The sequence below is a fragment of the Podarcis vaucheri genome (genome assembly GCF_965113315.1).
Source record: "Podarcis vaucheri genome assembly, chromosome: 4".
Classification (NCBI taxonomy): Eukaryota; Metazoa; Chordata; class Lepidosauria; order Squamata; family Lacertidae; genus Podarcis; species Podarcis vaucheri.
The window spans coordinates 76,278,635-76,422,813 of NC_138762.1; the positions used below are offsets into that span (position 1 = coordinate 76,278,635).

The 144,179-nt window shown below is 42.9% G+C and overlaps 1 protein-coding gene and 2 long non-coding RNA genes across 4 annotated transcripts in view; all 3 read left to right on the forward strand.

Annotated features, from left to right (window-relative positions):
- The first annotated feature begins 2,013 nt into the window (after positions 1 to 2,013).
- Positions 2,014 to 96,788, forward strand: GABRB3 (gamma-aminobutyric acid type A receptor subunit beta3). Of its 2 annotated transcripts, XM_082220123.1 has the most exons (9): positions 2,014 to 2,277; positions 2,631 to 2,722; positions 2,897 to 2,964; positions 76,075 to 76,295; positions 83,178 to 83,260; positions 86,091 to 86,228; positions 87,397 to 87,549; positions 89,117 to 89,361; positions 96,391 to 96,788. In XM_082220123.1, the coding sequence occupies exons 1-9, from the start codon at positions 2,198 to 2,200 to the stop codon at positions 96,739 to 96,741; spliced, it is 1,431 nt and encodes a 476-aa protein (XP_082076249.1). In that variant the 5' UTR covers positions 2,014 to 2,197; the 3' UTR covers positions 96,742 to 96,788. The 2 variants fall into 2 exon arrangements, with proteins under 2 accessions (XP_082076249.1, XP_082076250.1); XM_082220124.1 differs by lacking the exons at positions 2,014 to 2,277; positions 2,631 to 2,722; positions 2,897 to 2,964 and adding an exon at positions 73,733 to 73,904.
- A 7,769-nt stretch (positions 96,789 to 104,557) lies between these two features.
- On the forward strand, positions 104,558 to 107,640 carry LOC309531255. The gene is made up of 2 exons (XR_014219177.1): positions 104,558 to 104,683; positions 104,950 to 107,640. It is a non-coding gene; the product is annotated as an uncharacterized lncRNA (long non-coding RNA).
- A 31,922-nt stretch (positions 107,641 to 139,562) lies between these two features.
- The window catches only part of LOC309530932, a 6,501-nt gene continuing 1,884 nt past the window's right edge, over positions 139,563 to 144,179 (forward strand). Inside the window, exons 1-2 of the long non-coding RNA XR_014218965.1 lie at positions 139,563 to 139,617; positions 142,293 to 142,384. This is a non-coding gene — a long non-coding RNA (uncharacterized lncRNA). The remainder of the gene's footprint in view (positions 139,618 to 142,292; positions 142,385 to 144,179) is intronic.

Genomic DNA, 144,179 nt, shown 5'->3' on the forward strand with positions numbered 1-144,179 from the left:
TTTTATGCTATCGTTTCATCGGCTTTACGTTGCAGATTCGTTTTAATGATATTGTTTGTTTTGTATTGTATACAAATAGAGATTTCAAAAAATATTAAGCACCTTTTAAATGCTTTAAAATAAATTAAACTGGCTACAGCAAAAAAACAACAACAACCACACACCCCCCCCAAAGAGGGATACCGTGACACATTGCTTTGCTCTCAAGGCTGGGAACTAGGGAGTTGTGCCAAGGGCTTCTTGAGGCAGAGAGGGTTTTGAGAGGTGGCACCATCCATAGAAGGAAGTGCCAAGCCTATGGGGCAAGAATGCCGAAAGGACAGAGCAGACAGCCTTTGGAATGCCCTGGTTGGTGGAGCTAGAGAAGCAAAAATATCATTAAAAGGGATGTAGCAGGCTACAAGATCAGAAAGCCCTGCAGGGCAAAGTCATGGGAGGGGGTTGAAGGTAAAGTGAAGGCAGGAGTGCCAACTTGGCCCGGTGACCGTGGGTGCATGGCCCTGGCACTGAAATTTGTGGGTGCCCAGCCCCTTCATGGGGAATTTTGTGAGAGCTCAGGCACCCAGGGAGTTGGCACCTATGAGTGAAGAAGCTTGCACTGCGTACAGGAAGAGGGCTGCTGCAAGGAGGGTTGCTGCTGGACTCACCTTTGGGTTGCCCTCCCATGGCTGCCATCACCTAGTGTTCTGTGGGGCATGTGAACCGACCTGTCATGTGGGGAAACCTGCGCCAAGAAAGGACACCTCTGCAGTCTTCCTGGCCTCAGGAAGGAAGGAAATGAAGGGCACCAGGACTGATGGATGGCGCATGAAGTCTTTGCTCTTTCACCTTGCAGGTTTATTTATTGTGAGCCTGTGGGGAAAGCAGGGTATAAAAGAACAGAGCAGAAAGAAATCTCAGACACAATCACAGAATGGCAAAGTTGGTCATCTGGTGGTACCCCCTGCAATGCTGGACCCTTTACTATAGCATCCATTCCCTGGTGGTCTAGTGGTTAGGATTCGTTGTGGTCCTAGTTTGATTCCCAGTCAGGGGAAAGAAAGAAAAACTATAGCATCCATGACAGACAGATGGCCATCCAACCATAGCTGTCAACCTTTCCTTTTTCTTTTTTTTGTGTGGGAAATTCCCTAATTTCAGCGCCGTTTCCCACTGCTATCCCTGATTGTTAGGTATCCCGTAGACTGTCTTCGGGACAGGTGAGGCTGCTGATCCCTTATTTTCAAATCCGAAAGTTGACAGCTATGCATCCAACCTCTGCCCGAAAACCTCCAAGCAAGGAAAGTCCCCAACCTCCCAGCAGATGCATGGGAGGAGCAGCTTATGAGGGGAAACTTCGTAGCCCAGCCCCTGAGGAAGCGGCCTCAACTTGGGCTGCTTTCCTAGGCCCTTCGAGGCCCACCAGCCACTGGCAGCCAGCAAGGCCAAGAGGGGGCGAGTCCTCGGCGCTGAGGGCGGAGGGCCTAGCCCCTCGGCTCCCGCCCATGCCCTCGCTCCGTCCGCACACGCCCCTCTAGGTGGCCCCGCGCTGCGCCTCGCGCCTCTGAGGAGAAGCTGCACCTGTGGCTGCCGCCGCCTGTCCCACGCCTGCCTTGGCGCGCGAGGCTCCACCCGGCTCGCGCCTGAATGCGCGCCCGGCATTGGCGCTGTCGCCAGCCGCCGCCTGAGTGGAGGCAGCACTAAGCGGAGGAGGGCGGGAAGGCGGCTGCTGCTGCTGGTTCCTACTGAGGTGGCCTCAGCTTGGCCCCAGGCGCCCGGCCACAAGGGCTCTCCGGGGGTGCCTGCGTGGCATGGACGGCGCCCAGAGGAGCCGAGCAGAGTCTCCTCGCGGGAGAAGGCGGCGGCGGCGCCCGTCCGAGCCGGTGCCCTGAGCGCCAAGTCCGAGCCGCGGCGCTCCCTCCCTGGGCGAGGCGTGTGGGGGGGGGGGAGGACCGGGCGTCGCGGGGTGGGGGTGTTGGGGGGGGCAGTTCTCCTCAGCTGCCTCTCTCTCGCTCTCCTCCAGAGCTTCGCCTCAGCCTCCTGCGCTGGGCGGGCGGGGCGGGCGGGGGGAGCGTCGGAGGAGAGAGAGAGAGGCAGGCGAGGGGACTGTCGCCTCCGCCTCTTCCTCGGCGGCTCTCGGGCAGCCGGAACCGCACGCGGCCGCGGCGGCAGCTGCTGCTGCTGCTGCTGCGGCGGGAAGGGAGCCCGGAGCGGAGGGATGTGGGGCTTGGGACGAGGCAGGATCTTCGGCGTCTTCTCCGCTCCGGTCCTGGTGGCCGTGGTCTGCTGCGCCCAGAGGTAGGAGCGGCGCCTGGCGGGGAGGGGAGGGAGGGGACGCCGCCAGGGGGGGGGGAGGGCTGCGGCTGGACCAGCCACCCGAACTGACCAGAGCTTCTTTTTCTGCCCCCCTTGCCGACCTCTCTCTCCTCCTCTGTCCCTGCCTCGCGCCTTCGCCTTTCTTTCCCTCGCCCCTCCTTGTCGCCCATTTGCATCTCTTCCCCTTTATCGCTTCACTTTTCCTCACCCCCCCTTTTAATTTTTTTTTAAAACCCTTCCCATCTTTTCGGACTTTTCTTATCCCTCTCACCCTTTTCAATCTCTACCCCCCCCCCTTTTCAAATTTCTCCTCAAACTCCTCCTTCCCCCCACAGTGTGAGCGATCATGGGAACATGTCCTTCGTGAAAGAAACGGTGGATAAATTGCTGAAAGGCTACGACATTCGCCTCAGACCGGATTTTGGAGGTGAGTCTCTGGTTTGGTGTCTCTTGTTCTTGTCTGTCTCGGATTCTGTGCGGGGTTTTTTTTTTTCTTGGGGAGGGGGGGAGGAGGAATATTCTTGAGAGAGAGAGGAGGGGGACACACACATGTTTCTACCAAGTGTGGGGCCAAGTGACGCCGTCTCCTGTTCTCCATTAGGCCCCCCAGTGAACGTCGGGATGAACATAGACATTGCCAGCATCGACATGGTGTCAGAAGTCAACATGGTGAGTAGGTCTCTGGTGACTTCGGCATGGACATGGCTGGCAACTTACTGTGTTGGATGTAAGGCTTTTTCAATGGTCCTGAACCTCGGTTTTGGTGATCACGCTCAGAGGCAGAGGAATCATGGAATTGTAGAGTTGGATGGGACCCCAGGGCCACCTATTCTAGTCTGCGTCCTCCTCCAGGAAGCTGGAGTGTGTTTAGGAGGGGCAGTAGGTGGAAGGGTGTTGAATAAGAGGCCCTTTCAGCCAGAGAACACCTGGGCTGAAAGTTTTGACAAGTGCCGGAAACAAGCAGTTGCTAATCTTTGGCATTTTCTGTCGGAGGTGACCCTGGCCCCTGTTATATATACATTGAGCCTCCCCATAATGGTTTGTGATGCTACTCTTTGCTGCTTGGCGAGGACCGCTTGTTGATTTGAGAAGTTGTAATGCAGCAAAAGCCGGTCTAATGGCTGGCTTGGGTGTGTCATACGCAGTTAGTACTTGCATGTGGGGGTGTTCAGTTGATGGCAGCAGAGTAGACTGCATGCTGAAGGGGATAAAGCAGGATTTCAGAGTGCTGTCTCAGGTGCTGAAAGGGAACTTCTGTTGCCCAGATGCATCTGTTGTTCCTGCTGCTTGCTGGGATTGCAGATGTCACCCTAATCAGAGTTTTAAAACTGCACTGCTTGTATTGTGTGTGAAGGAGGCATTGCACTGTCTAAATCATGACCTGGTTCCACTTAAAAAAACCATGCTGCTTGTCACTGCTGTAGAGCATGGAACATTTCAAATAATAAGTGCAAATAACTTCAAACCAAGTAACAAATGTGTGGCTTTGCCATGCGGCAAATGTTTTTGGCACATGAGAACTTACGCTGCATCCTATTCTCACTTTCCTGGGAGTAAACCCCAATGATGTTAATGAGACTTACTTCTATGTGTACGTTTGCACTGTTAAAAGTAAAATATATATCACAATAGAGCTGAGATCTCACTAATGACCTGGGTAGGGAAACTTTCCCCCCAATATTAAATGGGATATATGTGCAAGCACTTTATCATATTTTGCAGTCCTAAATGTGCCTTGTTGAAATGCTTCATTTACAAAAAGAAATCTCTAGAAGACTTCTTGTAAGAACTATGGCATTAATATCAAACATATCTAAAAGTCTCAAGTTAGTATTAATATATTATGCTAATGGTTTGTTTTTTTACTTCTATTTATATGTTCTTTAGTAATAAACATGTTGGGTGCTATGCTGTTTGAAAATAAATAAAAGAGAATGTATCAACAGTGTTTTAAAGAATAAACAGAATAGAGGAAATATTAGAGAGAAACTATTTTAAGATGCTTTCTAATCCTCTACAAAACTGGATAAAGTAGTTTTGTTTTTTAAATCCCTTTTGTTGTGCTTCATTGTATGTTTAGAATGTGTTGTATAGATTGAATTTATTTGACCCAATAGATTACTGTATTCTTAATACAATTATGAGCAGAATAAATTACTTTTTTGTGTTTGGTTGTTTGGAAAATCTTAAAAGGTGTGGCTTCTGCAGAAGAAACAGATTGATTAAAATATGTTGACATATTACTTGTTACTTTGAAGTTAAAAACGTGACGATTATTTACTATTGAACCCAATACCTTTACAATCGCTAAATGATTTTGATTGTCAGATTTATTAAGCTCAGAAGTTATTTGTGTTTCTGTAGTTATTTGGTGATTCATGATGGTCTCAAATAATACAAGAGGCAGGTTTCCTGTTCTCAGATGGGACACTGATTCTTGACACAGTATTGAACACATTACTTATCTGCCCTGGAAAATATCAATTGTGGCTTCTCATTGTTTCCTCTTATGCTGTTTTATATTTAGTACTCCAATCCTAACCAAATTTTCTAGGGAATAAGGTTCCTTTTGGATGTGGTAGAGAAGTGCAGTGAACAGGAAACACAAATTAAGTGTACTTCCTGTCTTTCTGTATATCATCAAATTAGAAACAGCTTCCCATTCCAATGGGTGCTTTCCAGTATTAATCATGCTTAGATAAGACCTAGTGAAATCTCTATCTACTGTGAGTATAACTTATTTGGTTATCACCCATTGATTTTAATGGGCCTTGTTTCTAAGTACTTCTGTGTAGGACTGTATCCTAATGCCTTAACCTATTATCTACACTTCTTTTTGAGTAGGTGTTTACTGTTTTTCAACTTCAGGAAATGCTGGTGGATATTTTCAGAGTATTTTCTTCAAAGGGTGTTGGCCCAAAATAGCTGAGGAAGCCTCAAATGAAACTAGAAGGAAACAGAACACACAAGAGTCATTGTTTTGTGATACAATGCAAACTTAAAACACGTGTTCTGTACCCTCAGTTACTGTCAACTCAGGGCAGAGATGTGGTCCCAGCTCTGTGTTTTGAGGTAATGAGGATTCTGGAGGAAGACCATAAGGTTAGCCAGGTTTGTCTTACAGCACCTTGAAGACTAACAATTTGATGATAGCATAAGCTTTTGTGGACTACAGTACATTATCCAGAGTTACAGATACAGGTATACATAGTGGCTAGGACGAGGATTGTAAACAGTGAGGTCAGAAGGAAATTAAATTCAGGGAAGTTCTGCAGTTCATTTCCTTGATTCTTAAGGTTTTTTGGTGCTGCAAGTCTCTTTGTTGTTTCTGGAACAAGAAGCCACTTGGAGCAACACCTTCCTAAGTACACCAATTCATAGCTGCAGATGCCTTGTCCATTGTCCTCCCCTCACAACTGGGGAAATAATGGAAAGCTGTTAGGGCCAGGGTAGGATTTTCAGGGAAGACACTAGCTGCTCCTGCTAAATTTGTAAGCAGGATGTGATGAAAACATATATTGTATATCCTCAGCATCTGCTCAATTAGATCTCCAATAAAAATAGTCAGGACTGGAGATTTTTTTCAGGTTGGCAAATTGGTATAGCCATAGGTTGAATTGGCTTTAAGTTGCCTGAACTTTGCTGCTGCAACTAGTTATAATAAAATGTCTATACTGCCTTCCCTGCCTCCAGTATTTGCAGAGAGTGCATGGAAGAAAAGACCTCATTGCTCAATTATGGCCCTTCCCCATAGTAATTGGTAAACAACTCTGGAATCTATTGCTGTTTTATATAGTCTGCCGCAAAGTGCCTATAATTGGAAGAATATATTTAGTTTTAAATCTGTACCTCCGTATGCCCAGTACTTAATCACATTTATTCATCAGTGGGTCCTGAAACATTGCAGGGTTCTGATTTATTAGGCCATGTCACATGATGAATGGGATGTTTAAAATAAACAGCTTAAGTAATGAATACAAGCATGACAGGGACAGAACATATATTCCATCTAGTCTGGTACCCAGTTAATTGATTATCCTAAGAATCCCTTGACAGCTACAAATGTAGGTTGAAACGTCTCGCACAAATGGCTATCTACTTCATGTTATATGTCCTGATTCTTGAGACACAGATTTGAGCTCAGGGACTCACTTCAGAGCAGGGCTTATGTCCCCCAAGAAGCAATTGGTGACATTTAATTTCTGCAGTTGTGCACTCTGTTCTACATACAAGTGAGGTTAGTAATTTGTTTAGAAAATAGGAAAATGCCAGTCATGGTGGGAGGTGCTGTTGCTGGGTGAGAAGTGAATCTGAGCAATGCGATACAGGGTGTTCGGGTCTTCAAACCCATTCTGCTGTGAAAACCACCATATTAGGTTGTGGAAAGGTGGTACAGTGAGAGTTCCCCAGCCTATCTCCTGTTAAAGGTGTTTGGGGCCATGGCTTCATAGAGAGAGAATTAAACCATGTGGAAATCTTAACTTACAGCTAGAGGGTGCAAAGAAGGGAGCCAGAAACTGACTTTTATGATAGATAGGATGAATGTGAAAAGGGGGGGCATAACACAAGGACCCCTAGCAATGAGATGTACAGTACTGTACATCCTTGGGGGATTCCTGTTACCATTTTCATTCCAACCACAATTGTGCTCCCTTCGCAAGTGTAGTACTTCTCTACACTGGAGTAAATGGTAACTAGGGGTGAAATCCAACAGTGCAATAAGTTTCAGCTGTGCAATGGAACTTCCTTGCACTCTCCTCTCCCTGTGTGCCCCCTCTGCCCCCTATAAATATGTTCCAGTGGGTTGGGGAAACTTCCAGAATAGATTCAGGGGAAGCACAGGGAGGGGAGAGGGCAGGGAAGTTCCACTGCACAACTGAAACTCCGTGTGCTAGCTGAACTACTTCCCCATTTGCTTATATGGGAGAAAATAAACAGTACAGATAGTAGCCTATTTCCTTTGTGGCATGGAACTTGATGGAAACTACTGGGAAACAGACCTGCTCCTTTCTTCATGCCCTCTGCCTCTCTGTATAATGCATAAGCCACTTTCATTTACTTAAGTAAATGAAACTCCGGGAGCTGCCCTTTTCTATGGCAGGGGTTCCCAAACTTTGGTTTCTGGACCACCAATGGTCTGCAAGCTTCATTCCACCGGTCTGCAGCATATCTGTGTATTCGTGGTTGAAGACGGGAGACAGCACAGCCATTGCATTAAATATTCATATAGAATTTTTTTTTGCAATTTTATTGCTTCTTTCATTTCTTATATTGTATTTCATTGTATTGCAATTCAAATTCCATGGAATTCAAATTGCGCTGCAATAAAATACACTGTATAAGAAATAAAATAAGCAATTAAAATCATAAAGCATCTAGCACAACACATTACAAATGCTACCACAGACAGAAAAACCATTAAGAGGTCCAACAAGATGATCAGCAATTTTCAGGTGATCTGTGGCAGGAAAAGTTTTTGAACCACTGTTATGTGGTATCTCTGGTAAATAAAATTTATTAATTACAGGCAATCTGATTTTACCAGAAACCTTGTTAAAATGTGCACCACTTATATTTACTGTGGCTTGTATTTGATGAAATCACGCTCATGTTGGACTCTTTGAAATCATTCGTCTTAAACATGACTAACTTAAATTCGTCAGTTTTAATGTGTCTAGATGAAGCTGTTTTCATAACTACAGTGTGTTTCATCATCCTGTTGGGACTCTCTGCTTGTCAGACTATATTTTCATATAATTAAGCTTCAGGATACTCCAGAATGTAAAGATTAGTGCTTGATTTAAAACAACAACATCTTTTATATATATATAACATCATTCTGAAATGAATATATAAGCGGTAGATCAACCATCATATTGGTTGTCCACATTAGAATTATTAATCAGATGCATGTAATACCAAGATGATACTGTGGTTTTTAAATTTTTAACCTCAGTAATTATTAAAGCATTTCAGGCACACTCTTTAAACCTGGTAGTGGTAATGATACTAATTTATTTGATTTAAACCTAGACATTGGAATCAGCTTTTTGCATAATTGGTCTATTAAAACCTGAACTCTACCTTAAAGATAGAGGATTAATGTATTCAAATAAATCAAATTACTAGAACTGTTTTTACCATAGTACCTTAAAGGCAGCACACAATTTGACTGTCAATTATATTATAGGCTTTGTTACACGTATTGTAGCACAGCATATATAATCAAATCCAATTCTTAGCACACACACACACACACACACACACACACACACACATATATCCCAGCCTATTATAAAGCTGCAAATGTAAACTTCAATTCAGTAAAATGCTAGCTTATGGAGTTCCAGATGCTCAACCGGAGTTTATTTACATTTTAGAATTTTGCCTCCTTATGTTGAAATGGATAAAAATAGGACATTTTCTCTAAGGAATTGTCTGCTGCTAGATATGATTTATGGAGTAAGAGAAGAGTGTTTTGAGTGGGCCTGTACCAAGTGTCTTCACTTGAGGTTTCTTTCCCCCCAAAAGATGTCCAGAGTTATGTTGAACATCTGCTAGGGATCAAAAGGTAGCTTTAAATAGCCTTCCAAGCTCCTCTACAACGTCTCTCAAGTTTTTATACATCCTAGTAATGCTCTATTTACTCAAGTCTAATGTGCCATCGAATCTAATGTGCACCTCAGCTTTCAGAACCTTGGAACCCTCAAAAGTATTTGCTGGTGAATGTAAATGCACCATCGAGTCTTAATTTTTGCAATGTAATTTGGCCCCAAAAAGGTGAGCATTAGATTTGAGTAAATATGGTATATGTCAATCAGCTGATGGTTAGGGGGTCCAGCAGACTTGGCAGAGCTTTTGTTACATATCTAGCTCCATCATCAAAAAAGAACAGAATAGCACCTTATTACTTGCAGCTCTGTGCCCTGTTTTAACCTCCCCACTGAACCAAAATGATGTTCAGAGATTAGATTGTGATTTTTAGATGTCTCCTTCCTTTTTTCAGATTTGAGGCATTAAAGGATGGCGTTGAGCATGCTAATAATGTATCTATTTCTGAGTAAATGCAGTCTGATTCGTACATTCAATAACCAATGTAAAATTGAACGTAATTAGGGTTTGCAAAAGTAAGGTTGATTTGCAGTTGAGAATCAATTCTTAGTAGCTGGCTTAATTTGTCTTAGAATGTCTGTTCAACTTGCTTAGAATCCTTTGGAGACTGCACTTAGTCTAGAAGATGAATGTGTTTCCTGATCTATACCAGAGCGAGCATATAGGACACACATTTTATACAAGCATCTCTCAGCACACTAAAATGCAATAATAAGGTGGTGCTACTAATCCAGGCAATGGTGAAAATTTAAAATAATTTATATGGAAATTTATCTCCAGGAAATGAGTCTTAATTTGGTGGGTGGGGAGGCACTATGGGTTTTCCAACATTTGCTAGCTTCTCCCAGGTCAGGTCAACTTGTTACAAAAGCCTGAGAGTGAAGACTCAGGGGAGCTGTTCACAGCTATCCGAGTACATTTTTGCTATAAAGTTATTGAAGATGGTGAGGTTAAGTGTGCTTTGCTGCAGAAACAAAATCTGGAAAATCTAGATCAACCAGACTGTTTCAAGACTGGTGTAGCTATGTGTTTCTGAGAAACATATACTGTGTGAGCAGCTTGCTTATGCCTCCCCCATACTGTGCTTGTATTAAAATCAGAAAGAGTGAAGTAGCATAAGCTGTGACCCATGTTATTTATATATTTGTTTTCAGAATTTATATACTGCCCTTCACCTAGAAGTCACAGAGCAGGCCACAACATAATAAAATCCTTTAAAATGAAACGTGCAGACCCCACTATACAAACCTAATTCGTTCCTGGAAAAATAGTTCATAAGGCAACTGTTTGTAGAGTGACCTGAACATTTCCATCATTTAAGGGGAAAATTCCATTGAGTTTCTGACCCAGAACAGCTTTGCCCCCAAATTAAAAACAAACAAACAAACAAGCAAACTAAAAAGCATAGATTGGTGAAGGATGGCAGATTAGATGACAAGCAAACTTCTATTTCTCTCCATGTTGATTCAATTTGCATCCAAATTCAGCCATGTAATATGAATGTTCTCCTTACAAAGGATCAGCCAGATTGACTTCCTCTTCCTCTTCAGTAGAAGCATAGAATTGTAGAGTTGGAAGGGACCCAGAGGGTCATCTGGTCCAACCTCCTGAAATGCAGGAATCTCAACTAGATTACACATATACGGATGGCCATCCAGCCTCCGCTTAAAAACCTCCAAGGAAGGAGAGTCTATAGCCTCTCATGGGAGTCTGTTCCACTGTCAAACATCTCTTACTGTCAGAAAGTTCTTCCCAGTGTTTAGCTGGAATCTCCTTTCTTGAATCCATTGCTTTGGGTCCTAGCCTCTGGGGCAGGAGAAAACAAGCATTTGGCAGGCCACAGACTGCCCATGTCTGAGTTAAGGAATGCCTCCATTTGGTTACATGGATCCTGGTGTGAATTCACCTCTCTGGCATTTGACTGGAACCTTAAGAAAAAAGTTATCCACCTTCATTTCCACCCAAAAAAACTTCAAGGTGCCCAGGAATTATTGCCCCAGCCTGAACACAGCTCATTCCCAGGATTAAAGTAAGAGAAGAAAATGTAGGATTAATTCTCGCTCTCACATCCTTTCCAAATGTTTCAGCTTTAAGGCATCTCCAAAACATGTGAACTAAATTGGCAGAAAGTTCCTAGGCACACACAGGCATCATTATCACTAGGTCCAAGATGGTACAGTTTGACAGAGCACCAGTGTATTCTTAACAGAGCATTTGTGTTCCAGAGCTGCACATGTAAGGTAGTTAAATTAATGTGTGTGGGGGGGGGAATAGGGTTGGTTTTTTTGGAATCTGAATACTTTAAATCCAAATTCCACCTTGCAGTTTATTTATTTACTTTATATATAAGAGTAGTTATAAACCGCAAATTCAAGAAAAAATATCAAGATGGTGTACAGTAAAAATAAAGTTCCAAGTTTACCAAGCCCTGGGTGTGTAATTCCAATTCCAAATGCTGTAACACTCATAATGGGATCACTTTGGTTCTGATACTGTATATTTCTCCATACATCTGTATGTTTCCTACCCAGTTTTATTTGGAATGTTAGAAACAGATTTAACCAAAGAAGTTAAACATGGTCTTAACAGAGAAAAGTTCATGTTTGTGAAGTGTGTGGTTGGCTTCAAAGGGGATGGTTGAAAAGACTGCCAGATCCACTACTCATAGAATCATAGAATTGTGGAGTTGGAAGGGACCCTGAGGATCATTTAGTCCAACCCCCTGAAGTGCAGGAATAGGCAGCTGTCCCATACAGGGATCAAACCTGCAACCTTTTCATTATCAGCACCATGCTCTAACCAGCTGATCTATCATTTCTCTGAAGCATGGGAAGGGGAAGGTAAGCATGGTCCCGTTATATACCGTACTTTTCTGTGTATAAGACAAATTTTTTTTACCTTAAAACAATGCTTAAAAATTGGGGTCCTCTTATACATGGGCAGTGCAGACGGGGGGTAGTGGAAAGGATTTCTATCTTGAGTAGTAGATTGTCACTGGCGTTATTGCGGGTGATAAGCTGCTATGGCAATGTCTGCTTGCGATTGGTCGCTGTTACTAGAATGTCCGCTGGCGATTGGTTGCTGCTGCAGCAATGGCTGCTGGTGATTGGGCTCTGTTGCGGCAATTGGGCGCGTGATTGGCGGCTACTGGTGTCGATTGGAAATAGGATAGGAGGCTTCTGCATTGTGTCCGATCGCAAGCATTTGGAATTTGGGGGAGCTTTTTTTCGGCATTCCTCCCCTTCTGGACAATCTACCCCCATTTTCTTAATATTGAGTCCCCAAAATTAGGGGGTGTCTTATCCACAGGGGTGCCTTATAGACAGAAGAGTATGGTAAATGTAAAGCAAATTTGAGGATTCCTCCTCAAGGAAAATATCTGAGGAACTTTGAGGGAAGGCAAAAGGAGTTTGTATAAATCTAGCAACGAGCAACGTTTCCCAGTGCTGTTCCTAACCCTGGCTCCAATGTAGGAGTGTGTGAACTGAAACTTGTTTGCCATGAGTGCAGCCCATTTGTGATTATGTTAGTTACATCATGTCCATAAAGCATCTTCAACAGCATTTATTGTTACCCTAAGCTAGTATATTCATAAATCAATAGATCACCAGCTATTATTGTTTTAATATTTTAGTGCCAACAGTCTGCTAGATTTGGTACTGTATGTACATCATCATCTAATTGATATGTTAACACTCAACCTTGACAGCAACCTTAGCAATATTTTAGGAGTCTGTCTCCCTGTTGGTACAGCTGCTGAGATCTCTGCTCAAGCTCGGTGCCAGCTTAAATGTGTGATGGTGAGAAAATGTTATGCATTTCCCTTTTTAATTTTGTTGTTCCCACAAAGGTTGGTGCTGGATACTGATTCCAGAGGATAGTCTGCTAACAGTTTATGTTTACTGATAATTATGGATTCATTTAATTAAACGCCTACATTCCTGCATTTTCAGAAATAGTAAAGTCATTAAGGTTGAGCCAAATATAGAAGATCTAATAACATAGCTTAATAATTAGTATATTAGATATAGCGTGGTGATACAACTTTAAGAAAGTTGAGAGTTAATCACATCACACTGATAGATTACCCTGAATGTTGGAGGGAATTGGGAGTTACATATGGGAATTAATAGGAGGCTGGTTAGTTTTTCACACTGGAGCAAGCCAATTCACTTCTCCTTCTGTTATGGGTTTTGTTTTGTTTTTTGTTTTGTTTTGCTTTAACTGTATTTTGTATCACTTATTACACAACACCACAGTAGCCTACATGAGAGGAGGAAAACAGAGTGCTTGATCTGAGTGTTTGAGTCTTGTGGCATTTTTCCTTCAGTAGCCTACCAGAACATCTATGTATTTCTGTACATGAACAATTTTCCCAGTGCTCTCATAAGAGTGCTCCACTTTGGGCCTTGGGGTTGTTGGAAATCCCACCAATGGTAGTTCAGCCTGCTTGAATATTTGGCGAATGGATCGGAGTGGTCTGTGCCAACCATTGCCCCTTTCCATCTCTGCCTAATCCATCTCTCCTTTCCAGTCCAGTGCAAGGGGATTTTATATTGCACTGCAAATCTTTTAAATGTTGGTGCCCCAGGGTTATTACATTTTAAAATGTTGGCCCAGGGAACATGATAACAGGCACCAGAAGCAGCAATTTAAAACATTCTCCATGGATAAGGTTCCTTGTTTGTTGACTGTCAGCACCAAATTCCTTAGTACTAATTCTCACCTGCATGACTTAGCCATGCTGATTTGAGATTTGTAACAGGAGTTTCCAACCACCTCATGAGAAGAGAAGACTCCCTGGAAAAGACCCTGATGTTGGGAAAGATTGAGGGCACAAGGAGAAGGGGACGACAGAGGACGAGATGGTTGGGCAGTGTTCTCGAAGCTACCAGCATGAGTTTGACCAAACTGCGGGAGGCAGTGGAAGACAGGAGTGCCTGGCGTGCTCTGGTCCACAGGGTCACAAAGAGTCAGACACGACTAAACGACTAAACAACAACAGGAGTTTCAGTCAGGTCGCAACAAAAGAATGGACTCTTGAAAGTGCATTCTTGCTCTTGAGATATTTGAGCATTACCTGAGCAGAGTTCTTTTTACAATTGAATGAGAGAGCAAAAGAGAACTCTGGATAACTTTGGATAACTCTGGATATTATCTCAGACACAATCCTCTGTGTAGAATGTACTCCTGTACATTAAGTGAATTTGGGAATATATTTCTTACTCTTTCAAGAATACCTAAGCTATATAGCTATTGCACATACAGATGTAGCTTGTGATAATTTGAAGGGCACTACATTTTTGAAGGGCTCTATATTGACGTTTATGTCTGATTGCTGATTTTGGTGTTTCGCGATAGGGTTTTTTTGGAGGAATATTTTATCCTTTGAAAACGTAATGCTATTAGGAACCACTTAATGCTGCAAATTCTGATTTAGTAAAGAAGATTTCTTTTGCTGCAGCTTTTGTATAGGGTATATTTTATGTAGAATCATAGAATTGTAGAGTTAGAAGGGACTCTGTGGGTCATCTAGCCCAACCCTCTGCAGTACAGGAATCTCAACTAGATCATTCATGCTCATCCAAGCTATGCTTAAAAATCTCCAAGGATCTCCAAGGAAGGAGAGTCCACCGCCTCTCATGGGAGTCTGTTCCACTGTTGAACAGCTCTTACTGCCAGAAAGTTCTTCCAGATGTATTTCACATTCACTATTCAGTGAATACAGCAGCCAGTCTTTGTTGCAAATGAGGGCTGTGTATAGAGAATGGCACATTATTAATTTGCCGCTCTGTGATCTGAACTATTACAGAAAATGATCAGATCTTGTAAGGGTGAAGGAACACTAACAAAGTATGCCATCTCTGTTTCACTGCCATGTAGACTGGCTGTCAGCCTGCCTGTCATTTGCCAGAATTACGGTATGCAGAAAGGGGGGGGAAGAGAGAGAGATGAGTTAGGTATCCATATAAGAAGAGACTGTACAGATTATTGCAAGTTGCTGGTTGCTTTTTTGCCTTTAGGTATCAGATGTGGTGGTGATTGCGGAAGACACTAGAATCAAACAGGATTTTCTGAAACTCATAGAATTTGCAACACCAGGCAGTTCCAATGTAATATTTAGAACAGAACCAAGGGGGGGGGGTATCCCTGAAATGGTTGTTATCACTCAAAAAGTTACCACCTCAAAAAGGTTTTGCTAGCACTCTTGGTATTTGAATACCTCAAATAAACCCAAACTGTCTGTTCATCCGTAAAAAGGTAGCACCACACAGTGTTTAAGCATGGGTAGGCATAAAGAGTTTTAAATCCCTAGCCACATTATGCAATAGATAAAAATAGACTTATCCATTAGGATATTAGAATCACTAGGCATCCAGACGTAAAAGATAATAATGTATTTCTAAAACTGTCTGAGCTGTCTTTCTTTATCCTAAGAAGGTATGAAAAGACAAGGTATATACAGGGTGAGACCTTTAAAAGAGGCCCCGTGGATACAGAGTACACATGTTCCACAGGGCCTCTTTTAAAAGACTCACCCTGTACTTGCATAGTTACCAATTCTTAGAAGTCCATTTCTTCCAAAGAGGCCTGGGAAGCAAGGAATCTCCATGGGGCCTGTGACTGTGGCAGTCAAAGAGAGCAAGAAATTACTTCACGGCAGGAAACTCCATCTCAGTCGGGATTCTGAATCTTCCAGGAAATAGGGATCCCACCACTTGGCCAAAGGGAGTCCATTGGAACATGAACCAATCAACGCTATAGTACAAGGCAGCAAGGTTCAGGACCTTGTGAAAGGGGAATAGGAGCAGATTACGGCATGAATGACACTGTATTTAATTAAGGGGTGGGAGGTGGGTGGGGCGGAACAAACTGAGAGATAACATATGGCCGCAACTTGGAAAGACTTGGTTAGGGTCAAAGATGCAAAAGGTCCTTTCCTGTGTGTGACAAAACACACCCATACTAGTTTTCTGACTCCCCCAAATGTTGTACTTGACTTTTTAAAACGGAAGACAGAATATTAAACAGGGCAGTAAATGTTGGTTACATAGGGGAACAGGGTCTAGCTGCTATAGCCAGCGTGTTCTTTCTTCTGTTTGAAATGCCATTATTCAGGCAGGACAATTTTGTGTGTGCATAGTTGTTTATTTATTTTAAATGAGTTCTGTTTGTAGCTACAAGTCATAGGAGCTGGAAATTTATTTATTATTTAAATACTCCCTTCAGTTTTGCTTTGTGAGCAACAGAGTTCTGTGATTACTGTATTTTTCCATGACTAGGCTTTCTTTTTTTTTACCCAAAAATTAGGTTTAAAATTGGGGCTCGTCTTATACACGGGTAGTGCTGAGAGGTGTTTTCTTAATTTGGAGTCCCCCCAAAATAGGGGGTGTCTTATACATGGGGGCGTCTTATACACTGAAAAATACGGTAATTTAAGAACTCAAGTCCTGCTTCGGTTTCCTGTGAAAACAGTTTTACAGAATTTCCAACATTGATAGATTTCTGTTGCTGGCTTCATGCACCCAGTAATGTGGAACCTTTACTTGTCTGGTGCTATGAGAGGTTATATATTAGGGTTACTTGTATCTGACTGCAAGGGGAAGAATCAAACAGCACCCTCCCTCCTTTGAATATCTGACGGTCTCAGTTCTTCTCCTTTCTTGCCCAGGAGTCACTTAAGCTCATCATGCAACATGGGCATGCCTCATATCAGCATCCTGTAAGCCAAATACCAGACCCCATTGGCCCAACAACAGGATTTTAAAATTATTCCTCCTTTCCAAACCTGGCTGTGGATACTAAGCCATCTATAAATGGACTTAATGTAAATAGAATAGATAAGGATTTCTGGTTTGCCACTAGCAATGGAGGGAGCCAGTGACTTTGAGGAGCGCGCTGGCTGCAGATTTTGGGGGATTAAGGGGCATGCATGTGAGCAATGTGCTCCCCAAAGATTCCAGGGTGAACCTGGAGATCCAGAAGGTCTATGGTGCCTGAAAAGAGCCCCACCCCCCGCCCAGCTATACGGTCTCGGAAGAGACAGTGATGTCTTGGTGGGTAGAGCCTCAGCACAGGGAACAATCGTCCCAACGACAAGTTGCTCCAGAATCCCTCATTGGCTAAGTTGCAGGTTCCCCCCACCAAAAAAAGCCAAAACCAGAAAGAACCAATTCAAGAATATTGGAGAAAGAAAAAAACCTTTGGAGTTAAAAAAGGTAGTCCGCTCCAGAATTGGTCTAAACAAGCTGCATGGGGATAAAATCTGACTGAGGAAGAGAAGGTAAAAAAATAAAGAGCCTGCTATGAAACCAAGTAATAGGGGGAGGTCTGAAAATGGAGACCAAACAGTATAAAGTGAAATCGGGATTTAAAAACCCCTGACCCGTGTAAAAGACTGAAAATTCCAGAGATAAGAAAAATAAACAGTAAGAATTTATAGGGGAAAGAAAACTGGTGGTATGTAAATATCTCTCCTGCTTCTCATTCCTTTCCCTCTGTCCATACTTCTCATTTAGCAGTGGATTAGAATCAGCACACCATGCATAACCACGCACTGGAGAAATAACTTGTCCATTGTAATCTGCATCTCGTGTGCCTCATCACATGCTGAACAAATTTTCCTTTGAAGAGATGATGGTCCAGAAGAGAACCATCATCGGGGAAGTGTCTGTGTTGCCTGCAATAGAAATAGAAATTAGGGGACCGAACATTGAGATGAAGGGACGCAGGTGGCGCTGTGGGTAAAACTTCAGTGCCTAGGACTTGCCGATCGCATGGTCAGCGGTTCGAATCCCCGTGGCGGGGTGAGCTCCCGTCTTTCGGTCCCAGCTCCTGCCCACCTAGCAGTTCGAAAGCACCCCCAAGTGCAAGTAGATAAATAGGTACCGCTTTATAGCGGGAAGGTAAACGGCGTTTCCGTGTGCTGTGCTGGTGCCAGCTCGCCAGAGCAGCTTCGTCACGCTGGCCACGTGACCTGGAAGTGTCTCTGGACAGCGCTGGCGCCCGGCCTCTTAAGTGAGATGGGTGCACAACCCTAGAGTCGGACACGACTGGCCTGTACAGGCAGGGGTATATTTACCTTTACCTTTACTTTGAGATGGAGGGTCATCAGCAACTGAGGAACAAGGAGGAGCAGGGGAACAGGATGAAGAATTAAAAGTATTTAGCATCATGTAGTTGCTGGCTTCGATAGCATTCCTCCATCCTCACTTTCTAGCTCCCTGCCTAGCTGCCCGTCTGCAACAGAAACTTTGCCTACTGATGGGGCTTGCTCACAGCATCCTTTCCCCAGAACCATGTGGAGACGTTACATGGAGAAGCCAAGAATCGAGTTAACAGCATTCCCTGCAATGGGGCCAGTTAGCAACACTGCTGTTGAAGATGTTTAAAAACATTTAAAAACAAAAAATGAAGAGGGCAACAAATAGCAGCACTAGGACTCATGCAAATCATCTTAAGGTTAAGATGGTGAGGTGACCCATTATACTTAAATCTCCAGCAGTGATGATAGTTTGTTTGGGTGAAGTGAGTCCTACATAGTGAAGGACAATGATTTAACATTCTTGTGTCCCAACTATGGAAAACAATGAATAACAATGAATACTCCAGCTGTGTATAGGATTGTCCCAGTCAGTTTCCAACAACATCATTTGCAGAGGTCATAGGCCAGAAGTCAAAAATAACTTCTTTTGTATAAAAAGCAAAATAATGCTCAGTAATTAGAAAGTGCATTGAAGTTTGATCAGTTGATCTTTACTTGGGGGGGGGGCAAGCTCTGAGTTTTGGAATGGAATTTCTAGAAAACAGGCACCAGGTCCTTTGATGTTATTGTAAAGTGGCTCCTTCAAAATCCAATTTTTCCCCCTGGCATGTCTGCCCATGTAGCATTGTAAATTGCTTTTAAAATTACATAAAGGAGCTTATGCTTCAAAATAGAAATCAAGAGCTTGCATAAATAATGTTCTTATCCATTAACAAGAGATGTGTTCTTTATCTTTGCATTTAGAAAAGCTATAGTGCTTCATCTTGAAACTAGAAGACCCATTTGCAGTCACTCGATGATCTTGCCCTCCTATCCATCACAGGAGGAGAGAGGGTTTTTCTGTAGGGTGGGTAGGTGCTGTCCCTTCCCCCCCCCACATTTTAGAATAAAAAAGGGAGATAAAATGCATTAATTCATGGGAAAGTGAGAATCACGCAGGAACAAGCTAGTTTTATTTAGAAAGGAGACAGAAAAATAATGGAAGAATGGTGGACCCTTTCCAATGCTGTCTCCCCTCTTCTCTCCTTGAGCCTACGCAAGGGCTTCCATTCCTTTGCTGTGGGATACGGAACTGTTTAGGGCATAAAGCATTAATGGACAATTACTGCTTTAGCAACTCAAAAAATGATGTGGGTTGGACTGAAATGACGATGAGCAAAATGCTGCCCGTGGAATGAGATTTACCTGCCTCTCTCTTTCCTGCTGCATCACCCACCCCCACATCCAAATATACCAAGGGTTTAGGTACCTTGGGATATGATGTGGGGTATGGTTTGGGGGCGGGGACTGAAGGCAGAGGGGAAGTTGGTGGAAATCACAGACTCCCCGTTGCCTAAGTGCAATGGAGCTCTAGGCACTGCAGGATTCACACTCCCTATGTTAGGGAGAACCAGTTGGTATTGCTCATCACCAACGCAACAGCATTTCATTAGCAAGGACTTGTCCGAGAACACATGATGCTATTATATTTTTAAAGCTAAGTAAGCCTTGGTTTGGTCAGTGCCTGAATGTGAAAGTTCCTAGGCGCATAAGGCGATGGAGATACACAGTGATGAATAAAACACAGGAAAGATTTTAATGGGGTGAAATAGGCCAGAACTTTTTTGATTACTGATGTAAAGTGGTTTGACAAAGGCATTGGGTAAGTATATGCCCTCAATCAACCCACTTGCTGTTTGAACCTGGTGATGGGCCAGCGCTGGTACCCCTTGGCAAGGATCAAGTGTGACGTTCCTGTCAGTGCTACCTCTTGGAAGGGGTGTCATGGCCCATCAGCTCCACATAGATCGTTCAACATCAGTGCCCCTCCCCGAACCCTTTTAATGGGGTACCTTAATGATAAAGGATACCATCCAATGCGCTATCTGCCAAAATCATGACATTTGCTATGAGACAGGCAAAATTATGCAGACCGGGGGGAGGGGAATCCTTCCCTGACCCCTAGAAAGCAGTGGCTGAGTTTTCTATAGCATTGTCCTCAAGCTGCTCAGCTGGGTCACAACTGGGCTGAACCACACATACAGAAATGGGCAGAAGGGTGGGTGATCCACCGACAACTGGCTCCATGTGGGCAAGAGGCCGGACACCAGACACCGCTCCCCTTTAATGGGGAAAGGCGGTCCCGTCTGCTGCCTGGCCTCTGTCTTCACCTGGACCACCAGTGCTCACCTGATTGGCTGGCCTGGGGAGCCTGCCTCCCTCCAGGAAGTGTGCTGCAAGCCTGTATTGTCTTGAACTAGAGCCAGGGCTTTCTCGGCTGCGGCTCCAATCTGCTGGAATGCTCTGTCACAAGAGACTAGGGCCCTGCGGGACCTGACATCTTTCCGCAGGGCCTGCAAGAGAGAGCTGTTCCACCAGGCCTTTGGTCAGGGCACAGCCTGACTCCCTCCTCTGGCAATCTGCACAGAATTTTGCTTAATGGTTGCCATTAATTTGATTTTAATTAATTTTTATAATGAAATGTTTTTAGAATGTTGGATTATTTGATTGTTGTTAGCCGCCCTGAGCCCGGCTTCGGCTGGGGAGGGCAGGATATAAATAAAATAATAATAATAATAATAATAATAATAATAATTATTATTATTATTATTATTATTATTATTATTATTATTATTATTGAAGGGAGGTCTTGTGCTTCCCACTCCCTGCCCTCTCTCATACTACATCACACTAAATCCCCACAGCAACTGGTCCTTATCTTGCAATTACTGGTAAATACCGTAATGGCGATACTTCCAGATGTGGTGAGCTTCCAGAAGTTGAAATGAAACAGGCTTCCTATGCATCCTTATTATGCTGACAACTTTAGCAGTATGGCTGGGACAGCAGTGGGGAGAAGGGAACAAAATGGGATGGAGTAGAGGCAAGATGGAACCTTAAGGAGAAAGAACTGGAGCCCAAGAGATGTGCAGAGGAAAGGTATGGAGCAAACTATGGACTGGAACCCACCCATCTCGCAACACCAGTGCTTTTCTTTCTGGGGTTACTCAAGGATATTCAGTACCATCAGCACTGCCCAACATCACCTTCCAAGATGTGAGGGGAACTAATTGGGACAACTGGGCAAAAGTAGATTGGAAAAGAGTGGTGGTGAGTGGATCAGGAGGAGAAATGAGTATGAGGATTATGAGTGGGGAGAGGCTGGGTATACCACATGGGAGAAACAGCAAGAGTTGGAGTTTTCCATCTCTCTCCCAAAATTATGCCAAGTGCGAAATTTCTCTGGTCGATGACTAGTAATACACAAAACATTGCTTAGTAATATATCTAATACGATTGCCCAGTAATGCATATTCATTGTCAGTTATATAGTGCTAGATAGTAATATGTAGTAAAATGGAATTGCTTGCTGGAGGGAGGAAATCACATTTTTCCACTGACAAAATAATGCATTTTGATTTCTGAGATAATGTGATATTGTCGCATTAAAACCATATTCTCAGGGAAAGATACCAGGATTCCCCGCTGCAACTAACAGTTGTTCATTTATCATCCAGCTACTACAATAGACTCCTACTTTCTGAAAAGGGACACAATTGATTTTGAAGCTAGCAATAGACTCGGATCATATTGTCCTTTTTAACAGTTAAAATATTTTGTCTTATCTCACCTCAGTTTACTTACTCTTAAAGTTTGAAGTCGCTTTAGTAATGGGCTTATATATAGATGCCTGGTTTTGTTTCTTTCTTAACTGCAAAGGAAAAAATGCAGTTCAGGATGGCTACTATTAATCTTAATTTGACCCTTGTTATCTGAGCACATCTAGTAATAATTCAGATGCATAACTGCTTACTAGTGCCTTCTTCACAATGCTGAAATGGACTTTTTAAGAGCTTAAGGAAGCACTTGGATATTTTATTTCAACTGAATTTGACAAATGCAATTAATTTTTTCTGTTGACAATCCATTCCTAAAATTTTTTTCCTTTACAGCATGATGCTGGAGAAACAATTTAGAGCCCTGTGTGCATTCCGATGCATGCAGACCTTTTGTCTGACTAGGATTTCTCATTTTATTTAGCAGACTGGGCAGTTCCAGATGGAGAAATTGCTGAAGTGAACAGAGAGGTCACTGTAGCTGGGAGAGCTTGGGTCACTCAGTGGAGCTCCTGCGCTCATAAGAGATTACTGGTGTCTGGTGTGTGAGAGGGTATATGCTGAGTGTTGTGCGGCCTCCCATTACACATATGCCATGAATTGTAAAATGGGCTTATGCATATACATCGGCTACACACCTTCTACTTAAGAAAAGGTGTGTCCATATCATGCATATTGGAGCAGTGTGTAAAGGAATGTGTGTGCATAGGCCAAATTACAGTGCGACCTCGGGTTACATACGCTTCAGGTTACATACGCTTCAGGTTACAGACTCTGCTAACCCAGAAATAGTGCTTCAGGTTAAGAACTTTGCTTCAGGATGAGAACAGAAATCAAGCTCTGGCGGCGCGGCAGCAGCAGGAGGCCTCATTAGCTAAAGTGGTGCTTCAGGTTAAGAACAGTTTCAGGTTAAGAACGGACCTCCGGAACGAATTAAGTACTTAACCCGAGGTACTACTGTAACATGTTCTGCATATATGCAGTGGGGACACATGATTTCACTGCCCATTTACACATTCAGTATACATTGTTCAGCAAAAAATGTAAATAGGCCTTTGGCTTGTCAATATATTCATTTTAATCATTGTCTGCAGAACAATGTGGTTAAAGAAACCTATTTCTCCTTGCCAGATTTAAAAGTAGAAAATGGTTGATTTTTGCCACAGGCACAGTTCTGTCTGATACATCCACTTTGAACTATTCTGATCTTTGATAGAAATTGTATTTTAATGTCAAGCACTGAAAAGAGTGTGTTTAAAACCCTTCCACCTTTGCTGCATAACCTGTATTTAGTCATTCATCATCTTGGACACTATACAGAACCCAGAGAAGTGGAACTTTCTGCCAATGAGAGCTTCTTATATATAGATATCATACTGTGTCACCTGAGAAGGTTGTAAGTGTGTGTGTGTTTAGATTGCTGCATTTCCCTTTAGAGTACACAGAAGTGCATTTCAAAGGAATGTGGCAGATCACACATGTGTGCACTTCATAGTAGTACAGTATGCATGCAGTTTGTTATTGGGTATCTGTAATGAAATACAAAGTACAGTGGTACCTCGGGTTACAGACGCTTCAGGTTACAGACTCCGTTAACCCAGAAATAGTACCTTGGGTTAAGAACTTTGCTTCAGGATGAGAACAGAAAGTGTGCGGTGGTGGCACGGCGGCAGCAGGAGGCCTCATTAGCTAAAGTGGTACCTCAGGTTAAGAACAGTTTCAGTTTAAGAACAGACCTCCAGAACGAATTAAGTTCTTAACCCAAGGTACCACTGTATAGCATAAGAAGCCACACTTGAAGATTTGTTGTAGCGTACTTTGTCCACTGTTGCCACTGAATTGTGGGCATCCTCAGCACACACATAGCAATGAGTTATCTCCTCCAGCGTAAGATAAATAGCGGAACCAAAAATAGAATATTATGATGAAGTATGTAGCTTGTGACAGACCACTTCTGAGGACTACAGTTAATGCTCAGAGACATTATGGTTCCTGTACTGAGAATTTGCAAGATGGATGTTATCAATTAATATTACTGGTACATGCCAACTGAAAAATGGTTTATCTTTCACAAAAGACAAATCGTTGGGATGATAAATAATTGGATGTGATGTTGATGAAGGCAATCAAAGTACAGAAGAGCTGGCCCAGCAAATAATGATAAAAATGTATAAAACCATTTTGTATCATGTATAATTACATTTTTGACCATGTTTTCACAAGGATTACATCTTTCATGTTCTTCTTCTTTATTTAGTAATACTTTTTGTTAAAAAAATAAAATAAAAATGTTACTGCTGCTTGCCGTGTGAACTTATTTTTTTAGTTTTGTTTTTATCTTCAACATGCCATTTCAGTCCACACCTCCTTAATTCAGTCAATGTAGCCTTTAGTATATTCGGAATTTATATGTGAGCATGTGTGCGCAAAGCAGCCAGATGTGTAGGTTGTACAAGCATCAGGAATTGCTGTGAACAAAACTGAGGCAGTGAAGTACATTATTCAGATGTAAGATGCTACTGCTAATGGAAACAAGGGCCGATTCCTACAGAAAATACTACATTTCTTGTGGCTTTAAGGACGCATGTCGATCATCATATTACAGTTCTGCGGCTACTATGGTTTTGTTTATGTGCATGTTATGTATCGCCTTGCATTTCCTAGCTCCTCTCTTTTGGCAACAGTCCTAGAACCTCCTATACCAGAACAACTGAATATATCCAACTCTATATGAAATATAAACAAATAAATCTATAGGGAGGCTTAGTGCCTAATAGGGCTGCTTACCCGCATTAACACCTTACTGCCCAAGCCGAGCCTTATTTCGAACACGTAAAGTTTAAATAGAACTTTGATTCATGGCTTCCCATCCTCTCCTTTTATATCACTACTAGATCCTTCCCTTAATTTGATACTCTCCAGATGCTGATGGAATCCCATTAGCCATGAGCCCCAGACAACATGGTCGGTGGCCAGGGATGATGGGAGTTATAGCCAGGGAGGGCACAAGGATGGGGAAGGCTGCTCAATTATGTATGCTTTCCCCTTGTTGTATATGTATGCTTGTGATTTATGCCTGTGCAGATGTTTAATCTATGTACAGATGTGCACACGGAGGGGGTGAGATTGGATTTGTGCCTGCTGTGGCCTTACCTCTAATCTCCATATGTCTGAGGTCCTGTTTGCAGAAGACCTTACATGCAGATATCCAGACCTGTGTAGGTTTTGTGCATGTGGCCTGAGCACACTTTATGCAGTCAGAGAGCTGGTGTCAGGATCATCCCATCATGCCTTGGGCAGATGGGAGTTGGAGTCAACAACATGTGGAAGGCAACATATTGGCTGCCTCTGACTTATACATACTGGGATGGATATGTGTTGGGTATATTTGAGTAACAGCTTGTACTCAAGCAGGTTGGTGCAGTAGAACTAGCAAGTGCTGTTCTCATCCCTCTCCCCATGTTCATTTGTCCACTGAGTAATAATAAACTTGTGAACAGGTTTTATTGAATTAAGTTACAAAATCCTTAAGGGGTGTTGTGTGGGCAAAATAATGTCAAAGACAATGCCGATTTCTGGGTTGTTGTTTTTCAGCATTCGCTTTTGGCAAATGACACTAAAATAACTCTCACTGATACACTACTTATTATTTTTGGAAAATGTGGTTTGAGTAAATGAGGATTTTCAGAACTTGCTATGTTTGTAGAAACAACAGCAAGAACCAGCCACTTGCTCCACAGCCTATGGACTTTGAAATGTTGAGTGGTAAAAAATAATAATCTGCATTTCTCAGACGTGAGGAGAAGACACTGTACAAATGACTTCAGATTATACTTTCCCTTGTTCACGGAGGCAACATTTTATATATAATGGGTCTCCCTTGTACCTTACCTTCATTTATATTTTATCACTACTGTGTTCTTGAAACCTACCAAAAGCAAGTCAGTGCTCAGGTCTACTACCATCCCCTTTTATTTTTACTTCCACTAATTATTCTTCCTCTCAGCCTTTGGCTTCCATTCATTTCCCCCCCTGATTACTGTATTAGCTTCAATTCCCCCTCCCCAATTAAAAAATTATTCTGCCAAAAGGAGTGTCTAGTCACTTGTTTTGACCACTGGTGCTTATATAAAGATTTCAGATGAATGGCAAGATTACATATTCTTCACCAAGTAGATGTTACTGCTCAGAGTCATTTCTTGTCACTCTCTCTTAATAGTTGCATGTGCTGAAGCTTGAGGATTAAATACTTTCTGATACATATGGATTTGTAGCTTTATGTTTGCAACTTCAAAACCAGCAGATCAGTTTGACTTTATGGAAAGCAGATCTCCCAAGGTTCTTCTGTTCCTTTCCCCAAACTTTCTTGTCATTAAAATTTAAACAATTGTTAAAATGCCTAGAGAAATATGAAAATTTTTGACTTGGCACTAGGAGGCACGAAGCAAAGTTGTCAGCCACGAAAGTGAAGCCTGTTCCAGTTTTATTACCACAATAGAATCATTTGATGTGCAAGGAAGCTCTTGGAGAAGAAAATGCTTCTTGAAGTATTATTTATTCATTAACAGATGTATAACCCTCTTTTCAAGAAAAATTATTCCAAAGTGGTTTACAAAATATATCTCAAAGCATCGTGAATCAAATATAAATTAAAACTGTATTTAAAACAACTACTTTAAAATATCCCCAAAAGCCAAGGTGATACAAATATAATAATCCAGTATAACATAAATAAAAATGACCACAGCACCATTATTATGGAAAAGTGAACCACCAAACATTGCAGTCTATAGCTGAAAAAAACACACAAACCAGCCTGTAAGGCTCATTGGATTGAATTTTACAATTGAATGCTGACCCTAAGGTATTCAGCATGTTAAAAATGCTCCCCACCGAAAAGCAGCACACGGAAAACCATTTAAATTTCTACTTATTAAATTTATATACCACCCTTCATCTAAAGAGGTCAGGGGGATTCACAAGATAAAAATACAAGAGCAAAAATAAACAATTAAAACCAAAACTTAACAAAATAACTCCCCATCCCACAAACACATTTATAAGGCTGTAGAATCTAAATCAGCCAAAGGCTTGGTGGAAGAACGTTTTTGCCTGGCACCATACGATGTATAATAAAGACACCAGACGAACCTCCCTGGGGAGAGCATTCCACAAATGGGGAGCTGCTACAGAAAAGGTCTGTTCTCGTATTGCTACCCTGCGGACCTCTCATGTAGTAGGCATATGAAGAAGGACCTCAGATGAGGATCGCAAAGTCTGGGTCAGTTTATATGGGGAGAGGTTTTACATTGTCAAATTTTCAGTTTTAATGCAATAATAGCTGTTACGAGTCATAATTATATCTACAGGTGAGCTGCCATGTGTTTCATGAGTGACAGTTTTCTAACTACTGTCAGTACAGGTGCACATATTGTATGTTACACAGAAATTCAACCTGGCTGTACCAAGGCATGCATTATTTTGTCAAGGTTGTTTTACGTCTCCTGGTAAGAGCACAGTCAGCATATAGGGCAGAACTAAACATCTGGCCGCAGCTGCTTACTGGGTCTCTAGAAATAAAACCAGGGGCAGGTCCCAGGCTGTGAGCAATTTCAAAAGATAGAATCATTTCACTGTTGTTTCAAAGGATAGAATCATTTCACACACACACACAACCACTTGGGCACTGTTTAACCCTGGGGTGGGGAGCCTGTGGACTCTCCCCCCACCCCCGCCATGTTGCTAGACTGCTACTTCCATTATCCATGATTGGAGCTGAAGTCTAACAATGTATGCAGGGCCATTCTCCATCACTGGTTTAGAAAAATGTCTGTCCCCCAAAAGCTGTTCTTTCACCCACTATCCTTGGTCCACCTCAATTGACTTTACACAATGAAGGTTAGTTACCTCACACTTCTTGTCACTTGAGTCCAGCCACAAGAAAAAGAATGGTGTCTACTGGAAAGTACGTCCTATGTTTTCCTCAACGCAGAGCTTCATCAGCTGGCTAAGGCTTGTCTCTTGAGGTGGGAGGTACCTTATTGTCGACAACAGAACTCTTAACTGCCTCTGGTCTCCTCAGTGAACTTAGTTTAGACTTGGAGACTTATGGTACGGGTATGGCATTCAGTGGGTGGATTGGATTGTGTGGTGTTAGATGTGAAGCTGAGAAATGTTGAGATGTAAGCAACATGAGCCATGTGAGAGAAATGGGAGGTGGTCACTGTGCTTTACATAGAGGCTTTCTGTTTCTGGCTTCTGTTTAGAGGTTCAAGAAGGCATAGTTTTCCATTCCACCCTGTTTTAACTGCATGTTTCCATTCCATTACAGTTTGTCTTCCATCAAAAACTATGTTATTCATCTTTGCTGTCCGCTGTGGCAAACTTATGCAATTAAGTTGTGATTATGTTATTCCACCCCGTTCATTTTTTTATTTTATTTTGTTAAAAGACCAGAAGCCTCTTTTATTAGGTATTTTAGGTCAATATCTACCAAAAGACAAGAAGAATTTATTTATGTATGTGACAACAGTGGCCACAATCTTATTAGCTCAAAGACGGAAAAGTGAAGAAATACCAATGAAAGAACAATGGCAAGAAAAGTTGATGGAATATGCTGAAATGGCGAAGTTAACTGGGAGAAAGATAAGGACAATAATGGCTTTAAGAAAGATTGGGAAGCTTTCATGATGTATATACAGAAACAATGTACTGAAATGAACTCACTTGTAGGATTTGACTAAGACACTTACAATTGACAAATATAAATAGAAAAAAACAAATATGAGGGCTCACTTTGAGTTTTCTGATCCATTCTTTCTTATTAACGTATGAAATTATAGATATATTTAATAATGAAGGAACTGAAAATAAGGAACAACCAACCCTGCCCTTAGTTGTCAAAATGAGGGTCTGTTTTAGAGCCTGCTAGCTTGCTTCTTATCCCTGGAAAATTCAACTCTCTTCATTTTAATGCACAGGAAGCACTATGCAAATAGGAGGAAATTCAATCAATTATGTATTGTTTGTGCGTGGAAAACAACAAGAACAGCAAATACCAATCCTGTCCACTAAACTGATTTCCATGGGATGAAGAGCCAAACATTGGCAGTTTTCCCTCCCGTTTCCATTTTCATCAGGATTCTCTAACATCCAACTTGTGCATCTGTGTCTGCCAGTGGACCCACTGTGTTAGCATCAAAAAGTACATTCTAACATTGGTTAGAAGATGTTAAGGTAAGGCTGCATTGCCCAATGTTCTCAGTTCTCATGGATGAAATGTGCAGAGCTCTTTTGAAAAGATAAGCAAGTGCCATGCCATGCTGTACCCAAGCTCTTTGAAAATCAAGCCACATAAAATTATGATGCATTTTCTTGATGCAACTTTATTTTCCAGCAGGAAGACTGATTTACATTTCTTTAGACTTCTTCTCTGAAACTTGTGGTAGGACTACAATGCAGCCAGGTTCAAACAGCTGCAGCATGCAATTCCTACAGTTGACTTTGTTGCTTGTCCCACTAAGTAACTTTTACTATGCCTGCGGGAGAAGAGCTGGAAAATGCTCCAATAAACACTAACTGTGACAAAATATGGGCTTGTAAAATATGCAGCAACACGGATTTATCAGAAGAGGTGATTTAATACCACATTTAATCTGCAGTGCAGTGCTGTATTTTAACAAAAGAGGAATAGTAGACATTAGGATACCTTGGGTTATAGATAGGTAAGGCTCTCCCCTCCCACCCCCAGTTCTTTCTTCCGCTGGCACTCTTTTATAAATTGATGAAACATACATGGCTTCATAACCATTATAAATCTGGAATATGTGCACCTGGGGTTGAAAGAGGAATTGAAGAGGGCATGATTCTTAAACCAGGATTGAAAGCCAATTATTGAACATTTTCAAAATTAGGTTACAAAATAGTAGGGGTTTTAAGAGGATTTGTGTGGTTGCTTTTTATTACCTCACGGACACACATAAATAGTGCTTCTGCTTAAACTTTTTTTGTGTGGAAGAGAATTTAGAAATACAACCTTCAGCTGGAGTGCCATTCAAATGTCAGGAAAAAGCCATACCACTTGAATCTCCTGAAATTATGAAGGACATCCTAATTACTACAAACTGAAATGATTGGTTTGTAGTCCTTGATAGCTTTGAATCCAGCTGTGCATATGAGCATTTTGAGGACAAGAAAGGAGATTTGGTGCTGTCAGGGAACTGCCATCAGAGGCACGGGAGATGGAGAGGGTCTCTGATTCTGCAGGGGAAGGTCCAAGCGCTAGAGGGAGACTCAGCCGGGAAGAAGGGGAAGAGAATGAGTGTAACACCAGGGATCCAGGAGAGCAACGGGACAGGGAGGTGCAGGGGCTCCAGGACTCTTCGTTGGAAGTTAGCGAGGAGAGCCCAAGCACCCCGCTGCCCACGCCCACCCTGCGCAGGAGACTCCCACGCAGTGAGAGGCGGAAACGATTGGGCGTCAAACAACTCTTATGTTGGCAACGCTTTAAGAAACGCCCACAGACAGATTCTACGAGTGACTAAGGGCAGCCACGCTGAGATGGGCTGTGCAGTCCGGAGGGTTTAACCAGGCAATCTAATGCTCAAACGGAGCAGGATTACGCACGAGTAACTCCCAACCCATTATAGGTGCCATACAATGTCTCCTGACCGCCCCCCCCAATTCATTTTTCTATCGTTGCTTGTAGTTAATATGTGTTCATTTTCCCTGCTGCTCCCCTTAAACCCTTTTTCTTTTACTGCATGATCGCCACAAACCAGGAACCATGTACAAAGGGGCATGGCAACATAATGCTATATAGCCACTCAGATCTGGCTACCTAGCACATTCCCTGATAGCAAATGAAACAGTTTCCCCTCTTATTCAGGAAGGCAGAAACACATCTCTGCATTGCAAAGGCGGTGATAATGTTCCTTGTGTTTTTTTGTGTGCTGTGCTCTGGTGCTTTCATTGCCTTCCTCAAAGAAGAATGTGGCAAGGCAGGAGCATCAATAAGTTGGCTTGGAAACGAGGACACATTTCCGAGCTTTTCTCGCACTACACTTCAAATCTGGGCAATTAAACTACTGTAGTGCATCATGGGAAGAAACAGAACATTTTCTAGGTGCTTTAGCAACGCAGGGGCATATTCCCTTCCTACACACCCCTGCAAAATGGCTAAATCCATGGGCCTCTGTTTGAACTCCTGTCTCATCACCTTCTGAAAAATGACTTGCCTTTCTGTGCCTGAAATTTAAGCTCAATACATTTCCCCCCAAATGTAATTAAAGTTCCAAACATTCCATCACATTCCCCCCCCCCAGCCTAAATCTAGCAAATCTTTGCATGTATGCTTGCAAAATACTTATGTGATTTAACTGAATGACTGTAAAAAATAAAATTAAAAAATGTCTTCACTTTCCCCTAAGCTAAGATTTTGCTACACTGCCTTCCAATATCTCTCTGATAAAGTAGAGGGCTGAGTCTGTTTTGGCAATGGCAGTCATAATCTACCACAGTGGAAATAATCTGCAAAATGGGAAAGGATTGCCATGCACTTCTGGAGAAACAGATTGAAAGCCACTTGGGCCTCATAATGTGAGTCACCTGAGCCCAATGATTCTCATGAAAAATATGTAGTGCTTTCCCCTTATTGTCAAGGAAGCCTACTTTCATGGTTATATCCTGTGTGAAATACAGAAGGGTTCTAGGCACAAGTAATACTTTTCGTTGAAGTTTACAAAAAGAATAATATCTCATTAGAATGGCATATGTGTCTATTTCCTAGTTTGCTCCCTTCTTTTCATCCAGCTGGAAGAAGTCTGTGCCAGCTTAACCTGAAAGCGTATCCTAATCCTTTTATTGTTGGCTCCCTGCCTGCTTTTTATTCATTTTGAAAATAAAATAAAATAAATGCTCGTGCTTGATCACCAGGTGATTATATTTCTGTGGTTCGTGATCTGAGTTTCAGAGAAGACATTTTTGGCTTTTGGTTTTCAAGACTTCTCAGATGTATGTTTGGGATATCCTCTTGTTGTTGCTGTAATGTTTTTCTATTGCTAAGTGTTGCTCTGGTGCAGCTACAGTGCAGTTCTGCTTCAGGATATATATGACGAACAACAATATTATGGCATCACTTAAGGACAGAAAACAACATTAGCCCCTGTAGAATAAAGAAGGCCATTGAGCAAGCAATGCAAAGGTCCCAGCAGATACTTTTTCATTATCTATGAAGCAGTGGGGCAAATCCCTACAGTTCCATGGAACTAGACTACACTAAATATAAATAAACAAATCATGAGGGAGGGAGAGGAAATAAACCACAAGATTAACCAGTAGAAAAGAATTACCTGAAAATGTGGGTTTTAATATGCTTGTGGAATACATTAGGAAAAATGTAAATACATTTCTCCTCATCTGCTGAAAATATTACTGTGTCTGAATCTTTTAATATGACAACTCATTCTTTTTTTTTTAAAGATTGCATCTACTTGATGTGTGACTTTTTTTTCACCTCCAGAGTACAATAACTGCTCTCATGGAGATCCAATTAACAGTTTGAAAGAGCAAGGCTGCCATTAAGTTTCTAACTTTACATGAGCACAGTAATGATAGCTAAGGTAGCTCTACAGCACTATTTATATACTTGGCTGAATAATTTGTATGTTTGTGCTGACACACAATTAAATTTTAATAGGCTGAAGTGAAAGTTCATATTGAAAAGTCTCTAGTGTAAGTGAAGCAGCCTGTCGTTTACTTGTCTGCTTCCTCCCACCACCGGCAGTGTTTACTTTCGAGCTTTTAATCTGGTCAAACTATATTTTTGCAAAGAATTAAACTTCTTCTTTCACCTCAGCCTTTCAGGTCTCAAGCTTGATATTATTTCACCATTATAATAGATCATACTCGAAAGGAACAGAATTAGCTGAAGCACAGGGATTTTTGTAAGTGCTTTGCATCTATTAGCAACACAAAGTTGAAAAACAAGTGTGTGGATTTTTTGTTGTTCAAATGCATCAATGTAGTGGGTTTTGCTCTGAAGACCTCCCCACAAATTTTTTTAACTGCCTTCTGCTCATGAAAGGACTCAGCTCACTCTAGAGCACTGCCTGAGAATTGCTGCCTTACACAGTTATCTGGAAAGATGCGGGACCTTATAAGTGTTGCCTGTGTGATAGCACAGCATATGTCTGGCAGCAGCTCTATTTGCATGCAAGCACGGTCTGTGATTTTGGGCCAATGCATACTGTAAGATCCTTTCAAATGCTGTGTCCACAATGTGCTGTGAATCTGCCAGCCCATGACATACTTTTCAGGGCAATTATGTTTTGGCTGCCTCAAATTGAAACTCATCGGCCTGAGAATAGTGAAAATACAGCAGTGTTCTAGCGAATCCTGCCTCGACTTCTTTACTGCTGGCAGGCTCTCTGTTAAAGAAGAATGCTAAGAGACTACATCTGCCTAATATGTAGTCACGATGCCTTCAGAGCAGAGTAAAGCATACAGGATAAGACTCCAAATTATGCCAAAGAAGCAATTATACTGTTGGCCTGCATCAGTAATGCAATATATATTTGTGCTCTAGTCTCATTAAAGTCAAAGTCAGTGATATCTAAGTGCATACCTAAAGTCGGAAATAAGATTTCGATCTGCTCCTCTCAGGCTGGATTTGTGGGTCTGGCTGCAGACTTGATGGCGTTTGTGCCAAGAGAGTCGATGCCTATGTTTAAAATTCTACCACTCCAGATAAAATGTGTTGAGACCTTGGTCAGCGACTGATTGCTGAATTGAACAAGTGCTGAACGACTAGCAATGTTTACCCTGTCCACTGATTCACTCCTATGCAAACAGAAAGTCCCTAAATTAAATCCACAACACGGCTACCTCCTCAAAATTTTAATCAAATTGTGCCCCTCTGTATTTGGAATGTAACCTCCACGTAAGTTGCAGGCTTACTGCATAGTAAGCACGTTTATTGTACATAAGGTTGCAATCAGATGTTAAATCGTACACATTCTGGAAGGTATGCCCAAGTCTCCCTGTCTTACCTACATGTACAGTAGTTTTAGACTGGCCACAATCCGAATTGGTTCCAGGGGTGTACCTAGGAGGTTAGTGAAACAGTCCACCGCCGGGGGCGCAGACACAGGATGGGTGCAAAAATCACCCCAGATTGCTCCAACCAAGGAGAACGAGTTAGTTGTGTAGGGTGAGATGCAGATTGACTGGATGACAACTGAGATTGTGGAGTGGGTGGGTTGAATGGACAGCTGGGGTAACAACCGCCATCTTCTTCGCACTCACTGCCAGCAGGGGATGTTAACGTCTTCCAACTCCTCTGTCTCTCTCTCTGTGTGTGTGTGTGTGTTAAACCCCTGCTTCCCTGGGGATCCAACTAGGCCCTGCCTGCCTGCCTGCCTCTTTCCCTGCTTGCCACTCTTGTGCAGGACTCACTTGTCTGGTGACTATTGTGGTAAAGTGATATTTTTGGGAGGGGAAGGGGGTTGCTGATACAGCTCCTTGCCAAGGGTGCAAGGTACCCTAGGTACGCCTCCAACTGGTTCTTAAGTTTGGCTTATAAATTTGAATACAGGAGGTCTGTATATTCTGTAACATTGAGCCTATGTACTCACCCATGAGAAGTCAATGTATGTTTCTTTGCCACATGATCAGGGTTCCCATAACAAACTCTTTTTGAGATATAGTTGGTTGCACATGACATCACAGATAAGGTGGGATAACATGTATGCCTGGACCCACTGCTTCTCTCGGTACATGTTCGGTATGTTTATATGACTGATGTAGTAACTGGCCCCATTTCTTGCCCACTGGAACAATCTCCCTCTCCTCCTGCTTCTGCACACAGTTCTGGGGGGTTCTCAGGATTCCCTGCAAGCCGATGCAGGGGGTATGCAGTGGAAAAAGGGGACATTCTCATTGTGCAAGTGGAAGTCCTTCCGCAGGGCTTCCGCTAATAGGTTGCATTAGGTGAATCCCACTCATTGTAACTTAATCCATATGAAATATAGCCAAAATGGAAAGAAGCAAATATTTAAAATAATACCACCTCTCTTTTTGCTGATGTTTGTAAAGTGAAAAGGGAGAAATCAGGGTGTGTAGGGTTTTTTCAATGGAGTCAGTATTTGAGTTTCAAATTCAAATATTAGGAAATTTCTTACACAAGAAGTTGATAAAATCATATTGTTGTTGGTTAGATAATTTTATTTATTTCAAAAGGATGGCACACAGTAGGAATATAGTACAGTCCAGGGGTGGTTGGAAGATAGATTAGTTGCAGGGGTTTCTGACTCCCAGTTGTCTTTTAAAAAGGAACAAAAGCAAGGCTTTCCCCCGCATCTCAAAGTAGGTCGCGGAAATGTGTGGGGAAGCCAGGAGTGGATTTTTGTGTGAAAATACTCATGAGCTCAGCGCCTACACCATATATTTAAAACACATGGTTCCCACCCCCTACCAAATCCTGGGAACTGCAGCTTGCCCTTTACGTAGCAACAATTCCCAGACCCTAACAGTTTTGCATCTGCTAGCAGCTGGCAGACCTCAGTGGTCCTAGTGGAAAAGCAAACCAGATTCCAGAAGCATAAAGCCTGCCCAGCCCTGGGATGGTCAAGATATGTTTAGAGCAAAGTATCTAAAGATTTATTAACAAATGCTGCAGTAACCTTCCAGATGATAGATCTACGTAGGATTAGAGTAGCAAAGCCCACTAAAATAGAGAAAGAAAAAAACATTATTGGATTACAACAGCTCAGTGCCAGGTATTTTATGTGGAGCACTACATGGAAAAAAACACGAGATAGTTCACTCAAATAGAGTTATTCCTGACCGTAATTTGTGAGGCAATAATACTTTTGATACCTCATAGATTCCAAAGTGACTCTGTTAGTACAATTCTGGAATTTGTGGCTTGCAGTTTGCAGCTCTCTAAATCATATTCACCTAATATAAATATTCACTGTCCTCAGAATACTCTATTAATTTTCTGCTTAAACTGTTGCTTTCCCTTAACATTAATCACTTTAGTGGAATGTTTACTCACACGTTATTCACTGCAAGAGAACAAGCAGAGCACAAAAAATAGCATGTGGCATATATGATCATCCATGACCTATCAAACTGGTGAGGTTAAATAAGTAGTTAACAACCAGAAAAGTAGATAATAGATATAATAGATATAAATACAAATTTCCATATAAATTGGGAAAGTGAAAAATTATTATTATTTGTGCATAAAAATGACAAATATAGTAGTGGGACTGTGAAATATTAATGCCCGTTGTTTCCACCTCTAATTTCAATTTCTGAAATACTGGTATTTGAGGTAATATTGCAATTCGCTCAGGACAAGTATTGAATTGTCATTGTGGTGTAGTGGATAGACTAGCGCTGACCTTGGCCCAGCGAGACCATGGTTCAAATCCTTGGGTGATTGTGAAGCTCATTGATAGCGTTGTGGAACAGTCGCAGTCTTTCAGTCTGATCTGCCCAACATAGGTTGTTGTGACGATGAAATATTGGTGAACCCAGGGGTGCCAACTTGAACAAAATGTTGGGGGGGGGGCAAGTAAGCCCCACCCCCACATAATTGAACACATGACACGGTGCATGTGCACCATTTCAATGGCAATGCCCATGAACTTTGGGGGTCCCAGCCCCCTCAAATATTTTATTGGGGGAGCCGAAGGGACTTCAGTCGCTAGGAATCTGCTCCTGTGAATGAACCACCAACACCCCCCTCAGCTCTTTGTGGAGCTGCTGCTACAACTGCTAAAAAGAATAATTGTCATAAACACTTTTCCTTGACATTACCATCCCTAGAGATGTTTTAGTGATGCACAAGTATATTTTTGTACTCACCCCACTTCCTCTCATACACATTTAGTTTTTCTGTAGGTTTCATTGTTGGGAAAATAAAGTTTCCTAGAATATTACAGTTTTAAGTACCCAAATTAAGCTGTCAAACCCCTTTCCTGCATGTCCTTGTCTTGGATATGCTGAAATCTTTCTGAATTCTGTGCTTTGCATTTTCCTGCTTAAAAGTATTGCTCATACCTTAGTTCCTTATCTGATGTACCTTCTGCTCAACTGAACAGTTCACTGCAAACAGGTCAGAAACGACGTCTTTAGTATTTTTTATTTAAACAATGTGTGCTGCCTTCAGTTCTGGTAATCCTGCCTGCATATTACTATGAATTCAATAATATTGTTTAAAAGTGTCACCGAGGAAAGTATTCTAGGAACTACAGTTTTCAAAGAGGAAGTGATTAGTGAGAATGGGTGGAAGAAAGCAGCAGAACCTAAATATGGCTGGGTAACTATCTGATCACTGAATTAGGCTACCGACAGACTTCAGTGGAATCAGGACTATACAGGTGAACTCATCAAAACTTAGTGGCAAAAGCTATTTAATTTAAAAACATGGTGCCTGCTGAATCAAGCCAGTAGTCAGTCTAGTCCAGCATACTGTTCTCACAGAGGCTAACCACATGCTTATGGGAAACCTGCAGGGCGGGCCTGGGTAAAAAGGTAAAAATAATAAAAAAGGTAAAGGACCCCTGGACAGTTAAGTCCAGTCTAAGGTGACTATGAGGTTGCGGCGCACATCTCACTTTCAGGCCAAGGGAGCCAGCATTCGTCCACAGACAGCTTTCCGGGTTATGTGGCCAGTATGACTGAACTGCTTCTGGCACAACAGAACACTGTGATGGAAACCAGAGCACATGGAAACACCGTTTACCTTGCCGCCACAGCGGTACCTATTTATCTACTTGCACTGGGGTGCTTTCAAATTGCTAGGTTGGCAGGAGCTAGAACAGCGCAACCGGAGCTCACCCTGTCACAGGGATTTGAACCTCCGACCTTCTGATCAGCAAGCCCAAGAGGCTAAGTAGTTTAGACCACATCACCACCCTGAATACAACAGCACTCTCACCTCCAGCCATTTCCAGAAACGTATTCCCAAGCATACTGCCTGTAGGCAGAGTATAACTATGATAGCTAGTAGCCAATGGATAGCCTTATTCTCCATTTACTTGTCTAACTGTCTGTTAAACCAAGTCCCATAGTTCATGCACTGTATGAACTTGGTTTCATCTGTTCCTTTCTAACATTCGCTGTATGTTCAGTTTCTCCATGCCATTCTTAATTATAATACACTTTATAATACACTATAATTATTATAATGTTTGTTTGTTTGTTTGTTTATTAGATTTATATACCGCCCTTCACCATAAGATTTCAGGGTAGTTCGCAGAATAAAATGCAGGATAAAAACAGGTATAAAATTAAGGGGGGGGGACAGCAATACAATAACCCCCTCCCTCCACAGACACATTTAAAAGGCTTTGGAATATTAATCGCCCAAAGGCCTGGTTGAAGAGGAGCGTTTTTGCCTAAAAATATATAATGAAGGTGTCAGGCGAATCTCTCTGGGGAGAGCATTACACAAATGGGGAGCCACTACAGAGAAGGCCTGTTTTTATGTTGCCACTCACTGAACCTCTTGCAGAGGAGGCACATGAAGAAGGGTCTCAGATGACGAATGCAGAGTCCGGGACGGTTTATATGGGGAGAAGCGGTCCTTCAGATATTGCAGTCCTGAGCCATTTAAGGCTTTATAGGTCAAAAACGGCACTTTGAATTGGGCCCGAAAGCTAATTGGCAGCCAGTGCAGTCGGGCCAGGATCGGTGTAATAGGCTGCTAAAACTGTATTGTCCCAATGAGCAACCTGGCTGCTGAATTCTGCACCAGCTGAATTCTTACAAACCATCTTCAGAGGCAGCCTTACATATAAAACATTGCAGCAATCCCACCTAGAGAGGTTAGGCTGCCTCTTTGCACTAGACTAAAATGCTCCAAATAACCTTTCTTCGTAGGGTCTTCGTAGGTCTTCTCCAGACCATTGATCATTTTGGTTGCCCTTGTCTGAACCTATTTCAACTCTATAATCCCTTCTATGAGGTGAGTTGGCTAGAACTGTATGTGGTACTCCAAACATGCTCACAACGTAAATATATATAATGTCATTGTTTATATTGGCAGCTTTATTTTCAGTTCCTCTCTTAGCTTGGAATTCGCCTTTTTCACATCTGCTGCAAACTGGGCTGATGCTTTCACTATGACCCTACTAAGGTCTTGCTCTTAGTCATTCACTGCCAATTCAGACTCCATGAGCAATCAGTAAATTAAGGTATTGTGCCCTTACATGCACCACTTGTTTACACTGAATTGCTTTTGTCATTTTAACACCCATTTACTGTGTTTGGGGGACGTGGGTGGCGTTGTGGGTTAAACCACAGAGCCTAGGACTTGCCGATCAGAAGGTCGGCGGTTCGAATCCCTGCGACGGGGTGAGCTCCCGTTTCTCAGTCCCTGCTCCTGCCAACCTAGCAGTTCGAAAGCACATCAAAGTGCAAGTAGATAAATAGGTACCGCTCCGGCGGGAAGGTAAACGGCGTTTCCGTGCACTGCTCTGGGTTGCCAGAAGTGGCTTGGTTATGCTGGCCACATGACCCGGAAGCTGTACGCTGGCTCCCTCAGCCAATAAAGCAAGATGAGCGCCGCAACCCCAGAGTCTGTCACGACTGGACCTAACAGTCAGTGGACCCTTTACCTTTACCTTTACTCTGATTGAGAGGTCCTTTTGCAGCTCTTTGAGGTGCGTCGTCCTTGAGAACAATCACAATTTAACTCATGCTTCTTCATACAAAACTAAGTTTTTTTTAAAAAAAAGTGCATGTAGTGGATCACATGATTAAAATGCACTCAGTAAAATAGGCATGATCACTTATCAGAAACAACAAACTAGACATAGGATTCACCCAATTTCCTACATGGAAGTGTGAAAATCATCTTGTGTGAAACAGTCCTAAATGATTGTTCAGGCTACAGGGTGAATCTTAAAGTCTTTAGCTCTTTTTTAGCTATTCAGAAGTTCAGGGATAATGAATGTGCATGGGGAGGAAGCAGTTGACGTCTGTGACTTTCCAAGGCAATTAGGGACCAATGGAATGTAAGTAAATCTCCAAAGCTTATGCTCATGAGAAAACACACACTTCATCTAAATTTCCTGAACTTCCTGATATATGGGGAACAGGGCAAAACAGTATTGTGTGGTTATATGTTGTAGTAAACTCCTACGTATTGCTGGCTATCAGAGCACAAACTCTGTATAAATCAGTAGGTTCATGTTTGGTGGGACCATCCTCTGTACACTGACATCACCACATCATACTTGGTCAAGAATGAGAAAGTGGCAAGATTGGGGCTGCATGGCTGTGGTGGAAAAGCCAATCTGGTGCTTCGGCTGGTTTGTTCTCATAGTACCACCCTCACTGCTGTTCCTCCCAACCCCAACCCCATCCAGATAAACTGCTCCAATGCTAATGTCAGGAGAATGGTTCTGTGGCTCTGTCCTATCATTCTGGCCACTATTTGTATGAATCGTGTGAAGAGCTGTCACCACATTCAACCTAGGACTCAGCTATACAGCTGCAAATCAAATGTTTTAAGTGCAATATACAATGTGACACTAGATGGTAATGGTGAGCCTTATGGGAAATTCAATGTATTTTTAAAAAAAATGCTTTAAAAAAAAAACATTTTCAGAGCTTTTTTAAATGTATGTGTAGATTCCACCCTACAGTGAATTGCTAGACCTACCTTTTTCCTAGTGGGTTTTGTTTTTTTAAGAAACATTATGCAAGAGAAGACACCTTAATTTAGTAAACCCACAGAAAGTAAACCCACATTCCAAAATCCATATTAGGGCAATACCTGCCAAGGACTGGCTGGACGAAGAGGAGTGGTGGGAGGCAGCACCTCTCTGGGTTGCCAGAAGCGGCTTAGTCATGCTGGCCACATGACCCGGAAGCTGTACGCCGGCTCCCTCGGCCGATAAAGCGAAATGAGCGCCGCAACCCCAGAGTCAGTCACAACTGGAAGGTAAACAGTGTTTCCGTGCGCTGCTCTGGTTTGCCAGAAGCAGCTTATTCATGCGGGCCACATGACCCGGAAAGCTGTACGCCGGCTCCCTCGGCCAATAAAGCGAAATGAGCGCCGCAACCCCAGAATCGGTCACGACTGGACCTAATGGTTAGGGTTCTCTTTACCTTTTTATTCTTTGCTGATTCTGCCCATCAGCCTCTGGTGGTAGCTGTGAAACCTGCATAGCACCTAACAAAGCCTCATTTGAATATCTGCTACATACCCCACCCTGCTAATTCCATACTGAGACCGAGTTCCCTTTTCCTTGTTCCCCTCCCTTTCTCTGTTTACCATCTAGCCTGATGGAGCGTTCTGGAGAACTCAAAAATCATATTACTATTTTCTGACATTTTTGTTGGCCTAATATGTTTTGGTGTAGTATTTCCTGGTGCATTTTTTATAGCGAGATTGGCATGCATGAGGTGGAAGAGGGAGTGTGTTAATTTATAGCAAAGTCCTACCTCTCCTCAGGGAAGTATGGAGAAAATTGTCTGTTAACAAGCCTTGCCTGCTAGGACTATTGCTATAGGTGATTCAGTTTAATCATTGTTTCTGGCCCCGGGCATTGCCTAAATGCTTATGCCAGCCCTAGAACAGCTCTGCTAAGAATAACTTGCTTTCAGTCAGAAGTGGGAAATTAAACACAGCGAGGGAAGAAGCATCATGGTAAACAGAGCAGCAGAATGCTAATAGGATAGGTCATGTGATAATTCTTCCTAAAAACAAAAACACAGCACAGTGCCTTCAGCTTAATCAGAGATTAAAATACCAGAAACCTTGAGGGTTCTCTGTGGTAATCTCTGCAGCGCAACTAAAGAAAATGGTTATGTAGCTTCAACAAGCGTTGCATGTAATTGCTGTTTTACTATGCAAGAAATTTTTGCTTATTTTGTGCTGCCTCAACACTTCTCAGAGTAAAGCTTCTATTTAAAATATGAATTGACGTTTTAGAGAATAAACAACATACTAGATACTGTTTAATTAAATGCATTGGCCCAAAGTCATCCTTCATATAGCTTTGCTGACTGACTTCATAGCAATTTTAGCATGAATTAATTGGGGGTCTTGTTTCTATATCATGATATTGTTATGCATGTTGCTGTTTTACTCTGACTGGCAAAAGCTATTAATGGAAAGGAAAACAGCTTGCCCAGCCCCATACTATAAATGTGTTAGTGGAATAATATTTTTAGCCATTCTGTTGGCACAGCAACTTTCCTAGAATATGCAGCCTGAAGAGGATATAATATACAGTAACACTATTGCCATTTATTTTAGCTCATTTCCATAACCTATTGACCATGCTAATTCTCCCTGTTTTCCCAGAGTCAATTGCTAAGTTTGAAAAATTCTATATTTCTGGAAAATTCAGCTGCCTTCCCTTCAATATTTTTCTTTTTATGTTTGCAAACTTTTACACTTCGCTGGTGCAGAAATGTACCAAAGAATTGCAGGATTCTTACAGTTGTTCACCAAATGTCTTAAGCCAGAGTTCATTTCCACTTTAATCTTAAAATAATCACAATCAGGAATGGAATTTGAAGGCAAACATTTACAAGTTGCAAAACCTCAGATTGTGTGGGGTACAGGGCAGAAAGAGGTAATAAATTGTTGGTGATCCTTGTTGTGACTTGATGGTGAGTGGGATTGCCTGTTCATAATAGAACTACAGTGGTGCCCCTCAAGACGAATGCCTCGCAAGACGGAAAACCCACTAGACGAAAGGGTTTTCCGTTTTGGAGGTGCTTCGCAAAATGAATTTCCTATGGGCTTGCTTCGCAAGACGACAATGTCTTGCAAGTTCCTGCTGGATTTTTTCCCTCCCCCCCCCTTTTTCTAAACCGCTAAGACGCTTATCAGCTGATCCAATCAGCAGATAAGCCGCTAAAAGCCGCTAATAGCGCTAATCCGCTAATCCGTCAATGGGCTTGCTTCGCAAGACGAAAAAACCGCTAGACAAAGAGAATCACAGAACGGATTCTTTTCGTCTTGCGAGGCACCACTGTAACACTCTTCCTAAATTAGCAGGTTTTCAGTCTAAGGTTGCTCTGTACTCTGCTTTTGTTCCTGTCCTATGCCAAGTCCATCTACCGCAGTACTGTCTGCGCCAGGGTTTGCCAATGTTTTTGGACTCATGGGCACATTTTGCTGACATCTATGACTTTCTGATTTGAATTTCGAGAGAGTACTTGTGGGTGCTAGTCACCAAATGGCAGCCAGGTACATGTGGCATAAACTGTGGCATAAGCTCTAATGGCTGCTGTGGAAGCATTACATGATACAAAATTAGACAATACAGTGGTACCTCAGGTTACATACGCTTCAGGTTACATACGCTTCAGGTTACAGACTCCACTAACCCAGAAATAGTACCTCCGGTTAAGAACTTTGCTTCTGGGTGAGAACAGAAATCGTGCTCCAGCGGTGCAGCAACAGCAGGAGGCCCCATTAGCTAAAGTGGTGCTTCAGGTTAAGAACAGTTTCAGGTTAAGAACGGACCTCCAGAACGAATTAAGTACTTAACCCGAGGTACCAGTGTACAGCTATAGTTAAGCTGTCCCCATAATATTGGGTGGTATTCAGTGAAGCTTTACACAGAGTAGACCTATTGAAATTAATAGACCTAACTTAGGTGGAATCTACACACATATTAAAAAACGCTATGAAAATGCTTTTTTAACAAAATGTTTCGAAAAATACATTGAATATTTCATTGGTCAGTTTCGTCATCTAATGTATAATGTAATTTGTAAACTGCACTTTACAACACATTTAAAACATTTTATTTGCAGCTGTATAGCTGAGTCCTTAGTCATTGATTTAAACTGGTTTACTCTGAGCAAAAATTACTTGAATGCCACCTTGTATTTCCATGCTAGAGAAGGCTTGTGCTGTTGAATTCCTGCCTGTCATATAGCTGTTGAAGGCACAAGAACCTTGTTTTTCCACAGTGCCAACTCTAAACCAAAGCCTAGGCTGCCCCATAAGACAGGGAGAGACTTACTTCTGAGTGGACATATATGCCATTGTATAAGTTCTCTATGTAATGAATTCTTAATGAGTACTTGGTCTTCAGCTCCTACACAGCATGAGACATACGTAAGCCTCTTTGCAAAAGTTTTCTCATTTGTCTTTGGGGGAGAGGGGTGATTCTTTAACATCCACTCACACTTAACTGTGTAACAGTCTTTACAGAAAATAATTTCTGAGGATTACCTGATCTCAGGCGAACCCAGCACAAGAAAGCTGCATCCTGGTTGCTAGGGAGAAGGGAAGGGAGATTCCGTGGTCTATTAGAAAGTAAGACTGAAGCAGGTAAAGTACAGCAAAAGGGAGAGCAGCTCTTTAGGACTCCAGGCATTCCTATTGCCTGGTGTCCAGACAACTCATTTATCAATCCCAGCTTTGACTGTACTCATTGGCTAAAAGCACGGACAGGTGGAATCAGCCAGGCTGGCTCATTTCATAGAAACTGTTTAGAAGGGCATATATACATTTTGTTTCACAGCTTTCTTTCTAGGAGGGCTAGAGACTCCTTTAACAAAATGAAAGCTCAGTCTGGAGCTGCTGTCTGGAGGTACCAGTGAAGGCCAGCAGGCAGCAGGTTGGTGACCCCCAGTGCTTTGTGCTCAGCAGTCTTTCCCAGGAGTCGTTTCCAGGCTCTGTGGAAATAGCAGGGATTGAACCTGGTACCTTCTTCCAAATATTAATTGCAGGCACTATCCCTAGATCCAGTGCTGTTTTTTCTAGAAAAAGAGGTGATAGAACTCACTATGAACATCTCCCATGTTTTCTTAGAATGCCAGTGACACCCACCTGAGAGGTGCCAAAACTGAGTTCTGGCGAGTTCCAGCTCAAGAATTTTTTTGCCCAAATCTAGCTCCCTACACCGATGAATTTTGTTTCTGTGTTATATTCTGCAACAGACTGACGTGACTATCAGATGAGTTACCCACTGGTCTAAAAGCAGAGTGGTAGACTAGCCTCGGGAGAACTAGACTATGCTCTGCTGACTTCATTGAAGGTACTCTGGCAACATGGTGTAGTAACAGATTCAAGAACATGGCCTGGAGGCTGTGGAAGGAAGTTTTAGTTCAAAGGAAAGCTTAAGAAGAAATAGTGATATTTTCAGCTAAAGTGAAAGGCTGATGATGGCGTTTTTTTAAAAAGAAAAAAATGTTTTGGGGTGGGGGAGTCGGAATTAGGTGCATCTGCACGACAGCTGAAATACATTTTGTATTTTTCTCAGTCAAACCTGCATACCCTTTTGTAACTTCCATGCAATTATTTTATGAGGGTTTATGAGACTTCTTTTTTAAAAAACAGAAAAACAACACTCTGCATTTACTAATCTAACATTCTGTATTCTGAAGGAAAATTATGTTCCTTTTAGTACAAGCTGCTGTTCTTAGGACAGCAGGGGCCAACGAGTTAAAGCCCTTGCTCTCCAAGCCAGGGTATCAGGCACTGTCAGGCGTGGAAAGTCCTTCCCTTCCTTGGGTAACTTCACAGACAAGAATTAACGAGCAGTTTATAGTCTTTTTTTATTCAGGCATCAGGTTGCAAGCAAAAATTCACATCTCTCCACAAGGAGAGCAGTTGGCTACTCTAAATCCTCCCCCTTCCGTCCCCAGCAACATCCTGGGTGCCAACAGGAAGTTACTCCTCCTCTCTGCATTCTTTGTTCTCTAATACAGATGGACCTCCTAGTTCTTGGGGAGGGAGGGTCCCCTAAACTCTCTAATGATGTCTCTGCTTGCTGTTCTCTGCTGGCTGTTCCTTCCCTTCTGTTTCTCTTTCCATTATCTCGTAACTAGGTAACTCCTGTCTAAGCTGTTCAGTGTCTGTGTCTCTCTCTGCTCCTGAAACCGCTGGAAACGGGGGGGGGGGGATCTTCCCCCTCCTCATCCCCTTCAAAGAGGAGCTGATCTGCCTGAGAATGCATTCCCCAATCAGATTCAGACCATTCCTTGACAGGCCCCCTGCACTGGTAATTTGTGAAACGGAAGTCTTGTACTCAAGAGCAAACCACAGAATTGAAGCGATTAACATAGTGTATCCTTTGGCTGTAAGAGAAGATAGCATGGCCATGGAAAGCACTACCCCGGGAACTCTTAATACTGGCTGCGACTGTTTCCAACTGTGAGCTGGTTCAGATGTTTAACTCTCTTGCATTGGTCTGCTTGCATGATCAGTGTTATTGCAATGAAGAGGTCAGTGGGCAGGGGTTTGCGGCTTTGAAGAAATCCTCAGAGTCTGAATTCTAGATGATATAAGTCCCTTTCTCTAGGGCTATTGTGCATGCATGCTTGTTGGTAAGATTAAATGTATTAACTATGTAACAAGCCGGGGGGGGGCGTATGTTTGGCATTAAAAAGGTTTCACAGAATGTGCTAGGCAAACTTTCTTGGGGCAAGGGTGAGGATATATTATTAGGTGTGCTTTCTTGTTGCCCTCCTCTGTGCTTGTGATGGAGGGGTACCCTGAAGAAGTTATCCACAATTTATCTTAAGGTCCAGGTCAACTCACATGGTAGAGGCATTCCTTGAGGCGTTGGGGCCCCAAAGCCATTTTATAGGTTAATACCAGAACCTGAGGGACGTGGGTGGCGCTGTGGGTTAAACCACAGAGCCTAGGACTTGCTGATCAGAAGGTCGGCGGTTCGAATCCCCGTGACGGGGTGAGCTCCCGTTGCTCGGTCCCTGCTCCTGCCAACCTAGCAGTTCGAAAGCAAAGTGCAAGTAGATAAATAGGTACTGCTCCGGCGGGAAAGTAAACGGCGTTTCCGTGCGCTGCTCTGGTTCACCAGAAACAGCTTAGTCATGCTGGCCACATGACCCGGAAGCTGTATGCCAGCTACCTCGGTCAGTAAAGCGAGATGAGCGCCACAACCGCAGAGTCGGCCACGACTGGACCTAATGGTCAGGGGTCCCTTTACCTTTACCTTTTTACCAGAACCTGGAAATGGGGGTTAGACTTGCAGGCAAGCAAGGGCCAGCATAATATGTTAAGAATGCCTGACCCCCTATCAGTAACCTTGCTGATTTTGCACCATCTTCAAGGGCAGCCCAGTGTGTAATGGAGGGCAGTAGCCTAGATGGGATGTTAACAGAGCGTAGATCACTGATGCGAGGGCAGCAGCTGAGACAGCAGTGTGAGATTCTGAAGCACGCTTTATACCACGGAGGCCACCTTTGCTTCCAGTTACAACAATGGCTCTAGGAGTAATTCCAAGCTCTGGACCTTTCCCTTCCAGTGAAGTGCAACCACTTCAGAATGGGACGAACACCAATCATCCAAACTGAGCAAACAGCACCCACAAATGGCACCTCTGCCTTGTCTGGATTTAGACTCAGTTTATTGACTCTTAACCTGACTGTTACCACATCTTGTTCACTAACATCTTGTTCACTAACGCGTTTTGTGATGCAAGAAAGCTGAGGAAAAAACAATGTACGGATAATAAATCAAGCAAGCACGAGGCTAGGAAGACCTGCTGAAGTCCACACAAACAACTGCTAAAAGGTACACTGCTTCTCAGTACACAACAGAAACTTTGAGTGGGTGAATTTGCTTGCCAAAGACAGCCACCGTTGTGTGAGTCACAAGCAAGCAGGGATAACCTTGTTCTCCCTGTTTGTTCCAATAGGGTAAAAAGTAAGAGTAAATAAACCCTGCAGTAATAAAGCAATCTCACACATGCAAAAGAAGCCTGTCAGCCTTTGACTTTCGTTGTGAAATGTTTTCTGGAGAAGAAGAGTAACCAGCTCAGAGGAGCATTGCATGGGCTTTTAATGAAAGGGCTGGTGCCATGCTGTTTTTATTGTAATTATTTGTATGGGTTTTAATAGATTTTTATATATGTATATAGTTTTACTTCTAACAATGTTTAATTTTTTATTTATTTCCCCCCCTATTAAAACCATACAAATAGTTACAATAAAAGCAGCATGGCACCAGCTCTTAAGCAGCCAGTTTCCAAAAGCCTATTGGAATAAAAAAGCCTTCACTTGTTGGCGGAAAGGTGGCAAGGAGGGAGCCAGTTTAGCTTCTTTAGGGAGGGAGTTCCAGAATCTGGGAGCAGCCACCAAGAAGGCCCTCTCCCACGTCTTTTATATTATTATTTTATGTCAACCAGTTAGAAAGAGTTTTTAAAAGAAAAAAGCTTGTCTGTAAAGCTTGTTAAATAAATAAATAAAATCATGCACCTCAGCTTCATAAAATGGAATTTTCTGGCTCTTCTGACCCAAATTCAGTGTTGTTCTAGAAAACTGCCTAGGTGTGTGTACTAAGTACTAAGCCAGCTAGGCTTTCAAGCTAAGCCAATTACGTGACCCTGCCATCACCTTAATTTACTCTTTGACTACTGCGGTTTGTTTTTAACGTGAGACGTTGCTTAGATCCAATCAAAACTTCACATTCTCTCAGTCAAATACTGAAATGTATAGTCTAGAATGATATTAAGTGCTTAATAAAATAGCCTAACATGCTTAATAAAATAGCGTAACATGCTTAATAAAATAGCCCAAAATGACTTTAATTACATGAATTCTGCTGTGATAATTGCACGGGGAACAAACTCAAACATTAAAACTACCTCTTCAGGCTATGCGAACAGCATTTCCTGAATTCTATTAGAACACTACACAGTTTCTTCCACTCTCAGAAGAAATTGCTGTAATTTCACTTTGAACATCAGTTTAATATGATGCTTCTTTTAATCGCTTATTTGCATTCATGCTCCATATCAACCTAAAGGTTTTCAGTAATAAGACAATTTCTTTTAAATTACAGTAAAGTGATACAGAAATAAAATATAACAAGCTCTGGAGCTGGGACATATATTTTACTAGGAATTGAATTTTTAATTTCTTTTTTAAAAAGTCTGGTAAATATTGAGACTTATGCACCTCCTGTCAGTAAGCCGTTCATGTTGTATTAAGTTGTTCAACCATCAGTAATGCCTGAGTATAGTGAAAACTGATGGTTTCCTTGAAACAGTTCACTTTTCCTTTTAGAACCTCCCCCTAAAAATAACTTTCCTATTCAGCTCGATTATTGAGGACCATGTCAAGGAAACAATTTGGCTCACCTATTGTACTTCTGTAACTTTCTGAACCCTACTTTCAGGCTAAAGAAGGCAAGGATGCCCCAGCTCTGGTTCACTGTTGAGACAGGTCAATTTAACATCCATGTTTGCACAATTAGATAGCCTAGTAAACTGGCATATTCACAAGCTTCAGGCGCCTGGACACAGTTCCTTTACCCCCAACTTTGCTTCTCCCTTTGCAAAAACTGCAGTTAACCATACATCCTGTCATGTCCAAACCAGGAAACTGTAGTTAATGGCTTCCAAACAAGCCAGGATCTGGAAGCCAATTTTAAAGCATGGCTTAGTATCCTGGCTTGAGCAGAAGGCATTAGCCATAGTTTCCTGGTTCAGATGTAACTTCTGTTTCCTGGATATTCCATTGCTTGGAGGAGCACAGAGGCTGTATGTGGTTGCCCGAAAAACTCATGCATATATTTGCTTATCAAGCCAAGATTTGATTGTGCAAATACAGCCGATGTCTGTGATGGTGACCTAGAAGTTCTGAATGTATGAAAGGAGTCGCATATAGGCAGAGGCCTATATTGACTTCTGTAAGGAGGAAGCATGTAAAGGAAAATGCCTGTGTCTTTGTGGAAATATTAGGAAGCACTGTATGTGATTTACTTATTAAGATATTTCTGTACTGCTCTTTGCCATAAATGGTCACAGGACAGTTTACAACAATATACCTATTTCACTATAATTCATTTTACTATAGAATCATGTTCATGCATGTACAATCGTAGAGCAGGTTCACATAAAACATTTTCATTTACAACAGAGGACTCTCAAATGCCTGCATAATGTGAAACAGGCTTGGTAAGAAGGCAAGGATTTCTTTTTGTGGTCACACTGACAGTTTTCTTTTAGGTTATATGAGTATATGTATGCATTCCAGGGTGTTAAGAAAATATTTTAATTTCTTAAAATAGGTGGTATCCGGTATAATGAGAACTGATTCTACAACCTTTTTAAAAAAATTCAAAGCATAATTTTGACACATTAGTGGATTTTTTTCTACTTTGCAAAAATATCTGTCCTTATAAAAGTCACCAGCTACTGTATGATGTCCAGAATGTTTATGTTGAAATGATTTTTATCTAACTGACAGAAAAAGGGATCTCAAATGGAAGGCAGGTTTGGCCTCTAAATATATCTGATTAATGATATCAAACTGGCAAACAGCTCTATGGTGCTATAGCTTTAAGCAACTAGATTTTCTGTGCCACAGCATTTTCTGTTCACCTATTGAGAGGCTGCATGACAATATTGCTCTATATAACTATTAGACTTAATTACAATGGCTTTACTTTGCCGTTTATAATGGCAAAATGTTTGTGGCTAAATATAGAACCATCCGCTTTCTAATGTGGATGCAACATCTGTGAAACCTTAGGTTGTGTGCAGCTAGTTATTTAGAAGTAGATCTGGCTTATTTTTGCAGTTAAGTTCAGTTCCCTATGCAGCAAGATGCCTGAAGTATCAGAGCAACACGTTTCTTCCTCGTGTTCCTCCCCTGTTTTTATATTATATTCTATCTGCTATTTTTCTTGGAATGATATTTTGGTCCCAAACACAGCCCAGCAATCCTTAGTACTAAAGGCAGCTCCCATTGTTTAGTCATGCTATCCTGCCGTACGCTGTGCTTGCCTATCCACCGACAGTTGCTGTGGAGCAATACGCTCAAATTATACTGAAGGCATTCTGATTGATCTGATACCTACATCTTACCTTGCTGCATCTTCATACCAAAAAAAAGGACAAATCAAGTTTCTTTTGTTTTATCATTCATTTTGTCTGAATTATTTATATCCCATTTTTCTTTCTCAAAAATCCAAAGCAGCTTTCAGAACAAAATTAAAAACAAAAACATCATGATCACATTAAAAAAATCCTCCTGTGCAGCCCTACACCTCTTAGCCGCTGGCTGTGAGGGCCAAAAAAGTTTTTCCCTTCTGCTTTCACTGTGCCTTTCCCCCAGACATTTTTCACTCCATCTGGAAAGCCATATGGGCCAACCTTCATAAGCCCAGTGGGAGTTGGATACAACTTCTCAGATGTGCTTCACCTGCCTCCCCTTTTTCTGGCCCCAAGATCTTTGGTGAGTAGTTAGAGGACCATCTCACCGAATCCATAGACAAAAGAAAGACTCTGCCTTCAGCCAAGAAGGAGGACTAGAAGAGGTGCAAAACCAGTCTCCCCCCCTCCCTCCCCAAAGACAGCTTTCTGGGGCCCAGGGCTTCTCTTCTTACCTGCCTTGGTGGGGTAGTCAGGACAGAACTCATGGACATCAACCTGACGGTTCAGGGGGCAGAACCTTTGACCCTTCAAAGTTCCCCAAGTAGGAGGGAAAGTCCTCTTCTGTCTGGTCTGGATCTGGTATAGCATTGGTATAGCATGGGGGCATGACTTGGATTGCCCTGGCATGGATATGGCATAAGTGTGCTGTTGCTCTGTGTCACTCATGTCTTTACCCAGTTTTAGGCATTGAACTAGCATAAAAATATCTGTGGAGGGATCTGGAGTACTCCACCAATGTATTTTTAATGGTAGTCCACTAACATGATAGTGTTCCCACCACATCTCCTTTAACTGTATTCCCCCCCTTTTTTTTAGTATAGGGTTGTGCCCTGAAAGTTGCAATGGTTGTCTCCTTCTCTTAGCTAAAACAATGGTGTACAGAAATGTATGTGTTTTAGGATTCAATGTATAAATAAGTAAACTTGTATAAAAGCCTTCTTTTGCTCATTTCCTATTACTTTCAAACTGTCTACCTTTGCAATGGATTCCACAACTGTGCACTGTTTTCATAGCATTATTCTATCCATTCTTTGGGGCATCAGGTACCCCCTTTGACCTCTACCAAAGTGCATTGAGTCCACTTTTAGTAAAGTGTGGGTTGATGTAGAGCACGTTCCCCACGCGCCCCCATACTGAAGAATGCTAAGGGCAAAGCTGAATTTATTACTGGCAAATAGGCTGTTGTCCATTACGATTAATGCACTATTTTTATATCTCTGTACTTTAAAAATTCTGCTTTATATATGGTATCAGTTTACTCTTATACGTTGATGGAGGTACTTCAGAGTCTTGTGCATTGTTTATCAGCCTTTTAACACATCAAACTTACAGCACTGATGAAACTCCCAAACTGCCCCTCCTGCAATATCATAAACAGGCACAGCATAATTTTGAGCATCAGTACTGTTGATAAAGGCAAGCAGGTTTTGATGAGCCAGATTCCCTTGGAAGCATCATGCGTGCTTCTTTAGTAAATCAAACTCAGGCAGCATAGGAACAAAGGACAGCAGAACTTGCCTCTCATCCCATCCTCATTTGCTAATGAGGTGTGTTTCCCAGCCTACAACTCCTGAACTCCTGAACAAAGGTCTTATTTTTCTAGGCATTTTGTGCTGAAACAAGCAATTTGAGTCAATATCATTTCGCCAAACCAGCAAGCTGTCTACCCACAGTGCCTCCATCTTATCAGGATTCATCTTTAGTTTACTGGCTCTTTCCCAGTCCACAACCATTAATTGTAGCCAATAAATATTGATAAGCATTCTGGCCTCCAAATCTTATTTTGCATGGTTCCCAGACTGAACTAGGTTCAACGTTCTCTCTCTCTCTCTCTTTCTCTCTCTCTCTCTCTCTCACACACACACACACACATATATATATGAATGAAAACAACCTGGGTTTTTGGCATCCTTTGGGCAAGCTGAACCTTGAAAACGTGAATCTGAGCTACATTTGAGTCTGCATTTAGCCAAGAGTTGCAATTTTATTATTTTACTGTAATAATAAGGCCCATGTGGATCAGGCTTGTCTTCAGTTCTTTATCTATCATTGATCGATCGATCTATATTGTATGCATGCATGTATGTATGTATATATGTGTGTATGTATCTGTGTGAACTTAGATTGGGGTTTTATCAACTGCTCTTGTTCATTTACCAAGAATACTAGCTGTACAGATGTGCTGTATATAAGTGGAAAGATGGGAATATTTCTTCCCTCCAGTTTCCTGGGTTAGGATATCGCCTTCATTATAAATGAGCAATCCTCTCCAAACAACAGGTGAGCACTTCCTAGTTCTTCTCACTGTCCATTTGTTTTTCACAGTATACAGCAATTTGTGGTATACAGAGGAACCTTTATTGATACACATGAAGTATTTGCACTGTCTTCAGGTGCCACTGTAATCCTAGTAGCATTATGAAATATCTAATGAAGTGCAAGACATCAAACCCGAATAGGAGCCCTGAAAACAACTCATCTTTCCTCTATTTTGTATGGTAGGGAGGGAAAAATAATTTGATTTCCATAGAAGGATGTTAGGTAAATGTCAGTCATCAGAATTGACTAAGGAAGAGAATGAGGTTGGGTTGCACCAGACTCATTATGCTGCTGCAGGTGAATGCAGAGTTCTTTCTCTTCATTTTGCTCAAATATAACTTTTGCCAAGGCTCCAATACTCTTCTCCCCAACTTTCAGAGATTCTGTTAGTTGCTCAAGCAGCCTTCTTGCACTTGTTTTGACCACGCAGGCTGTCAGCACATGATCAAAGAGACATTACTCCTGAAATGCTGATGATATTAGGCATTTCAGGCTTTGAAGCGAGACTTCAGCCAATTTTGTTTTGTGGTGTTATTATTATTTCCATTATTTTATTAAATTAAATTTGTATACCACTCTTCATCTGAAGATCACAGAGCAGTTCACAACATTATTATTATTTTAAATAATTTTTATTAAAGATTTTCTTGGTTTACAAAAGCATTGTCTCTTTTTTCAGGTTGCAGAGTGTTTTCTACAGATCGGTTACATTTGATGTGAGATGTTAGTTTTGTATACAAAATAAGGTTGGGGAAGAAGAAAAATGGGGAGAGACCTCTCTCACTACCAAGGAAATATAATAGACAAATAGAAAGAGAACCTACCCAAGTGACGCTGACATAAAACCCCCACATATACACTAAGTAAAAGAATATAACCAGAACATTATTGAAATTTTAGGCTGTGTGTTGACAAGGGACACTTAGATTTATATGAAGGGCATGGTGGTTTTAAACTACCTGTTTTGTAAAGTATATTGTTGATGATGATGTGCTGGTAAGACTGATAGGACAATTGATATTTTAAAAAATGCAGCAATATTGGTTTCAGTGTCAGGGACAAGTGTCTGCTTCATCAGGTCAAAAGATCATGTGAAATGTTTACTACAGATACATTTCATGAATAGGATTCATGGTCATGAATTGTATAAAAAAATTGGTACAGCCTATGCCTTTGCACATAATAGTTGCTTGAAAACACTAAATCTAATTTATTTATGGACTGATCTAGATTCCACATCCACCCCCAGAAAACCCCATGACTAGTGTCTGTGATGATACAAATAAAGGTTATGACCTGTTTCAAATGGGTATGTGCTGAAGAATAAGTGAGAAATGCAAGTGGAATTCTAGGCCTGTGCTCCTGGCATATATAGTTTCACTTTTCTGTTCCTTTGCTTCTTGAGCAAACATGTGGCTGAAGCCTTCAAGGACCCATTGTATTATTTGGCCACGTGCAAAAACGGGCTTCTCATTTAATCAAAATATTGCACTCTATAGTGCTAGATCCACTTTACGTAAAATGGATACAGTACTTACATAATGTTCACAAAAATAGAATACACATTTTAGGGTCATTAAGCCTTAGAATTCAACTATGTTTGACATACTGTACAGCCTTAAGGCTTTGGTAATTTAGATAGGCAGTATCTGTATAACATAGTTGTCAAAAACTGATGTCACTCTTTTTCTGTAAATATACATAGCATGGACTGCAGAAGCCCTGCCTTTCCATACGCACAAAAATATTAGCACAAAAGGTTAAATAACTCGGTTTCTTTTTGGCTCACTCTAATACTTCCTTATTAATAGCTCAGTCTGGTTCTTAGGTTCTCTGTTGTAGAATGGAAGGAAGTCTATCCTACAATGTGAGCTAAAAAGTGGCCTCCAACTCATTAGTTTTTAATGAAGCTTGTGTTTGCACCAGGGCAGCTAAAGCAGCTTTTTAGGATTACAGTGGTACCTCGGGTTAAGTACTTAATTCGTTCTGGAGGTCCGTTCTTAACCTGAAACTGTTCTTAACCTGAAGCACCACTTTAGCTAATGGGGCCTCCTGCTGCCACTGTGCTGCCGGAGCCCAATTTCTGTTCTTATCCTGAAGCAAAGTTCTTAACCTGAAGCACTATTTCTCGGTTATCGGAGTCTGTAACCTGAAGCATATGTAACCTGAAGCGTATGTAACCCTATGTACCACTGTATTGCTGTACTATCAACATGTGAATGAGGGCTCTTTGAAGTATCATGGTTTCTGTCTACAGTAATCCTCAGTCTAGTGCTTTATTTTGAATTTGTGGCATGCATGCTCACACACATACAATGATTTGCTGCCAAGGAAGAGAGAGATGACAGTAAATTATCTATTAATGCTTCCATCAATATATTAGGTAATATCTGCTTTCTCAATATGAACTGTTACATACTTGTATGTTTTTTTTAAAAAAGTGTTCCCAAACATGTTTATTAGCCTCTCATCCAAACTAAGCATTGTTCACATTCAAATTTTTCTTAGCATTTCTTGCAAAAGTAATTGATCACAAACCCATCAGTAATAATAGAGTGTTTGCTTCATACATATAAAGCGAGGGCGTCTTCCTCTTGGTGCAGGGTATTGCCATTATTTATCAGTGGGCTAGAACCAGTGACATGTGAACTGCTTTCTTGATTGCAGCTTTGAAATGTGAGCTTTCAAATTTGTAAGCTTTAAGAAAATGATTCTAATAAAAGTTGTTCGATATCGGTCATGGTGATGGATGTTCATCTGCCACCATAGTAATGGAGGGTGACATGTTGGTTTACTTGTTTCATCATGAATAGGACAGAGGACTTATCCCCACCTCTCTTTGCCCTGCCGCTTTCCCCGATCTTTAGTGCTGAATCAGAACAAAGGCAATTGGATTTCCTGTGGATTGCCGTTTGTTCCGATTCAGCACTAGAGAGAGGGTTTTCCAAGGGAAAGTGGCAGGGTGAAGGCAAAACCACTTGAACCCATGCCCAGAAAGCACAAAAGCTGAAGTGTGGATGAGCCCTGAAACAAAACATAAGGCTTAACTTTCACAGGCTGCACGGTTGAATCTCTGCTTTTGTTGATCCTGGGGGTGGGAAGGGCATGAAGATCGGTGATATTTACCCACCTTGTTTACCCAGAAGGCCATACATTAAGGAGTGAATTGTTTACATTTGTACTTGAATAAAATACACATAATGTTTTTCCCTGAATAAAATGCACACAAGGTTTGCCTCTTTGGACGAATCATATTTGGCATCTTCACGTAATAAATTCCTAATTTTACTTCGCTTGCTTGCTTGCTTGTGTTACTGGCCTTTTGGTGTCTCTGATCTTGTAGAATGTTGGAAAAACTTGAGAACAATACGGGTTAATTAAAGAAAGCCATCCAGTTGCCAAAGCCAGCCGCCTCCAACTGGTGCGCTCCAGGTGTTTTGGACTACAGCTCCCATTAATCCCAGCTAGTCTGGCTTTAGTATAAAACATCTGGAGGGCAGCTTCCCATGCAACTTGCAACACAGCAGTTTTGCACCACCCATTTGGGTGATTCGGGCCAGTAGAAATGGGGAATGGGAAATGCCAACCACTGAAGGATACTGTAAACCTAGTAACTAAGTTGCGTACATAGATTGGCCAAGGGATGCATCTAAAGATGGTGTAGTGAGAATGCTTCCCCCCCCCAACATGGCATTTAATATCCAGATACAGTGGTGCCCCGCAAGACGAATGCCTCGCAAGACGAAAAACCCGCTAGACGAAAGGGTTTTCCGTTTTTCGATGCGCTTCGCAAGACAAATTTCCCTATGGGCTTGCTTCGCAAGACGAAAACGTCTTGCGAGTCTTGCAATTTTTTTCGCTCCCCCCTTTTTCTAAGCCGCTAAGCCGCTAATAGCCTTTTAGCCGCTAAGCCGCTAATAGCCTTTTAGCCTTTTAGCCGCTAAGCCTTTAATAGCCGCTAAACCGCTAATAGTGCTAATCCGCTAAGCCGCTAATAGGGTTGCTTTGCAAGACGAAAAAACCGCTAGACGAAGAGACTCGCGGAATGGATTATTTTCGTCTTGCGAGGCACCACTGTAAGGGAAGACATGCAAAATCTTTCCTAACCTATTCCTTCTGAAAACGTCCAACATTTTGTGCCCTTAACAAGTGAAATAAAAACCATGTTTTACCTTTCTTTGGGAAATTTACCTTGTTTTTTGTTTTGTTTTTTGTCCTCACCACTATCTTTTGTGCATCTTCATACATTGAGATTAATTGGAGTCTTCAGAGACTGCCCTCTTGTGTGCCGTGGGAGGGTGATAGAATTTGCCATCCATAGTGATTGATTGATTGATTGATTGATTGATTGAAGGAATGAATGGTATGCTCTGTCCACATACCACAGAAACAGAATATGGCAGGTGTTTCTGTTTAGGAGATCCGTATTTTGCTGTGGAAGGTTGGTCTGTGCTGTATTAATGCTGCTGTCATTTTATTAGCACCAGGCAAAGCCTGTATTTAAATGTAAAACATTTAAAGGGACCTATGTAATGTTTTCTTTTAGAGCTTGTAGTCTTATGCCCATTGTATGGGTGTTTCAATCTTATAAACATACAACCTGATTTTCCTTGATACCATACACATCATCCTACATGTGTAGGACTTAGGGGCCAATGTACACTTTTCAGCTGCTCTGTGTTCTGGCCAGTAAAATTGCGGAACAATAGATTGACCCCATTGCATGGAGAGTTTCCATTCCATTTCCAGTCACCACCAGAATAGCCATAACATATAAATCTGCCAAACAGGTAAAAGAAGAGGAAGAAACCTAAAATGTGTTTCTCTTTAGATGTGAAATGAATAACTATGAGGTCTGCAAGGAAGATATGCTGTTCTCCACCACTTCTAGCTAAGGATAATTTAATCTAGGTTTGGGTGTGGAAAGAAATAAAAGACTGAAACAGCAACTTGAGCCTGCGAGTGAGATAGGCTTTGAGGTACAGATTTTGGCTCTGTAAGCTCTCAAAAAGTGTCTTTTTGGTGTGAGGGGACGAGACTTCCTTTCTCTGGCAATGCGTCAGTGGCAGGAGAACACTGCCGTGACTTGGGAAATGATCCCACTACCAAAACAACAGCAGCCAGTAGGAATTCTGCACCAAACTCCCGCTGATATCAGTAATGGCAAATACTCAACTCAAAATATTTGCCACATGATGAGCTATTTTACTGTGACAATAGTGTCATGACCTTGCAGTTGCTGGCAAGACTGTTTTGAGTACAAATGTACAGGAGCATGAAGTCTTAGGACCTCTTTCTTGTGTCAAATAGGTTTCTGGGGAAAAATATTTTTTTGGGGGGGGATGAATGAATTCCTATGCCCCACAAATAATCCAGAGGTGCATTTGAAATAAAAGCACAGATTCTACTCATGTAAAAACACGCTGATTCCTGGACCATCTGCAGGCTGGATTTAGAAGGTGATTGGGCTGGATCCGGCCCCCGGGCCTTAGTTTGTCTACCCATGACATAGCAGAACATGGAAGCATAAGATCTAGTTATCCCCTGCTTTAAGAAACAGGTATAACATTTTAGTACATAAAGGAGGTAACTAACACCCAACCTGTTATACTACCATGGATTATTCATCAGTATTAATTAGCAATGGCAATGCAGAAATGCAGAAGAGAAGACTGCAAGTTCTTGAAGATGTACAATATATATTAAAAACTAATTTTAAAACATAAACGAAATAAATACATGAACAACAGTATTACAAAACCTTTGGTTGTTTCACATACACCCTCCCTACTCTAACCAAATTGTATCATTGCAGCTAGACAGGAGTGAATTGTGTCATGTGACATTGATTGCTTTCTTCAGCTTGAGATGGTTGTTTCTGATGCCTTAAGAAATAGGTGTTGTCGTCTACAACCTACAGCAAAAACTATTAGGGCTGGGGAATGTTCTTGTTTCTGTTCAAACAACTGCTGAAGCATTTCATGTTAGCATTTAGAAAGAAGTAAACACTATCCTTGGGAGACTAATCAGTTTCATGTATATTTCACAGCATGAAGTCCTATTTGCACTATCATTATCCTGAGATAGTAACTCCTGAGCTCAGGACATTCTAAGATTTGTTCACATGCTCATATGAAGGGAGAAGAAAGCGGAATGTTTATTTCTATTAGGTGATGGTTTACTGTTTCAATGAGAGAAACAAAGACCTGAAAATGACCCAAGATTTAAAACAGGCATGGGCAAACTCGGCCCTCCAGATGTTTTGGGACTACAACTCCCATCATCCCTGACCACTGGTCCTGTTAGCTAGGGATGATGGGAGTTGTAGTCCCAAAACATCTGGAGGCCCGAGTTTGCCTATGCCTGATTTAAAAGGCCTTGAATCAAGCTTGTGTTGCTTCGGTCATCAATGGACTGCTAGTAAGCTGGTACACAGCTGCTGGGTATTGGAGGTCTAGATTGGCTGCAAAATGAATGGATGTGTACAACACCACAAATATATGTTCGATTTTAATTGGGTGGCACTGCTAACTTCATAAACCATCCCCATAACTTTAAGATGGTGATGATTTAAGCCAGTGTAAAGCAACCTGCTAACTCCTTTTGTCATGCGAGTCAATACCAAGAGGTAGGCTGATGGAGTCCACTCCTATAAAAAACACTGGGATGGGACTCCATCAGCAGTAGGCAGTGAGACTGGAAACCAAGATGGCTGTAGATTTATTCATCCTCTGGATTTAGCCCATTAAGTCAACAGAGGAACACTGAGCTGGGATGTCTTGATGTTTTTCCTTGAACAGTGGACCTCCTCCAAAAAGTTAGTCATCTCTGCAGATAAGATTGGGAACAACTTTTTAAAAATCCAGCCCACATCCATCTTCAGAAGTTTGGAACATGCTCCTATCTTCTTCATAATGACCATATCTCTCCCAAACACTTTCCTTGACTTCTTAGAGCATATTTTCTAATCTTATGTAGGGACTACAAGATTGGAAAGCATGCCAAGTTCAGTAATTAAGGCATTTAACAGTCACTAGGTACCATCCCATTTATGGCTCTCATTCTGGGACATACTGAATATTTTAGTGACCTTGAAAAATCAAGCCCAGAGTCCTTAGTCTTAAAAAAGAAATAATCACATTAGGCAACCAGTTAATTAGATCTCACTTAATTAGCAGACATACTCCTAATAATTTTTGTACTTCTAATTAGCTTCTACTGGCTAAGTCTCATTTAATATCTTATTCCCATTTAATTAGAATTTTTCCATAAATGGGATTGATTTGGTGCTTACAAGGAAAGTTAAGATAATACCTTGCCATAATACTGTCAGTTATGTAACTTTATCCTACTAGTTTAATATTTTTTTCAGTGTTAGCTACTCTGAATCTTAAAGTTGGAGTGGGTTCAGAATCAGAATATTTTGGATTGTGTTCAGCTAACTTTTAGCTTTAACTCAGAATAGATCCATTGAAATTAATGGACTTAACATAGTCATATTCATTAATTTTAATTGGCATACTCCATGTAAAACTTTGCTGAATTCAAAAGAGATTATTACTGTTGATGCTTAAAGACTCTCTTCCTGCAAAAGAGGGGAGTGGTTGTGGGTGGGAGCCAATCTCCACCTCAAGCAGGGGGCGTTAGCCCCCTGCCTCCCACTCACCTGGCTGGCACCACGCCCACGGGCAGGCACCCGCCCCCTGCCTCCCACTCACCTGGCTGGCACCACGCCCACGGGCAGGCACCCAACCAGGTGCCTTTGAGGGGGCGTGGAAGGCAGCCTGAATCGCTGCTGTGCCAGCCATGCGGCCTCATTCTTTGTTGTCCCATCGCGAGTCACCCACCCTCCACTCCCTTAGAGCTCAGGGTCTCAGTTTTCTTTTTGGCCTTGCTATGGACCTTAGGTTGGTCGCCCTGGTTGTCCGGGGGGCCTGGTAGGAATTTTTCCATTTGGCATTAGGCTTTGTGGTTTTTTCGCCTACCTCGTAGCAATCGTCACAACTTTCGTGGTATTGGTGGGTAGGTTAGGCATTGGAATAAAGTTTTGTGGTGTGTGGAAGGGCTAGGTGTTGCCATCGCTTACACCTTCAATTTTTGGGTATTCCATTAAAGGAATCTGGCGGTCGTGTATTCTGTCCGATGCCTGCGTGGCGGGGGGCCATGGCACGACCCTCGGTGACATCAGGGGAGAGCTTATAGTTGGATTAGCATCAACAAGCTCCACCTACTGGTGAATAAACCCCCCTTTCAGGCTCACCCCTCTCCGAGTGGGTGGAGTCAACTGACATAATCCAATGCCTAAACCAATACCTTTTCACTTGCTATAATCATTGTGGCCTTTTCTTGCCCATTAACTTTATATCACGTGTCCGTGTGTTTTCATTCCACTATGCGGGGATCGGGTCCTCGAACCACAAGTAACAGTAATTTAAACAAGGCTTCAGCAAAGAAGAAATGAATGTTTTGTGTATGATATACAAGATGTGAATCAGAAAGTCTAAAACATGATATTAATATAAGTGAATGCCAGCTGCTGGAGAATGTAACAAGTGCAACAAAACAGCAGCATAAACATACTGTTTGCAAGCCCTCTTGATTTTAATTGTGTTCTCCAGCAAGAATACACTTGCTTCTTAGCAGATTTTGTCTTACTATAAAAAATAATAACGTGGGAACAATCTGACTAAAATTGGTCATTTCTTAAATTCTATTTAAAAGCCTATGGAATAAACAAAAGTTTCAGAAACTTGGCTGGTTTATTTTCTGTGTTATTAAATGTCCTTTTAAAATGAATGGAATAAAAACTGTGCAGACATGCATAATGCATAGTAAACCCCGCAGTTAACTGGAGCTGACACTGAAAAGGCTTTGGCTATAAGAGTCTGTCTATGTTATTGTTTTTATTGTGCAGTATTTGTGTCATTCCTACTCAATTACTGTGGGCGTTCTAACCGTCTCTCCGACTGCTAGTACATCAGCTTCAGGGCAATGACATTTTTCCAGCACTCAGGCAGCAGCCTATTCCACACCCACCCAGGTACTCTTGCCTACTACCATAGCAAGTAATAAGTGACATCACTTCAGCTTCCACCATCACCACATGCAGGATTGTATAGCCAATTCATGAACCTTTTTAATTTAATTTTTCCTGTTCAGTTAGTTGGCGGTTGCCAGCTTCCCCATATCCCAAGCACACATCTCAACTTTAGAAAAGCACCCTAAGCAATTATCCTACTGCTGCAATGCTATACAGGTATACAAGTACAAAAAAATACAAGGACCATTGGAGGAGAGAGACTGTAGGCAAGCGTTTATATGTTAATGCTAGAAACCTCTGAGCCTGGTGGGTGAATTGGAGCACTTGGGTCTTAGAGCAGTGTTTCCCAACCAGTGTTCCGCGGCACACTAGTGTGCCGTGAGACACCGGCTGGTGTGCCGTGGGAGGGAGGCGGGCGAGTCGGGCGGCGAGAGGCGGCGGCGGCGAGGATCCGCGTCGAGCCGGGGGCGGCTCCGCGGTGGTGGTGCCGAGCGGCGGGGCAGCGCGCGCAAAAGGGAGGAGCGCGAGACAGCGGAGGAGGAGGAGGCCGGCATGTCCGGGCAGCAGCAGCAACAGCAGCAGCAGCAACTCCCGGCGACGGCTCCTCCTCCGCCTGCTATCGCCGCCACCACCACAACAGCCGCCGCCGCCTCAGCTGCCGCCGTCCCTCAGTCCCTCGCTCTGCTGCCTCCTCCCACCCCGGCAAGGGGAAGGGAAAAAACGTTCACTTTTGTGCGTCCCTCCCGGCGTGACGCTGCGCGCTGACGTCACGGGGCGGGGCTTTAATGGTGGTGTGCCGCGAGATTTTTTTCCGGTAAACAGGTGTGCCGTTGCCCAAAAACGTTTGGGAAACACTGTCTTAGAGGATGGCATTGTCCTATAGCGGGCACAAAGAAAATCTGGTGGGATGGAGATACCCAATGGGACACAATTTTCCCTGGATAAAAACTCTATAGGAAGGGCAGAAGTGGTATCTGTTAAGAGTTGTTCAGCGGAATCCCTGATCTGGACCTTGTGTAGAAATAAATAAGCTTTCCATCCCCAAGAAGGAGTTTCAAAGCTTTACTGCCGAACAGTCTTATATACTAACTACAAAGGATAAGTGTTACAAAGAAACAAAGTTAACATATTGCTCTCAAGTCGCAGGCAGTGCGGTTCAGTCCTTTATGCAGTGCAGTAAACTTTCCTCTCTCTGGTCCCAGAGAGAGATCCTAAGCTTGTTCATCATTGCAGAGCTTAGCTTCATCTGCCACTGCTGCTGCTGGCCATCACTGACTTTTCAAGTTTCCTCTCTTGCTGTGAAAGATGTGCATCTGGGTTTCTGGAGATGAGTCATCAGGTAGCCTAAGCCTGTGAAATGGAAAAACGCCAGCCTTTTGCTTTCACCTAAAGTAGAACCTCTCGCTTAATGTAAACCTCTGTTTTCCAAATGCTAACCTCCACAGATGTTTTAACCTCAGCATGTACAAACATTTTATGCACATTAAACTTTTAGCTTTAACAGTGTCACTCTGCAGGTCAAAGAGAGCACTGAGTCCAACAAGCTAGAAATCCCAAAAGGGCAGACTTCCCCACAGAATCATTGTGGGTGATGATATTGGCCCCCAAGTGTTATTTTGTCCTAGGGATGTCCTATTGTCCCCCTGATCAAAATGTTCAGGGAGATCGTGAGATGATGAATGAAATCAAGGAAACATTCAAAAGAAGAGATGTTGTCAGGATAGTCAAATTTTTTTGAAGAAGTCTCTTAAGATTAATAAGGAACCAATTCAATTCACACAACTAGTTCTCCTTTACTGATTTTTTAAAATTATTGGCCGCATGCCTCTCAGTTGTACAAAAATAGAAAACCTTTTCTGACCTCCATGTTTCTTCTTGGTTGTATAATGTTTGGAATATTGCTCTTCTAGAAAAAATAACATGACATGTGGGAGCCTCATGCAAATCCAGATTCTTATTTTTCTTTCTTTCTAAATATATTAAAAATAGATTTTAATATTATACAATACAGTTGCAACAAAGAAAAGAACATAGCCTTAAGATAATGGTGTCATTCTGCATAGTCTTAAAACATTGGCAGTCTGTATAGGTCCTCCACAAACAGGTTTGTGAGGTTGTTGGAAGAGCTTTACTTTCTTTTCCCTTTACATATGAAAAGAAGGGACACCAGGTTTCAGCAAATGTATTTTCCACTTGAAACTCTCCTAAGGCCAGTTAGTCATTCTGAACCAGCTATGTCCCAAATATTATTGAACCATGTCTCAAGAGTTAACTCCACCTGGGATTTCCGGTAATACACTATCATCACTAGATGTGTGGCTACCAGTAGGAAAATAATTAAATCTTTATGCTGGGTAGTAGGGTTGGAATCTGGGTTTAGTAAAGCAGGGCTAAGGCTGGGTTTGGCAAGAGAGGTTATTTAACCATCTTTGAGATAATATAAAAGACCCTGGTCCAAAATATATACCGTAAATAATTTTGCATTCCCACTAAGCATGAAAATACGTTCCCATAGCCCCTCCAGCAAAGGGTGTGTATGTGTAGGGATTTGTGCTAGATGCACCAGAGTCCAATACACCTTCGGATAAGCTTCTTGAAGGTGAGATGAGATAGTTCTTAAGGGTGGTGTCCTCCATGTGCCATCCCATTCAGTTTCTTTGCCTATATCTGTCTCCCATACTGAACATAGGCCCTTTACATTCCCCATATAGTGTTCTACAAGCATACTATAAATCAATGAAACCATGTCTTTCATATCACAATGGAGTTCAACACACCTTGATTCAAATATTGCGAGGGAACGAAATCCTTCCCCTCTTTCTCCTACATGGTTTTGCAAAGGAGCAGCACTGGAAAAGTTGAAGCCAATTAGGGTGCAGATCTTTTTGCCTTCCCTTTAGCCTTTCTTTTGTTATTGCTTTGTATATGAATGTAATGGTTCTAGGGGTTGCTCATGCGTAAGCTCCCAACACTGGGCTGGGTTGCCTGAGTGAACCTTTCCTGTCTGAGCAGCCACTCACCCGTGGCTGTCTCAATCACTGGCAGAATCCGTCAGTGGGCGTTTCTTAAACTTCTTCCAGCAAAGAAGCTCTTTGACGCCCAGTCTCCTCCTACTCTCCCTGCGCGGAAGCCTTCTGCGCAAGGAGGGCGTAGGCAGCGGAGGATTCTTCCTCTCCCCGCTGGTCCCCGGCAAGGAGTCATGGGACCGCCTTGCCGATTCCCCCATCTGCCCCCCTTCTCCACTGGAGCTACGCTGATTCCCTTCCCCAGAAGGTGGGCTGCCTCTCCCACTCCCGGGACGCTCTCTGGGATCCCTTCGGAGCTTGCTCTCTCCCTCGGACACTGATGGCAGTTCCCTGACAATGAAGTCTTGAATTCTATACACTCCCCATTTTCCCATTCTTTATATTGCCAATATTGTATCTGCCACAAACAATGATAAAACTTGAAAGTCTTAATACTACTTCATTCACTTGCCCATGCAAGGTAAAACCCGTCATCCCTGACTGTTAGCTATGCACCCTAAGGCCCACAAGTTCCCATCCCTTATTTAGAATAAGAATAAGTGATGAGGGGGATAGCATTTGTTTATAAGATTAATATGCTATGCTATATTATAGTTCATGTTTCAATATTTTCTGAAATTTAAATTTGGCAGTCACTTAGTCATACCGGTATACCATACACCTGCATATAAGCACGCCTATAAACTTGCTGAACCTCTTAATGAGGGTGAAAGAGGAGAGCACAAAATATGGTCTGAAGCTCAACATAAAAACAAAACTAAGATCATGGCCACTGGTCCCATCACCTCCTGGCAAATAGAAGGGGAAGAAATGGAGGCAGCAAGAGATTTTACTTTCTTGGGCTCCATGATCACTGCAGATGGTGACAGCAGTCACGAAATTAAAAGACGCCTGCTTCTTGGGAGAAAAGCAATGACAAACCCAGACAGCATCTTAAAAAGCAGAGACATCACCTTGCCGACAAAGGTCCGTATAGTTAAAGCTATGGTTTTCCCAGTAGTGATGTATGGAAGTGAGAGCTGGACCATAAAGAAGGCTGATCACCAAAGAATTGATGCTTTTGAATTATGGTGCTGGAGGAGACTCTTAAGAGTCCCATGGACTGCAAGAAGATCAAACCTATCCATTCTGAAGGAAATCAGCCCTGAGTGGTCTCTGGAAGGGCAGATTGTGAAGCTGAGGCTCCAATACTTTGGCCACCTCATGAGAAGAGAAGACTCCCTGGAAAAGACCCTGATGTTGGGAAAGATTGAGGGCACAAGGAGAAGGGGACGACAGAGGACGAGATGGTTGGACAGTGTTCTCAAAGCCACCAACATGAATTTGACCAAGCTGCGGGAGGCAGTGGAAGACAGGAGTGCCTGGCGTGCTCTGGTCCATGGGGTCACAAAGAGTCGGACACAACTAAACGACTAAACAACAACAAATAACAAACTTGCTGTCATTTAGACAAATATGCAGCTATTTGGTCAGTATTTTTCTACTCTGTGTCTTTATCCATGGATAGAGAAATCAAAAGGAAGAAATCCAAGAGGATGGGCTGGATGTTTAGAACATAGCAGATGCTTAACTCAGATTCATGCCAGTTGCTTGGATGAGTCCAAAGTAAGCAGCTTGTGCTGTGGAGCCAGATTGCATGACATTGTTTATGTTGAAGCTGTAGCAACTAAGGCCAGAGCGGTTCTGGAGCACTGCTGTCAGTTTCAGTGCTTCACTGACAGGAGACCAAAGGAAGTGGCTTGACAACTGGAGTCTTAGTCAGAAAAAGATACGGTGCTTGGGCTAGATTTTTAAATGTGAACAGCATAGCAAACGGAACTCGAAATGCGATAGAAATCTTCCTCCCCACACCAGAATCTTAAACGAGATGTCTCACCATTTTTTCTTTCAAAGGGGGAGGGGAAAAACCTTAAAAGTTGCTTGGCACACAGTGTGAACTATTAGAGTCTAAAAATCTCGCAGCATAGGAATAAAGTGCTTATGAGAGTAAAGCCTTCAAATAATGTAAAGGCTTGACTGACTCACACAAAACTTCAGCATTTAAGCCTTGATCCTAAATGTATTTATGTGGATCAAAACAGCGTCTCTTTCCCCACTCCTTGTGGCCTGGGAGTAGGGAGGCGGGGAATGCTTCATGAAATGTAAATTAAAACCTAATACTGGCATAGTCAATTTGACTCCAGGCACAGCTGCCCAGAACAATAATAACTAAAAGGACAAACTTTAGGGAGTAGATAAATGGGAAGATACCAGTGCAAGAGGAATTCCCCAGCCTTCCATTCTGCATACAGTGTTGTACTGGGATTTGGGCATGGCTAAAGAGGAAGAAGGAGAGAAGTGTGGTGGTACAAATGGAAGGAACTGAAATTGAGCCCAATCTCAATCCCTTTTCATGTGTACCCACCTATCAACACTCACAATGGTGGAACGCTCTGTCTCATGAGACCAGGGCCCTGCAGGATCTGATTTCTTTCCGCAGGGCCTGTAAGACAGAGTTGTTCCGCCTGGCCTTTGGATTGGAGCCAATTTGATTCCCTCCCCCCCCTTTTTTTCTTTTTTCTTTTCCTTCTCCTGCAATGAGGCTTCATTTTAATATTTTAATGTTCCATTATTTTAATGTTGTATTTTATTTTTGTTTTTAAGTTGTAATCACTCATCTTGTTTTTATTATTGCTTGTAAGCCGCTCTGAGCCCGGCCTTGGCTGGGGAGGGCGGGGTATAAATAAAAAATTATTATTATTATTATTATTATTAGGTGTAGCACACACTACATCTATGGTAACTACATGTAATTTGCCATCTAACGTTCTTTTGAACGAAAAGCCACCATGTCACAAAAGCCACCATCGAAGAGGATTGGCAACACTAAATTGCGATGGATGGATGGAGAAGAGGGCAAGGTTTTAAAATACAACAAATATATCAAATTGTGTTTTGGGTGGTCTAATTCCCCAGCAAATGAAAGCATCTGCCTCGTTTGTATGATTAAAATAGCGGCATTTGTTATGGTTTGTTAATCTAGCTTTCAAATGTAAGCATGGGCATTTTAATTAGCTGTATACTGTTTGTGTGTTAACTCATTTCGCATTCGTTTCATGCAAGTCTAATTTATCATATGTGTGTTCATATTCTGCATACATAGGCACCGAAAGATAATAATTAGGAACATCTGTTAACATTTACCACAAGCAGATGTTAAACAAATTACATTGTTTATATACTCAGCATCAATTCGGAATAAGGCATATAAGTATTCCTCAGTGTTCAATGAATTACATGTTATTCACTAGTACAGTTGTACTCTTTCTTTTTTAAAAGATGTATATAATTACTTACAAAACATTTAATATGCTGTTATGATAAAAATGAAAACAGCAAGAGTTTCAGCTGAAATTTCCACATTCTTGAGCCTTCTATAATTAAAAATTAGGTGCAAACTTGGATTATGCTCCTAGACTGCAATCATGAGTTTATAGAGAGACAGAGAGATGATTTAGCAGTCTATCTCTCCCAAGACCCCAGGTACAGCCCAGCTCCCAAACTTCACAGCAGGGAATTGAGGTTGACCAAGCTGGCCAGTTGTCCTATGTGTGGTGTGAAAAGCACCCCTGCTTGTGGGAAATTTGTTGCAATGGTTCATTCAGTGCAGTGGTGGTATGTAGAGGTGGAGATGGCACCACTTGGCTCCTATGGGGGGCGCTCTGCAACCTGAAACTCTTCACATAGGATTGCAGCAGGATTATTATTAATAATACAGTGGTGCCTCGCAAGACGAAATTAATTCGTTCCGCAATTCTCTTCGTCTTGCGGTTTTTTCGTCTTGCGATGCACGGTTTCCCATAGGAATGCATTGAAAATCAATGAATGCGTTCCTAGGGAAACCACCTTCAGACCAGGTCCGGGGACAGTCTGTCCCCGGACCTCTTCTGAAGGCTGGGGGGGGGGACAAGGGATTTTCTTCCCACCCCCAGCATTTTAAAAAACCCTGGGACAGCGGAGGACTTCTCCGCTGTGCGGGGCTATCTTAAAATGCTGGCGGGCGGCATTTTAAAATCGCTCCGGACAGCGGAGGACTTCTCCGCTGTCCGGGGCGATTTAAAAGCCCCTGGGAAGGCAGGCGGGGGGGACAAAGACTTTCGCCCCCTGCCCGCCTTCAGAAGGTGTTCCCGCCCCCCGCCCCACTTCGGAACAGCTTTCCGAAGTGGGGCGGCGGGGCCAGGTGTCCCCGACCCCCCTCCCCACTTCGGAAGAGCTTTCCGAAGTGGGGCAGCGGGGCCAGGTGTCCCCGACCCCCCTCCCCACTTCGGAAGAGCTTTCCGAAGTGGGGCGGCGGGGCCAGGTGTCCCCGACCCCCCTCCCCACTTCGGAAGAGCTTTCCGAAGTGGGGCGGCGGGGCCAGGTGTCCCCGATCCCCCCTCCCCACTTCGGAAGAGCTTTCCGAAGTGGGGCGGCGGGGCCAGGTGTCCCCGCCCCCCCGCCCCACTTCGGAACAGCTTTCCGAAGTGGGGGGCGGGGCCAGGTGTTCCCGACCCCCCTCCCCACTTCGGAAGAGCTTTCCGAAGTGGGGCGGCGGGGCCAGGTGTCCCCGACCCCCCTCCCCACTTCGGAAGAGCTTTCCGAAGTGGGGCGGCGGGGCCAGGTGTCCCCGACCCCCTCCCCACTTCGGAAGAGCTTTCCGAAGTGGGGCGGCGGGGCCAGGTGTTCCCGACCCCCCTCCCCACTTTGGAAGAGCTGCTGGCGGAGACTTGCCGGCATGCCGAAGCCTGTGCGCAGCGCGCCCAGGCTTCGCGGATCTCTCTGCCAGCAGCGGCAGCTCTGCCGCTGCTGGCGGAGAGTTGCCGGCATGCCGAAGCCTGCGCGCAGCGCGCCCAGGCTTCGCGGATCTCTCTGCCAGCAGCGGCAGCTCTGCCGCTGCTGGCGGAGAGTTGCCGGCATGCCGAAGCCTGCGCGCAGCGCGCCCAGGCTTCGCGGATCTCTCTGCCAGCAGCGGCAGCTCTGCCGCTGCTGGCGGAGAGTTGCCGGCATGCCGAAGCCTGCGCGCAGCGCGCCCAGGCTTCGCGGATCTCTCTGCCAGCAGCGGCAGCTCTGCCGCTGCTGGCGGAGAGTTGCCGGCATGCCGAAGCCTGCGCGCAGCGCGCCCAGGCTTCGCGGATCTCTTCTGCCTTCAAAAGCCGTCCGGGATAGCAGGAAGCGCTTCCCTGCTATCCCGGACTGCTTTTAAAATGCTGGCGCTGGGGAGCAAAGCCTTTTGGCCCCCGCCAGCCTTCCTGGACCTCTTCTGAAGGACGGAGGGGGGGGAAGGCTTTGCTCCCCACCGCTAGCATTTAAAAGAGGTCCCCGGAGATTTCCCTATGGGCCAGGTGTCCCCGACCCCCCTCCCCACTTCGGAAGAGCTTTCCGAAGTGGGGCGGCGGGGCCAGGTGTTCCCGACCCCCCTCCCCACTTCGGAAGAGCTGCTGGCGGAGACTTGCCGGCATGCCGAAGCCTGTGCGCAGCGCGCCCAGGCTTCGCGGATCTTTCTGCCAGCAGCGGCAGCTCTGCCGCTGCTGGCGGAGAGTTGCCGGCATGCCGAAGCCTGCGCGCAGCGCGCCCAGGCTTCGCGGATCTCTCTGCCAGCAGCGGCAGCTCTGCCGCTGCTGGCGGAGAGTTGCCGGCATGCCGAAGCCTGCGCGCAGCGCGCCCAGGCTTCGCGGATCTCTCTGCCAGCAGCGGCAGCTCTGCCGCTGCTGGCGGAGAGTTGCCGGCATGCCGAAGCCTGCGTGCAGCGCGCCCAGGCTTCGCGGATCTCTCTGCCAGCAGCGGCAGCTCTGCCGCTGCTGGCGGAGAGTTGCCGGCATGCCGAAGCCTGCGCGCAGCGCGCCCAGGCTTCGCGGATCTCTCCTGCCTTCAAAAGCCGTCCGGGATAGCAGGAAGCGCTTCCCTGCTATCCCGGACTGCTTTTAAAATGCTGGCGCTGGGGAGCAAAGCCTTTTGGCCCCCGCCAGCCTTCCTGGACCTCTTCTGAAGGACGGAGGGGGTGGAAGGCTTTGCTCCCCACCGCTAGCATTTAAAAGAGGTCCCCGGAGATTTCCCTATGGGCTTTCGTCTTGCGAAGCAAGCCCATAGGGGAATTCGTCTTGCGAGGCAAATCGCGGACGAAAAAACCTTTCGTCTAGCGAGTTTTTTGTCTTGCGAGGCATTCGTCTTGCGGGGCACTACTGTACTTATTAACCCCTCTTTGCCATGAGGTCCCAAGGCACTCTCTTCAACTGCCAATGTCCAAAGGCTGCGAAAGTGCCGAGAGAACCTTATTTGCTAATCTTAACACCCAGCAGGGTCATGAAGGGAAGGAGACAGTCTCTTTGGGGCCTAAGTCATTTAGGACTTCAAACACGAATGTGAGCACCTTGAAAGGCCCTGGAGATGAATTGGCGACCAATGCAGCTGTTTTAAAACAGAGGTTATATGAATCTAGATGGACTGCTAGCTAGCGTTCTGGCCACTGCAGTTTGAAGTTTCTAAGTCGACTGCCAGGGCGGCCCCATTTGACCATTTTGATACAGGATTCTTTCCCTGAAACTGCAGCATTCAAAGATTGGCTGAGAAATGTCTGTCTTCCTTTGAGGTTTATTTGGATGGCAGTGGAAAGCTTGAAAAAAATATGGTTTGAGTTTACTTCAAAGGTGAGATGACAGCTTCAAGGAATCCTTTCCCCCTGCCTCCTCTTACTAAAGCAAAGCGAGGCCCTCATCTGGCCACTGCTACTTCAGGTTCAGTCACAACCGTCTTTGAACATTTTGTTCCTTTCTTTAAAGTGGTTACAATGATTCTAAATAATCTATCCCCTCGAGAGTGTTAGCTTAAAAAGGAAATAAACTTTGTGCTGCATAAAGCAATTTCAGTGCTTTGCTGAGCCTAAGGTTATTTGTCTTTTGAATGGTAGTTTTCTTGGGTATTTAGCTTTCTGGTCCTTTTTGAAAAAGAGCTGTCGTCAACAGTCTCAATCTACTGGTTGTGTCTTTCTCCTGATGCTTCCAACCTGGAATGGCTGGATCCTGAAAAATGCCACCTACACATCTCAGCTCTTTTAGGTTGCATTGCAATGCAGAGTCTTTAAATGCAATATTTGAGTACCTTTGAGATATCTTTGTGTATCTGTTTTATGTGGGAATCTTGCTTGCGCAAAGCTTCCTGCAGCAAACATGTAAAGGGTAAATGACAGAGGTGCATCTTTAAATGCTCTGTGATTAGTTGAGAGTAGACCATTCTACTCTTCATTGGCTATCCTTTGCTTGCCACTTCCAGTACAGTATCATGCCCCCTTTTGCTATACACTTCAGTGTGTAAGAGAAAGAAAGAGGAAAGGAAATGGACATATCCCTTCAGTCACTGAGTTTGCGGTCAGGTGCACAATTATCTGGAAGTAAGCTCCATCAACCGTAGTAGATCTTTCATCTGAGTAAACATGTATACGAATGCACTATGAATCTTTTGAGATTCATTTGGACCATTTTAATCAGGAAGGAAATGTTGGTGTCCTATCACTATGTTCATAGAGGTAGTGGCTAGGGTGCTGCACTCAGACTAGGACTGCAATCTTGCATCAATTAGGAGGAAGCCCCATTGAACTCATTGGGACTGACTTCTGAGTAGACATGTAAAGCATTGTGTTGTGAGAATGAAGAGACTTCTTTTTTTATTTCTTGTTTATTTTAAAATATTTATACTGCTTCCCCAGGCAAAGGGCATCCAAAACAACTTACAACAATAAAAGCTGCAATGATGGGGGGGGGGGGGAGAGAGAATCTGAACTGCATAAGAAATTACCTCATAGGAATCAATAGAAATCATTTACTTGTTATGTGACTGCTTGCCTAACAGATGATTTCCTGAGTACACAATGTGTTCAGATCATGAGATCTGGTGTATTGTCTTCTGTGTGATATCTTCTGAGCTCCAGGTGTATGACCTTAATTTCCTAAGTTGAAGGCCACTGACATTGCCTGGCATCAACTATGGAAGGGAAATCTATGTATTTATTCCATAAATAAATCCATTGCTCAGGAATTTTCACATCAATTTACAATTTTGTAAATTGTAAAAAGAAACTACTTTTAAAATAATATAAACTGTATTATAAGTAAATAAATTTCTAAAATTCCTTACTTATAAGCCTACCTTAAGAACATTCCTTTGAACATGGATTGTTTTTATATATTTGTTTCAAATAGCTTTTCACAAAACATTTTACACAGCAATCAATAAACATAAAGAACAACTTATTTAGAATGCCTGCTGAAATTTAAAGGATTATTTTTAGATTATTCAGTCATTAGAACTGCACTGGAAGCCCCAATAAGCCAAATTATGGATTAGAAATAGTAGGCATTTTTTAATTTTTTTTATGACCAATTTACATTTTCTCGCTAAAGCAATATTCCAGGATGCAATTTATAACTGCAGGAATCGCTCCTTCAGTGGTCAAGCTTTTATATCATTTGGGCAACAGGAGACTGTGGCACAACAAAAACAATCTCATGGTATTGCTCTGTCCTTTCTCTTTCCATGCCTGAAAGCCTAACCACTTCGTGGTTAGTTTTTCTCCCCGTGCCAAAATGAAGATATTGTGCCTTTTGTTGCTATGCCAACCAACCTTCTATTGCGTGCAGTATCTCTTAACACTGGTTGATATGGCAACCTTTCTCATTACACTTATACTCACCAAAGAGGTTGTTGGCATACTTATTCGCACCAAAAGGCATGCACTTTGGGAGGCAGCTTTCATTGTGCTAGAGACCTGCAAAAATGTTAGCGTGCCACTTGGCCTTCATTTGGAGCCAACACATTTTCCAACACTAGCTAAAAATATGCTCTGAGGTGGGTAAAAGAAGTCAAAATTAACTGTCCTGTTCCTTTACTTAAAGAAGCACAATAGAGATAAGAAATTGATTTAGCACTGACCTGTTACTATTCATAAGAAGCCCTTAACTATTATAAACTTTCTTTTCTTAAAGGACCTGCAAACACACAGAGAGAGATAGAGAGAGAGAGAGCGCCTCCTGCCCACTATAAAGGGTAAAGGGACTCCTGACCATTAGGTCCAGTCGTGACCAACTCTGGGGTTGCGGCGCTCATCTCCCTTTATTTATCTACTTGCACTTTGATGTGCCTTCGAACTGCTAGGTGGGCAGGAGCAGGGACCGAGCAACGGGAGCTCACCCCGTTGCAGGGATTCAAACCGCCGACCTTCCGATCGGCAAGTCCTAGGCTCTGTGGTTTAACCCACAGCACCACCCGCGTTACTATTCATAAGAAGCCCTTAACTGATATAAACTTTATTTTCTTAAAGGACCTGCAAACACACAGAGAACCTCCTGCCCACTATATAGGTAGCAAGGCAATAATCTGGGAAACTATGATGGTCATGTCCTGCAACACAGAGACTTTCAAAGTCTTGGGATAAAAAAGCTGATGGGAACATTTCCTCTTTAAAAAGGTGTATTCAGTTCAAGAAAGTTGAAATGAAATATCCTTGTTCCAAAGAGAACAAACCTTGTTTCCACTCATGTTTATGTACAAGATATCCTGTTACATATGAATAAATGCACAGGCACCTTCAGAATAGAAACATGAACCAAACTTTATTTAATAGACTTAACACTGTAACTCCCTGCTCTTTCTCCCACCCAATTTCTTGTAAGAACTTTTCTTTGTGAAGCCAGTTGCTAAATAAAAAAACAGTATATTGGGGCCATCTGTACTTCCTCATCTAAATGAATGTAATTTTATTCCAAATTGGAAATTGCTTTAATAAGTTGATAGGAGTTCCTTTCCAGTTTTTACAATGCTGATTGTAAAATTATTGAGGTTGTAGGATTTTTTATTTTTCTATAATGGGAGAGCCATGTTTTCTCCACCAGCTTTGTTATATAATTTTATTACACTGCGATCAATGATAAAACAAATATTTTATGGGTAGCATTGTGTGAGAAAAATACAGTGTGGCAAAGTTTGGAGAGGTAAGCACAAGTGTTTCAGTATTTTATGCATTTATTTGTTCACGGAGTTGTATGGTTTTGAAGGCTACTAGTTTATGAAGTCAGCATGAAAGCAGCTTCATCTTCAGTTACTGAGCAGGAAGCTCTTCTCTCCTCTTTCTCAAAAATGGGAATATGATGGAACTTTTGGGAGAGTACAAGATAGCTGTGGCGTGCCTTTCCTGCTATTTATTCTTTTTCCCAGCGACACAGAGTTCTTTTAGACTGCTTCTAGTTTAATCAAATTACTAATATTGCACTATAATGTGGTTTTGGTGCTACACATATACCTGTGGGTTTTAGTAATCTAGTTTTTGGTTCCAAATTACTTATTAGAGGCCAATAAAAATACTTTGCAATTTTATTACTACTAAAACCAAGCTTTAATTAAGCTATAACTGGTAGAGAATGCATTTGTTCCTATCCTCTACATCAGAAATTGCAGAAAACACCGGGGGGTATATTGTCCTTCTGATGATGCACTAATAGAAATTGTTCATGAGCACTGAGAGCGGAATATAACTGCTATTTCTCTGAACAGTAGTGACAATCATTCTCCACCAAAGATAGTTTTTCATCTTGCAGTATTGTATCATATCCCCTGGGAAATTCATGTCTGATTTGGGATTCTGAAAAATTCAGATGGATGCCCAATTCTAGTGTAGCTTCTTTCCCATTCTTCCTTCCATGCAAGTAATTCCAAAAGTGTTCCCATAGAGGCAAATGTTACACCACGCAAGGCAGCAGCCCTCACACAAAAAAATTAGTAATTTACCGGTGCACATTTGAGGAAGAAAATAAAAAGTTGAATCTTTCCCTACATGTTTTCTTTTTAAAAAAGCAACAACCCAGTGACATTTCAATTACACAGAATCGCACGGTGATATGCAACAGAACTCAAATGTTGAACACTAGGCTTAGAATGAAGTGTATCAGACAAAGAAAATGTACAAAATTTATTTCAGAAGTATGATATATATGACTTAAGTTTCTTCTCTTCTCTCCACCAGGACTACACACTAACTATGTATTTTCAACAATACTGGAGAGATAAAAGACTAGCCTATGCTGGGATTCCTCTCAACCTTACGCTTGATAACCGAGTAGCGGATCAACTATGGGTGCCTGATACTTACTTCCTAAACGACAAGAAATCATTCGTGCACGGTGTTACTGTTAAGAATCGAATGATTCGCCTTCATCCAGATGGTACAGTGTTGTATGGCCTCAGGTATGTAGCAGCGTGATCGAGATTTTTCCAGTATTGGTTTTGTGCTGTTGACCTTTGTTCCCTTGGTGTTAAGTTATCATAGACCCTCTGCCACCTATTGTGCATCCTCTAGCGTTTCTCTAAAAGATTCCCCCAGACAATAAATGACATTGCTAATACAGTGGTACCTTGTCACTCGAATAGCTTGGCTCCTGAACAAATTGAAGAAGAGAAGAAGAAGAAGAGTTTGGATTTGATATCCTGCTTTATCACTACCTGAAGGAGTCTCAAAGTGGCTAACATTCTCCTTTCCCTTCCTCCCCCACAACAAACACTCTGTGAGGTGAGTGAGGCTGAGAGACTTCAGAGAAGTGTGACTGGCCCAAGGTCACCCAGCAGCTGCATGTGGAGGAGCGGAGACGCGAACCCGGTTCCCCAGATTACGAGTCTACTGCTCTTAACCACTACACCACACTGGCTCTCAACGCGGCTCCCAACGCAGCTTCCAATTGAGTGCAGAAAGCTCCTGCAGCCAATCAGAAGCTGCGTCTTGGTTTTCAAGCAGTTTCAGGAGTCAAACGGACTCCCAGAACAGATTAAGTTCAAGAACCAAGGTACCACTGTATTTCCTAATTTTCCAGGTTTTCTTTGCTTCAAAATTTAAGCTACCAACTCATATCCAAGTATCTATCAAACATTCATTTGATAGACTCCAAGGTCTAGTCATGTGTGAAACTTAACTCCTCATCCTTCCTGCTCTTTTACCTCCCACCCCAACAGAGCATACATTCCCTCCTATCTCTGGAGTTCTACATGGCAGTTCCCTCAGACAAACATGCCTTTCTGGTACCTTAATGCCAATGTGTTAGTGGGACAAGGAAAAGTGTGTAATATATTTAATGTGGAATATCCAAAGCACTGATAATGAATCACAAGGTAGAGCGAAACTCCTATTGAAGTCACCATGTGGGAGGCTGCTAGTTAGGGCTGCTATCTCATGAATCAGTTCAGTCATATAGAGAGTCTCCATATCAGTGCCAGCAGGGAAGCTTTCAGTTGATCACACTGATTCATATGATAAGCAGCAGTGCCCAGGAAAGCACATGCCTGTGGCTTGTGAGTATGGTGGAAATAATTCAAACTGGGCACCAGTGTTGGGTGAAATCAGGGCACAAATTTATTGACTAAGCAGCATGTCAGAATCTGCCCTTACTCACCTCCCAAGTCAGATCAGAGTTGTTTGTACTAAATGTTCATTCATTCAGTTCACATCAAATGCTTCATTTTCAAAACATTTTCACACTCCACACTCTCCCCAAACCCCCCTGGACCTGACAGATTGAATTCATGCTGGAGGGTCTCCTCTGTAAACTTCACTCACTTTGGCCAAAGAGGATGGAAATTACACAGGGAAACACAGAGCTTCATTTTGTACAGAGTGGCTCAGAATTCATAACAGAGATCTAAGTGGACAGAGCACAGAACGACTCAGAAACAGATTGGAATTTGTTTTTAAAGTCACGGATACTGATATGGGGGGGGGGGCATGCACACCTTTATTTGAGATTATGAGGCCCAACAGCTCCCCAGCCTTGAAGCAATAAAATCCATGACTTCTCTAACATTGAAAAAGGTAGCTGTACAATTCCTGAGCTTCCCCCAAAAAAGATAGAACTATGCAAACCCTGAATTAGTCCAAAAGCATCAAGCTTGAGAAACTACCCAGTCTCAGAAATAAGAAGCTGTGTTGCTTGCTACGGACTTGTTCGTGAAAGGAGCAAGATATATGAAAAACACATTCCATTTTAGCAAAAGCAGGATTCGTTATGTTTTCATTCCTGCTCATTTCCCAGAAAAATATGAGCGACCCAGAGCCTCTCTACTACTGCCTCAGTAGCCAGTGCTATAATACCACGGTGTTGCATGCCACCCCAATATCCAAGCATTGCAAGATTCCAGGGGTTCCAGGTTCTTACCCAGGATTTGTGTTTCCTTTTGGCAATGAGGCACAGCAGAAACTATGGTGTCTTTAAGAGCTTATGCTGGAGGGGTTCACAGCATGAACACCCCAAAATGGGTCTTGTTTCTTTCATAGCCACAGCCTTAAATTCAAACAGAAAGCAAATACAGTGGTGCCCCGCAAGATGAATGCCTCACAAGATGGAAAACTCGCTAGACGAAAGAGTTTTCCGTTTTGGAGGTGCTTCGCAAAACGAATCTCCTATGGGCTTGCTTCGCAAGACGACAATGTCTTGCGAGTTCCTGCTGGTTTTTTTTCCTTCCCCCCCTTTTTCTAAGCCGCTAAGCCGCTTATCAGCTGATCCGTACAGGAGATAAGCCGCTAATAGCGCTAATCCGCTAATCCGTCAATGGGCTTGCTTCGCAAGACGAAAAAACCGCTAGACGAAGAGAATCACAGAACAGATTCTTTTCGTCTTGTGAGGCACCACTGTATTGCTCTCAAATGTTGCTCTGGTTCTCTCTCCAGCTTGCTGCTTTACTTCTAGGTCACATCACTGCTCCCCAAACTCTCTACTTTCAATTGTGGCTTTATCCATTGAGCATAGCTGTCAATATTTCCCTTTTTTTAAGGGAAATTCCCTTATTCCGAATAGGATTCCTCGCAAGAAAAGGGAAACATTGACAGCTATCCCATTGAGAGAAGGGGCCCCAACCATCTGCCATCTTGTACCAAGCCCCTTAATCTCCATTAACACCCTAAATTCCCCTTAATGTCTCGTCACCCAGGTTTATCACCTCACCAGGAGGGTAGCCTGGCTATTCCAAGAATCTGAAGCCTGGATTAAATTCTAACATTTGTTAGATTCAAGGAGAAGAGGGGTCTGGCACTCAGTTTAACAATGCCATACAATAGCAACATTTTGTATATAGACCAAAGCCCAACAGCAGCAGTAAATAATGACTCAATGTTAAGTTGCTCATGTCATGTCAACCTTTAATTCAGTTCAACAAATAAACACAAGCTCTGGAGAATAATTGCTGAAAGCAGCAAATCTCTTAAAGAAAACAAATGCTTACATTATCTCTTCAGATTGTAAGAGCTAATTCCATTCTATCCGCAATTTAGTCTTGGAATTTTATTAAACATGTTGAGTAGATGTAAATTACAAAGACTTCTGTGAAAATTAAATCAGCTCAAGGGTATTTACTTCAAACTATTTTCAAGCACTAGTTTGTTGTATATGTCTAATTATATAACTAATAATATTAATCTAAATGATATGAAACTGTGACATGTTGTACAGAGTTTAAAATAATAATATAAACCTTACCAACAGCAGCTTAGAGTGTTGCTGCTATCTGCAAATTCAGCCAGTACACTACTTGTATGCATGTTGTTCTTCAAACATGGCAAGTCTTGCTACTTGAGTGTGGAAATTCCACTCATTGTGCTGGTGTAAGACAGTTGTGGCACTTCACAGCTTGCTGCTGGTGCCAGACTTATTCAGAGCCTCCCAATGGCTGATGGGAGACATTCCCCTCAGCCATGGGGAAATCAAATCTTACCCCTCTCACGATGTCAGCCCAATTGTGGGCAGGCTTTAGGAGGTACCAGCAGAGGGAGTGGGCAGAGCCAGGTGGAAACTTGGTGTTGTTTCTGCTTGGGTCCGCTTCTTTGGGATTTAAAGGGGTCTGTCTCCTCTCCCGGCTGCGCAGTCTGCATTGTGAAATAACAATGCATTCAGATGCCTGCACTTCTTTAGCAATTTCTGAAGACAGTCACAACAATTGCAATTAATGGAGATTACCTACTTCTAGGTGCATGCAGGGCAAGAGATTTGTTGTTGTTTAGTCGTTTAGTCGTGTCCGACTCTTCGTGACCCCATGGACCAGAGCATACCAGGCACTCCTGTCTTCCACTGCCTCCCGCAGTTTGGTCAGACTCATGCTGGTAGCTTCGAGAACACTATCCAACCATCTTGTCCTCTGTCATCCCCTTCTCCTTGTGCCCTCCATCTTTCCCAACATCAGGGTCTTGACTATGCTGCTCCTTCCAAGTGTGCAAGCTGTGCAACATTTTATATAAACAATATAGGAGTATAAGGAATACAGGCATATAACTCAAAACCACAGAGAAAAGCATTGTACCATAAGTATTTAAAGTGTGTTTGCCCACATATATTCATTTTAAAATGCATGCAAATGCACGATAAAGGCTAGGAGCTCCCTTGATTTATTGAAGCAAATCATTTTATATTTGTTTGCTTAAAGAACTTGATGCAAGCAGAAAAGCTCAGGTCTTTTATTTGTCCGATGCACTAAACTGGAACTGCTTGCAAAACGATTCCACTTCTTTAACAAATAAATAGGATTATATAATTACCAGAATGGTGCATTTTAAAACAAGCTTGATTGCCCCTTAGCTTAAGGTAGCATGCTTTTCAAAAGGGGGATCATTTGGTGTTACTTGTACATGTTAAGTCACAGCTGCTGCTGTCATACTGGAGAAATACAGTCTCCCTGTAGTAAATAGTCTTGAGCACCTTGCCTGGGGAATTAGCTGGGTGCTAGCAGATGTTTGGTAAAAAGGAATTCATCCCTGAAGCCACAGACCAGCTGCAAAGGCACTCTTCAGAAGCTGTTTCAGTCCTTAAGAGTTTTGTTAATTTTTTTATCCTGCATGCTATAATGTGAACCCTTGAGAAATCTTTTGCAGCTTTTCCTCCATCACCCCAATTCATCTTCCATTTGGCCACACATATATGATCAGTCTGTTTTCCCTCATTCAATGAAATGGTTTGCTTTGAACTTCATTGGACAAGTTTGCTGACAGACTCCATAGCAAGCTCACATGATCAAGCAAAATTTCTAAGTCAATGCTTAAAGCATTATGTTGAAACACTTGTTTAAAAACCACAAGGTTGCAACTGTGTACCCACTTAACTGGGAGGATGCCCCATTGAATTCAGTGGGATTTGCCTCTGAGTAGGCATGCTAGCTGAACTTCTGCATGATTGTTGGTTATAGTCTTCTGTGTCAAATCAGTTTGATCCTCAACCTGCATGTGTTATATTAACAAATAATGCCTTTGGTTCTAAGTAGCACTGTGTTGTGGTGGAGATAGCATGGAATGTAGAAGTTTTCTAATCCAACCGAGTTTTGCCCGCATTGGACCACCTCTTGCAGCAAGTGTCAGCCAGTGTGGTGTAGTGGTTAAGAGCGATAGTCTCGTAATCTGGGGAACTGGGTTCTCGTCTCCGCTCCTCCACATGCAGCTACTGGGTGACTTTGGGCTAGTCACACTTCTTTGAAGTCTCTCAGCCCCACTCACCTTGCAGAGTGTTTGTTGTGGGGGGAGGAAGGGAAAGGAGAATGTTAGCCGCTTTGAGACTCCTTTGGGTATTGATAAAGCAGGATATCAAATCCAAACTCTTCTTCTTCTTCTATATCTCGGCCATCTGAGTATTATTTTAAAAGCTCAATTATATGCAAATTTATACACAACCCCACCATATATAGTAGGTTTAAGAGTCATGCCCCATATGGTACTCTATTCCTGCTCCATTATTTTATAAATACGTAACAACACAGAAGTAATTTGTATAGCGTTATATACATTGTTGCATGTATCTGTTTATGTATCTGTTTATTTACTTTAGGAAACCTGGAGCGTATATGTGTATGATATACATGCGATATGCAAATAGGGGGAAAAATCATGGTTTTTTTTGTGGAACTGGTAAAAAAATAATTTGTTTCTCATTGAGATTAAGGAGTAAGGGATTAGAAAAGGAAAACAGTGGTAGATAAGCTTGACATCAAGGTTTGCAGAAAATTCCAGGCCTAGTACTTTGTTCAAATCTGTGTTCCAATTTTTCAAAACTGTTCTTCCCCTGAAAAAGAGGTTTCCATTTTTTCTGCCCCACATTTTAGAATTTCAGTGGGTGCATCGTTTTGAGCTTACCTCATCGTTTTGTGGGGCGAGGTTCCTAAACTAACAAGGATAGTCTTTTATTAGCATTGTACCTTGTCCTTTGAAAATTACCGTTAACGTTTTGGATATGGCAGAATAAAGAAATATTTAATGAATAAGTAAAAACAGAGTTGCCATGTATCTGTCTGTGCTGCATTTGGCTGTGCAGAAATAGAGGAATTAAACTGGGGTACAGTACTGGATCCGACCAGTGAGCCGGATCCTTATCTTCTCCACCCCTCATGGTCCAACTGTGACGGGTGGGTGCAACCACCCCTTATCTAACTCCTGAAGTCACAGTGATGTCAGAAGATTGACACTTGTTAAAAATTAAAGGGGGTGGGGTGCTCCTCTGCAGAGAAAGTAGCTTTTGTTCAAAGTGCATCCTCCACTGGGTAGCTTTCTGTGAAAAGAACGAGAAACACTTTTCAGTAGAAGGAAATTGGGTTCAAAGTCATGGAGGAAGCGCTTTGAATCCTAGCTGCTGCTTCTGGTCCCCTCAACTGCACCAAGGAGTTTCTGAAGGGGAGCTCCCTTGTGTAATTGATAACTTGCTGATTATCGAGGCTTCAGCTGTGCAGGGTCCTCTTCAAGCAAAGAAAAGCAATTCGCTGTTGGTGCTTTCAAGGAGCCCTGCTCTGTGCTTTGAAGTCCCAGGAACCGGCTGATAGGTGCCCACAAACTCCTCTTTGTCCCAGCCACATCTACCCGCCCCTCATAGGATGAAAGGTGCAGGACAGGTGAGCATGGCTTTGCCCAAATAGCCTGGTGAGACAAATGGGGAGCCCAGTGGGCCACAGGCTGCCCACCCATGAGCTTAGTCCTAGTGAAGGAACAGCAAACGATTCAGTACCTCTCTCGCATTACTTATCAGTTCCTGTTTTTCTTTTCTTTTTAGTGTTATATTTATTTAAGGGACTGTTGATTTATTGCTCTTATAAAGTTCCTATTGTTGCATTTTGTTTCAGAATTACAACCACTGCAGCTTGCATGATGGACTTGCGAAGATACCCATTAGATGAGCAGAATTGTACACTGGAAATAGAAAGCTGTACGTACACCTAAAAGTACTTGCTTTACTAGATTCAGTTGTGTGGAGTATTTTAGCACAAATTATAATAATTTTAAGTTTGCTGCTCAGTTATTTATTTGGTTTCCCATTCACATTCATGCCACATACTGAAGACTCAGGATGGTACCAGGGCTGGCATAAAGGGTTGATATTGTTAGGCATTTATTGAAGGCTGCACCTTACCAGGTGTCCGCAGGCAAAATTCAGATCCCTATGCTCTCTTCTATGTCACTGCCTCATCAGCTGCCCTCTCCAAGCAAGTGAACAGTGATGGGGCAGTCACTTGACTTCTCTCTCTCTCTCTCTGGTTGGTGGTATGGATTGGGCCCAGAAGGGCAAAGCAAATGAAAGGGCAACAGCATCAGAGACGAAGAGGAACAGTTCCTGTGAAAGGGAGGCCCCCTGAACACACACACATGGAAGCTGACACTGATAGGACAACCTAGGACAAAATATGAGTTTCTTAATATTAAATCTGTTGCATATGGTGCAGGCAAAACTAGGTACTTTCAGCTTCTGTTTATGCAAATCAGAAGGTTAATCGGGTGCTTAAGTTCCCCCCATTGAAATCACTGCAACTTAAAAGTGTTTGGTTTTTGTTTGGATCATGGCCACTGTATTCCCTCGATTTTTTTTTATTATTATTTTTTGCAGGGATCTTTTTCATTTTCATATGCAGAAAAATAAATAAGTACATAAATACAGTAACTAAGTTGCTATTATTTGTGGGCATTAAAAAAAATAAACCAACGCCAAAGGCATGGAAAATATAATGCCGTTCTGATTAGGCAAGAGCAATGACTGGATGCTTATCTACAACACAAGAGAACTAGTGTTCATGTTTTAATCAGATTCAGTTTGAGGAAAGCAAGCACCGAGATTCAATTTGCTTTCAGTGTGCTTTATTATGGATGAGCGATCTTGCTATGCCCCCTCCCCCCTCTTGGGCTGTCAGATAGACCTACTTATGATTAGAAGTTCAGCTTCATGTAAGAAGTGGAACCTCTCTCTCCCCCATCCAGTTGTTTTCCGTAATTGGAGTGCTCATATCATTTAAATTTGTATTTCAAGAGCCATCACTTTCTTCTACAATGCAAAGAGTATAGGGAATTTCTACACGCCTAAAATATCAATACACGCTAATGAACACTTTTGTGTAAATTACGCTTGGCCTGCTACCACTTTCCTGTTGAAGTTACGGGAGTTTTGCCATGGATTTCAAAGGAAGAGTTAGGCCATCTGCCTCAAATTTGTCTCACGGCACTTCTAAAATCTCTTTCTCAACATTTTTCAGTACAGTACAACTCTAGCATTTTTTTAAAAAAACAAAAAACAAAATTTTAGTTCTTCAAATAGTAGTGTTTCAGGATACATCTATGTCATTGTTATTTAAAGGATTGAATATTCTTTTTTAGTGCATCCAATCACTTCAGTACATGCATGCCAGGGTGCTTCTAACTTCCCTGGCCCTGGCAGTGGTTACATTGCTGACATTGTAAGGCTGGCATGAAGACTGGGTTATTTTCATCTTGCTTTCAGTGTAGATTGTGCTAATGAAGGGGGGGAAACCCTGTTTTTTAATGGTCCATTTCCAGTGCTCCTGGTTGTGCTTCAACACAGAACCACAAGTATAAAAATCTGAAGCACAGACCTCTGGGCTCACCATTCAAAGGAGATTGGTCTTGATAGAAAGAACATCTCTATATCTAGGGTTGTGCTCAATATTTACAGGGGGGGCTGCAAAAGTAGTCCCTCAAATCATAGACATTTGTTGTCATCTACTCTTGTTCGTGGCTTCTTCATTGTTCGGTCTTTAGTCCTGTAGGTCCCATTTTTATAGCGTCTTCTTTACATAGGTAGCATATATGCCATTTATTTAAATCACATTCGCCTGCCCTCCAAAAATAATCCTGGGAATATTAATTTTCTGCAAATTGTAGTTCAGTGACAGGTGAGGAACAGTTCCCATGATTATTGGGGGGGTGGGTGATTTAAATGTGCTTTAAATGTATGGTGTAGATGTGGTCACAGACCACATGATCCCAGCCAGTCAAGGATTGCATGATGACGTAATGTCCCTGTTTAACCAATAAGATTGACCATAGATATGACAACATCACATGGCTAATTCAGAGTTAGGACAATGGTTTCTGTTCTTACTCTGAAGTGTTCCTAAAAAGAACCTCCAGTTTTAAGTCTTTTTTTTTTTTTTTACTATCTGTAACTTTAAACTTATTACATAAGACATATTATTTTTGGAGGTAAGTTCTTCAGGTTGTGCAGGAGCTACCATATAATAAATATGTATTACTATGGCATCAGTTCTTAGCAGGAAGCCAAGAATGGGATTTATTTATTTTTGTCCCTTTAAATATAAACAAGAAAATAAGGATAGATGACACATCTGATGGGCAGTTGTTCTCATCCTGGCAGCTGACAGATGTTTCAATTGGATCTAACGAAAAGAGACAGAAGTAGCGTTTAATAGGCCCATGGCCAGCTTATTGGTTTCTGAGGGATTGACGTCTCTAGTAGCCAGATAGTTGCATCACATTTATTAGTCAACAAAACTTGGTAAGAAATACACACATGGCTGCCCCTGCTCTACTTCTTGAGAGGGAGTGAATTCGTTGCTCTTCTGGGGCAATGAAGACTCAAACAAAATTGTGCCTTGGAGGAATGCTGTTTTATTTTTTGAAATTGTTGTTGATGGTTGTTATCTTGTAGTCCTATATTGTTTGTCCTCTAACAATGGTCAGTTTTACATTTAAGCACCCATGATTCTAAAGCATTTGTGCTTTGTTGACAGATGGATACACAACAGATGACATAGAATTTTACTGGCGAGGTGGGAATAATGCAGTCTCTGGAGTGGAAAGAATTGAACTTCCTCAGTTCTCTATTGTGGAACACAAACTTGTGTCCAGGAATGTTGTCTTTGCCACAGGCAAGTATTTCCCATGCTTTGAATGCTCAGCATCGTTAGCTCTCTTGCACATGCCCATTTTTGTCTCTATATGGCCACAGAGGTGACCAAAACTGGGTGGCCAGATCATAGTTTTGAAAATAAAGGACACTGGTGTTATAATGACTGGAATAAAAGACAACTGAGACATTCCATGTTTTTGTGATGGTCTAGAATAAAGGATATAAGTATGAACATCCCAAACTACTGTAGGGCTTGCAGGGGTGGGGGTGGGGGTGGGATGCCTTGGCAAAGCAAGACTGTCAACCAAGCACTTTAGAGGCAAAGTCCTTTTACTTGGTGATTTCAGGGATTCGATATGAAAACATTTTGCAACATCCTACCTACCATTAATGCTGCAAATTATGAAGCATACAGAACAGGCAGTTGGGCATAGTAGTATTGAAAGTAAGAATAATAAGGGTCTGTAAACAAGAACAGGGGCAACACTTAAAGGTCAGAAACTGACTGAAATGGTACAGCAAAAATAATTCACTCAGAAACAGCTTCATGAACCAAGCCACTAGTCTGAATTTTCCTGATTAAATTATTTTAGGAGCATTGCCTGTATAGTGTTAACCAAGCTAATTATTAGGTTTTTATGTCAGGTTTTTGTTCTAATTATGAGCACTGTAACAAGTCCTGACAGAATTCACTATTTTGATAAGTGTTTTTAAGATTTAGGGTTATCTAATTTAAACATCCATGAGCTGGGATCAAGGGGAAGAAGGCTATTCCACCATCTTGTGGAGATGATGTCACACACACACACACATTTACAGTAATATGTGAAAATTATTTTGTAAATGTAAATTAACTATATCTCTGTTCTTCACAAAATTTCAAAAGGTAACCAGATAGGTGTTCAAGAATCATGACATATTTTCTCTAATATGCATTAGTTTTAATGTGAACTCACAAAGTGATTTTTATTCAAGGTTTTATAGGTAACAAAACAGCCCATAAATGTGTTTTTGCTTCTGTAGAAGAGAAGCATATTCTGCCTTTACTAACATCACCAATAGTTACATTGGAGAATGAATATATATATATATATATATATATATATATATATATATATATATACACACACACACACACACACACACACAAACACATACTAACTGTAATTCCCCTCGTTTTCTAATAGGTGCCTATCCAAGACTGTCACTGAGCTTTAAGTTGAAGAGGAATATTGGATACTTCATTCTTCAGACCTACATGCCCTCGATACTGATTACCATTTTATCGTGGGTGTCCTTCTGGATCAATTATGATGCATCTGCAGCAAGAGTTGCTCTCGGTATGGAATGAGGATGAATGGGGCATTACCCTGTCATATCCATGTAGGAGGTTGTTACAACAGCCACATATTTAAGCACAGGTGACAAAGGATTGCATGCAGATGGGTGAGTGGACTGGCACAGGAGGGGGGGAGCACTTTCCAGAAAATAAACAAGCTGTCAGATGAGGGAAGTCCCCATTTCCACAAGCAGTGAAGAAATGCAGTAAGTTGCTACAGCTACAGTCCCCAGCAGGCGAATAAAGACTTTTCGCAGGCTGGGCTTTTTTGCAATCCTGTGTTAGAGCTTGCCTCAGATCAGAAGTGGTTTGCCCAGTGGGGTTGGAGCCACAGCAGTAGCCTCCCAGCAGCAAAGCAATGCTGATTACTGGTAGCAGGACGTAAAAGACAGTGACAAAGTTGGGGCTGCATAACCAACAGAGCCAATCCATTGCTCACACCACTGTATGTACACAGCCTCAATCTTGCCACTGCTTCACTTGTCCTGGTAAGCAGTAGTGGCTCCGTTCCCTTTGCTGCTGAAGCAGTTGGGTGATGCAAACAGAACTGAGCCAAGAGAAGGTTTCTGAAGTCCAAGTCCTTCTCTGATTATCAAGCTGGCTTTGTGGGGGAGGATGAGGAGGGCAAAGGAATATATAGGCCGCTTTGCTTCCTCTTCTTCCTCCCAGTTCCTCATGGATTCTCCTTTGTTACATACGTTTACAGACATGGGGTAACCCAGAATAAGATCAGCACTGAATTGCATGCAGTCCCTTTGTCCACTCTCAAGAGCAAAACGCCTGCTGTTGAAACATCAGTAGTTTTCCAGCTATTATCTGTTCAAGGAACTGTTTCCATATGACCTGCAACAGAACACCTGTGCTTTTAAGTGGGTTCTCAACAACAGCAACAATTTTATTATTTATACCCTGTCCATCTGGTTCTAAAGCACACATGCCATTCACACAGGACTCTTGCTAGAGCTTTTGAGTTTCACCGTTGCTCTATGTGCATCCCAGAGCACTCTTGTTAGGGTACACATTTCAGATAGAATTGGTGGGCCAGCCAACTTTCGCCATTACCATCCTTTGTATAGAGATACCCATGATCCACCCTTTGAGAAGCACTGGGTTACATCAGTTCCCTAAGCTCAATTAATTTCAGTGAAAATCCCCTTTCTAGCTCTCCTTTATATCTCCTTTCATCCTTTTTAAGGAATTTCTCATATCACAATTTTATTTTAGGTCCGGAGAAAGTAGTTATATAACAAATCATTTATAGGTATTTCAGAAGCAAACTCTTCAGTAAAGAAACTGTCTTACTCCAAACCACTTTGGTTGTAATAGGTCAGGCATCCAATAAATGTTGTATAAGATCTCTTTGTGGAATTCACAGAGCTATGAAACAAAATACGAGGTCCTTGAAGGGAAAGGCAGAATATAAATGTAATAAACAAACAAATAAAACAATAGCGTTCCCTCTCTTTATTTTGCTGACTCTTCCACAATATCAACAAGCTCCTGGAAATGGCTTTTAAGGGGAAATGCATGAAAGATCTTAATATGCTTACCTTTCTTCCCGTTTTTAGGCATTACAACTGTGCTTACTATGACAACGATCAACACTCATCTCAGAGAGACTTTGCCTAAGATTCCCTATGTCAAAGCCATTGACATGTATCTCATGGGCTGCTTTGTATTTGTCTTCTTGGCCTTACTTGAATATGCTTTCGTCAACTACATCTTCTTTGGAAAAGGCCCTCAAAGGCAGAAGAAACTTGCAGAAAAGACGGCCAAAGCAAACAACGATCGCTCTAAGTTTGAAAGCAACCGGGTAGGATTATTCACATCATCCACTAGCCTGTGTTGTTTTCAGTTCCAAAACACCACTATGGATCAGTAGGATTAAGTGTACTTACCCTCCACGCTAAGCTGTATCATTGGCATCTGTAGAAACCGCAGCCACCTCCCTCCCTCCCTCCCTCCCTCCCTCCCTCCCTCCCTCCCTCAGTATGAATAGACCCTTAGTCACATAAAACACTCCCAGTACACAGAGAGTGCAGAAAGGGAAAGAGTGAGCAAAACATGGTTCTGGTAGGCTACAGGTTCACATACTTTATTACCATAAGTGAAATCGCTAGTTCAGGATTCACAGGCCTGGGAACTTCTCTTCCCATCACTAACACTTAATGCAATGTAAAGGTAAAGGGTAAAGGGACCCCTGAACATTAGGTCCAGTCCACTCTGGGGTTGCGGCGCTCATCTCGCTTTATTGGCCGAGGGAGCCGGTGTACAGCTTCCAGTTCATGTGGCCAGCATGACTAAGCTGCTTCTGGCGAACCAGAGTAGCGCATGGAAACGCCGTTTACCTTCCTGCTGGAGCTCTACCTATTTATCTACTTGCACTTTGACGTACTTTTGAACTGCTAGGTTGGCAGGAGCTGGGACCAAGCAACGGGAGCTCACCCCGTCATGGGGATTTGAACCGCCAACATTCTGATCGGCAAGTCCTAGGCTCTGTGGTTTAACCCACAGCACCACCTGCGTCCCTTAATTCAATGTATATTGCCCCAATTACCCTTGCCGTGCCTCCAGGATAAGGGAACTGGCCAACTGAATGTGTTTTGTTACATAACAAAAACTACTTCCTCCACTGCTTATTATTTCTTTTTAGTTCTTATACAGAATAAGAAATAAGTCATGGAGCCCAGACTTAAATGCTATCAGCTCCCACCCACCCACCCGCCGGACTAGGGAAGATGCAGAGTTTTTTTGTTTGGCAGTTGTTTTTAAGTGTATCAAAAACAAAATGCACATTTATTCAGTAGCAAAACCTCCGCTCATTTCCTGCTGTATGCATTTGTACAGGAAATGGTGAAAGGAGTGCAAGAAGACAGCTTTTCTTCACGAGGTTTGCCTCTGAATTCAAAGGGCCGTTCACAATGTGATATTAATGGAGTTTATATTTGGTTGATGCAGATCATGGCAACTGGTGTAGTAAGAGATCGAGAATCACATATTTCGATGTGGTTCTGCAAGCGCATAGCTAGAGCAGTGCCTCCTTTTGTGTTGTGCAGGAGAGAAAGCTAACTATGAGATCAATGTTTAGACATTTAAGAAAGGCTTTAAGTGCTGTGTTTGTATTCCTCAGTGTACTGATTTGTTACTTTACTAGTTCTATTGTTACAAGTCACCACACTGAGAATTTTTAATTGATGTTTATCTAAGGGCAGTGTGTGTGAAAGAGAGAGAGGAGACATGTGCCTCAAGGCACATGCAACATTATACAGTTGTATAGGTCCCCTCAAGACAATATTATAAATGGTGTCCCAGCATATTTTGTTGCTATGTCCAGGGAGGAAAGTGGTATTCTTGTCACCCACTTTTCTTAAATGGCTAAATGTGTTATTATTGTGCGATCAGGAGAGCGCATCCAGGCTTACATAATTTCTTCTCCCTACGTAATTTTTTTTGACCCAATCTGAAACTAGTTTAACTGTCCCAAAGACTTCTGCGAATTGTTTTGTTTTTGTGAGTTGTGTGTGGGGTTAAATACCAATGTGCTCTAATACAACAAATACTAGTAGGGATTAAATCAAGCAAAATAAAAAGAGAGATACCATATTTTTCGGTAAATGGTCTATGTAGACCTAGCAGGTAAGAACAACTGACTTATTCCATAGGCTGTCACACAAAGAATTCTGTGACTAATTCTGCAATCTCTGGTTTTCCGTCTTCTAGAAGTGAACCGGGCATCTCCAAACTAGGACTTCTGGGCATTCTTCTTAGCAATGGGGCAACAATCTTTGTACGAGCATCTTGATCATAGGGGCAGTGTAAAAGGACATGGTCTATGGACTCTCTCTCTCTCTCTCTCTCCACCATTACAAGGGCAGAGCCTTTTGACAAAGGGGATTTTTCTGTGGCCCCCCATTTAAAACCACAAATGGAAAGACAGCACACCTTGCAAGTGTAAAGGCCCTCATAGGACTGTACTTCTATTGTGAGGTTCATTATCTCCTCCACCCCCTGCCACATTATATCTGTATTGCCCTTTACAACTCACAAGGTTCCTTGGCTGAGAAGCACAACACTTAAATTGTGATATAACCAGGGATATTTATAGATTGTTTTTTTTATATGAAGCCCCTGAAATTCTGCTGGAACCTATAATAATTCACCAAAAAACTTATCTGAAACTGTGTGCTGCTGTACCCCACCCCACTCCTGTGCACTTCCACCCAAATGTGTGTGTGCTTTGTTGCCAGAGTTGTGTTTAGAAACGTATGCAAAACTTTACAGCAGTAATTCAGGGAAGTGTTTTATTGAAGCTTTGCACCTGCTCTTTATCAACATGAAGGCTGGTTTGCACATTCCACTATTTTGGTGATGTAATAACTCTCCACTCAGTTACTATCAGGGTGTAAATCTTTTTCCCCATTGCTGGTCTGCTTATGTTATTCCCATTCAAGCATCACTATAGAATGAGGTGTTGGATGAGCAATGCTTAGAAAATACCTATCTCCCAGTTATTAAAGAATTGAAAGAGAAATGTGGTTTCCAGTCTTTCTCTGTTAAGTACGTCCTGCATGGTTAGCTGAAAATCCTGTCCCTGGAAACAGAGTGTTCCAACCAGGAACATTCATTGTACCAATTATTACTAAAAAGAATTGCTCACTTTCTCCAACCTCGGATCTTGGGAGTTAGGGAGATATGATGGTGCAGGCTGTGTGATGCTAGGTCCTCAAGTTAGTTTGAATTTGGCCTGTTGAATGACCACCTGCCATTCTTGTACTTGGGAAAATATTAAATATAATTAAATAATTACAGGCTTTCTTCTGGACTGAGAATATATACTACAGAACAATGTTAGTGAGCTCTAAAATTGAGTGGTAAAGGAAAACCTGCACATGTTTCATACCGACCCCTTAATAAGAGCCATTTACTGAAAACATGTCACCAGTTTTAACAATTCAGTATGCGTATTTCTAAATTGGCAATGAGCCCATCTAAAATTTTACAAGTAGAATTCTTAATATTCACAGTGGCAAGGAGGAACTAACAGTGCAATTTCTGTAGCATGTGGAAATGAAATACAAAACTTCCCCCTTTTAATTTTCTGATACACTTCACTATGATCTTTAGCAGTATTTGTTACACTGTTTCCAGGATGTTTATTTGGACTTTAGTGTTTTTAAAAATATGTGCTAGAGCTAAAGATGTCCATTAAAGTTAGGTTAAATTAGGTTTGGGATGCGGGTGGCGCTGTGGTCTAAACCACAGAGCCTAGGGCTTGCTGATCAGAAGGTCGGCGGTTTGAATCCCCGTGACAGGGTGAGCTCCCGTTGCTCAGTCCCAGCTCCTGCCCACTAACAGTTCGAAAGATGTCAAAGTGCAAGTAGATAAATAGGTAACACTCTGGCGGGAAGGTGAATGGCATTTCTGTGTGCTGCTCTGGTTTCGCCAGAAGCAGCTTAGTCATGCTGGTCACATGACCCGGAAGCTGTCTGCAGACAAACGCCAGCTCCCTCAGCCTATAGAGCGAGATGAGCGCCGTAACCCCAGAGTCGTCCACGACTGGACCTAATCGTCACAGGTACCTTTACCTTTAAGTTAGGTTTATTGAATTTATGAATTGATTCCAACAGCAAAAGTCCCAAAGCAATTTACAATAAAACAAACAATTATTTAAAAGGCAAGAATTTCTAATGAAGAAAATTAAGTAACTGGACATTTAAAAGCAGCTTTCGTGTAAATTCTAGTTTCCCTCTTTTTGGCATTCAGGCGGTCTGGTTATCCTTCACTGAAAATAAAACGTAGACAGTGTCTGTGGATTGTAAAGTAGTTTTCAAATGTTCTCATTAATATAGCCAAAACAGGAGGGGAATCCATTCGAGACAATATTAAAAGTGGCCAAGTGACAGAGAGCCCACAATATTAGCACACACTGGAACTGGCATAGATTGACTTTTGGTGCACAATCCTGCTCAAGTAGTGATACAACTGAATGTCTAAGGCCAATCTATACGGAGTTCAAAACACACAGAGCCCAGACCGTAACAACATAGCACAAGGTTAAAATAGTCTGGTTGAAAAATCCCAGCTGCCATGGGCTAACATTGTCTTAATATACAATGTTTTGGTCTGATTCTAAAACCGCCTGCTTCCATAAGCAAGCGTTTAGAGAAGGTATATTGACTGTTGCATAAGTACAGTGTCAAAACTCATATTATCCCAAGCCTTGTGGGGATGTTATATCTGCATGAAAAAGCTAACGTGCAAAGACAAGAGAACCTGCAAATGGAATATTATGTCTGCTAGTGACTTGGCTGTTTGTCTTATTCCCTGGCCAGGAAATCAGTCAGTTTCTTCTATATTGCTCTCAATCCAAGCAGAAGGATCCCACAGCTAATTTGTGGGATCTGACCTTTTTGTGGATCACTATATTATAACATCTGATGATAAAGCCAAATCAGATAAAGGGTGCTACACATTCTCATTTTACTACCCCAGAGCCCTTGTTTTAAGTTCATGTGCCACTTCAAGAGGGGGGGGGGAGAATGGTAAAATGTAAAGTAAATAACACTGTGCAATTGTGAACGGTATCAAATACGCTTCAGTTCCAGGACCCTTAAAATTAATATCATATTAAACAATTAAATTGGATTGAAATGATTCAGGGAACATGAATTGCCTGCCATTAAATTCACTTTCAGAAATTCCGCCCAATAAAAAATATGTTGAAATTGGCATTAAGAATGAATTGAGAAGCCTGCACATTTTGATACAAGGTTTCTAAATATTTTTTTAAAAAAAATTGATCTAGACCCATAAAATAAATGGGAGTTTTGCCATGAAATGACACTTCCCAGACAGTACAGTGACATACTTGCTTTCCAAAGCAGAACAAAATAAATTTCTAGTAAATACGTTGCACTAGAGTGAATAGTATCTTCAGGAACCTCTGGTTATCATTACGTTTTAGGAATAAAAAAGAGCAAGTAGATTGTTCTGCCTAGTTGAACTTGCACACTCAGTAATCCTAAAGCCAGGCAAATGTGATCTGAGGGGCTCTTAGGCGTGGTATGCTCTGCCACCAAAGAGGCCAGCTGCTAGGACTTTTACACACACTCACACAAACACGTACAAGACGAATGCCTCGCAAAACAGAAAACTCGCTAGACGAAAGAGTTTTCCGTTTTGGAGGTGCTTCGCAAAACGAATTTCCTATGGGCTTGCTTTGCAAGACGACAATGTCTTGCGAGTTCCTGCTGGGGTTTTTTCCTCCCCCCGCCTTTTATAAGCCGGTAAGCTGCTTATCAGCTGATCCGATCAGCAGATAAGCCGCTAAAAGCCGCTAATAGTGCTAATAGCGCTAATCCGCTAATCCGTCAATGGGCTTGCTTTGCTAGACGAAGAGAATCACAGAACGGATTCTTTTCGTCTTGCGAGGCACCACTGTACAACCATGTTCTTCTGGTAATGGGTATGGGGAATGGAGTTTTCCAGGGGAATGTTGGGGGCAGCCAAGCACTAGCAGGATCCTAAGTCTCCTCACTCCCCTCACATGCCTTCAGCTATGCTGCAAATGTAATAACCAATTTCTTTCCATTGACCACAATTGAAGGGGGGGGATAATAATAGAATAAAAACCACCGAAGAGGAAGACCTCCCTACCCTAGGGACTTAGGAAGCCCTTGGGAAGTAGTGGTATGTCTGCTATGTAATCTCACCACCATCCCAGGATTGTGAACTATACATTTGATCCAGTTTAAGTAGGCCCAAAGTTTCATATTTACATGTCCGATGCTTGAGTAACTTTTACCTAAGGGAGAGGGAGGGCTGCATTGGGAGATAAAAGGTGGGATGAAAGTCCTGTTTCTGGCAATGAGTCAGTGTATTGTGGTTCACTGCATTTGCACCCATATGTGTGCCAGGGAGAGGAGAAAGTGATATTTTGAGTGTTGTACCAGCCATTCCTTGCATGAGCAGCAATACTCACTTGGGACCGGAATTTGCCCATAGTGTTAATGACTTTTCTGAAGGATCATTATGTAGGTAAAGCAACTTTGTGAGTTCTACAGCAGATGAGTAGCCTGCATCTGTACCAAATGCAATTTTGAACATTGATCAGAACTTACAATACAATTCAGTAGTGAAAGTGGATTTGCTCTTTCGCCTTTTTATATACTGTTGTGCTCACAGGAGCTTGCAAAGGTCTAGGGGGAATTCTCATCCCACCAGCAGAGACCCATCTGTGTTAAATGCCCTCAGGAGATAACCCTCTCGAGAGAACTCTCTCTGATCTGCATCATCTGAGGTCCTGAGGTGTGACTACCTGGCTGACTGGCTAGAGCCCTGGAAAATAGCATTCCAGTTACAGAACGGGTCTACATTGCAACATGTTGTTTCAGGCCCTACTTGTTTTATATTTATGCTATTGGCACGATTCCTAATCCTTACCACTTAATATGGTAATTCTGTCCATTTTCATGGGGAATAGTTAAACCTTACATGCTAATTATTTTATTTATTTGTGTGTTTGTGTGTTTGTTTTAAAAGCATTTGTATACTGCTATTCATTAAAAAACCCCAAAGTGGTTTATAAGTGGTTTATAACAATAGAACAACAAAAAAAACCCATACAATAAAAAATATTAAAAAGTTAAAATCAGATGTCAGTTAACTATTATGGAAAGATGTATTGTTAATTTCCTACATAGGCCTGATGGAATAGAAGAGTTTTCAGCAGGCATTTAAAATTTGGAAGAGAAGGTGCCCTCTATTCTGAAATAGAATTAAATATTTTTATTTACTGGAAACAATTATGAACCTCCATCATTATGAATTTATTTCCCACTAGGTGGACATGCATGGGAATATTCTGCTAACATCCCTCGAAATTCACAATGAAGTTGCAAGCAATGAGGTCACCACAAGCGTCACCGATCCTCAGAATTCAACAATATCCTTTGACAGCTCAGGTATCCAGTACAGAAAACAGAGTTCGCATCGAGAAAACCTTGGAAGGCGTACATTGGACAGAACTGGCGCCCACACAAAGAAGAGTCATTTACGGAGAAGGTCTTCACAGCTAAAGATAAAAATTCCTGACCTAACGGATGTGAACGCCATAGACAGATGGTCAAGAATGGTGTTTCCATTCACATTTTCTCTTTTCAACTTAATCTACTGGCTATACTATGTCAACTAAATTGACTTTACTTCTTCTTTTTTAAAAAAAGACTTCAACAAGTTAAATATTAATTTGCCTGTTATTTTGTATGTGTACATAAGAACTTTTACACTATATATATATAAATATAAAATATATATAAATATATTTAAAATCCTGTTTATGTGTGTACATATATTGTGAAAGAATGTGTATTATACCCATTGTGCATACACATATGTACTATATATATACACACACACTCTGTACTTTTGGAAGATAACGGACAGTTTAGCAGAATGCGCATTAAGTAATTTTTTAAAAATAAAAAGTATGGAGAGGCAAGTGCTCTGAAAACTGTAGGTTTTGATAAATCTAAAAGTCATTTAAGACCACCCAAATATTTTTCAGACCTCTGCAATTCCATATTTATCAGAATTATGTGATATTGTTTGTGGAAACTTGACTGCTCATTAACTGGTAGAATTAACACTGGTACGCTTTCTCTAAGTTATATTTCCTAATCATTGAACCAATGAACCTAATCAATTTTTTTATTTTTTGTTTTTGCTAATGGTTTGTGTTTTATATTCTAGCAAAGATCAGTTACCCTATCAAAAATGGGCATCGTCCTTTTAGCGATCACTTGTTTATTCTCATGTAGCAAGTTAAATCTTGATCAAGAGATCAGTTTGCTTCGCGTTCATAGGATTTACGATCCTTAAGAAGCTATTGGACATTGCAAAGCAGCCTCTTCTTATGTGATACAGTGCATTATATAATGTTTTAATTTAATATTCCAATTACAGTATAGGATTATTTTAAGGAGAAAATCCCTACAGCATAATGTTACTGGAATGTTGTTTGAAATGCAACTGCTGCTAACATATTTAGGATCTATTCTGATCTATACAGGGTTATCAAATCTTCTCCTTTGCAGGGGTACTATAATCTGAGGAGATTATTTCTGAGGAAAAATTTAGCACAAACATTGCTCCATGTTCTGCTGTACCTGCTTCCCCTTTGCAAATCTTCTCCATGTTACAGTGGAGCAGCCAGGCAGAACAAATCAGTTCCACAAAAGAATAAATAAGGTTTATATATATATATATATAAAAGCTTCTCTGTGCCACAGAGCTTTTCAAATTTCCAGAATGCCAGGCAATGGAGGATATGATAATCTTAGCCCATTGTTTCTTTAATTATTTGTATTCCAATGATAAACTAGAAGACACCTCAGGTTAAAAACAAAAAGGGAAAACCATGCATTTACATTACCAAACATTCTTAGAACATGATTAATGTAAGATATATTTGCATAATATGCATATATATGAATAATTTACCCAATTTTCTTTCTAGTGCTTGCTACTGTGACTGCATGCTATATCATACTTTTGTTTCTGTGATGTTACAGCTTCTCTTCTCTAGAATTAAACCAATATAGCACTTCTAATGTATAAATTCAATAACAGAACATTTTCACATCTATTTTGTACATATATATGTATATACACACTAAAACTGCTAGTATAGCTGATATGCTACATTCACAAACCATAAATAATGGAGAACAAATGTCTTGCTTCAGCATTAAATGCATTCAGTCATTTTCCTTATGCAAAATGTTCCACTTTTGATTTCCTGTAGTTAGAATGCATTCATATCAGTGCTGTTAACTTAGCATACATGAGATGAATGAATATCAAAAGGAGTTTAGAGAAAACTGGATGAGCAGGAATTTGGAAGGTAAAGTTGTAGGTGCAATTCACCAGTTGTATTCCCCATTCATTTCATTATGGCAACTTCCACTAGTTGGGTTGCACTGGAAACATTTTGTAACTTTCATTATATGGAAGCAACCTCTGATTCACCTGCCATACCACTAAAGGGCCACTTTCCATGTTACAGGAATGCCTTTTGCATGTCACTCCCACATAAAATAATATACTATAGAAAAGGGTTTTATGTTGAGACTGAGCTAAAACCAGTCATACCTGGTTTCATTTTCACATGTTGGAGAACACCGTATATGGGAGGGGAGAAATGGTATTTCATATAACTGGCCTAGTGATTTGGAAAAAAAAGTTGTACCTTGATATGAAAACAGAAACCTGCAGAATTATATTTAGTCTCAGCTGATGCCACACCTGCTATTGAGACAACATGCAGTGCTATTTTTCTAGAAAAAGAGGTGCCGGAACTCACCGTGAATGTCTCCCTTGTTCTCTTAGAATGGCAATGGTGCCCACCAGAGAGGTGCCGGAATTGACTTCCGGTGAGTTCTGGCTGGAAAAAAGCCTTGGATATATGCCAGGAATCCAGGGCAGCTTGCTAGAGACCATGGCTTTCTTGGAAGAATACGTATTAACTAAAATCATGCCAAAATTATTTTTAGTGGACTGGTTCATTTTATTGCCTAACGGAAGCTACCATTGAAATTATAATATGAGCCTTTAAATCAAAATAGGAATCAAAATTTCAGTACAGCCGTAGTGTTAAAATAATTATAATAATAATAATAATAGAATGTGGAGGCTTATACTGAAGTTCATAAACTTATGAAAGATGGGAAGGGTTGTCTTGTTCGTTTTTTCGTTTTTTGCTATGAATGTAAATAAAGATAATTTTGTGTGAGGGTATCTCGATTGGTCTATAACGCTGAGATCAAAAGTAACGAGCAATGAATGACAGCAACCCGTAATGACTTCAGGCTTCAACAACAATTTAGACAATGTTATTCACAAACTAATTGAGATGAACTATATATCTGTAACATTTAATCTGAATCCTAAACATATTAAGCTGAAACAGATCTATAGAACCTACCGTATTTTTCCATGTATAAGATGATGTTTTTGTAGTATTTTAAAATGTTAAAAATTTGGGGTCCTCTTATACAAGGATAGTGCTGAGGGGGGACGGGCAATTGGTGGCATCCATGAGCAGGAGATTGTCAGCGGTGATTGGGTGGGTGATTGGTGGCTGAGGCAAGGCCTGCTGTCGATTTGCTGCTGCTGTGTCAATTAGGTGGGTGCAGAAAGGCTTGCTGGCGATTGGCTGCTGCTGCAGCAACTGGGCGGGTGATTGGTTGCTGGGCAATCTCCCCCTATTTCCTTAATTTGGGGTCCCAAAAAGTAGGGGTCGTCTTATACACGGGGGCATGTTATACACGGAAAAATACGGTACTTTGTTTGTGTGTGTTAGGATTACAGTGGTACCTCGGGTTAAGAACTTAATTCGTTCCGGAGGTCCATTCTTAACCTGAAACTGTACTTAACCTGAGGTACCACTTTAGCTAATGGGGCCTCCCGCTGCTGCCACACCGCTGGTATGCAATTTCTGTTCTCATCCTGAGGTAAAGTTCTTAACCCAAGGTACTACTTCTGGGTTAGCGGAGTCTGTAACCTGAAGCGTTTGTAACCCAAAGCATTTGTAACCCGAGGTACCACTATACAGCCTTACTAAGCAATCCAACCCTGCCTTTGCACCAAGCAGGAGCAGGGGTAGGGGCACTTATATTAGGTGGAGTTACCCCTCTGCTCAACCCTGGTGGCCTCTGCCAGCAGAGTGACAACCACCTTCCTCCACTGGTGTGGAGCTCTACTTCCACCTGCTAGACAGTAAGTAGGAACCCTCAAAATGGTGCATTCCGGAGACAGGCAAGGCAGAACCAGCCTGGGATCTGCTGGATCCTAAGCCAATCCTATTGCTATCACATAGGCCCAAATTGGACCTGATTGTTATGCCAGCTCCAGGCTGGTGCAGCTACATGCCTCTCTTGCTCTTCTACCCTAGCCATTATGGGCTGTACATGCTGTGGTGTCTCCACCTAGCTATGGCTGGAATTAGCAGCCTTAGCAACTCTAGTGTGATCAAGAAAATTGAAATACAGCTGCAACAGCTCTGGTGGGTGAGGAACTGCTACCAGAATGAGCCTGCCGAGGAAGCAAGAGTGCAATCCCAAGCTCATATAATGCTACAGAGCTTCACATGTAGCAAAACATTTGAGGGTTTTCCAGGGAAGCCCAGTGGAGAATTTGGATGGGACTAGTGAAATTTCTTGAAAGGTTTTCCTGTTCCTGAACTCAGGCTGCTACTCGAGCAAATTTAGCCATGTCTTTTATAGTTTTTTTACATAAAATTGTTATAAATTATTTGCAGGCCAACAAAACATGTTTGTTATGAAAGGGCACTGGAAAGAACATAATAAACATCATGCTGGATCCGGCCAAACACCCATCTAGTCCATCATTTTGCTCTCATGTTGGCAAGCCACATGCCTCTGAAAAGCCCTAAAGTAGGAGCTGAATGCAGCAGGGCTCTACCCATTCGTGATTCCCAGCAGCTGGTATTCAAAAGCATTACTTCCTCCAATAGTGGAGAGAGAATGTAGCCGTGATGACTGGTAGCCATTGATAGCCTTATTCTCCACGAATTTCTCTAATCCTCTTTCAGAGCCGTTCAAGTTGGTCCTTATCATTGCCATTGAAACAGTGTGCATAGTAAAAACAAAAAACAAAAAACCCAAAATCAAACACAGGGACACTAGCTCTAGGAACAATAGCATCAAATCAACAAACCCTAAAACAACAAAACAGTGCAAACTCTTAAAAACAACTGAACGGTCTGGTCAGAAAATTGATGGGTATCATCAGCATTTAGCACTTTCTCTAAATGCTCAAAGCTATGCATCACCCCACTAATTTTTCTAATGTCACTTTGTAATAAAGGCCAGGATTACAGATTACATTTTTAGTGCTGTGCTGAATGATCACCTAGTTCAATTTTCAATGTCATAAGTGGTCTTTCAAGGGATATAAGCAGTCTTTAAAAATAAAAATCCATGCAGTACTGATCTATCACATATTTGGTATAAGAGCAATGTTGGATCACCCAAAAGCCTATCTAGTACAGTGGTACCTCTGATTACGTACTTAATTCATTCCAGAGGTCCGTTCTTAACATGAAACTGTTCTTAACCTGAAGCACCACTTTAGCTAATGGGGCCTCCCGCTGCTGCCATGCCGCCGCCGCACGATTTCTGTCCTCATCCTGAAGCAAAGTTCTTAATCCGAGGAACTATTTCTGGGTTAGCAGAGTCTGTAACCTGAAGTGTCTGTAACCTGAAGCGTATGTAACCTGAGGTACCACTGTATAGCATGGTGTTTCCACAGTGACCAACCATATGCCTATGGGAAGCCTAGCTCAATGGTACTCTCCTGCTTGTGAATCCCAACAATTCGCATTGATATTGGAAATTAGTCACTGATAGCAGTATCCTCCATAAATCCCCTTTAAAGCTATCTAAATAGGTCCTTCACCAACCAGAAGATTTGGGTCAGACCCTGGTTCAGTACTTTCGAGTGACAGCTCACCTCTGTCCAATATACCATTCACATTGGATTTTTGTATTTTGTTTTGTTTTGTTTTGTTTAAAAAAGGAAGAGGAACATTTTTATTAGGGGACAGAATTGGATGAAATTTGCAGGCAGAATAAACCATTCTGAAGGCCTGATTCCTGACACATTTCAGAATGATAACTGCAGTAGTCTTCTTGTAAAGGCAACTGCTACTTAATAACTTAATCTCCCCGGCTGATTTGTAGTCAACTGATCTGAAAATTGGAGAAATGAAAGTGGTGCCCCAGGTTAAGAAAGAGTTCAAGGGACTCTTGTGGTAGGCACAACTGAAGTTGTTTTGGAGTACAAAGAGCTAAATGGCATTCACTTTCTATGTAAAATAATTCCCTCTGATTACAAGCTTGACCAGCCAGTCACAGTGGAGCTCTCTGCCCCCTCTTCTTCATACTGTATCCTGATTTATTCCTTAAACTTCAAAACATAAGTTGCGCTTGCAAAGCTGATCCTTTCTCCCAAAAAACCTGGCTGGGCCAGCCCACCCATGAGGCAACATGAGGCAACCACCTCAGGCAGCAGATCCACAGGGTCAACAGATCCTGATGTAGATCTTTATCCCCCTCTTGTTCCTGGTCTAGCTCTTTCTCTCCCCTTCTTTCCTGGTGGGGAGTGAGCTGCCCTTTTATTGTTTAGCTCAGGTGCCAAAATGTCTTGGGCTGGCCCTGAAAACTGGGGTTGGGGAGCACTGATAAAACCATTTCTCTGATTGCAAGCTAGAAGTGTCAGTAAAAAGCTTTCCTGCCCTCTCCTGATCCTGGTGTTTGCTTTCAGCTAGTCATAAGTTTTGATTTGGCAAAGCTGCTCCCTCTTCCCCCTTGCATTTTCCTTCTTCAGGAAGCTTAGAGACATAACTTTGCATTTTGTGGAAGCTGGCCTGCACCATTTCTTTAGTGTATGGATCACTGCAGCACCTCAAAATTCTTCTGTCCAGTCTTGAACAGATCCTACTTTGCCTCAGATTGGTTGAGACCGAATCCATTCAAAGCATCGCACCTCCGTTTGGGGTTCATCCAGATCTGGCACGCACCAGATCTGGAAGGGAATTCTCTCTCGTGACTCTTCTAGCATACAGCTTCATTGGACAGCCTAACTATTATGAGATGAGGAGAAAATCTTATTTCTATGCACTTCTTACACACCATGCATAATTTTATATACTCTATCATGTTCCCACTTACTTGCCTTTTTTTAAAAAAAAGACTAAAATATTGTAACCTTTCCTCCTAGGGGAATTCCTCCAGCTGCTTAATTATTCTATACCTATTTGCAGCCACTGAGCTCTGCAGCTTCAGTGTCGTTTTTGTCTTTCCCCTTTACACCGTGATCTCAACCAATTGGGGATTACACAGTGAATCTGTTTAACATGACAGTGACACATAACTAATCAGATTAAATTGATGCCATTGAGGGCATCAAACGAAGCCCTTCTGTTGCCTGTGCTCTGAACAGGAGAAGCAGGGAATGGAATGTGTCTCCATTGCCCAGGATAATGGGGACACACTTCCTGTCTTGCTACATCATATTCCCCCCTCACTTCCTGCCACTACTGCATGGTAAATCCCTCTTCAGTTCGAGTTGTGTGTGGCTGTCTGGGACAGGATGTAGGTAGAGAGGCAGCTTAGGATGTACAAGCAAAGTAAGGCAGTGTGGGTGGGCAATATTCTTACTCAGCTGTGCATACAGATAAATATGTCCTCCATATGTACTCCACTACTTTTAATGTATCAGGATGCACATGTATTTTAATTCATATTCTGCTCCAGCTAGTCAGCTGTGCATGACTGAACTGAAGGTGGGTGAAGTATGTAAACTTTGTTGCCTTGTCCCCAATTCTCCTTGACACCCCTTTTGGTCCTTCCCTGCTTTTTTCTAAGGGGAGTGAAAACTCAGCAAATAGGTCGTGCTTTGCAGGAGGAGTGGAAACGTTATGAATATTTTCCAACCCCTCTCCGTCCCCAGATTAAGCAGAAGATTGGATGGAGGCTGGGCAACAGATTTGAATCGATAGTTTTTATTTTCTAAGAAAGATACTGTAATGGAGGAGTTGCTCTTATGGGCAATTTGGGAATTGGTTAAATGAAGCCAATAGAAACAGAGGTACTTCTTCAGCTTGGACAGGTGGGGCTGCAGCACCCTGTCCCTCCCAAACTGCAGAACCAGAGTCTCCCCCCCAAAAAAAAAAAAATCCCAACCCACTAGTCATAACAATCAGATCACTCGCTCACCTTTTCCAGGGTTCATCTTCAGTCTTTGTCTAGCATGGCCAATCAAGTGTAAACTTACATGCATTTAAATCAGCAACCATTGTATGTTGCTCACTACGGTCGGAGCCAGCTCCTAGGGACCAAGATCCCTCCAGCCTCCCCCCAATAAAATATTTGAGGGGGCCAGCCGTTGATGGGCATTGCCATTCAGATTCTGTGTGTGCACTGCCTTGTGATTGATTATGTGGGGCAGAGCTTACTTGCCCACCCCCTGCAATATTTTATTCAAGTTGGCACCCCTGCTTGGTATCATCCCTGTCTGTAGAGAAGGAACCCCCCCCCCCATTTTTCATTCCTGTTAAGTTGTGGGTGAACATATCAGACGACACGATTCTTCAAACAGCTCTTGTTTATTCACAGGCCAGAACAGAACTGAACTAAAGGGTACAGCCAGCCTGCTTATATAGAGCTCTGCTACAACGCAACAGTAACCACTTTCTGTAACTATCCAATCACTGAACGTCACTTTCAATCCCTTATTTGCATGTGTGGACCTGAGTGAAAACTATCTACAGTATCCCCCTGCTGGCCCAGGGTGAGAACTTCAGTATATAACAATTCAGTTCCTTTCCTCGTAGAGAAATCTTTTACCAATTCCCACTGAAAATTGCCTAGCAGGACTGAGAGTCGCAACAATACTCCAATCCCCTGCTTCTCCTTGCAATGGCTTTGGTGATAGCACAGCAGATGCTGGGAAGTACTTTAGCACTTGTGAACTTTGGCATGTCTTCTTAGGAAAAGATCTATATTAAGGCAAATTGCAGTATTACGTTACTTGTCTTTGAAAAATCCTCAACACGGCAAGGCTGCCTGAGCAAACAATACGGACTGGGAGTGTTTTTGTTATGAATAAACTTATTTATTTGTTTTTTTAAAAAATGACATTGAAGAACTGAATAATTACAAAGATGCTGCTTTTCGGAAACTTATTAGATAATACCTGCATGTAAGCAACTGTAGAAGGGTTTCCCAAACTTGGGCCTCCAGAAGTTCCCATCATGCCAGATCACTGGTCCTGCTAGCTAGGGGTGATGGGAGCTGTAGTCCAAAAACAGCTGGAGACCCGAGTTTGGGAAACGCTGATTTATAGGATAGCAGTCTTAGGAAGGGAGTTGTGATGGATCAAAGCAGGAATTGGTATGTGAATGAGAGGGGGGAGGAGACCCATCAGGTGCAAATAAGGACAGGAGTCCTACCAGCTGTGTCTATTGAAATGTCCTCTTCTACGTTACTAAGGTATAGGATCTCTGCCATCTTTTGCCTGTGACCACCAGAGAAAGCAGTGTGATCTGCAGAGCAATCCTATGTAGACCAGTTCAGTGGGCCTTATTCCCATGCATGGACTTGCAGCCTTGTACTTATTTTCTTCCTCCGCTGATAGGCTCTGGGCACCCCTGGCTCCACCTACCATTAACTGCCTGCTTTTTGCCCAAGGTTGGTGCAATGCATAAGGGGCAACCCACAGGCAAAGTGCACCCAGTGGGCTCCACCACACTCGCATGTCCATGACCCAGCTCTCAGACCACCTATCGTTTTGACATTCCCACAATGTTCCTTGTAAAAGAAGCTGACGGCACTCTGCAGCCATTGTGTGGACAGTACTAGGCCTCGTGTGATACTTAGGATTTCATAACCGTGTGGTGGCTGAGGCTGAAAGCTAACGGCTTGCTTCAAGCCAGGAAGAACGATCATGGCCTAATGCAGGGATGGGGAGCCTGGGGTCCTTCAGACATTCTTGGACTCCAACTCCCATCAGCCCCCACCAGCATGGACAATTATTAAGCATGATGGGAGTTTTGGTCCAGCATTATATGAAGTGCTGGAGCTTCCCCATCCTTGATCCAATTGGAGTTTTGAATCTGGACTCCCTGACCCACAGCTTCCTCTCTTAGCATTTGTCCTACACCATCTCTCTGTGCCCCCCTATTTACAGTGTACGCAGACAGGTCAGGAAATGAGTGTGTGCTCAGTTTAAGACACATGTGATTTGTAAAGATTGGATGCTCTGAATAAGTACCCTGCTGTTCCTCTCCACTTCACGCAGAAGCCATGTGTGTGTGTGTATACTGCTTCATAGGGATTGTTAGTTATAACCCTTAGTTATAACTGCCGTATAATAGAGAGAAGGTGGTAAGGTCCTGATGCCATTTCTTCCATTATTACATCAGTATCAGGAGAAGGCATGTTTACTGAATTTCTTCCTTCCTATAGTGGTTAAAGGAGCACCTGTAGATAGGCAACTGTGATTCATGTAATTGGAATTGTCATGTCTCTCTCATATACAGTGGTACCTCGGACTAAGTACTTAATTCGTTCCGGAGGTCCATTCTTAACCTGAAACTGTTCTTAACCTGAAGCACCACTTTAGCTAATGGGGCCTCCTGCTGCCGCCACACCGCTGGTGTGCAATTTCTGTTCTCGTCCTGAAGCAATGTTCTTAATCTGAAGCACTATTTCTGGGTAAGCGTAGTCTGTAACCTGAAGCGTATGTAACCCGAGGTACCACTGTGTGTGTGTGTGTGTGTGTGTGTGTGTGTACACACTATTATTTGGCATTTTCAGGAGTGCAGTGGAATATTACCCAACCAACACATGAACAAATAGGGACCCTTCACCAATAACGAAAAGACAAATATTTAACAACATGCATGAAACAAAGTGGTGGAAAAACATCACTGTGAATTTTCATTCTTTCTTTTTTTCTAGAAATAATTGTAAAGGGGCAGAGAGGAGGAGGAGGAAATGATGGTATGGAATGAGCTTATTGTTTTGAAAAAATTACAATAAAATATATTTTAAGAAGGAAAGAGAGTATTATGGATTTGCATAGAATTGGATATATTGTTTCTTTTTTAAAAGGAAAAAAGGCATTAGCATCATGCAAGTAAAACCTTGTTTTAAATGATTGACTAATCTGCATTCACCAGTCGCTTAATCAACAGCTTTTTTTCTCCAAGTCATTCCTAATGTTAAGCAAAAGTAGAGGATATGAATTTCAACCTACAGATGCAATATTCTTTTTGTTAGGTATTCAAAACAAATTCCATATTGCCTGAAGAAGAATAACCAATGCCATCAAGAGAATTAAAGGAAAACAACAGGAGACTCAAAAAGACTGTTGCCTTCGGGCATCAAGCAAAACTCAGTAAATAAAATGTTATTTGCTCCCCCCCCCCAAGGCCTTTCATATATATAAAAAAATTAATGTACGGTAACTTTATTTCACATAGCAAAATAAAGAGGGTTGTGTGTTACTTGTTTTTCTTCTCAATTTGATGCTGCTTCTTTCTGCCCTCTAACCCTGCACAGCACTTAAGGAAGAGAGTAGCTTGACTAAAATCCAAGGGGACTACTATGAACATAAGGACCTAAAAAGATCCCAGCTTGATCAGACCAAAGGCCCATGTAGCTCAACATCCTGTTTTCCAAGAGACCAGTCAGATGCCCATGGGAAGTCTGCTAGCAGACGCTGAGCCCAGCAGCATTCTCCCCACATGCAGATCACAGAAACTGGCATTCAGGACTTGTCCACATTCCCACTTGTTCAGCGCCCAGAAAGCATGGCTCTGAGTGGTTTTCCCATGCTTTTTAGACATTGGTCCAAGCACGGATGGATCTATTATGAAACTAATGCAGCTTAAGATTCAGGCCCCTCATCCTGCAGGGGCCCCAGAAGTGAACTTTGGGTTTAGAAGACCGAATTTGAGTTGCACGACTCCAATTGAATAGTTTTTGTTGTTGTCTACAGTTCAAGGGGCGTGGTTTAACCTACAGCGGGTGGCACTGTGGGTTAAACCACAGAGCCTAGGACTCGCTGATCAGAAGGTTGGCAGTTCGAATCCCCGCGACGGAGTGAGCTCCCGTTGCTCGGTCCCTGCTCCTGCCAACCTAGCAGTTCGAAAGCACGTCAAAGCGCAAGTAGATAAATAGGTACCACTCCAGCGGGAAGGTGAACGGCATTTCCGTGCGCTGCTTTGGTTCACCAGAAGTGGCTTAGCCAATAAAGCGAGATGAGCGCCGCAACCCCAGAGTCGGTCCCTTTACCTTTACCTTTTACAGTTCAACAAACCCCAAAGTTTGAGAGTCAGTAGCACAAATCTGTCAGTATTTTCATTCTCTCCCGTTGCTGGATGTGTGATTGTTACATCACATGTCTATGTTTACATTCCATGCTTGGAAAGTGTGGGAAACGGAAGCTAGTCCTATCTCTTCCGTTGTGAAGGTTTGGTGATCTGTCATGGAACAGCCTCACTGAGTAGACAACAGTGGTTACCCAGATATTGTTGCTGGACGAGAATGGGGCCCCATAACAGTTTGCACTTCAGGACCTCAAAATGTAGGTTTTCCACTGGGTCCAAGTGGTTTCCTCCTCGCCCCACCCCATTCCCAAGGAAAACCTGCTCTTTAGGAGCAAATGCCGATCCAGAGAAAACCAGAATTGCTGTTTGATCTGATTGAACACTAAAGAGCGGTTTTCTGCTGGTGAAAGCAGCAGGGTGAGAAAAAGTGTGGATGAGCCTTCAGAGACACACTGTTTCTGATGGCGGAGGCAAATGACTACTAGCCATTAATAGTCTTATCTTCCATGAATTTCTCTAATCCTGTTTCAAAGGCATCCAGGTTAGTGGCCATCGCCACACCTTATGTATGTGTGGGTATGTGTGCTTGTCATCTGAGGCCCTTCTCTACATCCCAGAGAGGTTTGGACAGTGGTAACAAGACAACAGGCCTTTTCTGTGGTGGCTCCCCAATCGTGGAATGTTCTCCTCAGAGAGGCCCGCTTGGTGCCATCACTACAAGTCTTTAGGCACCAGGCAAAAACATTCCTCTTTACCCAGGCCTATGACTATTAAATAATCTACAGCCTGTGAAAGTGTGGGGGGAAGTGGACTGTTACCATGATGATTATTTTACTATTAGGCTGTCTGTCATTATGTTTATTTAAATTATGTTTTTACCATTGATGTTCTGTGATGCATTTTTAGTGTTGTACACCACCCTGGGATCTTCTGTTAAAGGGTTGTATATAAATTGAAATAATAATAATAATAATAATAATAATAATAATAATAATAATAATAAAAATATAGTTGTGGGCCAAAGAGGGAACTTTGTTCATTTGCAGCAACATGTCTACTCATGTTGGTGCTGACCTTTAAAGCCCTAAACGGCCTCGGTCCTGTATACCTAAAGGAGCATCTTCACCCACATCGTTCAGCCCGGACACTGAGATCCAGCACCGAGGGCCTTCTCGTGGTTCCCTCATTGCGAGAAGTGAGGTTACAGGGAAACCAGACAGAGGGCCTTCTCGGTAGTGGCGCCCACCCTGTGTAACACCCTCCCTTCAGATGTGAAGGAAATAAGCAGCTATCCTATCTTTAAAAGACATCTGAAGGCAGCCCTGTTCAGGGAAGTTTTTAATATTTAATGCTGTATTGTTTTTAACACTTGATTGGAAGCCACCCAGAGTGGCCGGGGAAACTCAGCCAGATGGGCAGGGTATAAATAATAAATTAGTAGTAGTAGTAGTAGTAGTAGTAGTAGTAGTAGTAGTAAGTCCCATTTGCATGTATGTCCACATATTTAATGTTGGTTGCAGTTACAGATAGGTAGCCGTGTTGGTCTGCCATAGTCAAAATAAAAAAAATCCTTCCAGTAGCACCTTAAAGACCAACTAAGTTAGTTCTTGGTATGAGCTTTCGTGTGCATGCACACTTCTTCAGATACAATGAAACAGAAGTTGCCAGATCCTTCTATATAGTGAGAAGGTGGGGAGGGGTATTACTCAGAAGGGTGGTGGGAATGAGAGATTGGCAGATAGCTGAGATGAGCCTGTTGACGACTCTTAACGACTGTAATAGGTCTTACAGGAAAAGGCAAGGGATGAGAAGGTGAGAAATGGCTTAGTCATGTATAATGGGATAAGAATCCAATGTCTTTGTTCAAACCAGGTCTCTCCATGGTTCTAAGTTTGGTAATGAGTTGCAATTCAGCAGCTTTTCAATTTTGCAATTCGGCCACCATTACTGGCCCCAACAACATCACACATACCATCTCGGGACTATTCAATTGCTCATCGTCTAACATTGTGTATGCCATCAAATGCCAACAGTGTCCTTCAGCTCTCTATATTGGACAAACAGGCCAAACCTTACGCCAAAGAATAAACAGACATAAATCTGACATCAAGAATCACAAAACAGAGAAACCAGTAGGAGAACACTTCAATCTCCCAGGACATTCTATACAAGATCTCAAAGTAGCTGTTTTACTACAAAGGAATTTCAAAAATAGACTGGAAAGAGAAGCTGCTGAATTGCAACTCATTACCAAACTATATAGAAGGATCTGGCAACTTCTGTTTCAGTGTATCTGAAGAAGTGTGCATGCACACGAAAGCTCATACCAAGAACTAACTTAGTTGGTCTTTAAGGTGCTACTGGAAGGAATTTTTTTATTAATGTTGGTTGGTATAATACAGCAGCAGAGGATGATGATGATGATTCTGTCAGGATGATCATCACCCAACCATCTGCTTTTACATGTGCAAAGCTGGCCGTCAAAGTCTGATAAAGCCTAATGCACATAACATCATGGGGGCGGGGGCAGGAAATGGCTTGGATGAAGTAGAATCTGAATGCAGGCCCAGCTGTTACATTGTCTGAACAATGGCAGCTTGGTGACTTAAACATCCAAATATTTGACTTTTATATGCAGATTTGGAATTTGCTTACTAAAAAATCAATTTAAAGAAGGAGTAACTTTATTGAACAATCAGAAGGTCTTGATCCTTTATTCTGTTTCTCTTTTGGCCAGAAATGATAAATTATTAAATGGCTTAATATGCCAATTCTTCCAGCCCATTATACTGAATTTAATTCTTCGTTACTGTCATCTTTCAAATTGTTTTCTGAGAGAATTGCCTAGTAGAAATGTATTGGACCAAATCCTCATGCCCAGTGACAGATTTCCTTACGCATAGAAGTCACAGAGTATTCAACAGGAGGATTAAGCAGGAGCAAAGACCTCCTGCACACACACAGGAGGAAGCTGCCACTCATTCGTACAGGTAATGAAGTAAACACAATTCGTATTATGCAATTAGGGCAACATCTATTGCCAGAAGCACTTTAAAGTATATTTGCAAGCAGTGCAAACAAAGGCTATGCGAGGACAATGGGCTTTGGGTTCACAAATAGGACAGGAATCAGTGATGGGATCCCCCTGCCCAAAATATTGCAGTCTCTATGAGATGAACGGCTACCCTCTTGCCACCATGCCCCCCCCCCCGCCATCACCACATTTATGCATGCACAAGGCAGGATGCAGGAGCAGCCATAGCAACAAAGTCAGATTGGCCCGATTTGAAAACTCTTGTTTCTCAGCATCTGTGGGTCAGCCGGAGGCTGCATTGCCACTGTTTCTGACAACATACCTTTCTAGGATCCGATCATCTTCAATGAAGGTGGGAGATATTTCAGCACCTACACCATCATTTTAAATAAAGACAATCTATGGCCTTTTGGGACGTGGGGGGCGCTGTGGGTTAAACCACAGAGCCTAGGACTTGCTGAGCAGAAGGTCAGCGGTTCTAATTCCCGCGACGGGGTGAGTTCCCATTGCTCGGTCCCTGCTCCTGCCAACCTAGGAGTTCGAAAGCACCTCAAAGTGCAAGTAGATAACTAGGTACCGCTCCGGTGGGAAGGTAAACAGCGTTCCGTGCGCTGCTCTGGTTCGCCAGAAGCGGCTTAGTCATGCTGACCACATGACCTGGAAGCTGGCAGGCTCCCTTGGCTGATAAAGCGAGATGAGCACCGCAACCCCAGAGTCGTTCGCGACTGGACTTAGTGGTCAGGGGTCCCTTTACCTTTACCTTTATGGCCTTTTAAACTTTGCAGGGGGTATTGATTTTGTTTGTTATTATGTTTTGTGTGTTTTGTGTTTTTATGTTGTAAACTGCCCTGTGATCTAGGGATGAAGGGCACTCTAGAAATTTAATAAAGGAGAAGGAGAAGGAGAAACCCTGGGTGAGGAGGTACTGGTGTGAGACCTCCTCCCAGTTTGCTTTTTGGCCCTCCAAGAAAATGATGGCTAGGATTCAGTAAATCCAACAGTTGGTGGATAAAAGTTGTATGACTTCTGAAACTTGTCAGATTATAAACTCTTATTTTCCTTTTTGTCTACCCTGAGTGCTCAACAAGCACAAGCGTTCGTGGTAATCTGCCTTGTGGCTGCCTTTAGCACTTTGTGTTTTACCAGCTCAGCTAAACAGTAGAAAATTGCTCATAAAATGTTATGTTTATTGTTACCAGAGGGAGGTGAGAAGAGAAAGGGAGCAATGCGCTCTACCACGTTTATGACAAAGCCTTGTTGTTATACTACATGCCCTCTGAGAAAAATTGGCAAAACAAACATCTTAGCATAGTTGGCGCAAGGGAACGTGGCTTGTCCAGGCATGCTTTGGGTAAGAACAAACCCGTCTTTTCCTTGCTCTGAGAGTTCTCTGGTCTGTTGGTTTGAAGACAAGAGAATGTCAGCATGATCTCCCCAGATCCCACACACATCCCAAGCAAGAACTAATTTTCATGTGTGCCTGTAGAGGCGGCTCACACCTTCTGAAGTCAAGTAGTTGTGGTGGGAACAGCAGTAGCAGCATGTAGGAGGAATTAGAAGGACATGAGAAGAGTCCTGCTAGAAAGATTTAGTCCAGCATTCTGTTCTCACAGTAGCCAGCCACTTATGCTTATGGCTAGCCTACAAGCAGGATTTGAGTGCAACAGCCTTCAGCCCAATTGTGATACCCAGAAACTGGCATTCAGAAACGTACAGCAACCAAGAGTGGAAATAGTATGCAGTCATCATGACTAGTAGCGCAGAGGCCCAATTCTGCTGTCCACCTAACTGGAAGAGTGTATGCAGTGTGACAATAAAAACGAGGCATATCAAAGCCAGTTATTCGTTTCTGTGCCCGTGCTAAAGTAGATCCACTGACCGTAGGCACACAGTTTCTTCGATGCGGCATTTTTAGAAATTTGATTTTTCCACAGGCAGGAACTTCTACAGAGTGGCACTCTTCATGGCATCATATCAGGAACACACCAGATTACAAAAGAGAAGAAATATTAACAGTATGTCAGAGTGAGTGATCAGCCTATTGGTCCAAGCCTGTAAGATCGCTGATGGTGCAAGCATTCTCCCGCCTGCCCCTTTCTTCCAGCTTATACCTTTACAGGAAAACTTAAGGGCAGCTCTCAGAAAAGTGGCCATTGCCCAGTTTGCTTTTTCTGGACCTGCTGTGCTGTTTTATTAATGAAGGAATGACTCAGTCCGTTTCTGCATAAGCCAGAGGTGTAAATAACAATCAGTTAGGAGAACTTCTTAATCTATCCTGAGAATGTTTGCTTGGAACAACTCGTGTTATTTTTAATGAGCGACATGTGGTAACTGGAGAAATCTCCAGGGGGATGTTAAATGCTTGAAGTGTTGTAATGATGAGGACAAGACTTGCTCATTAAGTTGCGATGATAGCGCTGTGATTCATTATACATGAGCCTCCACGCAACATTTCTAGCAGGGAGTCCCAAAAGGAAGTAGAAGGAAAGAGGAGAACTAGAAAATGGAAGCTGGAAGAGTTCGCCAGCTTCCTTGAAGTCTCCCAGCAAAGAGCCAGGAGATCCTGCTGCAAGTTCAAGGCTGTTGAACATTTGCTGTCAGTGGCACAGATCATATCACAGAATCATAGCTGGAAGGGACCCTGAGGGACATCTAGTCCAACCCCCTGGAATGCAGAATCCTGCCCACAGCCATCCCTGGGTAGGCTCAAACCACAAACCTTCTGGTTAACAGCCAGACACACTGACCCATTGATGCCTCAGCAGAAGGAGCAATAGGGTCCCAAGTGCAACAGAACTATCTTACACATTTTGAAGTAAGTAAAGTAATGTGCATTACAATTTAAAGAGGGGTCCCTCCATTTGAAGTAAGTAATGTAACATACTGTTAAACACCACCCCAATCTCCAAATGGGGAGAGACTCCACAGGTTCCAAGTGTTTCCGTTTCCTTGGAATGAAGGTCATTGGAGATTGTGGACTCCTTTAGCATATATGGTTTTATATACAACCTGAGCATAGGATGGAGGTGCTCACAGCACCAACACATCAAAAGGTCTTGCTTCTTCATCACCAGTATGGATCCAGCACAGAGTAAGTATGTCTCTGTGTCCAGCTTCCTGCTTGCTTCCAGCTGCTCAGCTCTCACACTGCCCAATGTTCTACTTGCCAGTTAGGTGAAGGTGGGAGAAGGCCCACCCATTTCCTCAGATGATGCCATCGCTTGGTGGTAGCTCTTGCAATCTGACTTGTTCTTTTGGGATGCTGAAGAGGACAAGTAAGTGGCCAGCTATTGTTTTACATAGAAACCTGTCTGACTAGTTCAGCAACCTCCTCTTGCCAGATTCCAACCTCACTGGATATAGGGCTCCAATAATTGGGAGGGACTCGGGGCATTATCCAGACAAGACACCCCCTCACACCCCCTGTAACCTACAACAATACATTAACATCAAAAGTAGGTAGGTGCAGTGTGTTTGTGTAAGATCATGAAGTCCAGAGTCGGAAATGAACTAGCTGTACCCCTATTTACTGTGATCTAGGACAAGTCACAAATTCTCATATTCACTTCCCTTTATGTAAAACAATAACACTGGTGACCTAATTGCATTGTGTGACATATAATGGCCACAGCTCAGCAAAGCACCAGGCACCCTTGATCTCACTGCTTATTTCATCTGTCTCATGGATGACTAACCACTGTGGTACCATGAAACAAAAATTTTCCAAACTGAAATGTCGTCTCTGACATGCTCCATGGTAGGTTGTCATAGGTACATCACAGTGCTCCCCAACCCCATTCCCCCATCTGAAGGATGAGCATAATAGGACAGGGTTTGCAGGGCAGCAGTTGAAGAAGGAGCAAAAAGGGTTTTCTTGTGTGTGTGTTTCTTTGTGGCTGATTAGCTGTTTTCCCTGTGTAAAGGTCAGAGGGGGCAGGGTTTCTGTTGAGGCAGGGGATTAGCTGTGGGAGGAGCTTATCAGAGTTTGCAGGGCAGCAGTTGAAGAAGGAGCAAAAAGGGTTTTCTTGTGTGTGTGTGTTTCTTTGTGGCTGATTAGCTGTTTTCCCTGTGTAAAGGTCAGAGGGGGCAGGGTTTCTGTTGAGGCAGGGGATTAGCTGTGGGAGGAGCTTATCAGAGTTTGCAGGGCAGCAGTTGAAGAAGGAGCAAAAAGGGTTTTCTTGTGTGTGTGTGTTTCTTTGTGGCTGATTAGCTGTTTTCCCTGTGTAAAGGTCAGAGGGGGCAGGGTTTCTGTTGAGGCAGGGGATTAGCTATGGGAGAAGCTTATTAGAGTTTGCAGGGCAGCGGCGCGCGCAGTTAGATCCATCTTTTAGATTTAGGGGAGCTAGTCTCAAACGTTTGTTGGGGGAGATCTAGGTTTTTTTTGTGGGGGGGAAGTTATTTGTCCTGTCTTCAAGCTTTTTATGATGCAGGACCTCTGTAGCCAACCCCAACGACACGATCTCAAGATGGAAGGGGAGGGAACAGCTGCAGTCGCCTGCGATTCCTGCGCAATGTTTGCCATCTTGCCAAAGGTTGCAGGCAGCTTTACCTGCAGCAATTGCATGTTGATTGCCCTCTTAAAAGACAAAGTCCTGCAACTGGAGGAACGTGTAGCTACGCTCCAAAGAATTAGAGAGCTGGAGCTCTTCTTGGAAGCAACAGAGCGCACCGTCCCCACCAAGGAGGAGACAGGGGACTCCCCTGAGAAGGAGGCTAGTTCACCAACACAGGAGCCAGATATATGGAGAAACGTGACTCAAAGAAGTAGGAGGCCCAGGGTTCACTCTGATTGCTTAGAAATACACAATCGCGTTGAGGTCCTCTCCCCTAGCATGGAAGACGAAGAGCAGACTCCATTTGAGGATATCTCTCTCATTACAGTCGATCAGGTATATGAAGACGAGCAGCAAAGTCAGTCCTCAGGGAATGTGCAGGCGACCTTGGAACGGACAGCTCACGGAAGAACCCCGACCAAACCCAAGAGGAGGCGTGTAGTGGTGATAGGGGATTCCCTACTGAGGGGAACAGAAGCAGTGATCTGTGGGCCTGACAAGATGTCTCAGGAAGTGTGCTGTCTCCCCGGGGCTAAGATCCAAGATGTAACTGAACGACTGCAATGAATCATAAAACCCACTGACGAATACCCCTTCCTCTTGGTTCATGTGGGAACCAATGACACCGCAAGCAATAGCCTCCAGAAGATCAAAAGAGACTACGAGGCTCTCGGCAGGAAATTGAAGCAACTAAATGCACAAATTGTCATCTCGTCTGTCCTCCCAGTTGAACGACGGGGCCCAGGGAGAGAGGGGAAAATAGTGGAAGTGAACAGCTGGCTTCGCAAATGGTGTAAACAGGAACGGTTTGGATTCTTAGATCACGGACTGCAGTTTCTTGAAGATGGACTTCTGGCAAGTGATGGGCTGCACCTCACAACGGTTGGGAGAAATGTTTTTGCCAAAAATCTCAGAAACCTCATCAGGAGGGCTTTAAACTGACTAATGTGGGGGAGGGAGACAGTGCTCCTGAAGGTAGGAGTCTATCAATTAATGAAGATGATCATCCAAATGTCATAGACCAAATGGAGCAAACAGCACGCGGACCTAGTGGTGGGAGGAAAAAATCCTTAAATAAGAGACACGGGGGAATGATTAATGGACTTCAATGTCTGTACACTAATGCACAAAGCATGGGAAATAAACAAGATGAGCTTGAGCTCTTGGTACAGCAAACTAAATATGACATAATAGGCATCACTGAAACCTGGTGGGATAAGTCCCACGATTGGAATGTAATAATGGGGGGATACAATCTATTTCAGAGAAACAGACCAGACAAGAAAGGAGGAGGAGTGGCGTTATATGTCAGGGATGTGTATACCTGTGAAGAGATCCAAGATTTAGAACCTCAAAGCCAAAGTGAGAGCATTTGGGTCAAAATTAAGGGAGAGAAGAATAACAGAGACCTCATTGTGGGAGTTTACTATAGATCCCCAAGCCAAACGGAGGACATAGATTATGCCTTCCTGGAACAGATGGCCAAGCATGCAAAAGGAAGGGAGATAGTAGTAATGGGGGACTTCAATTACCCGGATATTTGTTGGACGTCAAACTCAGCCAAGAGCATAAGGTCAAACAGATTCCTCACTGGCCTTGCAGACAACTTCATTGTCCAGAAAGTGGGAGAAGCAACAAGAGGAACAGCCATTTTAGATCTGGTCCTAACCAATGTTGATGACCTGGTTAGTGGGGTAGATGTGGAAGGATCATTAGGCACAAGTGATCATGCTCTTCTGAAGTTTACTATACAGCGGAAAGGAGCAGCCAAGCATACTAGGACTCAATTTCTTGACTTTAAGAAAGCCGACTTCATAAAACTTAGGGAAGTGCTGGGTGAGATCCCATGGACAGCAATACTAAAAGGAAAGGGAGTTCATGATGGCTGGGAGTTTGTTAAGAGAGAGATAGTAAAAGCACAACGTCAGGCAATACCAATGAGACGGAAACATGGAAGGTGCCTAAAGAAGCCAGGGTGGCTATCTAAAGAACTTTTAACTGAATTAAGATTAAAAAAGGATGTGTACAAAAAATGGAAAAGGGGGGAAACCACCAAAGAGGAATTCAAACAAATAGCCAGCACGTGTAGACACAAAAGCTAAAGCACAGAATGAACTCAGGCTTGCTAGAGAGGTTAAAAGCAACAAAAAAGGCTTTTATGGGTATGTTCGTAGCAAAAGGAAGAACAAAGAAACAGTGGGGTCACTCAGAGGAGAAGATGGTGAAATGCAAACAGGGGACACAGAAAGGGCTGAACTCCTCAATGCCTTCTTTGCCTCAGTCTTCTCCGATAAAGAAAACAATGTTGGTTTCTGCTCTCTTCACTGTGCAGCAAAGTGCTTGTCACAAGACAATGTTTACATTCCACAGTCAGAGTACTGTTGGGTTTTCCCACGGGAATGGGAAGCTGGATGTGACGTACACTGGTTTCCTGTTTTTCACTGTTTCTCTCGGTGTTCTTCATTCCGAGGAGAAGGACGGTTGCTTCTCTGCTCCCGCAGAGGCAAGATGCATGTTTGTAATTTCTCCACTTTGAACTGAAAATAAAGCAACATTAAGCATGTGGCACGTACTGTTCATTATTCCGTTGTGCAAAGGACTCTGCAATATCAACATTCTGGTTCCGGGCCCAGAAAGACGTAAATCAAACTGAGAAGCTGAGTCGGAATGCCGGCAGAGGTACAGAGAAACGGATCGCGTTATCTGCTCTGCGTGTCGAGTTTGATTGATGAAGGTATGTGCTCATGCTCCGGGCAGCCTGCCAGTTTCTAGTTTATGGCTTTATGACTGGACTTTGTACTTTTAAAGCCGTTTTGCCGCGATACAGGCAATGGCTGAGAAAGCGAAAGTACTTTTTAAAAGTGCTTTTGGAAGAAGCTGCAGTACTGTGATGCAGCTTGATTAAAGCAGCAATGATGGCTGATGCAAAGCTGGTTGATGCTTTTGGGATTCCTAAGCTCAATAAGAAAAATTACACGGAGTGGGTACTTTATGCAGAGGCAATTCTGCGGAAAGAAGGTCTGTTTAATGTTATTACAGACAACCCCCCAGCTCCAATTACAGCTGAATGGACTGCTAAGGATTCCAAAGCAAGGGGAACGCTTACGTTGATAGTATCCCCAGAAGAGCTCTGTCTGTTGCGTGGAAAGACCACAGCCAGAGAAATTTGGAACTCTTTAAGAGAGGCTCACATCTGATGGAGATGCAGAATCTGAGACACGAGCTGCAACAGAGAGGACTCAACTTTCCAGAGGCTGTGTATTCCTTTATGATACTACATTCTTTGGGTCCAAGTTGGGAGTCCGTTGCCACTCAGATTGCTGTTCAGCCAACTGCTCAGCTCACAGTAGCCTATGTTACTGCCGTGATCCAGAATGAAGCAGATCGCCGGGGTGCTAGCTGCATGGATATGGGGGAGTCTTCACAGACGCCATCCCAGAATGCAGTGGAACCACCAGAGGGCGCCAAAGCTTTGAAGGCAGTGAAACGCTACTCGTGTGGACGTCTAGGCCATATGAAGAGGGAATGCAAATATCCCAGGGCCAAGACAGAGCAGCGCAGCGGAAGCTCATCGCGTGGAAAAGGCCAAAGCAAAGGCAAAGGTCCGGTGTCCAGGACAACGCAGCACAAGGCAATGGTCTCACGCTTTACTCCAAAGGTTGCAAAGGTCCAGAAGACGTCTAGATCTTTCTTCGTTGTTGATTCAGCAGCTACCCACCACATGTGCAACGATAAGAGACTGTTCGTGTCTTTTACACCGCAGGAAGGTGCGATTCACCAGGCGGATGACCACACGATCCCCAGTCAAGGCTACGGAACTGTTGTTCTTCACAGTTTGGACTTATCGATACAGGATGTACTTTACGTTCCAGATGCCACACACAATCTTCTAAGTGTGATGCAGCTGAATGAACGCAACATTGACGTTTCCTTCAAGAACAAGAAATGCACCATCACAAAGAAAGACGATTATGTATTGCATGCTGAATGTGTTGATCGTTTGTTTGTTTTGTATTATGATGATGTTGTGCAGAATGATACTTGTTGCATTGCAGGCTCTAACAAAAGTTTGCATGCAGGATGCATTCATGATTTTCACAGGAAATTTGGTCATTTGCATTTTGAGGCAGTATCTAAAATGCCTGCCTTGGTTGAAGGTATGACTATTAAACCCTGCAGGTACCACATGAAGTGCAAGGCATGCGCAGCAAACAAGGTGAAAATGGCTGCAAAAGGTAAGGTGTCTAGTAGGCAAGCTACAGAACCATACCAGATTGTTCATGCTGATTTAGTTGGTCCACTATCGCCCTCTTTGGGTGGAAATAGGTTCTTCATGGTTCTCATTGATGCATTTTCTAGATATATTTATGTGTATAATCTCAAGCAGAAATCAGAGGCTTTTCCAAGGTTCAAGGAATTCTGTGCTTGGTTGGAAAATGTGCATGGTAAGAAGATAAAAATTCTTTTCACAGATCGCGGGGGAGAATTCACTTCTCAGCAGTTTGAAGCTTTTCTGACTGAGAAAGGAATTCAACACGATTTGTCCAGTCCTCGCTCGCCATGGCAGAATGGGCTTTGCGAAAGGGCAAATCAGACATTGCTTCAAGGGTTAAAAACCTTGCTGCATGATGCCAATCTTCCAGAGAGTTATTGGGCCGAAGCTCTCTCATGTTTTCTTTACAGTTACAATCGCAGGTTATCTTCAGCGATTGGTTGTACCCCGTATGAGAAGATGTTTGGCAAGAAACCATACATCAAACACATGAAAATTTTTGGTTCTGACATGTGGATTCATTCACCACAAGGCTCCAAGTTAGGCAAGCGTGGATTGCATGGTATCTTTCTAGGTTATCAGAAAGGTTCTTACAGAATAATGATGACTGACTCTAAGACAATTAAGCTCACAAGAAGTGTTGAGTACAATGCCAAGTGGGGGGAGAACGTGGGAATTTTCCAATGTTATCCTGATGACAGTGATGAGACTGAGGATAAGCAACAACAACCCACACCCACTGATGAAGGTTCTGATTCTGAGTCTGAAACTGAATCGGATAATTCAGAGGATTTCAAGAGTGCGAAAGCCTCTATGCGACCCTCTGAAAGCTCTGATCAGGAATTGGAAGAACCATTGTTCACAATAGGTCACTTTTCTCTTAAGAAGGAAGAGGAGAGTGTTGAAGACCAAAGGCTAATTCGTAGGTCACAAAGAGCCACAAAAGGCAGACCTCCAAAGAGATTTGCTGATGAATTTGCTAAAATAGCAGTAGCAGCTGTTAAAAGCTCCAAGAAGGTATTTGAACCTTCAAGTTTCCAAGAAATCCAGGATTTAGATTCTAAGGAAGCTGAGCCATGGTTAAATGCCATGAAGGCTGAGCTTGATTCCTTAGAAAGGAACAAAACTTGGGAGCTAGTTCCAGTAGTTCCAGGAATGAAACTGCTTGGAAGCAAATGGGTCTTCAAAGCGAAGACTGATCAAAATGGCAAGATAGTCAGACACAAAGCCAGATTGGTAGCCAGAGGTTTTGCACAGGTACCAGGTGAAGACTATCACGAGACCTACTCACCCACTGTGAGATATGAGAGCATTAGGCTTATGCTCAAGCTAGCTGCAGAAGAAAATCTACACATTAGTCACCACGATGTAAATACAGCATTTTTGTACGGATCTCTAGGTGAATCACTTTATATGCTTCCACCTGATGGCGTACAGGTAAAACAGGGATTTGTTTGTGCTCTGAAAAAGTCCCTTTATGGTCTCAAACAAAGTGCACGGTGTTGGCACACAAAACTCACTGAAGCATTGTTTTCTCTAGGTTTTCAGCAAGGGAAAGCTGATCCATGTGTATTTGTCAAAGAGGAGGGGCAAAAGAAGCTGTATTGTTTGTTTTATGTTGATGATATTTTATTCTTTTGGAAAGATGTCACAATGTACAATAATGCCCTAGCTCAACTGAAAGAGCACTTTGACATGAAAGATCTTGGTGAGGTAAACAACTACCTATCTCTGGAAATAGAAAAAGATCAAAGTGGTAACATTCTAGTACACCAGTCACGGAAAATTGCTGATGTGTTAAGCAAACTAAACCTGATGGATGCTAACCCTGTAGACACACCGATGACAACAGGTTATCAGGTAGAAGACACTGAAGAAGCATTTTCTGACACTACACTGTTCAGAAGTGTGCTAGGCAAACTAAACTTCATTGCCAGATGTTCAAGACCTGACATTGCTGTTACCTGTAATTTGCTAAGCAGACAAGTTAACAAGCCTACTGTTAAGGATTGGAAAGCTCTGAAACGCATAGCACGCTATTTGAAAGGCACTATGCATTACAGACTGAGATTTAACAATCAGAAGTCTGGTGGTCTTGAGATCTTTGCAGATGCAAGTTTTGGAAGTGACACTACAGACAGGAAAAGTACGTCTGGAGTTTGCTACATGTACAATCAGGGTCTATTTGATTGGTCATGCAAGAAGCAAACAACAATTAGCTTAAGTACTTGTGAAGCTGAATTGAATGCACTGTCTTATTCACTTAAGGATTGTGAATGGTTGTTACAATTGTGCAAAGACATGAAAATTCCTGTCAAATGTCCAATCCAGGTTTACCAGGACAACAAAGCATGTTTGGCTTTGCTGAATTCGGAAGGTTGTAAGCAAAGCACGAAGCACTTGCAATTGAAGGTGCAACATGCTAGGGAACATATTCAGAAGGGACTCGTAACGGTGTCCTATATGCCAGGTAATGAAATTCCTGCTGATGTATTGTCCAAGATTGTATCAAGGGATCAACACTGTACCTATGTACAGAAGTTGGGTTTGTACTGATATTGTACGAACACGCTGCCCAGTGATGTTCACGGAAAGGGGGAGGATGTTGGTTTCTGCTCTCTTCACTGTGCAGCAAAGTGCTTGTCACAAGACAATGTTTACATTCCACAGTCAGAGTACTGTTGGGTTTTCCCACGGGAATGGGAAGCTGGATGTGACGTACACTGGTTTCCTGTTTTTCACTGTTTCTCTCGGTGTTCTTCATTCCGAGGAGAAGGACGGTTGCTTCTCTGCTCCCGCAGAGGCAAGATGCATGTTTGTAATTTCTCCACTTTGAACTGAAAATAAAGCAACATTAAGCATGTGGCACGTACTGTTCATTATTCCGTTGTGCAAAGGACTCTGCAATATCAACAAACAATGCCCGACCTGAAGAATTTGGAGCAAATGATTCAGCAAAGGAAACACAGCCCAGAATAACTAAGGAGATAGTACAAGAATATTTGGCTAGTTTAGATGTATTCAAGTCTCCAGGGCCAGATGAACTGCATCCAAGAGTATTAAAAGAACTGGCAGATGTGATCTCAGAACCACTGGCAGTCATCTTTGAGAATTCCTGGAGAACAGGCGAAGTCCCGGCAGACTGGAGGAGGGCAAATATTGTCCCTATTTTCAAAAAGGGGAAAAGAGAGGACCCAAATAATTACCGCCCAGTCAGTCTGACATCAATAGCAGGGAAGATTCTGGAGCAGATCATTAAGCAAACAGTCTGTGAGCACCTAGAAAGGAATGCTGTGATCACCAATAGTCAGCATGGATTTCTGAAAAATAAGTCATGTCAGACTAACCTGATCTCGTTTTTTGACAGAATTACAAGCCTGGTAGATGAAGGGAACGCAGTGGATGTAGCCTACCTTGATTTCAGCAAGGCATTTGACAAGGTGCCCCATGATATTCTTGTAAAGAAGCTGGTAAAATGCGGTCTTGACTATGCTACCACTCAGTGGATTTGTAACTGGCTGACTGACCGAACCCAAAGGGTGCTCATCAATGGTTCCTCTTCATCCTGGAGAAGAGTGACTAGTGGGGTGCCACAGGGTTCTGTCTTGGGCCCGGTCTTATTCAACATCTTTATCAACGACTTGGATGATGGACTCAAGGGCATCCTGATCAAATTTGCAGATGACACCAAACTGGGAGGGGTGGCTAACACCCCAGAGGACAGGATCACACTTCAAAACGACCTTGACAGATTAGAGAACTGGGCAAAAACAAACAAGATGAATTTTAACAGGGAGAAATGTAAAGTATTGCACTTGGGCAAAAAAAATGAGAGGCACAAATACAAGATGGGTGACACCTGGCTTGAGAGCAGTACATGTGAAAAGGATCTAGGAGTCTTGGTTGACCACAAACTTGACATGAGCCAACAGTGTGACGCGGCAGCTAAAAAAGCCAATGCAATTCTGGGCTGCATCAATAGGAGTATAGCATCTAGATCAAGGGAAGTAATAGTGCCACTGTATTCTGCTCTGGTCAGACCACACCTGGAGTACTGTGTCCAGTTCTGGGCACCACAATTCAAGAAGGACACTGACAAACTGGAACGTGTCCAGAGGAGGGCAACCAAAATGGTCAAAGGCCTGGAAACGATGCCTTATGAGGAACGGCTAAGGGAGCTGGGCATGTTTAGCCTGGAGAAGAGGAGGTTAAGGGGTGATATGATAGCCATGTTCAAATATATAAAAGGATGTCACATAGAGGAGGGAGAAAGGTTGTTTTCTGCTGCTCCAGAGAAGCGGACACGGAGCAATGGATCCAAACTACAAGAAAGAAGATTCCACCTAAACATTAGGAAGAACTTCCTGACAGTAAGAGCTGTTCGACAGTGGAATTTGCTGCCAAGGAGTGTGGTGGAGTCTCCTCCTTTGGAGGTCTTTAAGCAGAGGCTTGACAACCATATGTCAGGAGTGCTCTGATGGTGTTTCCTGCTTGGCAGGGGGTTGGACTCGATGGCCCTTGTGGTCTCTTCCAACTCTATGATTCTATGATTCTATTCTATGATTCTAGGGTTCATGTAAAGATTACTTAAATCATGTGTGTGATGTGCTTTGGAAGCCCTTGAAAAAACTATGTAAACGATGATGATTCTTATTAACTTTGTGTGACACTGTTATCAATATTGTTTCCATGTAGATAGACTCCAGAAATACCCTGGAATTGAAAGAATTCTTCATTGCATTAAAAACCTCTCTATAATACTATATCTATTTGTGTGCGAATGTGAGTGTTTGTGTCTTGCTGTTTATTTAATGGAGGGAAAAGCAAAACATTTTAGAATCACGTACACAGCACTATTCCTTGAGGGTTGGGCTAAATTATAGGTAACTGAGTTTAAGTGCTTCATTTTCCTTAGAGACACTATCTTTTATGTACTCCGACAGAGGCCAGTCAGGGCTAAGCAAAACATTCAGAGAAGTTTATGGTCAGGGCAATAGGATGCTCAAGTCGTTTCTCAGCAAATTTTAGCGTGCAGTGAGCTGTCTGAGAGTAGGGATAGAGCAAAAGATTGCTGTGATGTATTTATATTTAAAGTCAAATGCATCTTCACCCATCCCTTTGAGGTTTCTTTTCATTAATGATATATTGCTGAGTTCCTGTTCATAGATAAAAGTGGGATTCCCCCCCCCCCTTCTAAAAGACAAACTTGTTTGAGAATGAAACATTTGAACCATTGGTGGCACAGGAGAACTGCGAACACTGCTATCTTATATGAGCAGAAAGGCTATAGCTCAGTGGTAGAGTCCTTGATTGGCATGCAGAAGGTCCCAGGTTCATTCCTCTGCATCTCCAGGTAGGACTGGCAGAGACTCCACTCAAATCCTGAACAGCCACTGCCAGTCAGTGAGCTTGATTGACCAATAGACTGGACTCTACATAAAGTAGCTTCCACTGTTCTTATGTTTATATTCCTATGTTGACGCTGCCCGGGGCTGTTTTGGGAGGGAGGGCTGGATATAAATGGAATAAATAATCATCAGAAGTAAGCCTCACTGCTTAGAGTGGAACTTACTGCCAGGAATGTGTGTGGAGGAGAGTGATTAAGATAACAATGGACCTGGAAACCAAGCTTTATTGAGGAATGGTTGACGGCATTAGGTATATTTAGCCTGGAGAGCAGAAGACTGAGACGTGATAGGATAGCCATCTTCAAAAATCTAAAGGGCTGTCACGTTGAAGATGGAGCAAGCTCCAGAAGATAGGACCTGATCCAATGGGTTCGGGTTACAAGAAAGGAGATTCTAACTCAAGGTTAGGATGAACAATAAGAGTTGTTTGACAGTGGAATGGACCACCTCAGAAGATGGTGGACTCTCCTTCCTTGGAGGTTTTCAAAAAAAAAGGTTGGATAGCAATCTGTCAGGGATTCTTTAGTTATGATCCCTGCAATGGAGGAAGTTGGGCTAGATGACCCTTGGTGTACCTTCCAACATGATTATTCTATGATAGGTTGGTGTGTTCACTATAGTATAGGACTGTAGCCTTGATGTTACAGTTTCCTATTTGGATAAACATGTTGCAAAATAGTTCTGTTGTTGTTGTTGTTGTTGTTGTTGTTGTTGTTGTTGTTGTTGTTGTTTAGTCATTTAGTCGTTTAGTCATGTCCAACTCTTCGTGACCCCATGGACCAGAGCACGCCAGGCACTCCTGTCTTCCACTGCCTCCCGCAGTTTGGCCAAACTCATGCTGGTAGCTTCAAGAACACTGTCCAACCATCTCGTCCTCTGTCGTCCCCTTCTCCTTGTGCCCTCCATCTTTCCCAACATCGGGGTCTTTTCCAGGGAGTCTTCTCTTCTCATGAAGTGGCCAAAGTATTGGAGCCTCAGCTTCACGATCTGTCCTATAGTTCTACTCAGCAGCAAAACTCCGACAAAAGTCCTGTTGACATGACCACCATTAAATTACTACCATTGATGGGGAAGGATAAGTTTCTGGTGGGTCAGTGTATCTGATCTGCTATTCTAAAGTGGAGACAGGCCAAAAGTTATCTAAGATTTCATGGAGGCAGCACAGCTTGCAAACAGCAGGTGTATAAGAAACAACAGCACAAAGTCAGGAGTTAATTGATTCCCCCCCCCCCCAGTGCTGAGCCCCTGCAGAGTGCAGCCTGCCACCATGTGGCAACTCCAGGGGGGAAAAAACCCACCCCAAACCCATATGCTTAAGGAAAAGCTGGCTACATTCTGGCTCAAGGAAGCAGTTCTGAACCCCAAAGAAGCAAATCATGGTTTGGGTCATAATGCATACACTTTTGTCTTTTCCTTAGTCAACTTGTTTTCTATGCATTGCCCCAACAGCTCCTGTTGGCTGAGGGACAAACCAGAGGACGGGAATCAGGCAGATAATCGATTCAGTTCACATTTTAAGATCTGTACTTTCTGAAACAACACATGAACTGGAACACAACCATCATTTGAAATGCACACTTCTCTGAATTTTGCAATGGAGTTCTCTACCCCCCCAAACTTTCAGGATGGTGCTATAAATGCATCTAAATATGTGCCAATAACTTAATTGGATTAGAAATGCCCCATGCAAAGAGCACACAGTCAAGTGAAGCCAAATATGAGTCTGATGGTATTATCTTTGGCTGGAGGCCATACTTGAGTGGTAGTGTTCATGCTGTGTACCCAAAAACTTATAGGCAACCAGTTTATTGATCATTCATTCTGAATTATTTGCAGGGAGATTAGATGATGTTGCATCATCATCATCATCACCATCTAGTTGTATGCCACTCCATCTGACTGGGTTGCCCCAGTCACTGGGCAGCATCAAAATAAGCAGTATCCCTCACTTTCCAGTGCATCTTCTCATCATTTTCCTTATTGCAAAAAGGCATGGGGGTTGTTGCGCAAGACCTCCCAATCCACTATAATTGAATTTGCCAGCATGAGATGGAATCCTTGCCACCCACCCAAAAATAGTGACAACCTGGAAGCAGTCCAGGATCCATCCTTCACATCTCCAGGTAAGGCTGGGAATGATCCCTGCCTCCAACCCTGACCAATCACTGCCAGTCTCTGAGCTAGATGGAACCACGGTCTGACCTGGTCTAAGGCAACTTCCTCCCTTCCTATGTCTTGACTTTGTGTCCATTGAGAACACACCATAGAGTCAAGGGGACACCTATCCAATCCACAAGGAAAGTGGAAAGAAACAGAGGGTGTTAAAGCTGGAGGGGATTCCGTAAGACACATCACCTCTTTAAAACGTTGTTTTGCTTGCCAAACAGTGATAGACAAAACAGCTGTGCGGCCACCAAAAAGTCAGATTTCTCCAGCTGCGGCCTCCTCAGCTGCATATAATCAGCTGCTAAGAATGTCTTGCACCGCCAGAGGCAAGAAGGAGCTTTTAAATTGCAGGAGGGGAAAGTTCAATATTAGAATAAATTCTCCTAATGCTAAGGGTAGTTGGGCAATGAAATAAGTTGCCTACAGGAAATCTGCAGGATGTGTTCCGATCATGCCTTTAAGCAGCTAGTAAGCAGAAGAAGTGTATGCAGGGAAAAGCTTCAGGTACGACAAACTGGGCTTCGTTGCCGAGATTGAACAGAGGTCCCAGGAACCCTGAGGTGCTTCCTAGTCCCTTACAGTGAAATGTCTTCCTTTCATTTCTTTCTTGCCAGCTGCTGTTACCGATGGTTGCCTGCCCAAGAATGACCCAGCCACTAAAGGAGAAGGCACTTCAATGAAATAATAGTGACATCAAGGTCCAGGCCATTAGGGATAATTTGTGTGTTCCCGTGAGCAGGGTTCTGAGCATCAGGACAGCTGGGAGAAGCAGAGGCGCTGACCCTATGGGGCACCTTTTAAGTACGGTACATTGTTTTGCTTTCATGAACATCAGAATGGCAGGAAGAAATATTTTAATTAACCTATCCCTCGGCTTGCTGGCTCGATGCGCGGTCTTCCTCCCCCCTTTGAAGCAAGGAGCTTTATCCCCAGGCAAGACCTCACCATCCTGCGCCCGCCCCTCCCCTGCCACTTCCCCTGCCTCCACGCCAGCTCTCCCAGCTGTGGTTGAGTTGGAAAAATCCACCTTGACAGACAACCAGTCTCTCTCAAGAGAATCTCTCCCCCTCTACCCAGCCGGCCTGCCAAACCAGGGCTTTTCAGAATGTGTATGTATCGATTCCATCATTCACACTCTAGAAGTAATTGCTCCCTCTGAGCATGTTTATAGATCCATACAAGCTCCTGGTTCCTTGCAGGATGTCACAACAGCTCAAGATCAAGGGTAGAGGGTTTTCTAGAACACAGAGGCGCTGGTACGGAGAGAGTTCTCTTTCAGGAAATAGAGCAATCTCCTGGAATCACACAAACCAGAGACTTCTTTGAAATGCAGACGGTTCATAAAGGCTTACCAGTAAGTGAACTGCTTGCCGTAGGGTGATGCAGAGTATACAATGTAGACTCATCAGAATGCCTTTAGTCACTGGCCACGAGCCAAGCGTACTTGCACACAGCAGTGGGTTGCGCCTGCACTGACAGCTGTGGGCATCAAATGGTTTGCTCAGCACTATGGTGGTTAGCCATGGGAGGGGATGGAGTTCTTGCCGTTGTGTTCTCCTGCCATGCCCCACAACAGCTTATTACATTTCTGAATGACTCCCAGGTCCAAAATCCTTGCAGATCCCTGGCTATGAATCATTTGCCCAGACTAAAGGCTGGTGACCCTAATCAGGAACCATTGAAGCATCAGTGGCAAACTGTCATGTATGGATAAAATGACATGGAAATGGCTGGTGCAGTCATCATTTAGCAGCTAGAAACCAAAGGCTGTGAAACAAATAGTGATGCAGCAGATCAAAGCACTGGGGCAAGAGTATACTTTTCAAAATGCATTAAAAAAACACTAAAAAACCATTTTAACACTTGTTAAAGTGTAGTTGTTGTTTTTACCTTAGTGATCCATCATAGGCCAGGAAAACATTGCACATCTGTGTCAGTTGGAATAGCATCATCCCTGAGATATTCAAAACCACCCCGCAACCTAACTATGGCTTGGCAGGGCGAATTTCCTCTTTGCTTGACTTCCTCAGCAATAAATTAAGGTTGGACCTCTGATGAAAATAAATGGATCCCGAGTTTCCTAACAAGTCACAGAGACAGCAGGAGACCTAATAGCAAATAAAGCATCACATTTATGGCTTCATAAAGCAGAAAAACAGTCACTATGTTACTGGCTCGGTGGATGTTTGCATGTTCTCTCCATAGCTAATCAATGGCTAATTGGTGAGACTATGATGCTCAGGTAGCAAAGCAGAGCAACAGGTGTGTCTCATATTTGCCTGGTAGGCCAGGAGTGGGGAAAGAGCCATATCCCCCCTTTTAGGGAAACCTTTTGAGGTCCACATGCCGGTGGAGCAGCAGGACCAGCAGGCCAAAGTGAGTATGGCAATGGATGCAACTCTTAATTTTGTATAGTTGGTTACATCCCAGCCAGGCAAAAGTCAGAGGTTTCTACCAACACATCTTTCCATCCTTCCAATGAGACATTCTAGTTAAGTAGAAGCACTTAAAGTGGGTATGGCTTGAGGAAGCCTGTTTAGCCTGAGAGTGTCTCAAGGGCCAAAGAGAGAAGTCTTGGGGGCCACATTTGATCCCTGGATATGACCGACCTCTGAAGTATGTAAGTGTTTACAAAAATTACAAAAATATCATATGTGGGTGTCAATGAGTGGGGGTGACCACCATTGAAGTCCTGGTTATGTCTGGGAGAAATCTAGATGTATGGCAACCCCACCAGAAGAGGTCCTTTTCAGCCATGGCACCTTTCTGTGGAATAGAGAGATAAGTCTGGCATCAAACCTGATAACTTTTCAGTCTCAGGGAAGACCCTTTTTTGTTGCCTAAGCTTCCCAACAAGTCATCTAAACAGGTTTTAATTGATCTGCTATTTTTATCCCTTGGTTTTCCTTTTGCTTCTTTACTGCTGATATCAATCCCCCCCCCCAATATTTTGCAGTGGATATTGTTTTTATGGTTCTTGAGTGGTTTTATAAACCAGTGGACATTGTATAAATGTTTCCAAGGAATAAATAAACATGAGTTCCAACAATAAAGTTTGGCAATAATTTTGCTTGACATTATTCTGAACTTGCAAAATAGATGAGATAAGCCTTACGATAAAACTCTGGCATTCCTTTTTTTAATCAATCCTGGCCATCATTTTAAAAACAGATAGAATCATAGAGTTGGAAGGGATCCCGAGGGTCATCTAGTCCAACCCCCTGCAATGCAGAAATCTCAGCTAAAGCATCCATGTTTCTAGTGCACATGTTTGAGGAGGAAAACCACAGCAGGTTCTGCTAAAACAGAGAAGGTGAACCAATGGCCTGCCAGATGTTGCTGGACTCAACTCCCGTCAGTCCCAGCAAGCAAGGTCAATAATTAGGGATGACAGAAGTTGTAGTTCAACAATGTCCAACAGCCGCAAGTTTCCCATTTTTGTACTTAAAATCCAAAAGCAAAACAGAAGAGCAGGAAAGGGTAAGTCAGCTGCTTACTGCTTTTCATCAAGCAATTTATTGATGTTCTAGAGCAATAGTCATGCAATAATCTGCAGTCTGCATCCCGTCTATTCTCCATATGGGAGAGGGAATGGATCTGCTGCAAGTAGAGTATTTTCTTTATGGGATCAGGGAGAGAAGGATCAGATCAGATTAGACAGACTTGTCACATGATCTACAGTCATCCAAAAAATAATTTAGTTTTTAAAAGAACACAGAAAGAGAAAAGCGTTCTGCTGTTCGCTCCCTTGGTGAGGGTGAGGCTGCTCTATAAATATGTTCCCCATTGAGGAAAGAATTCTCATCTCCTCAGCGCGGAGAGCGTTTTGACAAAAGTGCGGAAAAGACATTTGGACCTTTTTAGTTTAGAAAAAAAATGACAGATGGAAAGAAAATGACACAGCAACACAGTTTGGAAGCTTATGAAATTATGAATAATGTGAAGCATATGGAATTTCTCTGTCTTGAAATGCTCATTAAAAATTAGGGTCATGCCAGGCAACTAGAGGGCACTGGCAATAGGCTCTGGACCATGCATAGGCAAACTCAGCCCTCCAGATGTTTTGGGACTACAACTCCCATCATCCCTAGCTAACAGGACCAGTGTTCAGGGATGATGGGAGTTGTAGGCCCAAAACATCTGGAGGGCCGAGTTTGCCTATGCCTGCTCTGGACTGAGTAAAGAGAAGTTTCTACAGCATTGAATTCACAATGACAGCAATCCTGGGCTGTAAGTCCTGCTGAACTCACGGGGTCTTCTGGGTAGACATTCTGTGTATAGGGCTGTGCCGCTAGGGTATTTGCTGCCACATAAAGGGGTGGTAGCAATCCGTGGCATTGTCCAGTCTTTTCTTTTTTAAGTTGTTTAATCGTGTCTGACCCTTTGTGACCCCATGGACCAGAGCACGCCAGGCACTCCTGTCTTCCACTGTCTTCCTCTTGCAGTTTGGTCAAACTCATGCTGGTAGCTTCGATAACACTGTCCAACCATCTCATCCTCTGCTGTCCCCTTCGCCTTGTGCCCTCAATCTTTCCCAACATCAGGGTCTTTTCCAGGGAGTCTTCTCTTCTCATGAGGTAGCCAAAGTACTGGAGCCTTAGCTTCAGGATCTGTCCTTCCAGTGAGCACTCAGGGCTGATCTCCTTAAGAATGGATAGTTTTTATCTTCTTGCAGTCCATGGGACTCTTGAGAGTCTCCTCCAGCACCATAATTCAAAAGCATCAATTCTTCAGCGATCAGCCTTTTTTAAGCCATCAGCCAAAATAGCATTAGTAAAGTGAAACCTCCATGCTGCAAGACAGTATACCTTTGGATTCTGGTGACAAGCAACAGATCCAACATGTGAATTTGTTTGGTTATGACAAAGGTTCAAAACCTGGAGACAAATTCAACTAACCCAGCATGCTAAAGGAAGCCAGTGCAAAGGCTCCAACTAGTGCAATAGAAGCATAGAACTCTACAAATCCAACTGTACAATTCTATGATTTTATGATTCCTCCCCTGAGTGGGTAGTAGGTTGTGCTATGAAAAGAGTTGCAAAATGTAATAGTGATCTTTGCAGATTGTGATAACTACACCAGCTGACAGATGCCCCTGTCTACTTTTTCCTGTGTGATCTGCACTAATCTCCAAAGTCAAGACCTGGCAGAACCTATTTAATTAGCACTTTTGCAGTTTCCCCTCCACTATAGATACAAATTTCATTGCAGTTGCTGCACGAGACGCAGTTCAATCTACAGCAATGTATGCTGTTTTGTTTTGGGGGGCAAGGAAGAAATTCTCAATATTGCTTCAATAATTGTGCTCGTTTCCAATGGCATTTGCTGAACTGAAGACCACAAGGCAAGTGGCATTTATCACACTCCGCTATAATGAAAATAAAACAAATGGGGCACTGCTGCGATGCTCTATCTGGCAAGGATTTTGAGTGCTTTCACAACATCTACCACCGGCACTAACACTTCTATAATATCGCTATTTGGGAAGGAAAATGGGGACCAAAATGAATAGCAGCTGAATAAGATTTCGCAGATTTGCATGGAAGGAATCCCATCACGATTACAGGAAATACATTGGGGCAGGATCTATAAACCCATGGGAGTACCACATAGCTGCATGCATGGATGGCTAGTGTCCATGCTTGTTCATAACTCCTCCACATGAAGTTGTGCATGACAGTCAGCATGTACAATCAGATTTCTGGTGGAAGTCTTCCTTACCCAGCTCTACCTCCCATTGATGTAACAGATTTGCACAGGGTTTTAAACACAAGAGGCCACTTCTGTTTGTGAGGTTTTGCACAGGGTTAGACATGCATTTCCAGATTTTGAATTTGGCCTCCTCCCCCTTACCACCATCACCAGACTGCCTTGTAATTCTGTCTCTAATTCCATAATTTACATCTCCTAGGGCGAATCTACACTTGTAGTTTTTAACATTAAGGAATGGTTAAGAAATGCTTTTCATAGTGTATTTGGACACATGACACCCTACTTTTAACATTCACAATGTGTTATTAAAATGACACCAGGGGGTGCAGCAGACAGTGGTGTAGCGTGGGTTGTCAGCACCCAGGGCAAGGCAAGTAATTTGTGCCCCCTAACCCGTGAATTTGCGCCCCCTAACCCTAACCCCCAGATGTTGCGCCCAGCCCCCCATGCACCCCCCACGCTACGCCACTGGCAGCAGAGCAACAAGCAACAGCATTTTGATTGGGGGGCAAAGGTAAGATACAGTTTAATTTATAAATATGCCCTGTGATGTTTTAGAACAGTGGTTTAGAACCTGTGGGTCCCCAGATGTTGTTGGACTACAACTCCCATCTTCCCTGAGCTCTGGCCTTGCTAGCTAGGAGTGATGGGAGTTGTAGTTCAACAACATCTGGGGACCCACAGGTTGAGAAAGGCTGTTTTAGAATGATAGATCTAATATCATTCTAATAACGTTAAACATGTCAGTGTAGATCGAGCCCTAATTATTGGGTTTTCTGTTCCTCTTGAATCACAGCAATATGATCCAAAGAGTCCATTGGTCACAGCTTCATGACACAAAAAGATACAGTGGCCAACTTGAAACAAAGTTCAGTCTTGTAGGAAGGTAAGTTTCTGCCTTAGCCAGCTCATGGGTCTACCTAGCTCAGTATTGTCTACACTAGCAGGCAGTGACGCTCAGTTCTACCTGGACATATCAGGGATCGAACCTGAGACCTTCTGCATGGAGGGGCATAGAAGACCAAGCAGGTAACCAAACAATCAGTACATTCATCATCCCATGGTGCCATCACACACTGACAGCAGAAATGAGCAAACCAGTCTTTTCTGCTCCATGTCACCTCTTGGATGTGTCCACCCACAGTTTGGGTTGCCAGTTTCTGTATTGTTCCACTTCTGTTGGTCTTGAATACATACCTATTAATGTATTTCCATTCAACATGTGCTTAAAGAACTTATATTGATATATTTTCTTTTGAATCAAGTACATCTTCAAGTATGAAAGACGGTAGATAGTGAAGTTCCAATCTGCACATTTAGAAGGTGCAGATAAATATATTTTTATGGAGTTCAGAAAGATCAGATTCCTCAGGCATTTCTAGTTGAGAAGGCTTGTTCACGGAACTCACTGTTCAATTGCAGTTGAATCCTCTGCAATGGATAGTGGTAAAAACCATTCGCTTTGAGCTCACAGCACATACATGCATCACTCTTCCTTTAATGTTTGGTGTGTGTTTGAAATGTGTCTTCTCTTCAGACTTCAGCCAGTGTGGTGTAGTTGTTAAGAGCGGTGGACTTGTAATCTGGTGAATTGGGTTGGCTTCCCCACTCCTCCACATGCAGCTGCTGGGTGACCTTGGGCCAGTCACATTTCTCTGAAGTCTCTCAGCCCCACTCACCTCACAGAGTGTTTGTTGTGGGGGAGGAAGGGAAAGGAGATTGTTAGCTGCTTTGAGATTCCTTAAGGGGAGTGAAAGGCGGGATATCAAATCCAAACTCTTATTCTTATTCTTTTTTTGGAAATTCTTGGGAATATTTTCTTGGCTATGTTCAGTCTAAAAGGGTCATAAATGCCTGAACATGTGTTGACGGCAGCAGACAATGACATGTGGAAAAGCCTATCAGAGAAGAGAAGGCAGTGGCTTGCAACATCATAAGGTAAAGGTAAAGGGACCCCTGACCCTTAGGTCCAGTCGTGACCAACTCTGGGGTTGCAGTGCTCATCTCGCTTTATTCGCCGAGGGAGCCGGCGTACAGCTTCCGGGTCATGTGGCCAGCATGACTAAGCCGCTTCTGGCGAACCAGAGCAGTGCACGGAAATGCTGTTTACCTTCCCGTCGGAGCGGTACCTATTTATCTACTTGCACTTTGACGTGCTTTTGAACTGCTAGGTTGGCAGGAGCTGGGACCGAGTAATGGGAGCTCACCCCGTCGCAGGGATTTGAACCGCTGACCTTCTGATCGGCAAGTCCTAGGCTCTGTGGTTTAACCCACAGCGCCACCCGCATCCCTTAGTGCAACACCATAATACACATCATAATGTCGTGATGCTACATGATGCACAACACATTCCCAAGCTACACCTGCTGTTCGTGCACAAAAATTGTATATACCAGATCTAGAAATGATGGAGAACTGATGGAGATATGTTCAGCCATAACTACTACTCTTAAGAGACCTGGCATGTTTGACTCAACTTTCCCTGCTAACCAAAGCTTCCCACTCTCCCCGGCTGGGTTTTTCCATCAATCCTGAGTGTAAGACTGATGTGGGCCGCCACAGCAGCCCTGTGGGAGCCCCTCCCCAGTCATCCATAGGTGTGAGCTGAGTGACCAGCGGGGATAGGGGAAAGAAAGATGGAGAGAGTGGGTGAGAGTGGCAGGGATGGATGGAGGGACAGAGGGAGGGAAATGAACCAACAAAGGAGGAGGAGGAAGGAAGAGAGGCTGAGCAGAGCTGACCTGCCCCCGATGGCTGTGGAAGAAGTCATTGCAGGAGCATGGAAGGTGACGAAAAGCAAACATTTTGAGTTTCTGGTCCATGTTCTCTCCTGGCTTCAGAGGCGCTGGCACAGGTCCTTCCCAAGGGCACAAGGAATTGGGGGGCGGGCAGGCAATACAGCTTCTTGCCAAGGGTGCAAGGGAGCCTCTGTACCATGGGTAGGCAAACTAAGACCCAGGAGCCGGATCCAGGCCAATCGCCTTCTAAATCCGGCCCACAGATGGTCCGGGAATCAGCGTGTTTTTACATGAGTAGAATGTGTCCTTTTATTTGAAATGCATCTCTGCGTTATTTGTGGGGCCTGCCTGGTGTTTTTACATGAATAGAATATGTGCTTTTATTTAAAATGCATCTCTGGGTTATTTGTGGGGCATAGGAATTCATTCTCTCCCCCCCAAAAAAATATTGTCCGCCCCCCACAAGGTCTGAGGGACAGTGGACCGACCCCCTGCTGAAAAAGTTTGTTGACTCCTGCTCTGTACGCCTATGTATGGTTCAGTCTGCAGAAAAGGTCAATGCAATCTGGTTGTCGCTGCCCACACCTTCCCAGTCCAAATCCAGCAAGAAGAGCAGGGAAGACATTCAAATGGTGGTGATGACATTTAGATTCCTTACTCATTCAATTTTCACCTTAAGGTCAAAGGGCAGGTTACAATTATCTACCTATAGAAGAACCTGTTAGGCTTAAATTAAGTGCTGGAGTTCCTCAGCACTGCTCCCCACACACTCAACAGACCGGAGTTTAGCGCCTTCTAATGTTGTTTGAGGGCCCATCCCTCCAAAAGGAAGCTTTGAGGATTAACGTATTAAGGCATCTTGGATAAAGGCAATGCCATGCACATTTCAGTGAAACCACTAGTTGTCAAGTGCAGCATTGTCTGTCTATAACAAGATGATAGATGTCGAGTTAAATATTCCACAGATGCTAAAAAGCAATGATGAGGAACCGGAAAATCATACATCTTCTCAAAGCTCAATTTACCGAGTGACAGCTTTTTAAATGCTTGTGTTCCCCCCCCCGCCACACACACACACACACACACACACACACACCATGTGCACTTGGAGCCGACACCTAAGAGTCTATTAAAGGGCATTTTTCCTTACACAACTGGGGAAGTTTACAAACAGGCTTAAACAGATTCAGAATGAGCTGGCCCAGAAAATTCAATTGTTGCGTTTGAGAAAAGAAAAATGCTTTTCCTATTGATTGGAAGGAGTGTGGACAGGAGAAACAAAATGGAGATGTAATAGGATACTGATGCTGCAACAACTCCTCCCTCACTTTTGGAAGCCTGTTTTCAGGCTGAAAATCAGGGGCGGGGGCATTTTTCATGATTTTTCAGAGAATGGGGGGAAACAAAGTATATAGGAAGATGCCTCAAACCATCATTGATCCATCTAGTTCAGCACTGTCTTACAGTGTTTCCCAAACTTGGGTCTCCTGCTGTTTTTGGACTACAATTCCCATCATCCTTGACCATTGGTCCTGCTAGCTAGGGATAATGGGTCTGTAGACCCTAGTTTGAGAAACCCTGGGTGCTTCAATCTGTCTATCTGACCTCTTCCTTACTGCCCAGCTTTCGGTGAGCTTGTCAAACAAAATTGGTGATAAGGGATAGCCTTGATTCTGTCAAAATGTTGGTTGTTGCTGCCGTTTCTCAAAATTAACACAATTGATTCTGGCACAATAAGAATTCAACAAACCAGTAACAGCTCCGTTTGTGTGTGTGTGTGTATTAAAAAAACACAATTTCCAAGCTCATTTATTCTCCTGAGTTGCACTTGTAAATGAATTTGGAATGAGCGAAGAGTGAAAAGCAGAGTGAGAAAGTCTCAGAGTCCCCTCGCTCGCTGTTTTTCACAGGGAGGCTAACAATGCAATCCTATATATATTGAATAAGAAATATCTTGAGTTCGACAGGACTTTCCCCCAGGGAAATGAATATAGGATTGCAGCCGAGGACTTGTTTATTTTAAGAAAACCTTTTCCGTTTCATTGGCATATCTTAATTACTAGTTTGGCCTTTTCACAATGATCCCTTTTACGCTGACTTTCCTCTGTGCTTGTTCTTATCTAACGTTTCAAGGAATGTGATTATGTCAGCTTTTATTTATAAATCTGGTTGGATGTAAAAGATAGAGTTGCCAACTGACCACCTCCTCCAAAAAAAAAGGTAAATTGGCGTGCTCCTATCCTTCTTACAGTGATTCCTTATGCAGAAATGGGAGGGCAAAGCTATTCATCTGCCCGATGGTGCAAATCTCCCTTTAAAGTGGCAGCTGCAAGAACATCCTAGTGGTGCAGCGATAAAACTGCCAGCACATTTGCGAAGCTAAGCAGGGCCCAGCCTGGTTTCAAATTGGATGGGGGACTTCATGTTGAGATTCCTGTGTTGCAGGGAGTTGGACTAGATGACTCGTGGGATCCTTTCCAACTCTACCATTCTACGATTCTAGTTGTACTGAGCAGCAGGCAGAGAGCTGTTTGATAGTGAATCAATAGGTTCATCCATCCATTCATAATGGGAGCATTATGCATTTGATCCCCAAACTCCCTTATGAGGCAATCTGTTCTGTGGCTGAACAGCATTAGGAAGAACTTGCTGGGGATATGAGCAAGGGCAGATTGGGTAAGTGAGGACAATTTTTTTTTGTCTCCCTCATATTTCTTATATTCACAATAATTTTTTTATTTTTTTTTTGCCCCCACTCAGCTCGGTGCCCTGTGCGCGGGAACTGCCTAAATCCAGCACTGACTATGAGCTGTTTATAGTGGTACAAACTGCCTCAGATTATGAGGGACTTGTTTTTCAGTCGCCTCTCAGGGATACTGGCCACATCTACAACATGCATTTAAAGCACTCATACTACTTCAGCAGTGTTACAGAAAAATCTAGGTGTGAGGCTGCTCAGTCACCCAGCTCATCAGGCAGAGCCCATGGCTCCCTGTGGAAAAAAGGAAGGATTCCAGCCAACAATCGGAGCAAATAGCTGTAGACCAAAGTTATAGCGCAATAGGTTCAAAGAGGAAATTTGAACCCCGAGGATAGGGTGACAAATACTTTTAAAACTTTCCCACCATATCCCAGAATACAGTTCATACAGCATCATTGCTACATCACTGACAGGTCACAAAAGGGGAGGGGTTAACCTTGGCAAACATGTCCAGACCAGTTCTTGGTACAAGATTAGGATAAGCAGACATGGCAGGGCAAGACTCAGGTATAAGATTAGCATAGACAAATATGTCTTAAGTACCCACCACCCAAAAGTCCAATAGAACTTCCTTTGCATGTCTGGAGCCTGAGGCGAGTCAGGTGATGAGATTTGGCTTCCCTTGGCTAACAATGAGCCCAGCAATTGTCACCTCTGGGAACTTCCTGGAGTCCATTTTCAAGGGGAAAATAGCTTTGGAATGGAGGAAATTGGCAAAGGAGATGATTTCATATTATTTTTAAAGCTAGGCAACTTCCCTGAGCTGTCAAGTTGAAAGGATACATTCAGGCATAATATTTGTGACATTTAACTTTAAAGATGTGCCCACCCCCCGTAATTTCCATAACTGCAGCCATGGCATTCCAACTCACAAAGAACCCTGAGAACTAGAGACAGTTAAGGGTTCTGGGAACAGCAGCTCTCAGCATAATTTGGGGGGAAAGTGTGGCTGTTAAAGTGACACATATGTCCTTTAAATGTAATTGTGAGGAAGTGACAGCTCTCGCTCCAGATTTCCTGCCCTAGATGATCACGGAGGTCCTTTTCAACTCTGATATCTATGATTTCTCAACCTGGAACAAAACAAAGAACTCAAACCTTGCTGTTGGTATCTGTCTGGTATCTCAAGAGACAATGGAGTATGCCTCTGGGGGTGAAGTCAAATCACTGTGTTCGCAGCACAGAAGTGACTTCCCTGGGGAGCAAACAGGGGCGAAGGAAGGAGAACCAGCACCTGATGCGGGGTGGGGCAAACCGCCGGTGGTGCATGTGTGTGCACTGTACATACTGCGCATGCATGGCACTGCTATGTAGAGAGCATGTGTACGTGCCGCTACGTATGGCGCATGTGTGTGCAATGTATGTAGGGCGCATGTGCAGCGTTGTACGTAGCGCTGCCGCGCATGTGCCACCTGGCAGTTTGCCGATGCCGCCGCTCGAGCGCTGTATGGACGATGGCAGACGGTACAGCCACAAGCAGAGGATCCTCCACAAGTGGCTGTGGCGGGCCGATGGCAGTGGCAGTGGGGCGAGCCCCCCGCAGCGTGCCTTCTTGTCACCCCCCATCAGAGATGGCACCTGGGTCGGCCCGCCCCACCGTCCCCCTTTCCTCCGCCACTGGGTGCAAGCCTGGGCTGCGTGCATGGAGGTTGTGGGTTGCCCAGACCGTTATCCTTCAAACGCCCCCTTTCTTTGCCTTCCTGATGTGGTCCAAAGGAAAGCAGAGCAATATATGTGGCACCAGCTAGGCACCCAAACCCTAATGTTGTGAATATGTAACCATTTGGCCAGGACAGCAAGATTCTCTCTTCCTCCTCCTCCTTTTGGTATTTGTACCCCTCCCCACTCCTAAAACCTTGCTCGGAGGCCCAGTCCACATTTATTTCCAAACCCCAAAAGATGGGGGGGGGAGCACTTAAACTGAAAATATGCTTTACTTTGTGGCCTAATTCACTCCTTTCCTGTTACTTCTCCTTTTTTCCTCTGTCTCTTGAGTGCATTTGAAAAGCTAGGGGGGGGGGAATTAAACTCAAAATAAGTTTCCCTTTGCTTTAATTCATGCTTTAGAATTATCTTTAGTTACCTTGCTTTTTTAACTCCATTTCTCTTCCTCATCTGTACATTTTAGGAGGGCTGGTAGAGGAAAACACTTTTAACAAGTGTTGCTTTGGGGCAAAATTTGTATTCATTTTCTTCCCGTATTTAGGCACTGTGTTTCCATCACTTGTAAATCATAGAAAGCGACTTCTGGTAAATAAAAACCACGAGACGTGCACATTAGTGCCTTCATTTAAGAAAGAGCAGGTCATCAGAAAAAAAACCCTTATTGGATGATCTGCAGGTATTTGAAATGGAAAAGAGGAGAATGTCACATTTAGGGAACCCATAGGGAGAATTTGCCTGAATAGTCTTATGTTCGCATTCATTGTCAAGAGCACAGAAGGGAGCTTGAACCAATAAGCACTCTGCTTATTGGTTTATTGTCAGTTGCAGTGCTTATGTTGCATTTCAGTGGAAGCTATTTCCAAACAGCTGGGGATGGGGGAGAAATTTGGCTCCGTTCTAATTTAAAGGCAATCCTACTTTTTGAAACAATACAAGAACTGATGCACCGTTATCCTTCAAAGTTCACACTTCCCAGAGCCTTCCACCATGAGGGGCGGTTGCCAGCCTGACCCACACAGTGGCTTTGTCCCATGAGTTAAGGGATAAGGGGTGGTAGGTTGTCATGGAATTCTACTCAACATTGATCCAGAGCAGAACTCCAATATATAGTAACAGAGTAAAATCACATTGCAGGATTCCCAATGAACAGACCAGAGGCAATTACTATTTCATTCAGCAGAGCTTTACTGCTACTGAAGGCAAATGAACATAATGGTCACAAATCCAATACATTCAGGATTGGCACTGTCCATAAGAAATCCAGTTGCAGCAGATGTAACTTAAACTTACAATAACTTACAATAAGTCTAAACTTAAACACTAAGCATACTATGTACAGAACACCACACCAGAAGGAAAAGAGAAAGTGAAAACCAGGCCCCTTCTGGCCTGTATTTATAATCAGCATGACCTTGACAGAAAAAGATAAGAGAACCTGTTTAAGCCAGCTGTATTCAGCTTCTCGGAAGGAATAACCCAAACATCATGAACCTTCTGCTTGTTTCTATCACACATAGAAGCTTCCAGAACCCTATTGAATTAAGTAGAATGGGAAAGATCTCTACACATCAAATCAATACTTTCTGCACAAAGAAATGCAAACTGACAGGTAAGGGGTGAAGGAATCAGACCTGTGGGTGGAATTTGGCCTACTCGAATAGGCAGAAACTGAACATCAAGCAGGAACGTCAGTGTTCAGATGGGTTGCTTAAGGACCCCTGATTCCATTTGCCTCCCTATCCCTCCTCACAAATCTGATTGAGGAGAGTGTCTGACAAATGGGGCGCTGAATTGAAAAGCCCCCCCTATTGCTTGCAGGTGGTGGGTAAACCTGGAGGAAGGCAGTGGATGACCTTGGGGGTTTCAGATTTCAGCCACGCCCCATGCAGTGCTAAAATTTGGTGCCCGTCCACCACTCACATTCCATTGTAAATCATACTTGCAGCACCCCTGGTGGCACCCCAGAGGCTCCATGCCCAGGGTGACTGAACTGGTCATGCTCCCCTAAATCAGCCTCTGAGGAGGGACTTTTCTGTGGTGGCCCTCCATTTGCCCAACACTCTCCCCAGCCACATTTGTGAGTAAGGATTGGCATCCTTAATCTACCCATCCAATGCTGTTCTCCTAGCTTTTGAGAGACCAAAACGGGCAATGTGCATTCAGAACCATGTTGGGTTTGCATTGCATTGGACACATTCAGCCATCCGTGGACCTCAGCAGTCATGGTGAAGGCCTGGCCAGGGCGAAGGCCTCTTAAATACCTGCTGGGATTGACAAGGCACCTGACCCTCACCTGAATCTCATAGCTCTCCTGACAAGTGATTTGGTCTGCAGCCACAGTGTGGAAATAAAGGATGAGATTGCCCACCAGATACCAGGCACTCTACTATTCAAATTAGGACCCAGTGTTTTTGTTACAACCCCCTTCTCAATTAAGTAATCCATTTTAATCTAGAATTTAAATTCTCAAAACTTTCTTATTTGTTAATTCGAGCAAGTAAACTACTGCTCTCACTTCATCACAAACAGTACTTCTACCTGCAACACACTTGAGCAAACCTGCTCTTCCTTTCACAGATATTTTATTGCCATTTGCAACTGTAGCTGCCTCTGATTAGTTATCATTTAACTCTTTGGGGAAATAATTAGCATCACACCTCATGTGCATGGAAGTTGCCAAACCAATTAAACAACTAGAAGGATTACTGTTAATAGCACCAGTTTTCCTATAACTTGATATTGCTGGATAGTTCTGATGAACTGCCAAAGCATTTTTAGTTTGCTTTCTGTTGCCACCCTAGAACTTTTCTTTATCAGTCCCACTTTGTTTTGTATGATTCCTTGCAAATGAAGGAAAACAACTTTTCTGCCTGTACATGTTGATAATATAATTTTGGTTACTGAGAACAAACAAGATTGGGTGCAGGCCTGGCCAGGACATGGGCATCCTGACTGTGACAGAGGTGACCTGTGTGCTTGCTTGCTTGATTAACATCTTTGGGAACTTCAAGGTCTCTGCTCTCCCTTCTTATGGTGTTTTTACTGGACCTGGAGACTCCAATAGAGAGCATTCCATGTCAAGAAGGAGGGCAAGTTGGCATCCTATCAAATGACAGGGCAGGAGCCACACAGAGCAGGGCCTTTTCACTGGTGGTGCCCATTGTATGCATTGCTCTTCCCAACCTGCTCTCTTTTGGCCTGTATTTTGGAGCTTTATAATTTAGGAAGACTTTGGAAGAACTGGTTGACAAGCCTTGTTAGTCGCTGATGTATGAGTGGATTTTATTTGCTGCTATTCTGGGCTTCTGGTGCACCAGGGTTTACACCAGCATAATAGAGTTGGCCAGGATGCCAGAAGGGGTGCAATTTACGAGCTTTCTCCATTATCTTCACAGCAGGGGGTG

Bases quoted from the DNA above. Each gene is read 5' to 3' on its own strand.
- GABRB3 (XM_082220123.1), top strand. From the start codon at position 2,198: ATGTGGGGCTTGGGACGAGGCAGGATCTTCGGCGTCTTCTCCGCTCCG. The intron at 2,723-2,896 runs GTGAGTCTCTGG...GTTCTCCATTAG, and splicing joins CCTCAGACCGGATTTTGGAG to GCCCCCCAGTGAACGTCGGG. The intron at 76,296-83,177 runs GTATGTAGCAGC...ATTTTGTTTCAG, and splicing joins ACAGTGTTGTATGGCCTCAG to AATTACAACCACTGCAGCTT.